Source organism: Silene latifolia, chromosome 4, assembly GCF_048544455.1.
Source record: "Silene latifolia isolate original U9 population chromosome 4, ASM4854445v1, whole genome shotgun sequence".
NCBI lineage: Eukaryota > Viridiplantae > Streptophyta > Magnoliopsida > Caryophyllales > Caryophyllaceae > Silene > Silene latifolia.
The window spans coordinates 2302623-2426159 of NC_133529.1; the positions used below are offsets into that span (position 1 = coordinate 2302623).

At 37.7% G+C, this 123537-nt stretch overlaps 9 protein-coding genes, 2 long non-coding RNA genes and 2 other non-coding genes across 14 annotated transcripts; 6 read left to right on the forward strand and 7 right to left on the reverse strand.

Annotated features, from left to right (window-relative positions):
• Nucleotides 1–4317: 4317 nt before the first annotated feature.
• On the reverse strand, nt 4318–8535 carry LOC141652525 (uncharacterized). 2 transcript variants are annotated; one of them, XR_012547217.1, is made up of 6 exons: nt 8252–8535; nt 7601–7771; nt 7271–7506; nt 7101–7186; nt 6850–6978; nt 4318–4701 (listed from the first exon to the last, which is right to left on the reverse strand). It is a non-coding gene; the product is annotated as an uncharacterized LOC141652525 (long non-coding RNA). The 2 variants fall into 2 exon arrangements; XR_012547216.1 differs by having other exon boundaries at nt 4318–6978; nt 8252–8533.
• A 3382-nt stretch (nt 8536–11917) lies between these two features.
• Nucleotides 11918–15339, reverse strand: LOC141652526 (uncharacterized). Its single transcript, XM_074460044.1, has 3 exons — nt 14643–15339; nt 14155–14350; nt 11918–12781 (listed from the first exon to the last, which is right to left on the reverse strand). Exons 1-3 carry the CDS (start codon nt 14976–14978, stop codon nt 12228–12230), a joined length of 1086 nt encoding a protein of 361 aa, XP_074316145.1. The 5' UTR covers nt 14979–15339; the 3' UTR covers nt 11918–12227.
• Nucleotides 15340–26678: 11339 nt separating this feature from the next.
• LOC141652531 (pyruvate kinase isozyme A, chloroplastic-like) lies at nt 26679–32455 on the forward strand. Its single transcript, XM_074460049.1, has 6 exons — nt 26679–27409; nt 28891–28981; nt 29384–29577; nt 29717–29838; nt 30396–30874; nt 31864–32455. Exons 1-6 carry the CDS (start codon nt 26930–26932, stop codon nt 32163–32165), a joined length of 1668 nt encoding a protein of 555 aa, XP_074316150.1. The 5' UTR covers nt 26679–26929; the 3' UTR covers nt 32166–32455.
• Nucleotides 32456–49174: 16719 nt separating this feature from the next.
• LOC141654480 (small nucleolar RNA R71) lies at nt 49175–49281 on the forward strand. The gene has a single exon (XR_012548039.1). It is a non-coding gene; the product is annotated as a small nucleolar RNA R71 (small nucleolar RNA).
• Nucleotides 49282–53371: 4090 nt separating this feature from the next.
• LOC141652532 (2-methyl-6-phytyl-1,4-hydroquinone methyltransferase, chloroplastic-like) lies at nt 53372–56757 on the forward strand. The gene is made up of 3 exons (XM_074460050.1): nt 53372–54377; nt 55726–56032; nt 56338–56757. Exons 1-3 carry the CDS (start codon nt 53812–53814, stop codon nt 56491–56493), a joined length of 1029 nt encoding a protein of 342 aa, XP_074316151.1. The 5' UTR covers nt 53372–53811; the 3' UTR covers nt 56494–56757.
• A 1092-nt stretch (nt 56758–57849) lies between these two features.
• LOC141652533 (uncharacterized) lies at nt 57850–58687 on the reverse strand. Its single transcript, XM_074460051.1, has one exon. It carries the CDS (start codon nt 58623–58625, stop codon nt 57909–57911), a length of 717 nt encoding a protein of 238 aa, XP_074316152.1. The 5' UTR covers nt 58626–58687; the 3' UTR covers nt 57850–57908.
• A 531-nt stretch (nt 58688–59218) lies between these two features.
• TRNAE-CUC (transfer RNA glutamic acid (anticodon CUC)) lies at nt 59219–59291 on the reverse strand. The gene has a single exon. It is a non-coding gene; the product is annotated as a tRNA-Glu (tRNA).
• A 2576-nt stretch (nt 59292–61867) lies between these two features.
• LOC141653904 (hydroquinone glucosyltransferase-like) lies at nt 61868–63307 on the forward strand. The gene has a single exon (XM_074461771.1). The coding sequence runs from the start codon at nt 61868–61870 to the stop codon at nt 63305–63307; it is 1440 nt and encodes a 479-aa protein (XP_074317872.1).
• A 1534-nt stretch (nt 63308–64841) lies between these two features.
• LOC141653905 (hydroquinone glucosyltransferase-like) lies at nt 64842–66281 on the forward strand. The gene has a single exon (XM_074461772.1). It carries the CDS (start codon nt 64842–64844, stop codon nt 66279–66281), a length of 1440 nt encoding a protein of 479 aa, XP_074317873.1.
• A 2211-nt stretch (nt 66282–68492) lies between these two features.
• Nucleotides 68493–74816, forward strand: LOC141652527 (protein SPIRRIG-like). The gene is made up of 4 exons (XM_074460045.1): nt 68493–68970; nt 69793–70766; nt 71006–72626; nt 73165–74816. The coding sequence occupies exons 1-4, from the start codon at nt 68834–68836 to the stop codon at nt 74648–74650; spliced, it is 4218 nt and encodes a 1405-aa protein (XP_074316146.1). The 5' UTR covers nt 68493–68833; the 3' UTR covers nt 74651–74816.
• A 13636-nt stretch (nt 74817–88452) lies between these two features.
• On the reverse strand, nt 88453–89527 carry LOC141652534 (uncharacterized). Its single transcript, XR_012547218.1, has 2 exons — nt 89416–89527; nt 88453–88894 (listed from the first exon to the last, which is right to left on the reverse strand). It is a non-coding gene; the product is annotated as an uncharacterized LOC141652534 (long non-coding RNA).
• A 5828-nt stretch (nt 89528–95355) lies between these two features.
• LOC141652535 (stem-specific protein TSJT1-like) lies at nt 95356–98431 on the reverse strand. The gene is made up of 4 exons (XM_074460052.1): nt 98121–98431; nt 96773–97013; nt 96347–96467; nt 95356–95813 (listed from the first exon to the last, which is right to left on the reverse strand). Exons 1-4 carry the CDS (start codon nt 98312–98314, stop codon nt 95605–95607), a joined length of 765 nt encoding a protein of 254 aa, XP_074316153.1. The 5' UTR covers nt 98315–98431; the 3' UTR covers nt 95356–95604.
• A 1354-nt stretch (nt 98432–99785) lies between these two features.
• Nucleotides 99786–117811, reverse strand: LOC141652536 (protein SPIRRIG-like). The gene is made up of 18 exons (XM_074460053.1): nt 117078–117811; nt 115460–115529; nt 115255–115328; nt 114673–114808; nt 114523–114579; nt 113781–113948; nt 113426–113617; nt 113269–113334; nt 112298–112412; nt 111004–112169; nt 109716–110409; nt 109523–109625; nt 106676–109426; nt 103383–106385; nt 102721–103029; nt 102315–102621; nt 102013–102159; nt 99786–101386 (listed from the first exon to the last, which is right to left on the reverse strand). Exons 1-18 carry the CDS (start codon nt 117308–117310, stop codon nt 100211–100213), a joined length of 10767 nt encoding a protein of 3588 aa, XP_074316154.1. The 5' UTR covers nt 117311–117811; the 3' UTR covers nt 99786–100210.
• Between the last annotated feature and the right edge of the window lie 5726 nt (nt 117812–123537).

A 123537-nucleotide genomic window follows, 5' to 3' on the forward strand; every position in this document is an offset into this window, starting at 1 on the left:
AATGTGACTACACGAGCTACTTAGTTTTCCTTTTCTCTTAAACCATGCATGTATGCATTGACTGAATCAGAATCGTTTAAATGTAAGAGTCGATTTTAATAAATTTGTTATTCAATTATTATTTTTCAGGGGCTTAAAAAAATCAGACAAATTTTAATGATGAAAAACATTAGTTGACTATCAGCTGGGGCGATGATCACTTGGTCACTTGGTCACTCCAACTCCCGAAAGGGGTGGCTTACATGGTCCATGTGGTGGTGCGGGAATGCATGGGCCCGGGGGGACTCAACCCCCTCGTCATCAAAAAAAAAAAAAAAAAAAAAAAAAAAAAAAAAAAACATTTGTTGTTGAAAAGTTATGGGTTCTCAAGACCCTACTACCTTATAGATAGAGATGTCTTTAAGCCGGGCCGGGCTGGGAGTATGTTTGACCCGGGCCATGCTCGTGGTGAGTGGAGGGCGGGCCGGGCTGGCGAACTTGTTCAATTTTTTTTTTACTAAATAGGCGGACCAAGGGCGGACCGGGTTTGGGATTCGTGACTCGGGCCAAGCTAGAGAGGGTAGGCGGGTTGGGCAGGTCGGGTCGGGCCGAACCTGAATGTGGGCAGAAAGAGCCCTCGAGGCGGGCCGGGTCGAGTCTACCCGTGTTGTTGGACAACTCTACTTATACGTGGCTACGCCACTCCATGCATGGTGATCGAACGATAATGGCTTTACCGATATGCTTTATGAAAAGGTAAATAGCGACATTCCTGTTTACAAATGTGTATAGTAACACACAAAACAGATTTTTGTTTGTTGAGATTTTCGAACTTTTTAGTTAAATTACTCACTTTTTTTTCGAGTGTACCTTATATTATTATTTACCCGTTCCCTTTAAACTTTTTCGCCTCCTCATAAATTTAAATTCTGGCTCCGCCATTACGTCGAACAAACTATGGAGTAAGTTAATAAAGGTTACCTAATTAATGTACAATCTTATCAACTTGAATTCAATTATACAACGATGTCATTGGATTAAGTTGTGGTCCAAACTTACGTAAAAAGAAGTAGCTAAATAGGACCAAAAATATTAGTGCATGTGTGTTCAACAACTATACAAGGATAAAGCCAAGAGGAATATAATGAGACTCTCGTGTCTATGGGTCGTTGTGTCTCACGTAAACAAGAACTCACCCAAGAATATGCTCAAGTATATTTGCCAAACTCAAATAAAACCGTTTTTCCAATGCAATAAATGGAGTTATAAAAGCGATTTTGATATTAACGGGATTCGAACCAGGTCATAAATATTACCATATTACCTCTTATAATTTTACTAATTAAGCTATTTAATTTAACATCTGCTCAAAAATAAGAGTAACATTCAATCTCACAATAAATTTAAGTCATTATCAACAGTAAAAGGGTTTAAAAATAAATAAATTAAATATACAGAAAAAAAAATGATATCTCAATATATTGGATAGCGCGCGACTACCATCTTTCACAAGAGGCTTTTGTTTGTGATCAACATACGACATAAGATTAGAATAAAATTTAAGTCATGATCATTAATAAAAAGGGTTACAAAAGAGGTTTTGCAGCGATAACAGTTGCAGAGTATTGTTATACACAAAATCCGTAATAAAATCCATCGTAAACTTTAAAAATATTATCTAACTAGAATAAAGTTTATTTATTTGAATATTAAACTTGGTTCATGATAAGACAAAATATCATAATTAGCATTGATTAATAGGAGTACCTCACTCTTACCTTTCAACATCTTGATAATTAATCCAATTAAGTAATTAGTCCTTAGAGAAATTGTGACTAATTCAATAATGCTTTCAGAGTTTCAGTTTATGTAACAAATATGGTAATGGTCCCTAAATTCAATTATTTAGGGCACTTTACCACTTAGATTTGTATTGACTATTGAGTAAAGAGTAAAAATTGTTTGTACTTTAATTTGTAGTCCAAGAGTAACATAATAATGTTGACAAAAGAATTTACGAAGGAGTAATGATTATCCGTATCCTAAAAATGCAGCAGTGTAAACATTCATGATCGAGAGTTTTACTGCTTTAGTGATTCTACCTGACTCGAATTCAGACAAGCTCAAATGGTCTCAACAAAAAGGAAAAAAAACCGAGCAACGATTACTTTATTACTAATAATCTTGCAATTAGTGGTGGATTATAAATTTCGGTCAGGAGGAAAAATTTCAGAATAGCTAAATTCGAAAACAATATACATATATATATATTAAATTATATCTATAGGTTTCAAAATTTTCATTATTCAGCAGAAAAGAGCCCTCGTTTTCGTGTTAGCCTAATAATAGCCTTAGTTCCGCCATTGCATACAAGTAACACAAATATTCAGATTTCCAAATGAATTGTGAAAGTCTCGCATAGCTAAACTTGAATCCAAAATATGATGTTGGAAATTCTATAATTGTTCACTCGAAAAATGATCTTATAACAATTTATATCTAAACTCACTAATAATATATATATCATTAAATAAGCTGCATAAACTATTACTCCGTATAACCTAATATAGAGTACCAATAATAAAATTAACAAGTGGATCGAGTATACTACTACCACTATTTTCTAAGAAATTGTAATTATTTCAAGATTATTGTTCAACAAATAATTTACAGTTTCACAAACAAACAAATACTAGCATTATTTGCAAGCGAAATAGAGTATTGGTGGGCATAAATTCTTGATTAACACTTAAAAAACGGAAATATACATCTTAAAATTAAAACAAGTCATGTATAATTTAACGAAATATTTATATTATGTATGCAATTAAAAACATTTTTACCCGTTTTCATTTTAAAACGAAACTGAAAGAGACTTACCGATTAGTTAGGTTATTAATTAAAACTACTGTATGCATGACTTTGACAAAAAGGACATGCATGATGCATAAGTTTATCAGAAAATAACTTGTAGATTTATTAATACGATCAGAAATCCAAAGCAACAAAAAACTACATACAGACTACAGTAGAGTATTAAAACTTCACATTGATGAAGGGAGTAGCTTATGAATTACGTTGTTGTCGTTGTATTTGTCCGAACTTCAGAGGGGTAGGTGAGACATTTCTTTCTCGAGTAAGTCTTGCTTAAAACGGGTCGGATTTTAAGACGGGTAGTTGTGTGAGAGGAAATGGGTAGAGGGGACAAAGGTGGGACCCTCCATGTGCTTCTCCACTCACCCTAAATGGGTATTTTGTGAGATAATATGGTATCCGTCTTATTAATAAGACGGATACCCTTGGTCTGAAATAAGAATTGGGGTTCTTTCTCCACTTGAACTGTTTTCAACGCAACTTATGTAATTGTAAGTCTCCTTTAAAACGGTATTATTTGTCTTAACCTTAAGACGATAATCAAGTACTTATCTTATACATGTGGTATGCTATTGACCCGTCTTAAATGAGAATTTATGCTTAAATAATACAAACTCCCATTTCACTTGTAAAATCTTGGCATAAGTTGACAAATAACTGTTTTAATGATAAAACGGATTCAAATAGATTTCAAATGTTAGGAATGATAGTCTAGATAATAATAAGATGTTCGTTTTATTATTACTAGTCGTTGCTCCGCGCCCTACCGGGCGCGGAACCCCGATTTGGTTAATCGTTTAGAAAACCTCGAGGCGTCGAAATAGAAACGGAAATTGTCGTTTACATTGGTATTAACCATTGTAGACATAGTAGTTAGTATACATGTAAGACAAGCACGAAAGTGAAAGACACTCACAATTTGGAACAACATGTATGGGTGTTTAATTGAATACAGCAAGTCTTGCTGATGGCAGACATATTTGGTCTTCAGCTGAAGACGGGCAAAATGTCACCCATTTAAGATGAAAATGTAACCATTTTAAGGTAAATAATTTTTAAAGCTATAATAGTTTGTCATTAAAATGGTAACATTTTGTAGTTAAAATGGCGACATTTGGCCCGTCTTCAGCTGAAGACCAAATATGGCTGCCATCAATGAGAATTTGTGAATTGAATAAGAGATCAAATAGTAAAAAGCATAAAACGAGGTTGAAAATTAAAAGTGGCTAACAAAGAGACGGAACACACTTCTTTGTGAAATAGGTAGAGCAATGTTGAGGCTAGTAAATAATGAAACCCTGAATACATCTGATAATTATACAAATCAAATAAAAGATAAAATAACTTGAAGTGGGGGCATAAAATATAAAACATTGTACAGAAAGGTTGGCCCCAAACTCAAAAAGAGTGTGAAAAACAGCACAACTGGCAAGAACAAAACATATATGAAGTGGCCTTATATGTAAAACTGACACATTAACCTTACAATTAAAACAAGAATATAAGAATTTGAATTGGTCTTAATGGTACACCTTACACCATCTCATATAAGCCGTAAAAATATTCCAGTAATAAAGCAACGACAATCGAACTTACACATCAAGCTAATGAGATAAAAAGTATCATCTTACCTACTATCATCAGTCAGGCTTACATCATAAGCAGTTCTACAAAACAAAGAAACATCACAACCATTAATTTATGTGAAGCCTTTTTTCTGCGCTATACGCTTCCTTACTTCACTAAGGACTCCAAAAGGATGGTTTCCAAGCTCATTTCGTACCATGGCCAAGATTTCAAGCTTTAGTGACGGGTTTTAGCTTATTTGCACATACTTGAGGCTATAACCTGCATAAAACACAACACGGCCCAAAATAGCCAAAACAAGGGAGAATAGTAGCTTAAGCTAAATAATACATAGAAATGCGTGCAAATGAATAGAATAATTATTTGAAATAGGCACGCATCAAAAACCAGTAAGAACGAAATACTTAGCAATAAGCTAAATATTCGTCTTTTTCTTTTCCCTTCCTTTTTCCTTTATGGGGGCAGATACAGGCCAGAGACAACATCCACTGATGTAGGTTCTCTAAAAAGTATTTTGATCAAAGAAATTAAGGAAATAAGGAATCAACAAAATTTTTTAACTACAGAAGAGTAGGTGGTATCTATCACAAACAGTTACTGCCTAGAACTCCCCTCCCCTCCCCTCCTTCCCAGTGTTAAGAAGTCAAGGGACTACCAAGATCCAGCAAGAAAGGTGCAATAAGGTACCTCAAATAGTAACAAATTGGTAATCCAAATAAATACAAGAGAAAGAGCAACAAGAAAAAAAAAAACTACCATCTAAAGATTAAAGCCAAGTGAGTCATATCAGTATCCCCAACACTGCCACACCCCCAACACTCAAGTTTGAAACAGAAAAGAGATTTTCATTACTCTTTTCTTCAAAAAGCCGACTCATTTAACACCACTCCATCCCTATTATCCGTAGTTCATAGTTATGGCAAGCAACTGATTTGCTTTTTTTGAATGTTTTCTACCAAGTCTTCACATATTCTAACTACCTCACTATAGTCCTAATAAGCAAACTAAAACACAAACAAATTGACTATAGGCAAGCTAGAACTTGCATTACATCACATTAGAATGTCATGTGTAAGGGTGCCTTCGAGCACCAGCTACTGAAGCAAGAAATAAACAGAAATCCAACACCCTCGTACAACAACAAAACCTTCTTCCCAAAATAATTTGGATCCTAAGTCCTAACGGTAATATAATATACAAGAAATTATTGATACAAGACACTACAAATCATACATCAGCCAGAGAAGGAATTATTGATGGAATTGTTGATAAATGGATTTAAAACTGATTAGCAAACTTTGTTATACCAACTTTTTTTCTCAAATCTCTATTACTCCTACTTTATTTACTTTGTCCTTCTAAACTATCCTAATTTTTTAAATCCCACTTCTTCCCCATCATACTATATTACTATTCTCTTATTTTCCTTTTTTCATTCTTATTATTTGTATTGTCTTCTTCATCTTCCTTTTGTTTTTCTACATATAGATTTGTCCAAACACATCTAACTGACTTGTCCAAACACATATAACTTATTTTTACTGTGTTTGGACAAGTTAGTTATGTGATGTCAAAAGAATACACCTGCAAATACAAGGATCAATGGAACATTACACCTCAAACCTACATATACATATAAATCAAAAATCAGCTTGGTGATTCATGGAATTTGCCTTGCATTGTGCAAATCTAACCAAAATCCGTCCAGCCTAGAAAAACTAAGAAGAAGATGCTCTCTTACTAAGATTGCCTCCCCTTCCTTTACCTCTATTTTTCTCACCTCGATCCCCCTCATTTTTCTTTCATTCCTTTTATTATATCAACAACCTAGGCCTTTGCCCTTAACCGCACGCTTTTTAATACTAAGTTTCTTTTACCAACTATCTGACATCGTCTACTAAGAAGTCGCATCGCCGATTTTAAAGTATTTTTATAAGACTTCGTAATCTCAAAACAAAGGAGCTTAGCTTATTAAGACAGGGTAAGGGGGTCTGGATACACAAAGAGAAGTTGATTCCGGATGACCCGTAATAAAAAATTTATTGCCGACTCGCATATTACATTGACGCACTCGTACTTCACAATACCAGAAGTGCACACAATTTATTTAGCAGGTCATTTGCTTTACTTCATCATTTTTAAACCCCAAAAAGAGCATTATTCAAATAATTAGGAAAAAAAATGAGCAGTACCACAACCCTCTAGAGATAAACCTAACCGAAAAATGAAATATCAAAACAATAAACACTAAGCAACATAAAAACTAACTAAACTCATTTAGTAACTTACATAATGATTAGTGAGGCTGAAGGCTGAAAAATGATTACTGTGTACTCAATAAGACAACCAGGTACAATGAGCAGTGAGCTAAGTGTAAAACAGTACAAGGCAAGCTCTGAAATTACTGACCTTCCATAAGAAATCTTGACCCATGCAATTGAATATCATCTGTTTGAAAGCAGGAGTTCAACAGCTTGCTACTGTCTTCTTCACTCCTACCACTACTGCATTTACATCTGCAGGGTCTATATCATCACACTGAGCACAACAAAAACCAAGTCGGATTGTTAGAGACCGAGATTCTGATAAATCTTGCAAGACTCATTGACTCCAGTTTAAATCAAGAGTATCTAAGTCACTAAGACAGTTCAGGTCATTACATTTGCGTTGAAACGTCCCATTTGGAATCTGGTGAATCCTTCTTTACAGTATCAACAAGTCTTCTAGTTGAAGCCACAATTGGGATCTGAATTAAAAAAAAATTCAAACAAGTTAATCAGAAGTATGGGAATCAAATTTGGAGGAAGCATTAAGTTGAGTCGATCACTACCGTTCCATAAGGCATAGCATATACTGAATTAGGCCACAAGGCTCATCTGCTTGGGATGAGCGTGAAATCAGCCCCCGCTACGATCATGTGAGCTAAGGGCATATAAAATTTTGTCAATCCTCTTGTATTATTAGGAAAAAGATTATCCAGTTCTTGTATTAGATTTTCCATTTCTTTATTTCCGGTCCCATTTTCCAGTTCTTGTATTAAATTTTCCATTTCTTTTTTTCCGGTCCCTGAAATGTTTAAAAAAGCAGCATATCGTGTTATTGAAGGATAATGAAATTTTCATGAGTGAATGTATGGTTTGGAGAGTGTTGATGAACTCACAAGGATAATAGTCTGCACATTATTCTCCTTGGTGAAATGAGGTATTGCTTTACAAGGATATCGTAACATTTCTGCTCTTCAAGTTCGCCTGTGAATCCAATAAGTGGGATATTATGATCCACGGGCAACTCGACTTCTCGACTCCTGCCTGAATGGTTTCGCATTAATCACCTGAAACCATGCACTCAACATGAGTTACTTGAAAGCAACACATTTAAGCACCAGTCAATAAAGCTTCATGACAACCTAAATTGACCAATGTCAACTCCAGCCTCATGTAGTAATGTCCACAACTCCACCCCCGGGAAGTAACAAACCCAAAACGAAACATCAAAATCATAAACAATAAGGAGGATTAACGATAATAGGAATATGTAGATAAATGAACACAACAAAGCGGTAGCGACAACCAAGGTAAATTAGCAAGAAATCCAGAAAACGAAGATCAATACACTAATCCTAAATGCCAGAAAACAAAGATGAAAATAATTAACCATGAAAACAAAGAAAATGATATTGGAAAATGGCAAACCCATCTAAATCCCGCCAACTAATCAGCAGTAACAAAGCACAGTAATGATAATCAAGGTAACGCAAAACCCTAATTCTACTCAAAGTCACACAATAGAGAGGAGTAGAATGCCAAAATACCTGGTTGTTACTCCCACCCTCATCACACGCAGCCGTATCATCGCCATCACATCAACTCCTTATCTGTCATCACCATGACATCAAGGCCGTATGATTTCACTCCTAAACAACTACATGCAAGATAAACATTACAAACAAATTATAAACAGGAAAAGCCTTTATTTTTAATAAAGTGAGCTGAGAAGGAGGAAGTAAAACCAGAAAAGGCAAAATGAAAATGGAAGCAATACGAGAACAAGGAGAAGCAGCAAAACGAAAATGGAAATACGAAAAACCCCAGAAAACAATGAGTAAACTACCCAATAATGAGAACAACAAACCAATAGGAAATAAGGAAAAAATCAGCAGCGCCGTCATCATCAGCAGCGCCGCCATCATCATCACGCCGGTTCATCATCGTCATCGTTGTGTGAGCGTTGATCGAAGAGGAATGAACTGGAGAATGGAGGTAGGCATTATGAGATGGAAATGGAAAAGGGAAATGGAAATGAGTGGGTGAGAATGATACAAGAATGTCGTAAAAGGAGTGGGTGTGAGTGAATGTGAGAGAAATGGAGGGTGGGGATTCAAAGGGAAAATCAAGGGTTGAGGGAGAACGCCTACTATTCATAGCTACAGTTGCTTGAACTCCCCTCTTTTTAAAGGTAAAGGATTATTATTTTTATTTTTATTTTTTATAAAAGGATGCCCGCAGCTTTCATTAAATGAAAAACAAAAGTTTACATGAAATTGGTGGGGAGCCGAGAAACAAGCTGCGCTCCCACACCTTAAGAATAAAGAAATTAAGTCTAAGTAAAAATGTAGCGGCCACCCGAGCCCCGCATCCCGAGATCTGAGAATTTCGGATCCGCTGATAAAAAGCAACAAAGATCCGAACCCAACTCCCCAAGTTATTATTATTATTATTATTATTATTATTATTATTATTATTATTATTATTATTATTAAGTGGTAGTAGTATTTGAATTAATTTTATCATTAAATTGAATATTGTCATCTTAAGTCAAATTTACTGATTTCTATAGGTCGACCAAACAAGTCGCCATCGACCTAACCAAGAAGGCAATAACTAGTGAAGTTGGACCAGCAAGAGTAGACGAATACCAAGATGTATAAGATTATAACATGAAAAAAGAATGTCAATTGTCAAACCCAAATTATTGTGATTAGATTTGTGACTAAATAAAATGTGGATCAAAATTCCTAAGAGGGAAATAATAAATTAATAATATCCTAGAGTACACCTAAAAGAAAAATTAAAAACTCTAGATAACGTATAATTAGTCAATTACGTGTCAGACAATCTTACACAAATACGAAAATACACTGTATTCGTGATTAAATATTTCTTTCTATATGGCTATATACGTATGCCCATTTACACGTGTCACGAATGCGCAGTTTTAGACTCTTATTTTGAACTTAATTTCATCTCTATTCAGTTCAGTTCAGCTTCATTCAATTCAGTTCGGTTGATCAGTTTAAGCTCATCTTATCTCTTCACAAATTTACTCTTATTTCAGTTCAGTTCAGTCCAGCTCCATTAAGTTCAATTCAGTGGATCAGTTCAGCTAAACTCATCTCTTCAAAATTAACTTCTACTTGATTCGGTTAAATCAACCCATTGAATTCACTTATTCAGTTAAGATCAATTCAGCTCTTTTCTGCCGAAAAACCAAGACCTTGTTTAGTCAAATGTTAGCTCCAAAATGTGCTCTGGATATATTAATCAACCGTTCGTCTTGCTTCAGATCGCAAGATCCGTCTGAAACAATAAAACCTTTCACAAGTGGAAATTACATGGGTGGTGGGACACCCCATGTGCTTTCCCACTCACTTTCTAAATGAATATTTTATGAGAGGAAACGGTCCGTCTTATTATTTCAAACGGATCTTACGGTCTGAAATAAGAATTTGTGATTAATCAAATCTGGAGACACTTTTTCCTATCACACATTTTCTTCTTTTTACTTTGTTGTTAATCAAGAACAAAACCGTAGAGTTCGTTGATCTTATCCAGAATTAAGCATTGTTTAATGCTATTGAATGATGAGTACGAAGTACGTAGTACTATTAATAATATTTTAAATTTATTAAAAAAAAAAAAATTTAAAAAATCAGAGATGGTACACCGTACTCCTGAGTCCTGCTCCAATTCTGTGAAGAAACCCAAAGTTCCCACATGTGAGGGTTGTCCCACATTGATAAAAGAGGAGAAGAATTACCACTTTATAAGGCAAGGGGCTACTCCCTCTATCGCCAATTGGTTTTAGAGTGGAACTCTTGCCCACGTTGTGGACTCTTTCTCCTCGGTTCAGTGCGACCCGAGACCGTTGTTGAATTTAACATGGTATCGAGCCCATGGCAAAAGACCTGGGTTTCATGGGCCAAAGTTTGCGATCGGACGAGCAAAGTTGCTCGATTGAATTTGTCCGGTGCGGAGTTAATCTTGGAGCCACGTTCTATTGGACGAGCAAAGTTCTTCGATTGAATGAATTTGTCGTCTGTGTGAGTGGGCCTCACATGTGCGGGGAGTGTGAAGAAACCCAAAGTTCCACATGTGAGGTTGTCACATTGATAAAAGAGGAGAAGAATTACCACTTTATAAGGCAAGGGGCTACTCCCTCTATCGCCAATTGGTTTTAGAGTGGAACCCTCTTGGGCCTACGTTGTGGACTCTTTCTCCTCAGTTCGGGTACGGCCCAGACCCGTTGTTGAATTTAACAAATTCACATGTAACAATGGAAGAATCGAGGTTGCACGAGTACTCAAGTTCTACATTATTTGTGTATTTCCATACTAGATTCTCCACTTCCACTTATTTACAAGGCAATATTTGATCAAAGCGTCTTGCTTGTGACGGATATCGCCAATAAATGTGATATCTATGTGCATCATGTATTGCTATTTACATTGAAAATGTCTTAATACTCTAAATTTAGTGATTAATATGTAGGACCGATGCTCATCCCTAGTCTTAATCTGGTGATTAAGATATAAGTATCGAATTCTCTCTCATATATGGTTGTACAATACTATTCTCGTAGCTTATGTATGTCCGATCTAAAGTGAAACTTGCTAAAATGACAAGGACCCGGAAAGAAAAAAAAATCATAAGTTTGTTGTATGATTAAAACATCACATAGGCAACTAGGCAAGTAACAGTTCCACATTTTTTCGTATACAAAACATCGAACCATATGAAACTAGTATGTATATAACCATCTCATACAAAACTCACTAATACAAAAGACACAAATTCTCGATGAAATCGTCACAAGCTGAACACGGACCAAATATCAACATTTTAACGGCAAATGTGAACATTTCAATGACAAACTGTTATAGCTTAGAAAATTGTTCTAGTAATATGAGTGACATTTTACTCCGTTTTCAGTTTGTAACGAAATGTGACCGTCTTCAACAATACTCATTGTACAAAAGAAACATTTAGAAACACAATCGAATCACTAATAACAAAGAAATATTGTACACGCCAACATAGTGAGTAAAGCTACTAGAGGTGATATCCAGTTATTCATGACCTTGGTTCAAATCCGTCAGCGACATCTGATATTTGTCCTACTACCCTTTACACTAAAGAATAAACCAACTACAAAATATTTAGAATTATCATTGACTTCCATCAATGATTTAAAAAAGAAATACCAAAAAGTTGGCAAGATTATTATTTCAAATTACCATTAACATATGATTCATTACATTAGGTAGAGATTTAACAACCCTTACAACAAAAACACAGAAGGGATTTATAGGGGAGGAAACTAGGAGTCAAAATCTACCACATCCACCCATAAATTTAAGTAGTGGTTATACTTGTATATAACAAAACATTTTTTTTTACTCTATAATATTTGGCATTTTCATAGTAGTAGTAGTTACCAAAATCTAACTCCCAAAAATAAAAAATTATTGGGATAAGAAAAAAAAAACAGTTCTCTCTAATCTGTTCTTGCTATGGTTTATTCTCAATGAGGGAGGCCAATCCGGTCACAATCTTGGAACTCTTCTTTGCCTCGGGTCCTCCCTTTACGTCCTCGTCCCCCGACATGTCAAAAACCGTCTCTGATTGGCATGAATTGGAGCTTGTCTCGGACTCGTCGGAATGGTGGGGCTCGGCTAAGATCGTGGACAGGGCGGGAGCGGGCTTGTTTGGGACCGGACCGTTGGAGATAGTGATCGAGTCTACTGGAGTGGGAGGGCTCATGGCGGTGGCGGTGGCGGTGATGAGCCGGGTTGGAGGAGAGAGCCATTTGGCTTGAACATAGTCGGCTTTCCGCCATGGCGGAATGTGCATGCCCTTCTTCTTTAGACTTTGTTTTGCTGCCTCCGATATAATGCAGATTATTTTAGCCAAGCGATCAGATTTTCCGACAAAGATGTTGGGCAAAGTCTGGAGAATCGATTTGTAAATCTTGGTTGATCTAGCAACTTCGAATTCTGATCGGAAATCAATGTCGATTATTAGTCTCTCTCCTTCGACTATCACATCCACGTACTCGTATTCCCCTGTTTTACCAATTTCCGAATTCAAAATCAATCCCAATAACATAAATTTCAGGACCATTAACTTCACCCTGAATTTCAGGGAGTAATATTTAACTATACATCTCAAAATCAGAAAGATGCTATCTTTATTGCAAAGATATAGAGTATATTACTCCACTAATAAATCAAGTAACAAATCTTACACAAACTTCCAAATCAAGTTATTCACAAAATCACGCATAATTTAGAAGTTAATACTAACTAATTTCCCGATAATTGGGTTGTTTAAAACCGATATACATGTCTTAAACAAGAATTCGTGCAATTGGTAAACCGAAACATGCAAGAATTTACTTCAATCAATAAAGCTCACTAAAATACAAAGAAAACTGCCAAAATTCATGGGCAAACTTAATAATTAATACTACTATTTCATCAGGTTATCCCTAGAAATCATCATGATAATTCGACAATTACCGGTCCACCACAATCAATTATTGACAGTCATGTTTGTTCAAGTGCATGTATGATGTATGGTTCAAATCAAAACTTGAAATTCATATACTCCTACATTTAACTACATTAATTAACATGAAATAGAACGATCATGGAGAAATCCCAAGACGTTCGTGTGATGTACCACGTTATCCTACGCCCCATCCAATCACCAGATTAGAATCGACAACAATACTCATCCTCATAAGTAACAAACTAACCCAAGAAAGTCGGGCACAAACGTCCACTTATGTATACAACGATCTCATATGAGTTTTATATACCACGTTATCGTACACCCCCAACCAATCAGCAAATTGGCATCGACAACAATACTCATTCTCATAACTAACAATGCAACCAAAAAAGTCTTATGTATACAACGGTCTCATATGAGTTTTAAGTACCACGTTATCATACACCCGAACCAACCAGCAAATTTGGAATAGACAACAATACCCATTCTCATAACTAACAATGTAAACCAAGAAAGTCGGGTTTAGACACACTTATGTATACAACGGTCTCATATGAGTTTTATGTACCACGTTATCGTACACCTAAACCAATCAGCAAAATTGGAATCCATTTTAAAGAAATGGTGAGACAAGCTCCTAATTTCCTATCAATGGTCCGGATCACATTTTGACAATATCTAACGATTTTAAATTTTCACATAAAGATAAAAGGAAAATGAGAGTTAAAAGAAGAAATCATTATTTAAATAGATTGCGAGAGGAAACAGAGAGGATTCTCATAAGTAACAAATTAACCCAAGAAAACCAGGTACAATGTATGTATGTATATAACGGTTTCATATGAGTTTTCGAACATTAATTCATAAAACAATGCTTGTAAAACGAAAAAGCGGAGAAAAAAGAGGGAAAAGGAGAGATTACCAGCAGGAAAAGAAGGAGATTTCTCCCACTTAGATTTACAGATAGCAGCATCATAACCAACAGCCATTAAACCTTCAACAACAAGCTTTCGCAATTCGTCTTTCCGTTTAAACACCTTGTTATTCTTCTCCGCCACCACCCTCGCCGTATCCGCCACCACATTCCTCTCATTCACCGTCGCACACACCACCAAACTCTGTTCCAATTCAATCAATTACACAATCAAATCAATTTCTCCCTCCATCAATCTCTTCGTCCTAATCATTTGTTTACTTTTTATATTCTTTATAGTATGTATTTTAATCAAAGATAAACAAATGATTAAGACGGTTTTACACAAACACCAAGAAATCCGCATCCATATTAGTCGGAAGTAACTATTTAACTTCCTATTTTACAATAAACAAACAGTACATTCAACCCTAAACTTTACAAAATTAGGGAAATTCACAAATCAATTGAATCAATTAAATCAATTAATCACATACCTTGAGAAAATCGCCGATATCGGCAGCATCAGCTTCACCATCAGAACCATCACTACCATTACCATTAAAACAATTACAGCGATTTCTCACACCATGCTTCTCATTATTATTATTATTTTCCTCAATAAAATTCGTCACCATTTTCGCTAAACAAACCGAGCTCGGCTCGAACATCTCCGCCGCCGGATGCACCGCCGTAGTCGGCGGTGCATGCGGCGGCGGAATCCTGAACAATCTCTTTAACCTCGACTTCATAACCGGCTTCGGCACCGCAACCGCCGACGCCGCCGTCTCTTCTCCGCCGTCAATCGGCTTAATCTTCGTAGAGATCAACATTTTAAAATCAAATTAAACTAATAATATAATAATTAAGCTTAAAGTTCAGTAATTACAACATATTAAGCAAGAAATAACTTGAAATTTATGCTTTACTTGGACTAAACTACACTCAAACTCAATTTAATTTGTATTTTTAGGGTTTTTGATGTCAATTTTTTTCCCCAAATTGGAAGATTATATTAAATTTGAGGGATTTAATTGATTAATTAAGAAAAGAAATTAAAGATAATATTTTTGATTATTTAAATGAAGTTTTTGGTGGTTAAGAGAAGGAAGATTAAAGAGGATAGAATGAAAGTTTGGTCATTTTTATAGAGAGAGAAGAGGGAAGAGAGTGTTGAACAAGGTAAGGGGAGCTGACTAGGTTCGGATGTTTGCCACGTTGATATTATACGTGGCGATGTTATTTTGGTCTGGATTTACTATCGACGGATTCTCTATCTTATTTTCGTGTTTATATTTACTGTTTAATATGAATAAGATTTTATTATCTTAAATTTGAAATGGATAAAAATACGATAGAGACAAAATGTGTATATCCTTAGTGAATATTAAGAGCTTATCTCATTTTATCCAGATAAAGTGTTATTTTACTCGTTTTAATCTTAGAAAGAATGTGAAGATTTTAAGAAAGATGAGTTGTCATTTGGCATAATTTATGCAATTTTTTATTACGATTTATTTTGAACAAGATTTTATTATCTTAAATTTAAAATGGATAAAAATACAATAGAGACAAAATGTGTATATCCTTAGTGAATATTAAGAGCTTATCTCATTTTATCCAGATAAAGCGTTATTTTACTCGTTTTAATCTTAGAAAGAATGTGAAGATTTTAAGAAATATGAGTTATCATTTGTTATAATTTATGCAATTTTTTATTATGATTTATTTTGATATGGCATAAAAAGTGATAGTGGAGGAAAAGTGTAATATTACTCGTTTTAATCTTAAAAGAATTGGAAGGTTTTATTATCTTAAATTTAAAATGGATAAAAACATGATCGAGACAAAATGTATATATCCTTAATGAATATTAAGAGCTTATCTCATATTATCCAGATAAAGTGTTATTTTACTCATTTTAATCTTAGAAAGAATGTGAAAGTTTTAGGAAAGATTAGTTGTCATTTGGTATAATTTATGTAATTCCCCTATTATGATTTATTTTGATATGTCATAAAATGTGATAGTCGAGGAAAAGTTTAAACACGAAAATAAGACTGATAATTTGTTTTCGGAGTTGTTAATGACGATAATGGCACGGCCTTCATGGCTCAATGTAGGGAGTTAATAGGTAGAGGTGATCAAATATGAATTTGGACTGAATATAAGTGAATTTGGGTTAAAATTTCCAACCCACAAATAAGAAATTTAGCTGGTTTGACATGCGTTAGCGAGATGAGAAGATCCGTAAACAGCTCGGCAAAAAGGGGTACTAAGATTAGACCTAGCAAACGGGTCAATAGGGTCGAGTTTCGGTCGAGTCAATTTTTGGTCGGATCATTTCGGATTTGTAGACTTCGTGTCGGATCGAGTTGGGTCATTTCGGGTTCGGGTCATCTGTTATCAAGTTATTTATCGCTAATAATCAGTTTGCAACAATAAACAGTCGGTCGGGTTATACTAGGTCGGTCAATTCGGGTTCGAATTTAGTTCGGATCTTAAGTTTACGTGTCGAATCGAATTTGGGTCTGATTATTCGGATCAGATCATTTGAGTCGGATCAATTTTACCAGGGTTAGCTAGGATAGGGTAGAAAGGGTAATATAATTGGGAGTATCCCCTCGTAAAGCGGGGGTGCGCGTGGAGGGATATGGGTAAGAAGCGTGTGTGAATAATGAAATGACGAGAATGCCACTGGATATGTTTGTAATGGTAGGTGAAAGTGGACGTTGATGTGTCTAGATAGTGAAAGCCTGAAAAGGACATCAAGGGTAAGATAGTAAATTCAAAGTGGATTAAAACTTGGTATGGAAAGATTGACATGCGACTGGTGCGTTGTGGACTTGTGGACATCTGTTGACATGGTACCATATTATTTCTCACCTCCTTGGCCTCTTCTTATTGGCTGATTTATTAGGGAGTGAAACTATTTTTATCAAATCAAATCTTGTTTCAATTTAAATTTATCCATGCACAATAAAATAAAATAAAATAAATACTTTATCCAATTTAAGTTATCTAAATTTGGAGACTTTGATTGTAAACATATATAGTTAAAAAAATATGAAACGCTGAAATATGAAACTAACGAGTTATAGAATTGGTCACGAAGGGTTTTATAGAATTATATTTTATATTTTTTACAAAAAAGAAAAATTTAATGTACAAATGATGCAAAATACAGTTAAAGGGTTGCCTCGAACACTACACAAAAGTAAATGTTATCAACGTATCTAAGTTGAGGAAATATGTTTAGGATCTGCTTATTTAACTCGAAAATTACTAATCTTTTCAGTTTGCATACACTAGTCATGACATTTTTTGTTATCTAGCCTCATTTTCGACCATATTAACTTTTATCTACACTTGAGATGTACTCGTAGTTATATCATTTTACTAGGGACTAGGAAGTAGTTAAATGATCGTGAGATCCTGAGCATACCTCTTTTATTTATACCCCTAAACTTATATCGGACTTCGACTGAAACATGGGAAATTTATTTACTATAAAAGAATAATTTTATAAAATTCAATATTCATTCATCTTTTCCTTCTTCTTCTTCTTCTTATTATTATTAATTATCTCATTTAACGATTTGACTAGTTTAGTTTACGATTCCACAAGAATCAACTCACGAGCTATAGAGAAAAATTCTCTAAGTATTAATGACATAGCTATAATTTTTTTTTAAGTAGAATACAGAGTATTTAAACGGTGAACTAGTCATGTAGAAGGTAATTCAAGGGGAAAAAATGAACTTTTTAACTCGATTTATTTATTTAGGGACGACTGTCCTTTCTAGCTCTGTGTCAATCGCTACAAGTCATTCTACCATTGGTTTATTCTACAATTTGATTGTTATGTTAGAGGCTTGTATAACAATACTTGTTTAATTTTATGAAAGTAAAGAAACTAATGATGAAATTATGCACTCTTTAGTCAATAATCATGGAGAAAGAATAGTTCTATCTTTCATTTATAAAAGTAATTAGCTTTATGTTATACGGCGTATTAGAGTAGGCCTAACAAATCATGATTTTCTTTTACTAATTATCCAACTTTAGTTAGTGATGCGTGCAAGTCACACGGCTAACCTTTTTCTTTTTCTTTTTTTTTTTTGAAAATAAAATAAAAAAAAAATAAAAATGATTCTTGTCTTCTTTTTTCCAACAAGAGCTCAAAAGTTGAGGCAAGAAATTGTAAAGAATCATCATAAAGAAATTGAAAGAACAGTACTATAGAGAAAAGCTAGGAAAACAATCATAAATAAAAGGAAAATAATCCTAAGTAATCATCATTTCTTATACGGAGTATTCCCAACTTTATACGTAATATGTCATCTGTCTCTGAAATACCTTTCATTTTTCATTATTGAACTGTTTTACAAATTTGCATAAGTCAGTTATCTTAACTGGTAAAATCAAGAGATGTGTTACTGTTTAAGTTCAAATCCAGCCTATCAGCATCATATTTGCCCTTATGGAGTTATGACTTTCTTTACACGAATAAAACAATTACTCGCATTACTCTACACTTCATCATTTTGATATGTTCGATCACATTTTTTCCAACTTTTTTTTTATGTCGCTAGCACATACGGAGTATATGATTATTATTTTGAGACAAAACATTTTATATTTGGCATCCAATAATGTAATGTAATAAATCGTACAATTTTCTTATTTTGAACGTATTTATGTGATGGAGAAAGTAACAATTATCGTATTTTAGCACTTTGTCCACCACCTTACTAGCAGAAAAGTTAAAAGTAGAAAAATAAAATGAATAAAACAGAAATGAAATTATTACAAAAGCTGTAAGGAGTTGTGATTAAAATTTTTTTTTTAAAAAAAAGCTTTTTAAAGTTTGAGATAATTTCGGGCTACGTTATCTATAAGTGCAAAGAATCTTGCTTCATTATATTTGTGGGCCTACTTTGTGGTAATAATGGCCCATCATTTCATGAGACTTCCTTATTGCTTTCTGACCCAATGGCCCACTATTTTATGCCTTTGTGTAAGGTATTATACCATGGTATTTTCCCGACTCTCCGACATCACAATTTTTTTCAGCTAGTCTTGCTATATCCGTCTATAACTAAAGACGGGTCAAATAACTTGAAAGTGGTGACATTTTTAGTCCCCACCACCTCACTTGTTGTTTATCATATTAGGAATGTGATATTGTATTTGGCCCGTCTTTAGTTATAGACGAATATGTGCCGTCTATAATGAGATTTTGTGATTTTTTTTTAAAACGGATATAATCGTGAATGGAAGAGTTCCAGATCCGTCGACCAAAACATAAAGGGAAAAAGTGAGCAAGAGAATGAGCTACCCTTTTATTGTTTCTACGAATAAAATTGAAAGAAATAGACTCAAACCAAATACAAATAGCAACGATAAACAAGCGATATGTCACTCCTGTCTTATACTCGATTTTGAACATCTTCGATCACACCCAAGCAGTCACCTTCCAAAATGATATGCCGATTTCTCGCCCTCTGAGCTTCTTGCAAACCGAATAAAATAGCCAACGCCTCCGCATACTTGGGTTCCCTCGTTTCCTCCTGTTGCATCACAGCCACCCACACAATCAAACCGCTACTATCTTGACAGACCGACATATTTTAGTTCTTAATTAAAGTCATTACTCTCTAATGTCCGCGTTTCATTTTATAATTCGTTTTAGATTTGTTATATCAAAATTAAGAAAAATATTTAAAATATTAAAATATTACTATGTACAGTAATTACTGCGTAAAAGTTAGAAAAGTAATATTAATTTTCACATCAATTTTAAATCGTTGACATTAACCTTGATTCATAAAATACAGTATTTGTAATTGGATAGAGGAGTTTATCATAATCGAAAAAAGAAGAATTAATCGTTTTTCTTTCAAAATATAATTATATGACTTACGAAACGTAAAAAGGGATTCCCTCATTTTAAAAGGTAAAGTACTCAAATTTACCACCTCTTCTACTATAATCATAAAATTAGTCTGCCTATAAAATCATGGGAGAGATAAATTAGGGCACGAAAGTTTTCTGCATCCTGACAAATTTACCCCCTACCCATCTCAATGGTGGTTTAAAAATCAAGGCTTAATCATGAAACAAAACCCGTGGCTCAGTATATTCTGCACGTGAATATATGTCAACTAGAGCTGATCAAGTGCGGGCCGGCCCGTTTGTCCCAGCTCGTTCGGCCCGCTAATATAGCGGGCTTGGACAAGAAAAAAACAAAAATTAAACGGGTAACGGACAAGAAAACTGGGCCCGCTAGAATAAATGGACGGGCTTGGACTAAACAAAATGGCCCATGGACGGCCCGCTAGGCCCGCTATTAAAAGTAACCCTATAAAATTCCTCATACCCTCAATCCTCCGCCGTTCTCTGCTCGATTTTTTTATAATTTGTACACTCTAAACTAATTAGGTAGCGCAAATTAATATTATGTCCTACGTATAACTGGGAGATTGTCGGATTTACACTTGTCGTATAAAAATTCGCCGAGAATGGACATGCTAACGGGATTGTCGTATAAAGATAGTAGCTTTCAAGTATTTACAAAAAAGGGTATGTAACCGCCATCAATGCCGCACAAAGACCAAGGCAAAAATGAAATTTTGATGTTTATAGGAGAACATTGCCAAACTTGTGTTTTTTTCCAACATCTAGTAAACTAATCTTTTGAAGATTTACTTACTTTATTAAGGGTAAGCTTTTAAAGACAATTGTTAAATTTTAGTGGGATGACGCGATAACAAACTCGTGTTTTAACAGAAACACTAATTTCTTTATTTGATTTTAGTCAGGCCCGCAGGTCGGCCCGCTCTCTTGAAGTGGGCGGGTATGGACAGTGAAAACCGGCCCGCTTAGCGGGCTCGGACTATAAAATAAGGCTCGTCGGACACTTTTTAATAGTTGGGCCCGGCCCGTGTCCGGCCCAAACCCGCTTTTGATCAGCTCTAATGTCAACCCTAAAATTATATAAGCAATTTTCCAATTCTCATTTGGATAGTTAACTCTAACTTACTCCGTAATAGATAACTCTTAATAAATTTAGTTGAAATGTATGTTAGACTCTTACATAAAGTTATTCATTATAAACCGAAAGGTGACTCTCCATTTATGTCTAATATTGGAGAGTTGCTTGAAAATGTTTATAGTCAACCACTATCTAACATAAAATGAGTAAAGTGACTTTGAAATAAAGCCTAATCAAAATTGAATCGAAACCAAAATTAAGATTAACTCAATAATACGATCTGATTTGACACAACTGTAAATTTATACCCATAAATTCTCATTTGTGACGGCACTATTTCATCACAAACTTGTAACCTTTCGCAAGAAGCAAGTGGGAGAATAAGTAGGAGGACAAATGGAGGGGAGGCTGCGAAAGAGAGGTCACAAGCAAGACCTTCTAATCCACACCGTATAAGTTTGACACATGCTCCGAAAACATTTTTCTTCTTAGGTAGGGAAGTAAGCATCCACAAGAAATTCGTGACAAAAATTGGCACCTCAATGACAAACCAGCTAATTCAGTCACAAGCTTGTGACCTCTCATAAAAAGGGAGAGGGGACAAGGTGGGGCACCCCCATGTGCTTTCCACTCACCTCTTAATAGGCATTTTGTGAGAGGAAACGGTATCCGTCACAAACTTGTGACGGATATCGCCCCTCTTCAATGAGATTTTGTGATGACAAAAACTCCCACATGAATTTCGTGACAAAAATTGGCACACCACTTGTAAAAATTCCCATGAATTACATGTACTAAAGACCGAAGTAGTACTTTTAGGTTGCATTGTATCCACCCATAAGTTTGAACAAAACAAAAGTATTTAAAGTATGGGACAATAATTGATATGACATGTTCATGTTCTTTACTCCCTCCCATTCACAATAAACCTCCCTATTTCTTTTTTCGGTTATTCACAATAACCTCCCTATTTCCTTTTTTGGTAAGTGTTTGTGTGGTCCAAATTTAATTGTATGGTGGGGTAGTGTATTTGTGTGGTCCAAATTTAATTATATGGTGGGGTAGTGTGTTTCCTTAATTTTTGTGCCAAAATGAAATGGGAGGTTTATTGTGAATGAGAGGGAGTATATCATTAGTTGAGTCTTGCATAAGTTTTCATATTTGTATTCAACTACCTTGTCTAATACTCCGTACTATGACTTGTTTGGACGGAGAGATATAAACCGAGAGAGATTATATCGAGTTAAGGGAACGATTTAAAATTGTTTGAATCGTTATGTTTGGTGAATAAGAGTGTTAGTCCCAAAATTCACATTTAATACTTGGTGACACATGTTATATGATTGGTAATATGAGCAAATAAAGAATAACATTGAGTTATGAAGCACAAATTGTTGTATAAGATTATTTTGTCAATAAGACTAGCCTGAATTGCCTGATAACACAAAATCTAATTAAAATATTTTAAATATTTGTATACAAATATTTTATTTTCATGACCTATTTATTTGATTTTGATAACTTGCACATCTAAATATGCTAGTATTCATTTTAAGATATCAGGTTATCAAAATATAATTAAAATGTAAACCAAATTAAATGTTGAATGTGGGCTATTCTCATTTCGGTTCAGTGATATGCTTTAGAACAGTCATATAGAAGAGTTTGGTTAAAAGAGTATTGAACAAATTATAAGGACAATAATAGATAGGACATGTTCCCCATATCATTAGTTGAGTCTTGCACAAGTTTTAGTACATACTCTTAGCAAATGAATGTTACTCAGTTGACCTAGTCCAATATAATGACTTGTCCTAGTGGAGAGATGTGAACCGAGGGAGATAACATCGAGTTAGGAAAAAGATGCCAAATTAATTCTTTGGTTAATAAGTGTGTTTAGACTAAAATTTGCATTTAACACTTGGTGACATGACGTTAATTACTCAAATGAGTAGTAGTAATATGGTAAGAAAGGGATGGCGATGTAGAAGGAGAATCACCAATAAGGAGAAGATAACAATTGGAGTTAAGAATAAACAACGACAAAGAAATGATTAGTAATTACATAGAAAAAAAGGCTAGGTGAGGGAGGTTGTTGCATGCGCGACCGCCGCAATAAGTGTGAGGCTAGGTGAGGACTGAATTATTGACAAGTGTCGCACTTTATCTTCTCTCATTTTCAAAAACAATCCTTATCTTCGTTATAATAATCCCGAGACCAATAAACAATAGAATTGTGAAGGTTTAATTGCACCGAACTTAGAGACGATGGCAATGAATCGGTCCATTAATACCCGAACACGTACCCGTGACACCGACCTTTGATCAAAACTCGTAAGAATCTAAAATTAGCAGACCCGGGACCAGCGAACGGGGGGGTGGATGGAGGGTTGTTGTCTGCGCATGAGCCTGATTCTCAACAAATTTATCTATAGGCAATTGCATACCAGGGAACAATAAGATCTATTTCAGATTAACTTCATATTCACTAACTCTGCAAATCCGTAATCTTCATATCCACTAACTCCGCAAATCCGTAATATCAATTAATAACTATACAAGTCTACTGTCACTTGTTTTTTTGTCCCACGATGTATCAATCATACATCCAAGTACACCGACTACCAAGACGTTGTAGGACTTGTACCCAAAAGAAGTTATAGTGAACCAAGTAAAATACAACAACAACAACAACAACAACAACAACAATAATAATGATAATAATAATATAATAATAATAATATAATAATGTTGTGCCCCTTTGTTTCCGGTGTCTAAGCCGTGTTCTGCTTGTTTTGGGGTCTTTGATGGTGACATCCATGGTAATCATGATGTGTCGTGTGCTGGGACTGTTGGTATTAAGCATCGACATAACCTTGTTCGTGACACCCTCTTAGATAGCTGTTTCCGATCTCAGATTTTCTGCTGGTAAGGAGGTGGATATTGGTTTGTGATGACTCATAATTATATACATATTTATGCCCCCCTTAATTACTTTTGATACGGTTTTCGTGCTAGTTTATATCATTTACATGCCTTTTATGTTAGAATGTCGATACTTCCGCCTTTTGATGTTTAATGCAGGAATGATGCATTTGAGGAGCAAAGGAATGAAATGGGCATCGCATAGTGATCATGAAGGGATACACGAAGCATGGCACGAGAATCCATAAGAATGAAGGAAGAGAAGTTAAGAAGAAAACACGAAGAAAAGAGCTTCTTATTACAAGTGCCTACTTTGAAGAGCCATATCTCGAGTTCTACAATATATTTTCAAGTGATTCCAATTGGAGGTGAAATCTTATCTTCTTAGCTTTCCAACGCCGCAAAAATCGCTTGTTTCTGATAAGTAACGAAGAAATGGCGGCCGTTTGAAGTTCAGTGCGCGAAGCAGGAAATTGGTGCCTCGATCGAGTCAACCTTGGCTCGATCGAGGAACTTCATGCTCGATCGAGTCACCCTCGACTCGATCGAGGAACCAACCTAATCAACTAAATTTCGCAATGTCGAGAGTTGGGTGTTCTTGAACTTTGGTGCCTCGATCGAGTCACCCTTGGCTCGATCGAGGAACCTTCCAATTTTATAATTCCCGCAACTTTCCTTAAGTCGGTTATGTATTGCTATAAATACCAAAACTCGTACCCTAGGTTATTGGATGCTTTATTTTTCAGTAGGTTTAATATAGCTACCTTAGAAAACTCTCTCAAATACTTAGTTTAGTTTAATTATTGTCCGGATCTAGCTATTTACGGTATTGTTCTTAATCTTTCCTTTATTATTAGTCATTTATTTCATTGTTCATCTTTTATGCTTGCAATCATGTTTCTTATTAATGTTATTGTTGTTCTTCTTTCTATTATGCGTAGCTAAATCTCTTATCTAGGGTGAAAGGGGATCTAGGTTGTTAGAAAAGGGATTATTATGAATTGATTGTTAAATTGCTCTTAATTGTTGTTTGATTATCGTACTACTTCTAATTAGTTAATTCTTGATCGAATTGATTAATTAGTCTTGCATAAACTAGGATTATCACCGACCGGGTTAAGACTAGTATAGGCCACGATAATTGAATAGAGATAATTTAATGATAGCGACCGCATGTTAAATTAGATCTAAAAGAAATATTGAATCGACCGATCATGTAACTTTCAACAATATAAATTGCTCAATCAATGAATTAAATTCTACCCTTTGATGACGACCTAGTGAACCCGATCCCTAGACCTTTTAATATTATTGTTATTCATCTTTTATTTTCTTGCAATTAGCTGATTAGCATACAAACAATCAAACCCCCAAAATTGGTTACCTTAAGACGGATTTAAATATAAACAAATTAGATAATCACCGCCTCCCTGTGGATTCGACCCTGACTTACCGCTAGCTATTTTGTTAGTACTAAGCTAGGATTTATTTTGATTAAGGCAAACGACTGAAAATAACCTTATCAGTTTGATTGATCGATGGGCATGACAAGCCCCTGCGTCTTGCGGATTTATTGCTTTATTATTGAGACATTGGGGGGTGATTTGTTTGTCGATCTGACTGAGTTTTCCCCCCTTTACTCAGTCCGGGATGTCTGACCTCGTGTCTGAACGTATGGTGGTTGATGCGGCTGAGTGCAAATGTGCCATGTATCGGAGCTTATGTACGACGATGGGTTATGGTTTCATGTCTTTCTCCTTCTCTTCATTTGGGGAGTTAGAGACGGGTGTTGTTGCCTTACTCAAGCGGATTCAGACATTCTCTGTGTCCCAGGATGTCGGGGCTCGCGCTGCTGCTCACCTTTTTAGCAGGATTAGTTTTGCTATTGCAAAAGGAGTGGGGCTCCACATAGTATCTCGGCTATCCACTAGTTTCTTGAACGTTGTTTCGAACTCAATAAAATTTGCGTTTTTTTTGAAAAAAAAAATATAAAATAATAATAAAAAGCCGAATGAGAAGACTTAAATTAATTTTCTCCAAATAACAAACCTTAAATTCTGGTGTTGTACCTAAAAGAAGTTGCTAATTAGCCTTCGTGGTCAATGGTGGTCGACCGTCAATTAGGCCATTGTAACACGAAACTCTAACTATAGTCCATAATTCATGAAAGTTTGGCCCCAAACATCTAGTATCAATCGGGCCAATATTTTTTTTTAAATGGTCACTATGTTTCATTTACACATTTTACATTTTTACTTCTTCATTTCCCCCCTGTATTTTTTCTGAAAATAGGTACGAAATTAAAGGAGTTAGGTTATGCCACAAACCCACAATCAACAATTAAATATCACAAAAAACACGTCAAAAGAATTTTAAAAAATCTCTCAATAACTTATAGAAATAACGTCCCACTTAAACCTAACAAACGGGTCAATCAGGTCGGATTCAATTTCGGGTCTCTAAACTTCGGGTCAGATCGAGTAAGGTTATTTCGGATTCGGGTCATTTTCGGTTTAGCTATTTTCAAGTTACTTACGAATAATAATCAGCTTGCAACAATAAACATTCGAGTGAGTTATATTGAGTCGGGTCAACTCGGGTTTGGATCTAGCTCAGGTCATGAGTTCGAATATCGGGTTGGATCATTCGGGTGGGGTCAATTTTGCGAGTAGTCCACTCAAGTTATCGTAAATAATCTTTTCCGAATATCCAACACGTCGAGAGTATCGTATCTACAACGACCGACGACATAAAACCATCCCAAATTCCCAATCACCCTTCTTCATATCATAACAAAACCCTAACACAATCAATTAATCTATCTCGCCGGAAATCCCCAAATCTTCCACCGGCGACATTCCAATGTCGCAAACCCTAACCTCCTCTCTCTTCACTCCCTTATTCAAACCCAATCTCCCATCGTCCACTTACGCTCTTCCACGTGTCCACTTCCCCACCGTCCGATCATCCCTCACCTCGATATCCCTTAACCCGGACCACTCCCCGGTCCACCTTGAACCGACCGGAATCGAGCTAGACCGGGTGAGCCACTCGGAGCTAAAGGAAAACGGACCCCGGTCCACCCGGAGGACTAAGCTCGTGTGCACTGTAGGACCTGCCACGTGTGATGGCGCGAGTATCGAGGCGTTGGCTGTTGGTGGAATGAATGTAGCGAGGTTGAATATGTGTCATGGTACTCGCGCGTGGCATAAGGAGGTTATTCGGCGCGTGAAGAGGTTGAATGAGGATAAAGGGTTTGCTGTTGGTATTATGATGGATACTCAAGGGAGTGAGATTCACATGGGGGATTTGGGGATTGGTGTTTCTTCGCTTAAAGCCGAGGTTTGTTGTCGCTAATTAATTCTTGTGTAAGACGGTTTTATTTAATGTGTTGTATTGAGCTCATGTTTTAAATTCCTGTGACAATTGAAGCCGAGGTTTGTTGTCGCTACTTAATTATTGTGTAAGACGGTTTTATTTAATGTGTTGCATTGAGCTCGTGTTTTAAATTCCTGTGACAATTGAAGCCGAGGTTTGTTGTGGCTAATTAATACTTGTATAAGACGGTTTTACGCATAATGTAGGGAACTGATAGTTATTTTCCGGGGGTGGTATGGGTTAAGACAGTTTTATCATTTACTCCCTTCGTCCCGGCCAATTGTTGTCCTTTGTTTTTGGCACAAAGACCAAGGAAAGAGGAGGGAGCGAATAGTTAGATGACAGGTGGACCAAATTGAGTGTGAATGATCAAATTACTCATCAAATGCATTACTAAAACAGGACAACAATTGACTGAGACACCCCAAAATGGAATAGGACAACAAATGACCGGGACGGAGGGAGTATGTAATGTGTTGTATTGAGGTGATTGTTCTGTTTGGTTTTGTATTGGGTATAGTCAGTGTCGGATCTTGAAATAAAAGACGGGGCCAAAATTCAAATGCTTAATTATGTTTGTGAATAACAAAGGGGGCGGATTGATAATTTCTTCACTGAAATGTATATGGAGTTAAATAGTGAGCAGGGGTTAGGGTCTCTCTCGACGTAACTAAGGCCCTCCATTGGTATAGAGCTGACAGAAACTGTTTTGACTCAAAAGTTGATGTCTTTGGGAGTTTGGGTGATGAATATGAATTGAGGTTGTGTAGAAAATTTGGTTTTTGTTTGTTGTTTCGTTATTTGTGAATGGATGGATAGGGCTGATAGAGATGGTGGAAGGTTGATTAAACAAGAAAAAGTTTAGTGTCGTTGGAGAAATTAATTAAATTGAACAAATATAGCAATTAGTCTTGTGGGAGACAGTTGCATTCTTATAACCAAGTCGCTAACTCATTTACTAAAATTAGACATATTGTAGTACTCTGTATTTTTGAATTTTCTTGGAAATTATTTACTTGGTAAGAGCATTAACCTGAAAATGTGGAAAATTAGGGGTGATGCATTATACATATATAGCACGAAATGTGTCTGTTGTACGTATAAGCGGTCTTATATGAGTTTCTGTTCTAATATACAGCTAGCTCAAATACCTATGCGGGTAAGAAACTACACTTTGATGTTATCAAGTAGGCTGTATGCCTGTATATTATGTGCTTGTGCGGGTTTTGGAATTCTGAAGATGCACTGAATGTTTAGAAAAGTTTATAACCTCTCGGAAACATTAGTTTTCAGAATATAATCCGAAATCAATCTGGATCGGTTGAATTTTGATACAGAAATGTTTACATGATATCATTAAATATAACGTGGTTAAAATATAATTGCATTGGGGTTGTTCACGCTGCCTTTCTTTTGATTGCATGTGTTTGTATTGATTTATTTAGGATGGTGAAACTTGGACCTTCAGCATTCGGTCTTTTGACGAGAGTCTGCCGCAGCGCACCCTTACTGTGAGCTATGATGCTTTTGCTGAAGGTATTTTTTAAATTCTTACTCTCATGTAATGTAGATTGTAGTGGGGACTTTGTTAGTATATACTCACTCTCTCCCATGTATGTTGTTTCCATTTGACGACGTTGGTCAAACAACAGCCTTTAACTGATTGCATGTGTTTGTCGACAACCGTTGCAAACAAGTCACAACGCTTTTGAAGTGGTAAAATGAAACTAGTTGTTTGCACTATTCGAATTTAAGGAGCTGTATCTTTTGTGTCCCTAGTTCTCTACATTTATCTGTAGAAGTTAATTGTTAAAGTTGACATTGGTAATTGGCTAACCATAAAAATTAAACGGAATAGGAAGAACAATAAAATTGGGATGGAGGCCATACGTTTTTATGAAATACTGCTTGCCTAATTAATCGTATTCTTGATACTAGATGTCGAAGTGGGTGATGAACTTTTAGTAGATGGTGGTATGGTTCGCTTTGAGGTTATAGAGAAAATTGGACCTGATGTCAAGTGCTTGTGCACTGATCCTGGGTTATTATTGCCACGGGCAAATCTTGCATTATGGAGGAATGGCAGACTGGTTCAACAACATAGCAGTATGCTTCCGACAATCACATCCAAGGTCAGGGTTTATCTTAAATTCTCGACCTTTTAGCATGAGCTTAGTGATCACATGGTTACAGTTTGTCATTTTATGTTGCATTCCGTTATACCTTATGGTTGATTTCATCTCCCAACACTGCAACTTCAATGTTCCACAGGATTGGCTGGATATTGATTTCGCAATTGCAGAAGGTGTGGATTTCATCGCGTTATCATTTGTACGATCAGCTGATGCAATTCACCATTTGAAGAGCTACATTGCTGCACGGTCTCCTAACCGGTAAACACTTTGAGTCTTGCACTATTACATTCCTGATTATTGGGGAAAGGACGTTTATCTTGTTTAAGTACTTTGCAAAGACAAATTCGCACCTCTTCCACTAGATGTTAAGCCTTTTCCCTTTTTATTTATTTTTACTTTTTAAATTTTATTATACCATATTAACTCTTTTAAAAAACAGAATTTGGTATCAAATTATATCAGTAGTATTCTGTTGCCAATGAAGAGCACATCCAAACTACTTGTTGTGTCTTTTCACATGATTCTATTTCAAGTTGTCTCAAAATAATTGTCCCCTTTCTATATCTAGTAAAATAAATTAATGAAATCCGTATCGCCCTTAGTTTTGTAAATAATAATAGTCCATCCCAATAATATTCCCCTTACTTCGTTATTGTCAAAGGGTAACGACATATTTCATTATTGTTTCCTAAATACAACCTTCAGTCAAATGGGACAACATAATTGGGGTGGAGTATTGTTTGCTTCTAATCGGTCTGCCTTCCTTCTGAGAACAAATTTATCTCCAGTAACTTTCTTATTGTTATGGTTTGCAGTAATGTTGCCGTTATTGCAAAAATAGAGAGCATAGACTCTCTGAAGAACTTGGAAGAAATCATCGAGGCATCTGATGGAGCTATGGTGGCTAGAGGAGACATGGGCTCCCAAATACCTCTAGAGCAAGTTCCATTTGCTCAGCAAAGAATTGTTCATCTATGCCGGCAACTTAACAAGCCTGTCATCGTTGCTTCCCAACTTTTGGAATCCATGATTGAGTATCCTACACCTACTAGAGCTGAAGTTGCTGACGTTTCGGAAGCTGTTCGGCAGCAAGCTGATGCATTGATGCTCTCTGGTGAATCGGCAATGGGTCTATTCCCTGAAAAGGCATTAGCAGTTCTTAGAAGTGTCAGCTTAAGAATTGAGAGGTGGTGCCGCGAAGAGAGAGTTGATGAAGAAGTAGAACTCATAAAGCTATCATCTTCATTGCCTGATGTCATAAAAGAGGAGATATGTTACTCCGCTGCTACAATAGGTAGACTTCTTCCTTCTTTGTGCTGTATCAAATTCTTAGAGATGAACTTTACCTTTGTTTGAATACAAAAACGGAGGGAAAGGGAGGGGATGAGAAAGAGAGAAGGGAAAGGAGGGAAGGGAAGGGGAGTTCTCGCTCCAAATCTTTCCTTTGTTGGAGGGGAAATAATTTGTGTAGGCGGGAAATGGAGGGACCCATTTTCCCCCTCCAAATTCCTCCACCCTCATTTTGCTACTCAAACGGAGGAAATTTCCTTCCTCCAAATCCCTCCCCTCCCTTTCCCTCCAAATTCCCCTATCCGACCAAAGCCTTAGAGCTTGTTTGGATACAAAATAGGAGGGAAAGGGAAGGGAGGGAGAAGGAAGGAAGGGAAAGGGAGTGAAGGAGAGGGGAGGGGGAATAGGGTGTGGTTGTTTGGATACAATTTCCCTCCAAATCTTTCCTATGGTGGAGGGATTTTAGTATGCCTTGGAGGAGGGAAAATAGATCCCTCCAAATCCTTCCCACTCCCTTTCCCTTCACTCTTATTTTAAATCCCCTACTCTCCCTACCTTTCCTTTTTATGCTCGTTATTACAGTTATAGAGCCTGTAATTCTGATTGTAAAGTTCATGCTTCATGCCAAAACAAAAACATAAACTCCACTACAGAGTTCATTTTATTTTTTGTTTACTCTCACCTTTCTCTTAACCTTTTGTTGCCCTCTCTTCTTTCCCGCCTTCCTTTTGTTCTGCTCCTTTTTACCTTCGTATTTGTTTCATATCCTCTTCTGGCTACGGTTCCTTAATACTCCCTTTGGTTCAGTCCAACATTTTTATTCTCTTTGCGAGGATAGTTTTAATCAAAGGTAAACAAATGATTGGGAAAGAGAGTATGCACAATTTATATGAGACGACCCTTATTATTATTCAGAATAAACATTTTCAATATGATAATACAACAAATGTTTCTTATGGATGGGGTCTGATGGTTTGTTGCCGAACTTTACAGCTAGCAAATTGCAAGCAGATGCATTGTTTGTATACACTATGGACGGGCATATGGCATCTCTCCTTTCACGGTGTCGACCGGACTGCCCCATATTTGCTTTCACGCCTACTACTTCTGTGCGGAAGCGATTGAATCTACAATGGGGATTGGTTCCTTTCCGGTTAAACTTTTCAGAAGACATGGACAATAACCTGAGCAGAACTTTCTCCTTATTGAAATTACGGGACATGATCAAGTCTGGGGACCGAATTGTTGCCGTGTCCGATATGCTCCAGTCTGTCCAGGTACTGACTGTTCCTTGAGTTTTATTAATGTTGGCTAAGTGAGGTCCAGAGTTTATTTTTTCTAGATTCTTAGAAGAAAATAAAATATTCAATGTGAGTGTGACTGTGTGAGGATTGAAATTCTTTTACGTAGGAACTAGATAGTGCCACATAACTACGTCTCTCAACCGTTTGTTTTTCACTAATATTGTAATATAGCTTTCATCGTTAGCCGTTTTGTGGATGGATTATTATTCTGTAATTTTCAACTCGTTTCAAACTTTGATCTGATTACCTACCGCCTTATGCGGGAGAGTTTTTTTGATGCATTGAGATACTGTAGGCGACGTATTAAAATTTGCTGTAGTTAATTTAACAACGAAAATTGGAAATTTGGGATGTCTATGGCTGGTATGAAAAGTGTTGGCATACTCACTCATGATCTGCTGTGAGAGTTTTAATGTTGTATTCTCGCCTTCTCGGCCTAACCTTCGATAACAATCTTTTCTACCTTTTCTCTACAAGGAAAAGGTGGTTGAGTACATTTGATACCTTTATCCTTTAGGCATGTAACTATGTCGATCATTGAGACACTGATCCGAAGTTGTTAGAAGGTATTTTCTGCATCTAGAACATTCTGTCTATGTGACAGACATGGTGAGTCTCTATACATTACGCAGCCCCGAGTATGACTTCTCAACTTGAACCATTGCCACAAGTGCTTTCATGATAATGGTCTTGAATCCCCCTCCCCCTTGAATTTTACTGGTGCCTGCTTGACACCAGAAAAAGACGTTCGAGTACTAAGAATAGTCACCAAGGTAAGAGGACAGAAGGTACATCCAGCATAAGGAGAAAGAAGATGGACAATAACATCCATGAGCATTCCTCGTCTTTACTCCACCTTTAACAGAAATGTAAGTTATCCCGATATTGTTTTCCGATATCAATGTCTTTGGGATTAGAATTTCTGTCTGGGATGTAAAACGAAATTGAACAGTATTGTTTTCCGATATCAATGTCTCTGGGATTAGAATTTGTCCGTCTGGGATGTAATACGGTGCAAAACGAGATTTGACATTCATTTGTTGAACCGTAGTAGGGACGTAAAACGAGATTGAACAGCTCATTTGTTGAACCGAGCAATTCTAATCCTGCATCTGTGCCCATTGCCTAATGCTTGTCTTGTTGACAAGGAAATCCCACTCCCAGAGTCCAGCACTCCTGCCCATGCTTCACTTGGTTGTTTTGTAAAACGATTTCAATATATAGGATCAATTTTTGATAACAAGAAATCCTCCTCTCATTATTCCGATTCCATATTAGAGATGTTTTCGAAATTACGGGCATTGAACGGCCCATCACTACCGCAAAAAAAGTAAAGACATTTTTAAAAACTTAGAGGTGTAACTAGGGGTGTTCGGAATAAACCGAACCGCAAAACCGAAAAACCGTCCATTTTTAAGGTTCGATTAACCGAACCGTTTCGACAAAGCGGTTCTTTGAACCGAACCGTTAACTTTATTATGGAAAAGGTTCGGTTAAGGTTCGCAATTTTAAATAACCGGTTAACCGCGAACCGAACCGTTTCACAAAAAAGTAAGCAAAAAATTAAAATATTTGATGGGGCATATTCTGCACCCGCTGATCGAGTCAACATATTGACCAAGGTCAAAGCCAAAAGACAACAAGTCAAAGGAAAAATAGCCTAACTGGCAAAGCACTCGGTCGGCTGTCACTGGTCTCGGCTCAAGAACTCAGCTTGGTCGAGAGACATATCCGTGTACTCACATCCGGTCCCTCGGCATGAAGTCAACCAGGGCTGCCGCTGTTATGGGTCCCACGGCGAGGGTAGGACGATCTTTCCACCGCTACGACCACTTGGCCACTTGGCGCTACGTGACAAAAGGTGAAAGTCTATAAATACTCCACATCTCTCATTAAGAAAACAAAAAACTAGAAATCCAATAATCTGGTATAAACTCCCTTATCTCTCTACAATATACTTTGCCAAGTTAAACATACAACTTATCTCTCTAAGTTTACTGACTTGAGCGTCGGAGTGAGTACGCTTGGCCCCAAGCCGAGTCCTCAGTTTGTTCATCTTTACAGGAAAGAGTGAAAGGAAGAGACAAGCAACGACATCATTCTACAAGTTCAAGTGGTCACAATCTGCTCCAAATTACACCGGAACAATTGGCGCGTCGTGGGGGAAACGTACTAAAAGCTAGTCACCTACATTAAAAAAAAAAACATTCGGCGAGCTAAGAAGATGTCAAAGCAACAAGAAATTGTGAGTGAAGGAAGCGCATTCTTCCGGGATGACACGTTCCATAATTCTCGAGATCGGGCGGTCCCCCACAAAGCCGAGTCAGCGACACGGCGCTCGGGATGCGAAAGAGCAGAACACCGCCGCCTACCGACCAAGTCTTTGTCATGGGACATGTGGTCGATGCGGCCAAATTAAAGCTATTCCTGGACATGATGGGTAGTACGGCGGTTACCCCTGTCACGACGACGGGGAAGGCGGCGCATCCACGGGTGACCAGGGCCCATAGAGTGAATCCGAACAACTTGTCCGGAGCGATGCAAGGAGTTGGGCGTGCTAAAACGCCAGCAGAGCCCGTGGTGCCAGTGGCGGACCGAGTCCTTCCCAACTCGCGGGAGGACGAGTTGCGCGCGCAACAACGAGGCCTGCCCGAAGGAATGAAAGAAGTCCGACTCACCAAAGTCGGATAAGAAGCCCTTCCCGCCGGAGGGAGGTGGCGGACTAAGGGTGCGAGGAGCCGATCGCCGCGTGTCATTCGACACGTGGTCGACGACCCCTCGGTCCCTATGTCCTAGAGATACTGTCCGACTAGCCGAAGGCGCCGCCCATATCATACAAAGGGGATAGCGACCCGGACCGACCATGCCGAGGCTTTCGAGTCGTACATGTCGGTATGGGAGCGACTGATGAGGTGTGGTGCGAGTCTTCCCAACGACCTGCATGGGATGGCCGAGAGTTGGAACAAGGGGCTACCTAATGGCTCGGTATCTTGTTATGCCGACACGAGAGACAATTTCATAGCCCAAGTATGCTTGCAACAAGAGAAGGGCGTGGAAACATCGGATCTCCTAACTATCCGACGGGGGGAGGACGAGTCCCCTCCGGCTACGTCAAAAGATTCGACGCTAAGGTTCGGCGGATCCGTGAATCGAACACCGGGCGGCGGCCTTCGCGGCGATGAAAGGCCTCCCCGAAAGGCGATTTCAAAAACGAGGCGATCAAGTGCGAAGACCTCAATTTAGACTCCGCGAGAAAGATGGCCGACCGAGCCGTAAAGGTGGAGGACTATCACAAGACTTGGGTAGGCCACGGTGGCGGGCACCCGAGAAGGAAGAGCCAGGGACAACATAGATGAAGGCCGCCGTGACGGGAATAGGTCACGGCTTTGAGAGATTTAATAGGAAATAAAGACACTCGGCGGGCGCCGGGGAGTTCGGGACCGTACAACCGAAGCGGTACAATAGTCTCACCCCCCGGTCGCCTCTCCGGCCCGAGGTCTTTACCCTAAGCAAGAATGATGGACGAAGTGGGCAAGGCCCCCAAGGCGAGGGGGACGGTGGACGTAAGCCGATTTTGTGAGTACCACGGCCACACCAGAGCCATAAAGCGACAATCGTCGGCACCTAAGGAACGCCATCGAAGAGCTAATCCGAAAGGGGAGCCTCGGCAAGTATGTATTTGGAGGCCCGGGGACAAGCTGTCATCAGAGGAAACGAGAAGGGTGGGTCAGCTAATGCGCACAAACGACACCTAAATGAGTTGTACCAAGCCATCAACTTTGTGCCTAAAAAGCGATCCCCCTTCCACCATCCCCGATATAACCATTGGAAAGAAGGACTACGAGGGAGTCGTCGCCCCCGCCTGACGACCCGCTTGTCGTCCACCTAGATATAGCCAACCACTTGGTCAAAAGGTGCACGATTGACACGGGCGCCTACACGAACATCATGTTCGGGGAGTGCTTTCTTAATCTCGGTCTGAAGATTGGAGACCGAGCCCCCCTGCATTAACCCGCTATACGACTTCTCGGGCCGGCTACTGGTACCCCCAGGGTCAATCAGACTAGGTGATGTTCGCCAAGCGGATGCGGCTAAAAATGTTTTATACGAGTTCGTGGTTATCGACGGTTCGTCCGCCTACAACGTTCTCATAGGCGGGTCACTTTGAGCGAGGCCGATGCGATGATGTCCATCCGGGCCACGACATTGATGTACGTCTCGGACCGGGGAAGCCAAAAGCTCGTCTCAAAGGACGAGAGAGATGAAATAGTCAACATCCAAGTATCTGCCAGGGGGTGCAACATGCAATCCCTCAAAGTGGCGAAGAAATCGGAGAAAGGGAAGAGCCCATCCTTGCAGTAGGAGGGCGACCCGATGAACACTCATGTCAGCATGGTCGAAGGAGCCGAGACCGAGGAAGTGGAAATTGACCCAGGGCGCACCGTAACTGTCGGTGTTAACCTGGAGCCAAAATTTAGGGCCGATCTCCTAGACCTACTGAGGAAGAACAAAGATGTCTTCGCATACTCGGCCGAGATGCCGGGCGTGAGCGGGAGGTGATCGTTCACAAGCCGAACGTACTCTCCACCGCTCGGCTGTCAAACGGAAGATGAGGAACTCCTCGGCCGAGAAGGATGAGGCCATCAAAGCTGAAGTAGACAAATTGTTAGCGGCGGGCTTTATCATGCCTTGTACTTACCCTGAGTGGCTAGCAAATGTTGTAATGGTGAGGAAATCGTCGGGGGCGTGGAGGATGTGTGTTGATTTTACCAATCTTAATAAAGCGTGCCCTAAAGATTGTTATCCCTTGCCTCGAATAGATAGTTTAATTGACGCCACAGCAGGCTACACTATGCTGAGCCTACTAGACGCCTTCTCAGGGTATCATCAGGTATTCATGGCCGAGGAAGACATGCCTAAGTGCGCATTCATCACCATTCACGGCACATACATGTATAAAATGATGCCGTTCGGTTTGAAGAACGCTGGCGCAACTTACACTAGGCTGGTGGACAAAGTGTTCCAAAATAAAAAAGGGCGAAACATCGAGGCTTACGTCGACGACGCTATTGTAAAAAGCAAGTCTGACAGCGAGCACTTGGCCGATTTAAGCGAGACATTTTGTTCACTAAGGAAATATAAGATGAAGCTCAACCCAAAGAAATGTAACCGGTGTCGGGCAAGCAAGTTCCTCGGCGTGCTTGTCAGCGCCAGGGGAATTGATGCCAATCCGGAGAAAGTCAAAGCAATACTAGACCTACCGGAGCCGAGAAATCGAAAAGAGGCCATGACGCTGATCGGGAGAATGGCGGCTCTCGCCCGCTTCATCTCTCGGTCGGCCGACAAGAGCACTCCGTTCTTTAAAGTGCTGAAAGAGAATAAAAACTTTAGCTGGGGGGAGCAACATAGCACGGCTTTCAGGCAACTGAAAGCCCACCTTCTGACACTGCCGACCCTGTCCAGGCCGACGCTGGGGGAGACGCTATATCTATATTTAGCGATTACCTCGGCCACGGTCGGTCGTAATCGTCGGGAAGAAAATAAGCAAGAATACCCAATTTACTTTATCACCATACACGCTGCGGACGCCGAAAGAAATTACCCACTAATCGAAAAGGCGGCCCTCGCCGTCGTCGTTGCCGCAAGGAAGCTAAAACCCTACTTCGACGCACATCCCGTGACGGTCTTAACCGACCAACCATTGGAGAAAGCATTAGAAAAATTCGAAAAATCCGCGAGACTTATCAAATGGGCGGTGGAGCTCTCCGGCTTCGGCATTCGGACAAGCCGAGGCCTTCGATAAAGGGGCAAGCGCTTGCAGACTTCCTTGCCGAGTGCACGTATCAAGAAGAATCACATCCCGGCGTGTGGGAAGTGTATACCGACGGGTCCTCCACGGCGAACGGCTCGGGAGAGCGCATCCTTATCATCGGCCCTAACGGAAACGAGTTTGAGTACGCCTTGAAGTTTACCTTCTCGGCCTCAAATAACGAATCCGAATATGAGGCGGTGATAACTGGAGTCGAGTTAGCTAGAGCTGCCGGGGCGGAGCATATTGTGTTGAAAACAGACTCGCTCTTAGTGACTAATCAAATCCGAGGAGAGTATGAGACTCGAGACGACGGGATGGTAAGGTACCTGGAAAGGGTAAAAGCTGACACCTCAAAATTGAAATCTTTCCAAATACAGTGCATCCCCAGGTCTAAGAACAACCGAGCCGACGCTCTCTCAAAACTTGCCAGTTCAAGCATCAAGAATGTCGGTCGAACCGTCTTTGGTGGATATCGAAATGCTAAAAGCATCACCGAGACCGTCGGCATGGTGGGCGACATCGAAGCCGAGACGACGTGGATGACTCAGATAATGAAATACAAGTTGACAAATGAGTTTGGAGGACCGCATCTGTCTCGGAAGATAAGAAGGATCGCCGCAAGGTACTCGGTGTTCGAGGGAGAATTGTACGAAGGTCCGTAATAAGACCACTCTTGAAATGTGTCGGCCGGCCCGACGCGAGCTTATACCGACGAGAGATTCACGAAGGCATCTGCGGACATCACATGGGGCGAGAACGCTAGCCCACAAAGCTCTCCGAGCCGGCTACTTCGGCCTACCATCGAAAGATTCAGAGCAAAAACCAAGAAGTGCAAGAATTGTCGGATGCACGCTCCGTAATACATGCACCTTCCCGAGACCTGCAACCGGTACTTAGTCCCCTACCATTTGCACAGTGGGGGATGGATTTATTAGGACCATTTCCGACGGCCTCCGGAGGAAGGAAGTACCTGATTGTCGTCGTTGACTACTTCACCAAATGGGTCGAGGTCGTCGCGGCACGCCAAGACCACGGCGGCCGTAAGAAAGGTGATTTGGGAGAACGTCATAACTCGTTTTGGGTTACCCCAAGTCATTGTATTCGACCACGGCCGAGAGTTTTGGAGCGACATGGTGATGAATTGGTTGGAAGAGCTTGGTATCAAATTTGCGTACTCCTCCGTCTGCCACCCTTAGAGCAACGGGCACGCGGAGGCAGCTAATAAAACAATACTGAACGGGTTGAAGAAGAAGGTTGAAGATCTAAAGGAAAGATGGGGTCGATGAACTACCGGCGTCTGTGGTCCCTTCGAACCACGGAGAAAGAAGCAACGAGTGCACGATCCATTCCACCTAGTCTATGGGTCCGAGGCCGTCCGCAATTGAGCGGCGTGCCGAGCATTGTAACGCGGACCTTTAACCCAGTCGAAAATGAAGAAGGCCTGAGAGCCTCCCTAGACCTGGTCGAAGAAAGCCGAGATACGACACGGCTCAACTTGGCAGTATATCAAAACCGAATGAGAAGAGCCTACAACCGTAGGGTCCATAAAAGGGACTTGAGAGTAGGAGATCTAGTCCTGAGAAAGTCGGCCGCAACCAACAAAGGAAACATCCATGGTAAGATGACGGCCAACTGGGAGGGACCCTACAAGGTGGTTGAAGAAATGAGGCCGAGGACATCCGGTGACAGACATGGAGGGCGTGCCTCTAATGAGCCCCGGAACACGGACAACCTTAGGAAATATTTCGTATAGCGGCGGAGGTGTCCGAGACCGTTGTGGGCACCCCAACGCGTGATTATATCTTATGAAGAGTGATCCAAGTTTTCCATCGAAATGCTTGTCCCCTCCGTAGTCGTACCAAAGTAGATGCCACGGCCAAAGCGGCGATCCACTACAAAGTAGACGCCACGGCCAAAGCCGGCAAATCACCAAAGTAGACGCCACGGCCTCTCCGGCGATCACTACATATCTTTGTTGATACTCGCGAAAGCGACCAACATGCTTAAGAACGTATAAGTACGGATTGAGAAACGCAAATCTGATCGCCTCGGCCAATCCGGAGTGGCGAGAGGAAGCGATCAATATGTCTATAGATACGAATGCGGTCGAGCGTAACCCCGATTGCCTCGGCCAAAGCGGGGAGTGACGAAGAGAAACGACCGATATCTTAACATGTTTACAACGGCGGTTGTGAAGCGCAAATCGACCGCCTCGGCCAGGCCAGAGTGAAGGAGGAAGCGGCGACATGCCAACATGTTGCTAAAAACGTTTAAGTACAGTTGAGATACGCAATCTAACTGCCTCGGCCAAGCCGAAGGTAAAACGAAAAAAAGCGCTCAATATGTTTAAAAACGTAAGAAGACAACTGAATGGAGGATGAGATCAAAGCCTCGGCCAAGCCGAGGGCAAAAAAAAACAAACTTCATTAAAAATGTTTACAAGTGAAACAAAGTCGACGACCGTCCCCATAGGGATAGCCTAAGCACAACCTACCAAAGTTTAAACAAAAAACGAAGGAACAACAAAAGATTACAACATTAAGACATGAAGCGCCAAAAGGAAGGCAGGGAGGAAAGGCTCAATAGTTGGCCCCCGAACAGCTGAAGCTGTCCGAAGGGCCGGGTGAATCTGGTGACGACCGCCCGTCTCCCTATGCTTATTCTTTGCTCGCCACCGGCGTGAAAGACATCACCAACGGTGGGCGGCCCGGAAGGACGACTTGGCGGATTCACTTGCCTTTGCCCTCTAAGCCTCCTCTCTAGCCTCCTTCACCTTATCATCATGGGCGCCTTGGCATAGCTTCTGAGCGGCCTTCGCCGCCTTCGCCTCGGCGCGGCCTTGGCCTCCGCGGCGGCCGCCTTCTCATCCAAAATCTGTCAAAATCTTGCCACGGAAAGGTGCCTTCAGGAAGGAGCTCCTTAATCGCATCCCTTGTGGCATCTTCAGCTTGGTCCCTGTACCGGGCACACATGTCAGGGATGATGACGGTTTTCAGCGTCTCAATGTCCTTCTCCCTCTGAGCAAAGATAGCCTTGGTGCTCTTATGTTCCTTCGCCTCTACGAACGGGGTCTTCCATCTTTCCCCTCGCTCAACCATGGCCTTATAGCCGCCCTCAAATTTGTCTTTCTCCTCCCGACTTAGCGGCGTCGGCACCAACGCAGACTAACCTTAGCTCTCTCGGCCGGGACCACCTTCTCGGCGTCTTCCTTAAGCTTTCGCTCAGCGAGGAAGTCCTTCATGGTGGCCAGGAAGTCCTTCTTCGTCCTCTCGGCCTCCTTCCTAAAAGCGACAAGCTCAAGCCTAAGCCGTTCGAGCGTAGGGGCAGTTTGAGCCACGAGCTTTTCTTGCTCGATAATATGAGTCAGCGGCTTGACCCACTTCACGACCTTTTAGCCAACCTTATACCGTCCGCCCCGAGTGAACGGAGGAAGCCTTCTCGGATGAGGAGTCGGCGGCGGCATCTTTGTCGCCGTCTCGCACAGTCGCTTCTCCAATTGCCGTTCGGTGAGAACAACGGTGGCGACGGCAGGCCGATCTATAAAAACCCCGGACAAAGCGTCCATGTCAACATTCATCGACATATCGTAAAGCTTTGTCATCGGGAATGCATAAGGAACCTGCTAAATCCGAGCCATGGGTTAGATCCGTACCAGTCTTGGCCTTCTTGGATAGAGGGCCGGCTGACCCTTTCTCTTTCCCTGCCTCGGTAACAGCAGGAGCAGGCGTTGTTTCTTTCCTCTTATTTGAAGGAGGAGGACCCTCCAGAACGGTGAGGTCCTCATCAACATTGACGATCTCCTTATCTTTTTGGACTATGGGGATCGGAGATCGAGTTGGAGTTGACGTCGTAGCCGCCGTAGACGTTGCTTTTGGTTTACGGCGCGGCACGTTACCGCCAATCTCTGTTTGAGTCGCCCCCACGTCCATTGCCTTCAACGCCTGCTCCATGAGTTCGAGCGGGGCCAGCCTGCGATCACGCGACGCGGCCTTGGGGTGCAGTTCAACAACTCTCCTGTCCTGGTCAAGTCCCAACTTGCGTAGGATGGAGACAGAGAGATCCGGCCAAATCGATGCAAGAAACAAAGGTGAGTTAAGCGAAAGAAGTAAACCGAGGCTAAAACATCGAAGCATAAAAGCAAAGAGGGGCCTCACACCGACCCTACTCACCCTGGCTGAGGGCCGGTATGAGGCCGACGTGGCAAAGCGGCTCGTCTTGAAAGACGATCTGCGTCGGAGGCATCCATCCCTTCGGCGTGCCATCCTTCGTCGCCTCAAACATGCTCATTGCCCGCACTTCGTCATCATTAATATAGACCTTCTTGGCGTCCATCTTAATCTTATTACGGGAGACATATCTTTCATGCTCCCCCTGACTCTCACACCGCAAATTGACGCGGCGCTGGAAGGACCGGGGCAGTGGATAGTCCTCTGGAACCTCGGCATATACCCACCGCCCCTTCCAGTCTTTGCAGGATGTCAGCTTGGAGACGGTGACGTACCCGGCTCGGTCCAGTCTGTTGTACCACCCATGACGCCTTGGGCGGGGACAGTAGAAGATGGTGGAGCGGCGAAAAAGGTTCACCGTTGGGGCCTCCCCCTTAAAAAGACAAAACCATACGAAGCCAATAATCGTCCTAATGGCCAACGGATGCAGTTGTGCCACGGCGACATTCATGGCTTTGATTATGGCCGCGACATGTTCATTAAGAGGAAAACGGAGCCCATACTCCAGATGCCTAATATATACGCCGATACAACCTTCGGGAGGGCAACAGACTGCCTGATCACCCACAGGGACAATTATTCTATACCCCCTGCTGAAGTTGTAGTGGTCTTCGAAAAGTTCAGGCCCGGCGACACGAGCGAACTTGTTCGTCCAAACGAGATCCGGTTTAATCGAACAGGCTTCGCCGTGCCACAAGTAATGCGGCCTCTGTGCGTCAGATTGGGTCTTTTCATCATCATCATCATCATCAAAATCCTCGAGGTATTTCTCGTCGATTTCAGGAGAAGGCGACTTGCGACCCCCGAACCCTACCGGAGTGACAACCAGTGGCTCCTGTCCAACGGGATGCGACGGTTCGCCCCCCGGAGTTGAGGTACTAGGCAGAGCATCAGCAGCAGACATGGTGGCAACAATTAATTAACAAATAAAAGTTGGGGAAAAATTTGTTTGTTTACCTTGAAAGAAAGTGTTACGCCGAGTAACGCTTCGAAAATTAGAGAGAGAAAACGCTTCGAAAACTAGAGAGAGGAAATTTTTTGAGAAAAAGAAGTTTGCAGGTCAAAATGAGGGGCACACTGCTCTATTTATAGAGCAAAGCCCATTCAGTGGACCAATCAGAGCAAAGCCCATGAAGCGTCCACCAATCAGTACCAGGCCACGTGTCAAGCATGCGACCCACGGAATGTCAATCGACATACGATAACCAATCTTCTTTGACACGCTCCTTGGTATCTACTTGCCAACGCCCGCCGATCAACCAAGCTTGGCGACGGCCGGGGCAATCAAAAGCACACGGCACTCTCAACCTTGGTCTCGGCCAGCGCCATTTCCTTTTCCACATTCGATGTCCATTACACAACAATGTGGAGGGGGGATATGGTACGGCCTGAACAGAACCAAGCCGAGGAAGAAGTTCGACATACGCAGAATACGCTCAACACGCATCGAAGGTCCATACCACGGCATAGATGATAGGCTATCGCACACCTATGCAAAAATAATATTTATACCCTAGACACAAATTAATGTAGTACGTAGGGGTCGAACCACAAAGAGACGGGAGTTGTTAATTAATTGTTATGGAGTGAATTTTATCTTGGTAGATTAACGTTTGTTGATTGGTTGGTTGGATTATGCAAATAAAATGAAAACAACAATAAAAAGAAATTGTCTAGGGAGGTCGGGTCACACATGCTAATTACGTAAATGTTTATGTCAAGTTAGGAAGTTGATTTCACGATAAATGTTTAGGCTTAAAGACACCCACCTTACGATATTAGTGTCAACCATAGACCAGGTCCTAGAGAAACTCTCGTCCATGACTAGGTCGTCCTACTACACATGTTTAGTCTAATTCAATTCCGTGCCTCTCGACTTTTAGAACGAATGAACAAACTTAATCAATGAATAAGGCCTTTAAACATAGATTAAACATTAAGGTGCAAACATGTGATAGAAACAATTTATCAATTTAGCTTAACCTCTTTTTGACATTTACATATTACTTAATCATGCATGGCTTCCTTTATTCCCTAGACAAAAGAAACTACTCTAACATGATGGAAATGTAAATTAAACTAGTGACAAATGACAACATAATGAAAATATGAATAAGAAATTACCTTGCAATTAGAAATGGAAGAACAATACTTGTAATATAAATAACTTGTAAATGTAAATTGGAATATAACTTGAATGGAAATTGTATTGAAATGTTTATAACATAAAGTAAATCTAAACTAAACTAAGATAATAACTAAACTAATCTAACTACTAAACTTTAGAGAGAAATATGAGAAATTGTGTATGTGAATGGTGGTGTGAAAGTGTTGGAGTCTACACCCTTTATATAGGAAATGAGGGGTGAAACTTAGAGCAAATACAAGGGGTCAACCCCAAATATTTCCTCTTAATTGCTTGAGTAATTGCCTAGAGAATCCCATGTGAGCCATTAATCCCATCTTTAAGCCTTTGGTTAATCACACAATTTAGCATTCCATGAGAATCCAAAGTTGAGCATCCAAGACATTCTCCCATCTTCTCTACTTGGGCTTTAACACTTGATTTTATACTTGGGCTTGACTTTGCATTTGTAATTCTTCAAATTAATCCATCATTTTATCCATGCAAGTCCATGAACATCTTCCATGTTGGTCCATCATCTCTTCTTTAGCTTAGCTCATGCTTCTAGTATTTGTACTTGAATAGAATTGGGCTCATTTTAGCTCATTTTCCTACAAAACATGAGAAAACATACAAATGGAACTAGAAAGCAAATATTAGCTCATAAACACTAAAGGTAGTGCATAATACATATAAAATTGAGCTAAATATTGGGGTAAAAATGTATATAATTTGGACCTATCAAACTCCCCCAAGCTAAGCCCTTGCTTGTCCTCAAGCAAGAAATCATATCCCATCGATTGCAATATCCCAAACAAACTAAGCATAATGATTTTAAAACCCGAAACAACATGGGCAAGGAATAAAGCAAAACATGGATGAGATTTACATGACGGCGTAGCATGGAAAACTCGAAATGAACCTTTAAGCTCTTGCATGATCTTTTGACTTATGGACTCTCACGGGGCACTCAAACTCTTTTATATGTGAAAGGACAATTTTGTGAATAAACACTCAACTATCCTCGACTTATAACAATGTGCCCGCAATCTAATATGGTAAACATTTCAAAACTACAAGCCAAAAGCAATCATATGTAAGCATGAAAAAGAAGCCAAATGGGTAAGAAGAAGGCAATACGTAATGGGTAAGAAAGGGGAACAAATGAATTATGGATTGTGGAGCTAATGTCAAGCTAGCAACAACCAAATGTAAGGATGCTCAATCCCAATTCTAATTCCAAATTACAATACAAATCATAAGTAAACTCTCCAAAATATGTGAATAATGCATGAGAGTTTCTCACATCAACTTCTTATTCTCTTTTCTTTTCAAATCATACTTCTTTTTTTCATTTTCTTTCATGCTTTTTTTTTTCTTTTCTTTTTCTTTCTTCATCTTCTCATCATTTTTTTCAATTCTTTCTTTTCATCATTTTTCATTCTTTTCCATTTTTCTTTCTTCCATTTTTTCCTCTTTTTCTCATTTCTTCTTCAAGAGCATTAAGACCAAGCTCACAATGATCTTTCAAAATAAAACAAATCCTAAATGAGCACCCAAACACAAGTAATCAAAGCTACTAGCTCAACAAGGTAGGCAATTGTGTGTATGTAGCTAGGGATCAATTTTGTGAAGGGGTCAAAAATGCTAAATTTATCATGTGAATGGCTCCAAAATGCTATAACAAATGAATGCATGCTTATAAAGAGATGACATGAGAACCATACTTGTGCGTTTTGATGAAACACACATCACAAGGAGACACCTACACTCACCTAAGAGAGACCGGATATGGATGCGTCGGTCTAAGGAGGCTCTACCTTACCAATTTGTAGCTTGCCAATAGTCAAGATCAAGCCTATTTGGTTCATTTTTCATCTCCCACCTACTATGTCAAGACATCCCCATGTAGCAATATCCATCATAAAAGAACAAATCATTAGCAATAAGCCATTATTAGGATAAGCAAAGAGGAAAGTAAAATTTCTCTCAAAAATTTTCAAATTTTCTACACTACATGCAAACTATGCTATATGCAAATGCAATATCTTCCCCCAAGCTAAACATCACATTGTCCTCAATGTGCTAACTATCCGAATCACCCAATCAAACCATGAAAATGGCTCAAAGCACAAAACAGGAAGGACTAGAGGTTATGTTTAATGGGTTGCAAGATCGAAACTAAAATGCAAAGCAATTAAAAACTTACTCAACTTGCTAATCTCCCCCAAGCTAGCATGAATTCGGGGGGATGTAGATGCTTCTATGTGATTAAGGTGAAGAATTATAGAAAAATGGAAGAGAAAGGAAGAGAAAATACCATCGGGTGTGAAAATGATCGAAAGAATTCGATCCTCTTTTTTTTACCCGTATAAAGAGAAGGCCGGAAAGTCACAGAACCACGACCCCGATCGGGGCCACCCAACCCCGATCGGGGTTGACCTCCTCTTCGTGTTTTTTGAATTTTTCCGTGTTGGTTTTAATCCCTTCTCGTTTCTCGAAAACCACGTCCCCGAACGGGGTTAATGCATGGAGTTGCGTGCTAGATTCTCATCTAATTCTCCTTCCTTCATTCTCACCTAAGAATCACAAAAAGAAATATCGTCAAGTCGAACATTTTATTTCTAAACTACGAAAAACAATAAATTGCAGAAAAATAAATAAAAGCAATAAAAAGCTTGGGTTGCCTCCCAAGAAGCGCTGGTTTAACGTCCCGCACGACGTAAGAAGCTATTTGATTCAAGTTTTGTCATTGAGCTTGCCACCAACCAAGCTCCATTTCATAGCTATCTTTGCATTTCTCAACCATTTGAAATTCTTCAAATAAAATTTCCCTTTCTTCTTCTTGGCACTCTTAGCAATAGTGCCCTTAGCATCATCACCTACAAAGCAAACAACACCCATATCGTCCTCCAACGGATCCGTTAGTGAGGATCCAAGCGTAGTAGAGGCATAAGAAGAGTCCACAGTGCTAAGCAAATAACAAGACTCTTGTAACATTGGGCTTCTAATAGTGTTGTTTTTGCTAAAGGAAACCCGGTCATCACCCACTTCCAACGTTAACCTCCCATTTTTCACATCAATTAACGCACCCGCGGTGCGTAAAAATGGCCTACCCAATATAATTGGGGTTTGTATGTCCTCGGCCATATCAAGGATGAGGAAGTCAACGGGTATGAAAAACTTACCAACTTTGACGGGTACATCTTCTAAGACACCTAGAGGTCGCTTTAAAGAACGGTCCGCCATTTGCAATGTAATACTTGTGCATTTTAAAGCACCCATGTTAAGTTTTTCACAAAGGGAATAAGGCATGACACTTACACTAGCACCTAGGTCGCAAAGGGCCTTATCAATGGTATATTTGCCTATAGTGCAAGGAATAGAATAGCTACCGGGGTCCGTAAGTTTCGGGGGAGACTCGTTTTGTAAGAGTGCACTACACTCTTCGGTGAAAGCAATGGTCTCAACCTCATTGAAGGATCGCTTCTTTGAGAGAATTTCCTTCATAAACTTTGCATAAGAAGGGACTTGGGTAATCAATTCCATAAACGGGATGGTGACTTGCAAATTCTTACAAACTTCCAAAAATTTAGCAAACTTACCTTCCTCCTTGTACTTTGCTAGACGATGGGGAAATGGTACTTGAACAAGTTCTTTTGGAGGAGCATCCTCCACATCTTTCACTATCTCTTTCTCATTCTCCTTGGAAGCACTCACCTGCTTTGAAACGGCATCACTCTCCTTAGCATTAGGAGAGATTTCTTCAACAACCACCTCATCACTTTCCTTTGGCATAGGAGACTCAACAACTTGGGCATCAAGCTTGCTCTTCCTCTTTAGCATCAACAATCGGTGGGGAAATGGTACACGGTCCCTAACAAGAGGCTCTTCACTAGCCTTCTTTTTGTCATTTCCCCCAAGCTTAGCCTTTTTAACAACCACCTCTTCATCCAAAGTCATGGATGGCCCATCATAGTTTGTGCCACTTCTCAAGGAAATAGAATTAACGGTTTCATGTGGTTGCTCACCTTGGGGAGGTAATTGACCATTCTTCCTTTGAGAATTAGAAGCGGCTAATTGAGCCACTTGTTGTTCCAACATCTTGACCGCGGCACTATGAGCTTGATCATTTTTTTGAATTTGAGCCAACAATTCCCTTTGCATTTGGATTATCATGCCCTCGAGTTTACCAACTCCTTGATTGTTTTGTTGGCCATTTTGTGGTGGATTTTGTTGGTAATTGTTTTGTGGGGGCCTTTGTTGATTTTGATAACCCGGTGGAGGGATATACTTTTGTTGTTGAGGAACATAGGCATTTTGTTGTGGTGGGGGTTGAGGGTTAAGTACATTGTTGCTATTATAAGACAAGTTCGGGTGGAATTTTGAATTCGGGTTATAAGTGTTGGAAAATGTACCCGGTGGATATAAACTTTGTCTTAAAGCTTGAAAAGCATTTACCTCTTCGATAGGGGCTCGACAATGAGCGGCATAATGACCCGCACCTCCACAACCGTCACACACAATGATTTGGCTTGTTGAAGACATGGCATTGACTTGTTGAATGGAATCTCTAGCATCCCTTTCCGCTATTTGTTGTTGGAGCAAAGCAATTTGAGCTAGCAAAACAGAATTGTTAGAGGATTCTTCTTTACCTTTGGATGGCACAACTCGGGAATTGACATATTGGGCATCATGGATCGCCATAGATTCGATCGTGGAATGAGCAAGATCGGTGTCAATTTGATCAAACCGCCCATTGTTGGCGGAATCAAGAATCCTTCGGGACTCGGCACAACATCCATTGTAGAATGTTATTGCAAGAAACCATTCATCTAGCCCATGGTGTGGGCATTGCCTTTGAAGCTCTTTGTACCTCTCCCAAGCCTCATATAAGCTCTCAAGAGCTTGTTGACGGAATCCGGTGATTTGGCTCCTCAAAGTTTGAGTTTTCTCCGGTGGAAAAAACTTTTGATAGAAAGCAAGAGCCAATGTCTCCCAATTGGTGATTCCCAAGGTGGTGCGGTCAAGGCTATTGATCCAAAGCTTGGCCTTATCCTTCAAAGAGAAAGGGAAAAGTATTTCCCTTATTTGGGCTTGGGTGACGCCCGTTTGACGGATCATGGAGCAATAGTCACAAAAATTTTGAACATGCAAATTAGGATCCTCCAAAGGACTTCCTCCAAATTGCTTCCTCTCCACAAGGCTAATGAAAGCCGGTTTGATCTCGAAGTCCGGCGCGGTGATTTGAGTGGTTGTGATTCCGGCCGGAAGCATGGCCGCGGTGGGCTTTGAGTGATCGGAAAGCTTCACCATCTTTTTGGTAGTAGATGATGATGGTGGTGGAGATGATGAACAAGAAACTTCCTCCTCTTCAAGAACCTCTAGATCGTCTAAGTAAGACTTTCTAGCACTTTCAACTTGGATGGGAGAAGTGGCTTCTTTAATTTCCTTCCAAAATCGTCGTCTTCTCCTAAAGGTTTTCTCGGGTTCGGAATCCGGTGAAAGCAATTCTCCACTACGAGAGGACCTGGGCATAAGACAACAATTTCTAGGAAAATGATAAGTAACGGTCTCAAGGAACAAGTGTTCCCCAAGACAAAGAAAAACAAGATAGAAATCAACAATTCACAATGCAATAAAACCGTTTCCCCGGCAACGGCGCCAAAATTTGATAGGCTATCGCACACCTATGCAAAAATAATATTTATACCCTAGACACAAATTAATGTAGTACGTAGGGGTCGAACCACAAAGAGACGGGAGTTGTTAATTAATTGTTATGGAGTGAATTTTATCTTGGTAGATTAACGTTTGTTGATTGGTTGGTTGGATTATGCAAATAAAATGAAAACAACAATAAAAAGAAATTGTCTAGGGAGGTCGGGTCACACATGCTAATTACGTAAATGTTTATGTCAAGTTAGGAAGTTGATTTCACGATAAATGTTTAGGCTTAAAGACACCCACCTTACGATATTAGTGTCAACCATAGACCGGGTCCTAGAGAAACTCTCGTCCATGACTAGGTCGTCCTACTACACATGTTTAGTCTAATTCAATTCCGTGCCTCTCGACTTTTAGAACGAATGAACAAACTTAATCAATGAATAAGGCCTTTAAACATAGATTAAACATTAAGGTGCAAACATGTGATAGAAACAATTTATCAATTTAGCTTAACCTCTTTTTGACATTTACATATTACTTAATCATGCATGGCTTCCTTTATTCCCTAGACAAAAGAAACTACTCTAACATGATGGAAATGTAAATTAAACTAGTGACAAATGACAACATAATGAAAATATGAATAAGAAATTACCTTGCAATTAGAAATGGAAGAACAATACTTGTAATATAAATAACTTGTAAATGTAAATTGGAATATAACTTGAATGGAAATTGTATTGAAATGTTTATAACATAAAGTAAATCTAAACTAAACTAAGATAATAACTAAACTAATCTAACTACTAAACTTTAGAGAGAAATATGAGAAATTGTGTATGTGAATGGTGGTGTGAAAGTGTTGGAGTCTACACCCTTTATATAGGAAATGAGGGGTGAAACTTAGAGCAAATACAAGGGGTCAACCCCAAATATTTCCTCTTAATTGCTTGAGTAATTGCCTAGAGAATCCCATGTGAGCCATTAATCCCATCTTTAAGCCTTTGGTTAATCACACAATTTAGCATTCCATGAGAATCCAAAGTTGAGCATCCAAGACATTCTCCCATCTTCTCTACTTGGGCTTTAACACTTGATTTTATACTTGGGCTTGACTTTGCATTTGTAATTCTTCAAATTAATCCATCATTTTATCCATGCAAGTCCATGAACATCTTCCATGTTGGTCCATCATCTCTTCTTTAGCTTAGCTCATGCTTCTAGTATTTGTACTTGAATAGAATTGGGCTCATTTTAGCTCATTTTCCTACAAAACATGAGAAAACATACAAATGGAACTAGAAAGCAAATATTAGCTCATAAACACTAAAGGTAGTGCATAATACATATAAAATTGAGCTAAATATTGGGGTAAAAATGTATATAATTTGGACCTATCAATAGACTACGCTGGGGGCAAATTGATGGGGCATATTCTGCACCCGCTGACCGAGTCAACATATTGACCAAGGTCAAAGCCAAAAGACAACAAGTCAAAGGAAAAATAGCCTAACCGACAAAGCCTGTCGGCCTGTCACTTGGGTCTCGGCTCGGCAACTAGCCGGTCGAGAGACATATCCGTGTACTCACATCCAGTCCCCTCGGCATGAAGTCAACCAGGCCTGCCGGCCTGTCATGGGTCCCTCGGCCGAGGGTAGGACAGTCTTTCCACCTGCTACGACCACTTGGCCACTTGGCCACTACGTGACAAAAGGTGAAAGTCTATAAATACTCCACATCTCTCATTAAGAAAACAAAAAACTAGAAATCCAATAATCTGGTATAAACTCCCTTATCTCTCTACAATATACTTTGCCAAGTTAAACATACAACTTATCTCTCTAAGTTTACTGACTTGAGCGTCAGAGTGAGTACGTTTGGCCCCAAGCCGAGTCCTCAGTTTGTTCATCTTTACAGGAAAGAATGAAAGGAAGAGACAAGCAACGACATCATTCTACAAGTTCAAGTGGTCACAATCCTGCTCCGAAATTACACCCGGAACAATATTATATAAAAAACTGTTTGTTCGTTTAATTTTCTTAGTGTATCCAAATTTAAAATTTCTTAAATTGATTAATGCTAATGTTTAGCTTATTAACTTTATTGTTGGGTATAATATATAATGAAATTTAATTAAACTATTAGAAAAAATTCCCAAAAATTAACGAAAACTGGAAAAAAAGTAATATAGAACGATTATCGGTTAACCGGTAACCGAACCGCTAATAATCGTTTAAAGTGGTTAACCGAACCGTTTATAACCGTTTCTAACGGTGCGGTTTAGGTTCGGAGTTTTGCCGAACCGAACCGTGTGCGAACCGAATTAAATTAGAGGTTCGGTGAACCGAACCGCGAATGAACACCCCTAGGTGTAACCCATTAACCAATTCCAAAACCGGCTAAACCACTTACCCGTGAACTAAAAATTTAACTTAAACTTGGCCCTTCTTTGGGCAAAATATCTCATTTGATCAACTCTATGGGCTCTATCTGGACCTGTCAAAATCTAATCTGACTCGATCCATTTTTTTCTTGGTCAAGACCTGACAATCTCGACTCGCGACTTGTTCCACCTGAACCTGAAATGACCCGTTATTTAGGGTTGAAACCCGAACTGAAAAGGTCGACTCATTGAGTAGTATTTTGAATGACAAGCACGATTAAAAAAATTAAATTTATACATTGTTAAAATAACTTAATTTCTATAATTGTTCAATTAAATTAATGCAAATGATTAAAATACTAATATAAAATATGCTTTAATTTTTTTAAAAATATAATTTTTTGACCCATATTATGACGTAACCCAACCTGCGAGTCTGCGAGCTGTATGACTCTGGTCACTTGTAATCCGACTTGTATTTTTAATGCGACTTGTATTTAGATTCGTCTCTCACCAACCTATTTAACAGGTCTAATTATTTGGACATACGGAGTATTTTACTAATTTTTGTTAAAATCATTCATTTTCTTTTGGTGAAAAAAAAACCAAAGCCAATATATTACTGATGAGATTCGAACTCAGTACTCATAACTTTACCTGTTAACCTAACTCACGCTCACTTTAAGATCAGAGAAAAAGGATTACGCATCGGGTAGTACACCGGCCAGGGTAGTTTTGAAGATATACACATTTTTTCTGAGATATTACCCTTATAAATATAGTTTTTGAGCAATATTATATTTTTTTAGTGTAATGTTTTAGTAAATGTGCTCAAAAACTTTATACTAAAGCATAACTCAAAAACTTTAAAATAAAACTCAAAAAATAAAAAATAAGAGGCACTACCTCAGATGTATAGTCTATGAACTGTTAAGATCATCATTTTATAAAAACAAAAAAACCACACTTTCCGGAAAAAACAGAAAACAAAGATCATCACACATCCCACACTTGTTTATCAGTCGACTGATAAATTAGACCCCACAATAAACTTCACTACAAAAAGAGATTGAAAAGCCTCTTTGTATCATTCCAGTCCATAGACTGTATCATCATCTTCATCATCTTTCTACACTTTCCTTCTCTTCTACCTCTCTTCTACTCTTCTTTGGTATGCTCTTTACTTTGTTTTCCTAATTGCATGCATTTTGTAACTCATTAAAAACTCCAAAAGTTCAAAACTTTTCATCAAATTAGTTCCTTTCTGCATCTGGGTACTGTTTTTTCATCAAATTTGTTGATTTCTGCATCTGGGTACTGTTTTTTTCATCAAATTTGTTGATTTCTGTATCTGGGTAGTGTTTAATTTATCAAATTAGTTGATTTTTGCATCTGGGTATCTGTCATTTTTGTGAAATTTAATGTCTTTTACAATGTTGAATGGAACTGATAAACTGTCTTTAATTGGGGGAAAACCCATGTATGGATTAGGGTCAGATTTGAATGCTAAGTATCAAAAAATCCCCAAATTGAATCTGGTTTTACCAAATAAACCTAGGAATTTAAGGACCAAAACCCTAATTACAAAATGTAGTGCTTCTTCAGCATCTAGGCCTGCTGCACAACCTAGGTTTATACAGCACAAGCAAGAGGCTTTCTGGTTTTATAGGTATTTGTCTATAGTGTATGATAACTTTGTGAATCCACCACATTGGAATGAGGATATGAGGGCGGAGGCGTTGGAGCCGGCCGATTTGAATAATAGGAATATGATTGTGGTTGATGTTGGTGGTGGAACTGGGTTTACTACTTTGGGTATTGTTAAACATGTGGATGCGAAAAATGTCACCATTTTGGATCAGTCACCTCATCAGCTCGCTAAGGCAAAGGCTAAGGAGCCTTTGAAGGAATGTAAGATCATTGAGGGTGATGCTGAGGATCTTCCCTTTCCTACTGATTATGCTGATAGATATGTTTCTGCTGGAAGGTATTGCATGTCTTCTTTTGTTGTCTCGGGTTTTAACTTAAATTATGATACCTCCGTCTTATTTATATTGTTTTCATTTGACTTCGATGCTCAGAAGGTATCAAATCTTGACAATGTACAAAACTTCAATTTTTTAATTGTTAAAGTTGACTCTAATTGACCATGAAAGTCAAATGAGGATGATATAATGCGATATGCATGATATATAGATTACGGTATAAATTTTTTGCAAAGAGTTGAATTACGGAGTACTAATTTAGCAAATTGTTTAGAACTTGGGATGGAATGAAATGGATCACTCATTGTGCATGTCTATATAAATAATTCTGCAAGTAAATTGTATCCATCAATTTTCAGTGGTGTTTTTACTGTCATTTCCTAGTTAGAAATGCGAAGTCATCTAAAAATGAAGTGTTGGTAGTAGTTGTGATATAGTCATACTATAAATTCGGAAAGTGACTGATTTCTTCTAAACTTGCACTTTGTTTTCTTTAGAGAGTTTTTAACTAATGGTTTGAGATGGTCACGACTCATAAGGAAGTAACATCATTCATAGGAATTAACATCATGGGATATGCATGATATTTAGATTACGGGAAGCGTATAGGCTGCTAAAACTTGAGATGGTCATAAGGAAGTAACATCATTCATACATTCATCAATCTTGACAAATGTACAAATCTACAACTTTTTAATTGCTTAAGTTGACTTCAATTGACTACTAAAGTCAAATGAGGATGATATTAATGGGATATGCATGATATTTAGATTACGGTATGAAAATTGTGCAAAATCTTGAATTACGGAGTATTAATTTTGCAAATTGTTTAGAACTTAGGAATTAGGATGGAATGAAATGGAGCATTCATTGTGCATGTCTATATAAATAATTCTGCAAATAAATGGTACGAAGTATCCGTCAAGTTTGACTTTCTGAGTTGTGTTTCTACTGTCATTTTTCTAGCAGTTGGGCTCTCTTGTGACGGATCTCAAATTGCGACTGAAGATATATGACCATTTTATACCAAAAAGTAACCATCCACAAATTCTTATTTATCCGATAATGGTTACATTTTATCATGAAATGGTCACATTTCGCCGACATAAATGAGAGTATTTGTGTTTTTCTAGTAGACATGCAAAGTCATTTTAAAATGAAGTGTTGGTAGTAGTTTGATATAGTCACACTATACATTCGGAAAGTGACTGATTTCTTCTAAACTTGCACTTTGTTGTCGTTTGAGAGTGCGTTTCGACTTTCGACTATTAGTTTGAGATGGTCATGAGAGGTAACATCATTCATACATTTATCGTGTGCTGATTTGTACTGGTACTTGGTTCTGAACAGCATTGAATATTGGCCTGATCCTCAACGAGGCATAAGGGAAGCGTACAGGGTGCTAAAACTTGGAGGCAAAGCTTGCTTGATTGGTCCTGTCTATCCAACATTCTGGCTCTCTCGCTTTTTTGCTGATGTGTGGATGCTTTTCCCCAAGGAGGAAGAATATATTGAGTGGTTTACAAAGGCGGGATTTAAGGACGTACAAATTAAAAGGATTGGACCTAAGTGGTACAGAGGGGTTCGTCGCCATGGGCTTATCATGGGTTGTTCTGTAACTGGCGTCAAGCCTGCCTCCGGGGATTCTCCATTACAGGTAAACCTCTCTCATTCGAGTGCTAACACGCCTCTTCCTTGAAAGCATTGTTTCGTTTTAACTTCGTTCTCCAAAATTCTCTCTTTTATCACACAACTTTTGTGGGACCAAGTATTAAGAATTAAAACTAGGTACATCCACAACTGACTAACTTCCTTCTCCCCGTCTCTCGTCATTTTTGTTCTCTCCAATGTGATTAATCTCCTCAAACCACGGAAGAATTTTGATGCGTACTTCAACTAATGCAATTATTTCAATGTCTATAATCGACTAAGCTTGCCTTTGACTGAAATATTGTGATGTAGCTTGGTCCCAAAGCCGAGGATGTGAAAGAGCCGGTGAAGCCACTTGTGTTTCTCTACCGCTTCCTTCTTGGGGTGATGGCATCAACATACTATGTACTCTTGCCTATGTATATGTGGATCAAAGACAAAATCGTCCCCAAAAGTATGCCACTATAAGCATGACGTAAACCAGTCGCAGGATGGATCAAGATGCGTGGTTCCCGAGTGAGGTAGGCTCTTTATTTTCAAAAACCCGAATAATAGTAATGTGTAATTTGAGTTTCTTTAAACAAATGGCAAACTTTTTCGAGTAGTTATAGACTCATAGAAGTTGCACACTTTGGTGTTGACGATTTTTTTAGCTATGCTTTCTGCTTTTAGATGTTAGAACCACCCGTTGCCTTGCTCAGTTGGCAATAATAAGTTCTCGTCTTTTACAAATACTCTTGTTCGGTGGTTTTTAAATGAACATTGTTATAAAACTACGTGTTTGCGTAACCTAGAGTTTATTCAAGGGCATCTCGCCCATTGGACCTGACCTGCAAAAGAAGCGGATATAGACAACGACCTGGTAGTAAATTCCACATTGGCGCAGTCCATGTCTAGCAGAAACGTGTATTTACTCGCCTCTAATTTCACTAAATCCGCTTTAAAAGTTGTTCATTCCGTCCCAATCATTTGTTTAACTTTGATTGTGATACATTTCACAAAACGTTTAGTTATTGAGATTGGTAGAACAACGGAAAATCATTTTCTGCAGTCTTGTACTGCTATTCTTACGTCTTTTTTGAATAAGATTAATGTTTGTTTATCGACTAGCCTGGTTATGCTACCCACTCAAATTTCAGGCAATAAGTCCCACTGTCTTCTTTTACGAGGAGTAGGGGTGGGCAAAATCCGGTCCGGACCGGAAAAATAGACTAGCCCAGACCGGAATCTACCGGATCGGAGCCGGAATTAAAAAATAAGGCCCGGTCTCTGGTCCACCTCTAAGATTCCGGTTTCCAGTCTGGTCCGGGACCGGTTTTTTCCGGGCGGACCGGAAAGAACGGATTTAATGTTTTTTCCTTGAAAATATATTATAATCCAGTCCAACCGGTCCGATCCGGTTCGGTCCAATGGACCGGAATTTTTGGACCGGAATTTGAAAAAGTGGGCATAAGCCATATTATGTCAAATTCTGGTCCAACCGGTCCGGTCTTGGACTGGAAATTTTCCGGTCTGGTCTCGGTCCGGAATTTTTGTAATCCGGTCCAGACCGGTCCATAATTTTTGCTTCCGGTTCCGGTCCGGTTTTGGACTGGTGCCCACCCCATTGTCGAGGAGGGTTTATTGACTAGAACTCAGGGAGTATAAAAGCATAAGAATGACATCAATATTTGAAACATGAAGCAAATTCATTGATCAATCTTTTTATTGTGTGCATATCATTACATTGACGATTGTATAGCATGATTCCGGTTAGCCGATTCTAAATCATTCAATGACATACAATTTGTTGTTCTGTACATATCGACAATGTAATCATCAGACTAAGCATGTCGTAACAAAAAGAAAAAAAGTTGTGATTTACTATGGAAGAATATCGACGATTATCCACTTCCTGTATTCCTGGAAGAACTGTGACCGCGTTGAGAAAAATCAGTCAAGTTAAGATACCTCTCTCGGTCTGCCTTATCCTCCAACATCGATCTACAAGTCACACATCGAACAAGTTTTCTCCTTTGAGTAGTCATCTTCCATGCCATCAAACACTTCTCATGAACCGGGATGTTACACGTCCCACAGGATAACAACCTATCACCCGATCCACTTATTTCATTCAAACATATAGGACACGTAGCGCCCTTATCAACAGCTACACAAGGCGTTAATTTAGTAGCACCAATAACGCTACCTCCTCCTCCCAGCTCCTTCCTCAGAAACAAAACCTGATGGAACTTCTCTCGCAATGCCGGGTCTGCGAGAGAGCCGATGGAGCTGGGGGTGGATTGAAGCCTCTGAAGCTGAGACGGCTTTAAAACTCGCCGTCTCAAGCAAGAGTCATCAAGGGAGACACCTAAGACCTTGACGAGCACAAAGAGAATATGTTTGCATGGATTGACCTTGTCGGGACACGTACAAGACGGGGTAGCCGATAAGTTGACAACGTACACATTTCCCGTCGAACCGTGCACAAAGAAGTCAGGATCTGACCTATACAAGAGTAAAAGAGGGTGGGATAACGCGTGTGCTACGCGTTCAACAAAGGCTTCATTCGGCTTGAAGCAAGAACTCGATTCTGTGACGCTCGGTGTTTTTGCCGTCATTGTTGATAATTTTTTTTTTGAAGGAATTGATAAATTTCTTAGACAAGTTTAAAATTGTTTGATTACAGTTTACAAATGTGGATTGTTAATATGACAATGAAGCCTTTTTATACCAAAATATTTATGTAATTCTCAACAATTTGACAATAAGGCGTGCATTGGACTTTTTGTGAAAAAAGTTGTCAATTAATGTTGCCACGAATTTTACAATTAGGAAACTATTTTTAGAAAATACAGTAAATTAACTAGTTAAAATTCTATTTTTAGTTGTAAGTTGTAACAGTTTGTGCCTTGTACAATTCAAGTCGGTTTGGGTTGTTTTCTTATCGGACAATGAGATTAATTTAGAATCATTGTATATCGTCCTTGCTCAATTTTTGGTGAAAATTGGTTATACTCGAGAACTGATTCAAAACTCCTTTTTAGGTGTTACTTGTTACTTGAGTATACTTGTTTACATTGTTCTGACTTATTATAACAGTCTAGTGTAAAAGTTTTACGTAAGGTATGTAAATTAAATCGAAATATCATTACGTATTGTATGAGATGAGTCAGACGATGATTGCTGTTTCCAAGCAAAAAAATAATAATAATTCCGTTGCCGGGACTTGAACCCGGGTCTCTCGGGTGAGAGCCGAGTATCCTAACCAACTAGACTACAACGGATTGTTGATATCATATCTCTTCATAAAATCTAAGAACGTTTGTAATGTGCGGCGAGAGGCCTTTATACTCTTCTTTCGCTTGTCTGAGTCTAGCCCTCTTTTTCTTGTTTAGATCAACGGTCCGATTGATCATCCGATTGATCGTAAACTCTGTCTGTTTATAAGAACCGCTTGATCCTTTGTAAAATTAGTGCTTTGGATATCCTTGTTTGGGATTTCCCTACCTTAGTTTGTTTCGACCATGTCTTCAGAAGCTGGTGCGGAATTTCTTCGCTGTTTTGTTTTTGTCCATGGTAGTGCTCCATTGGTGGATGATGATGCTGATTTTCATAAAGCCCTTTCTCAGGTGGATTTTTCTCCTCTTTCTAAGATTAATGCCCTTAAAGACTTTGGTAATAACCTTTTTCGACAGCATCAATTTGATTTTGCGGGTGACTGCTACGATAAAGCATGTCGTCTACTGTGTTCTGCTCTCAATGTTAAAATGGATCGTGATTTGCAATCATTTATAACACTGGCTGTTTCTTTGTCTCTTAATTTAGCTGCTTGTGCTAATAAGCTTCACGCGTTTGAAGGGACTCTTATAATCTGTTCTATGGTTTTAAATTTCTTCCCTCGCAATGCTAAGGCTCTTTTAAAATCTTCTTTGTAGCTCTTAGAGGTTTGAATAGATTTTCAGAAGCAAAGTGTGCTTTGGAGATGACAAGTTTAATAGAACCGCATAATAGGGATATTGTTGGAGAGTTGGAGGGAGTTAGGAAATCTCTCGTTTCTGATCAGCGCGGTGTCGTGGATTTGAACACAAGTGATGTTCACCACGGAATAGATTTAGTTTCTTCTTCCTGTTTACAGGAAGTTGATGGGGTTTCAAGTTCTACTGCCGACACTGCAAGTTGTTCATCGCTGATGTCAGGTTCTAGTGATGATGTTGCACCGTCTTTAGATAATATGGAGTTGGGTAGCACCGGTTGTGATAGTAATGAAGTTTGCTGTACCACTGACATTAATGTCGCCATGGATCCTTGTTCCAATCAGGATCAAGGGGATCAGTTTTTCTCTTTCAAGAAACGTGGCGGAGGTCATTCCAACCTTAGGATTGACTCCAACTCTTATAAAAACCTTCTTGAAGGTAAGACAATTCATGTTCACCAGCAAAAGTTTTTAAATACAATGACTGTTCGTGTTCACAACCTTTCTCAAATGAAAACTTTGACGGGAACTCCCCATGAAGAAATTTCAAGGGAAGCAGTAGTTCCCTCTTCTGGTCCTTCGGCTGAGAAGCATAGTACGATTCCAAATCTTGCGATATCGGAGAATGTCGAGTTGGTGAAAGAGGAGGCTATATTTCATATCAATAAGAAGAAACGTCTAACGTCCTATTCTTCTTCTGTTAGCACAGTTTCCATGGTTCAGTTTGAATTTACGGCAACTAAAGAGCATTTAAGCAAGAAAGGCAGCTGCAGGGTGAAGCATTGTCGCAGTCAAATGTCACGGGCTACTGGTAATTTGAAGAAACGATCTTTGGTATCTGTCGAGCTTTTATCTTCTTTTTGCAGGTACACTAAGACGGTTGCAGAAGGCAAGGGGAATAAAAGAAAGGACGCTCACATGATTCAGTTCGATAACCATTACCATCCACCTGTCAAGAAACGTCGTCTATCGTCTTCATCTTGTTCCGTTTCTAGTTTTACCGAGGTTTCATGGGTTTCACGTTGCTTAGGGCCCTCTAGTGGCCCTGTTTTTATTCTCTAGTTGGCTTTGTAACAGAACTGAATTTAGACCTGAAATGCGTTAAAATGTAGGAATTTGGGCTCTTGATATATGAGTTCCAAATTGACATGTCATTTCACATACATTCAAAGCGGTTGATCTCTTTTAAAAAACCGATATAATTTTTTAAGATTAAAACTGAACTAATAGCATCCTATATATTTGAAATTTTGAATAGATGTGACAAGTTTATTGCTGCTCTCTATTTGACTCGTTTTTCTTGTAATATACAAGAATTTATGAATTAAAAAAGATATTTAATTTCATTTACGTCTCGCCCTGTTTAACTGTCTTCCATGTCATTCTCGTCGTAAATTTTTCTAGGATTAAGATAAGAGCAATAATGTTAAGATCAAACCAATAACATGTTTTATAATAAAATCAACATTCATTGTCAAATTGATGCAATAATACTAGCATGATGCCATGATGGGCTAGTTGTTATAAATTTTAATGCACAACATGATGTTGCAGGTTACTCCTATTTTTGAATAAAAATAAACATTAACATTACATCAAATGAGAATACAAAATATTGAGGCAATTTATGAGACGGTCACAGTATAAGGCGAGAAAATGTTAATATTTTTTAATAGAAAATGACCATTTAATAATAAAATGTTAATATAAAATATATGATATTTTTTTTATGGTAAAATGGTTATATTTTTGTCTGTTTTATTTCAAACGGAAAAATATCCGTCTGAAACAAGTATTTGCCATGATTATATGATCTAGTTGACTTCATAGAAGAGACATCCATTATCCATACACAACTCTAAACAAACAAAGATCAAAAACATAACAATGGAAGAACAAAAAATAAAACAATCACACATAGCCATAGTACCTACACCAGGACTAGGTCACCTCATCCCATTCATAGAGTTTGCCAAGCTCCTAATCACTCGGTTCGACCTCTCGGTCACTCTTCTGCTCCAGACCCGATCCATTGACATTCCGTCTCACCAACAATCCTCCCTCCTCTCCTCCCTTCCTAATACCATCTCATACCATTTCCTCCCACCCGTTGACTTGACACATTTACCCTTAGACGTGTCACACGACGTTACATTATCCTTAATTCCGCTTCATTCAGTTCTTCCCATTCGCGAAGTCCTGTCTTCGTTGACCACCCGGTTTAACCTCCTGGCTCTGGTGACGGATCTTTTTGGTTCGGCTTTTTTCGACGTAGCTAAGGAGATTGGTATTCCGCCATATATTTATTTTACTACTAATGCCACGTACTTGCTTTTCCTTATGAATCTTCCTCGACTTGATGAAACGATGGAAGGCGAGTTTCGGGATATGGATGGACCGGTTGTATTGCCGGGTTGCATGGTTGAATTTTACGTCGAAGACATTGAAGATTCGCTACAAGATCGAAAAGGTGAAGCCTACGCATGGAACTTGCACCATGTGAAAAAATATGCGTTGACCGAAGGAATTTTTGTTAATAGTTTTCAAAGTCTTGAACCGGATGCATTTACTGGTTTGAGAAACGGGGATCCGAGTTGGCCACCGGTTTACCCTATTGGGCCGGTAGTCCGGTCGAGTCTGGACCGGGATGGTAAGGAACCGGCCGGTTTAGAGTGTTTGAGCTGGTTGGACCAACAACCATCTAAGTCGGTCCTTTATGTGTCATTTGGGAGCGGGGGGACGTTGTCACGTGAGCAAATAAATGAATTAGCAATCGGGTTAGAGAAAAGCGGGCACGGGTTTTTATGGGTGGTTCGGAATCCCGATGATGAATCATCATTCGGGTCATATTTTGGTGTCCAAGGTGAGGATGATTTTTTTGGGTTCTTGCCTAGTGGATTCGTTGACCGGACTAAAGAACGTGGACTTTTAGTCCGGTCATGGGCTCCACAAGTTAAGGTGCTTGGTCATGGGTCAATTGGCGGGTTTTTGACACATTGTGGTTGGAACTCGGTTTTAGAGAGTTTAGTTCATGGCGTGCCTATGATTGCTTGGCCGCTATATGCGGAGCAGAAAACTAATGCAGCGATGCTGGATCGAGGATTAAAGGTGGCATTGAGGGTGAAAACGAATGAAAAGGGCATAGTCGAAGCTGATAATATCTCGAAAGTTGTTAAGGATTTGATCGAGGGCGAAGAGGGTACGCAAATTCGGACCCGTATGGCGGAATTTAGGAGTCGAGCTCGATCCTCGGTCGATGAATGTGGAGATTCTACAAAATCACTTGATGAAGTTGTTCTTCAGTTGATGTCAAGCATAAATGCATAAAGTCAACCTCTTTATTATTTGCTCCAAGATCCGCCACTGAACAAAATATTATTAAATCAGCTTGTATTTCACCCGATCTCATGGATTTGAATTGCCATTTTTAATGTAAACAATAATGAATTATTAGTATTATTTCCCTGTTTCATTCGGCTGTGAATTTTTTTGATTTACGCGTGTCATCCTTGCGCCAAAGCCATGCCAATCTCTTATGTACGGTAACATGAAAGTTCAGTTCTTCGATTTTCATGTTACCGTACTAGCATTTTCTTTATACAACCGTTTTATAATGAAAGACCATCTTACTCAGTCAATTGCAAGTGATTCTATGCGTACCCTTGTATAAAACCAACTTGCAAAAGTATTCGTACAATAAATAAATTCATATAAAACGGGTATCTACCGACTAAGATTCATTGTAATTGCATTAAATGGATAATACATCTGATATACTATATTAGATGGTATAGTTTTTGAGCATTAAGATAAAAATTTTGAGTTTTAATTTAAATTTTTTGAGTTTTACTATAAAGTTTTTGAGCTTATTTATTTAAATATTAATCTCAAAAAGTTATAACTCAAAAAAATTACATATAAGCTCAGAAAAATTTGATTTTTAACGTCATAAAACTAAAATGTAATCTATAAATTCTATACTCATTTTTTAGTACTATCAACATAGTACTCCGTATAAGATAAATTTCCTCGAAAAACTCGAACTATAAACATTTAGTGCCCACATTTATAAGACAACATAGCATGAACAGAACAAAAATAACTAGTGCATGCAGAAAATAATGCAGATGTCAGCTAAGCGGCTTAGCTGGCAAAGTCACGAGGGATGGTACTCATGACCTGGGTTCCTAGGTAGCACCAAAACGGAAACGGACACAGACACGGACACGTGATACGGCATCTCATGAAATTTAGGTATATAATGGTCATCAACTAGGTACTTCGTATAATTCTAAGATTAAAACTGAACTAATAGATGACCTACCTCGTTATAAGCGAAGCGAAAGTCTTTTAAAATAAGAGCAATAATGTTAAGACCAATAACATGTTCTATAATAAAATCAACAATCATTTGTCAAATTGATGCAATATACTCCCATGCTGAGCTAGTTGTTATAAATTTTAATGCACAAGTTGATGTTGCACGTTACTCCTATTTTTGAATAAAAATAAACATTAACATTACATCAAATGATAATACAAAATATTGAGGCAACTTATGAGCCAAATATGAGACCTGGTCTCAGCATAAGATGAGAAAATGTTAATATTTTTTTATTAAAAAATGACCATTTAATAATAAAATGTTATAACAAAAGTTGTCACCGTTTACTATAAACTTGATGGTAACATTTTATGGTAAAATGGTCATATTTTTGTCTGTTTGATTTCAAACGGAAAAAGGTCGATCCGTCTGAAACAAGTATTTGCCATGATTATATGATCTAGTTGACTTCATAGAAGAGACATCCATTATCCATACACAACTCTAACAAAAACAAATTAGATCAAAAACATAACAATGGAAGAACAAAAAATAAAACAATCACACATAGCCATAGTTCCTACACCAGGACTAGGTCACCTCATCCCATTCATTGAGTTTGCCAAGCTCCTAATCACTCGGTTCGACCTCTCGGTCACTCTTCTGCTCCAGACCCGATCCATTGACATCCCGTCTCAACAAGAATCCTCTCTCCTCTCCTCCCTTCCTAATACCATCTCATACCATTTCCTCCCACCCGTTGACTTGACACATTTACCCTTAGACGTGTCACACGACGTTACATTATCCTTAATTCCGCTTCATTCAGTTCTTCCCATTCGCGAAGTCCTGTCTTCGTTGACCACCCGGTTTAACCTCCTGGCTCTGGTGACGGACCTTTTTGGTTCGGCTTTTTTCGACGTAGCTAAGGAGATTGGTATTCCGCCATATATTTATTTCACTACTAATGCCACGTACTTGCTTTTTCTACTGAATCTCCCTCGACTTGATGAAATAATGGTGGGCGAGTTTCGCGACATGGATGGACCGGTTGTATTACCGGGTTGCATGGTTGAATTTTACGTCGAAGACATTGAAGATTCGCTACAAGATCGAAAAGGTGAGGCCTACGCATGGAACTTGCACCATGTGAAAAAATATGCGTTGACCGAAGGAATTTTTGTTAATAGTTTTCGTAGTCTTGAACCGGATGCATTTATGGGTTTGAGAAACGGGGATCCGAGTTGGCCACCGGTTTACCCTATTGGGCCGGTAGTCCGGTCGAGTCTGGACCGGGATGGTAAGGAACCGGCCGGTTCAGAGTGTTTGAGGTGGTTGGACCAACAACCATCTAAGTCGGTCATCTATGTGTCCTTTGGGAGCGGGGGGACGTTGTCACGTGAGCAAATAAACGAATTAGCAATCGGGTTAGAGAAAAGCGGGCACGGGTTTTTATGGGTGGTTCGGAATCCCGATGATGAATCGTCATTCGGGTCATATTTTGGTGTCCAAGGTGAGGATGATTTTTTTGGGTTCTTGCCTAGTGGATTCGTTGACCGGACTAAAGAACGTGGACTTTTAGTCCGGTCATGGGCTCCACAAGTTAAGGTGCTTGGTCATGAATCAATTGGCGGGTTTTTGACACATTGTGGTTGGAACTCGGTTTTAGAGAGTTTAGTTCACGGTGTGCCTATGATTGCTTGGCCGCTATATGCCGAGCAGAAAACTAATGCAGCGATGCTGGATCGAGGACTAAAGGTGGCGTTGAGGGTGGAAACGAATGAAAAGGGCATAGTCGAAGCTGATAATACTGCGAAAGTTGTTAAGGATTTGCTGGATGGCGAAGAGGGTACGCAAATTGCGACTTGTCTGGCGGAATTTAGGAGTCGAGCTCGATCCTCGGTCGATGAATGTGGTGATTCTACCAAATCACTTGATGAAGTTGTTCTTAAGTTGATGTCAAGCATAAATGCATAAAGTCGACTTCCTTATTATTTGCTCCAAGATCCGCCACTGAACAAGATATTAAATCAGCATGTATTTCACCCGATCTCATGGATTTGAACTGCCATTTTTAATGTAAACAATAATGAATTATTAGTATTATTTCCCTGTTTTATTCAGCTGTGAATTTTTTTGATTTATTTACGCGTGTCATCCTTGCGCCAAAGCCATGCCAGTACGGTAACATGAAAGTTCAGTTCTTCAATTTTCATGTTATCGTACTAGCATTTTCTTTATACAACCGTTTTATAATGAATGACCATCTTACTAAGTCAATTGCAAGTGATTTTACGCGTACCCTTGTATAAAACCAACTTGCAAAAGTATCCGTATAATAAATAAATTCATATAAAACGGGTATCTACCGACTAAGATTTATTGTAATTGGAGTAAGTGGATAATACATCTGATATATTATATTAGATGGTATAGTTTTTGAGCATTAAGATAAAATTTTTGAGTTTTAATTTAAAATTTTTGAGTTTTACTATAAAGTTTTTGAGCCTATTTATTTAAATATTAATCTCAAAAAATTATAACTCAAAAAAATTACATATAAGCTCATAAAAATTTGATTTTTAACGTCATAAAATTAAAATGTAATCTATAAATTCTATACTCATTTTTTAGTACTATCAATATAGTACTCCGTATAAGATAAATTTCCTCGAAAAACTCGAACTATAAACATTTAGTGCCCACATTTATAAGACAACATAGCATGAACAGAACAAAAATAACCAGTGCATGCAGAAAATAATGCAGATGTCAGCTAAGCGGCTTAGCTTGCAAAGTCACGAGGGATGGTACTCATGACCTGGGTTCTTAGGTAGCACCAAAACGGACACGGACACGGACACGATACGGACACGTGATACGGCATCCCATGAAATTTAGGACACGGGATACGCTATTTAAATTTAATAAAAAAACATATTTTATGGATATAAATAACGTATGATTTTATTTTTGTAATGTAGTTGATTCTAAATTTAATGTATTTGATACTAAATTTAGGTAACTGAAGGTAAAATCCGACGTTAACTATAACTAATTCTCATTTCTCACCCAAACCAATCTTCTAATCAATATCAATGTAATCTATAAATTCTATACTCAAAAAAAAAAAAAAAAAAAAATACAAAAAAACTCAAAAACTCATTAAGTGTGAGGTACTACATCTGATGTACAATCATTTTTCTCTTGTAATTGCAGTTAAGTACGACTGTACGAGTAGTCGGGTACAATATATATACACACCAAACCATCTTATCTATATTAATACAAAAGACAATACTCAATCCTCAGCGCGCCACGTCATTAATGCATTTTTTTTTTTTTGGAAATTCATGTTATGGTGGGACCCGTGAGTGTGCAATGTATTTATTTATTCAGATTTCCGTCTTTTCAAACATGCGATAAATTCCGTCTTACAAGAAATTCTATGAAATAATATTATGAAAAAATTCTATGAATTAATATTATGAAATAATTTTATATATTCCGTGTAAATAAAATTAATAACATATACGCAGAATGAATTACAAATGCGAGTAAATGAAATTGAATTACATAATTTTTAAAACAAAATTACATAATAATAAAATTACATAATTTCATGAAGAAATTACATTTATATACGGGATCGAACATGAAACGCAAATGAATTACATACATAATTTTTTAAAACTACATGGTACAATATTTTTTGTTTAAAAAATAAATCTTGACGGAGTATTTACTTGGAGTCTAAAATTTTTCAATTTTTAGAATAACTTGCATATGTTAAAGTTGATTATTAGATTATATTTCTTTTTTCCGGATGTAAAGTTTTTTATGTATGCAATTTTTATTTAGAAAAGTAGATTACGTTATTTCATTATAAACCAGTGTATGTGAACACATGTTTGTAACAAATTTAAACATAAATTATGTAGATCGTAGATTTAGACCAACTAGATAAGTACAATAGAAATGCAAAAACAAATATACATCCAAAAACATTAATACTAGCCCAAATACACACCCGTGCAATTTTACACGGGTTTAAAACTAGTCGGTTAGTATTGTACTCGTACCCGTCTCAACTGGGACGGGTAAAGTACAATACATTATTCATTACAAACCTGACCATCGGTTATTACTTATTACCATAGTCGTACCCGTCTCAACTGGGACGGGTGCACCCACCTCAATCACCTACCTTAGAGAAAATTCCTATGATTTTGCAGGAACTAATAATCTCCTCTTTACGACCAATTGGAATGCACACCATATGTTCGACGAAATGACCCAATGAACATTTTCCGCAAAACCTGCAAATTTCAGCTAAAAAATAAAGAAAACAAAAAAGGGTGTGCAGCACACGTTATAGCATCATCTCTGCAACTGAGAATCATAACATTAGTCTACTGCACGATGCTTATATTCAGTGCATATAAATTATTAATAATTTTGTTTTTTTGTGATTATTATCATTCAAAAGCTGTAAAATTTAGATACCCAGATACCAAAACTATGCAAAAATGGAGTCTTGGGTAAGTACATTGATTAAGGATATTAAAGGAAAAGTGGGTTTTCCTGGGAATCAGTTAACAAGGTCAAATTCTTCAGAAAATGGGGTTTCAATTGCAGATATTTCTTCTGATTATTTTCCTTCAGGGTAAATTTCTTTACTGAAGTCAATGTTTCATTTTTTCTGTATTTTTTTGGTGTAAAGGGAGCCACAACCCACAAGGGTAATATGTTGATGACGGGATTCGAACCCAGGTCATGAGTACCATCCCTCGTGACTTTGCCAGCTAAGCCGCTTAGCTGACATCTGCATTATTTTCTGCATGCACTGGTTATTTTTGTTATGTTCATGCTAGGTTGTCTTATAAACGTGGGCAGTAAATGTTTATAGTTCGAGTTTTTCGAGGAAATTTATCTTATACTGTATTGATAACTTAATGCTAATGTTATCTGAAAGTCTGAAACAATGCTGAATTAATAATATCCTCGTATAATGTGTAGTGTTTGAGTCAATGTGATCAAGATATTTAATTTGGATGAGTAAATTTTGATGGTAAGTGCATTGTGTAGAGAGGTCACTGGTAGGTAATTCAGCAGGTTAAGTATGTGATTTACGAGTAGTATTTACTATTTACAGTAAAGAGATTTTCTTTGCAATCGTGTAGAGTGACAGTTAACTGAAGTAGGAGCTAATTCATATTCTAATTCTGCTAGTAGCTTTTTTCTGATTTGTATGGCTGATGGATTTATGGAATTAGTAGCCGGTTAACAACTGTGATAGTCTAGAATTAGCTAAAATTAAGTCAATTCTGAATTGCATGGTGTATTTCGGCCTGTAATAGTGGCATCTTCATGAGAACTATGGTAAAGAGATGGAATTTAGAAAATATCCTAAATCATTAAGTGAGAACTAAAATGTTAGCTTACTTGCTTTTATGAAAACACTGACCTTCTGAATTATAAATGTTAGGCTGTCCTCTTCGGAACTTCGGCTGCTTGTTCAGTACTTATTAAAAATGAGGCAAATTAATGCAAGCCATAATCTTGTCAATATTTTGGGAAGAGTGTTATTTATGGAAGATTTGGCCTGTGAGAGTGCTCTATTAGAACCCTGTTTGGAACTCGATATGAGCAAAATGGGGCATGCTTGCATCGCAGTGCCTTTAAGGGAAAGGTCATGGCCGCCAGCGGAAGGCTATTCTTATGTTTGCTGGTTCAAATATAAGAATTTATATTCACAGCAAACGGGCATGAGCCTGCCGTTGTTTTCTGTTAGTTCAACAGATCAAGACAATCCATACAGTGAAGAACTTTATCTTAAGGACGGTGTGTTAACACTTGATATAAACGGCACTTACTCACTCTCATCTTCTAGTTTAGAATTAGAAGTAGGAGAATGGTATCATCTTGCTGTTATCATCGGCCCCGTAAATGCATTGGTTGCCGAGCACCCATCTGCTATAGTATACATGTATGTTGATGGGAATTTGAGGCACACTGGAGAGCTTAGATATTCTCCATTGTTAGCTGAACAAGGCTTGCTGATAACTACAGGGGTGTCTGCTATACATACAAAAGTGAGCGACTTGAAATGGGCCCTTCGAAGTTTTTATATGTTTGAGGAACAGCTCTCACCTGAGTGTATCCATTTCTTGTACTTTATTGGTAGAGGATACAAAGTTCGATTTCAGGGAGTCGGAGGTGAAGATAAATCTGGTGATGGCACAGCAAGTCTTCCGACTGCTGATGAAATAGCGATTTCTCAGTCAGATGGTAAAAAGACAGATTTCACCTTGGAGATGCTGGAAAATCTTTGGTTAGAGCTTTGTGGAAAGAAACTTATTTACGCATTCAATGCAACACGAACAGAAGCTTTACCAGCTTCTCAGAGTTTGAGGTTGCTTAATCTTGCTGACCCTGTGTCCTTTACCTTTTCCCCTACTGGTAAGTATTTCAAGCATATCTTCATTTTCTTTACGAATCCTACGTTCCAGTGAATAGGCCATTTGCCATTTTAGTGTGGGAAAACAGTCAACTGTAGCTTATTCACTGTAATGGAGGGAGTATCCAAATTCCAAAAGTTATTTGATAAGAATTTTTTTTGCACTGTCTAAAATGTAACCTGTATAATTTTTTCACGGTCTTTTTTTTCCTTTCTGTGGCGGGATTCCCTCGTTTTTCAGGCATTCCACACTCTGGACATCTGTGCGGAGATATCTCAATTTGTAGGAGATGTGTAACTGGAAACATCATCCACCCATTCACAGGAATTGCCGTTGTTCTAGCTCTTGTTGAAAGTGCTGAAACAAGTGACATGCTTTATATAGCCTTGACATTACTTGCTTCTACTCTTCATCAAAATCCTCAAAGAGCTAAACAGATGAAAGCATGCAAAGGTTATCAGCTGCTATCATTATTCTTTCGAACCCGAATAAACTTGGTTGACATCCAATGTCTTCATATTCTCTTCAAGATTACTGTTCATGAGGATTCAGCCCTAAGTAATGCTCAAAATAGTTTGTCATCTCTCGAACCCATTCCTGAGGCCAATTCCCCGGAAGGTCAAACCATAAAGATCCTTGATGAGCTTTATTTATCTGAGTATCATGAAAGTAAGGGTGACACAATTGCTGACGAAGGAACATTTAGTCAGCACACCGAATCTTTGGATTCTAATATAGCCATCTCTCCGTCATTCTCTGGCGTGATCTCTAATGGAGATTTATTGGAGCATGTTTTGCTTGACTGGACAATTTGGGTGATGGCCTCTGTTTCTATCCAGCTTGAAATATTAAACTTCTTCGAGACCTTGGTCTCTGTATATAAATACAAAGATCATAATCTCATTACCTTGCATGAAAAAAACATTGTCCAACATTTGTTACTAGCGTTGCATATGGATGACATTGACATACTTGTTATGGAAAAGTTTGCTGTCCTACTTACGGTTCTTTTAGAAGGTAAGTTTCTTGACTCCGAGTTCAATAGTGTAACAATGTTTATGCTAACAACATACGATCCATTTGAAGTGACGAAGCCTCTCCATGCCATGAGAGAGTCGAAAAGCAAGCGTGTAAATTTGAGAAATGTTCTCTTGGAGGCATTCATAGATTTACAAGTAACCATATCATCGGAGGAATTGCTCGAGAAATGGCACTCCATTGTCTCATCAAAACTAATCACATATTTTCTTGATGAAGCTGTCCATCCTACTACCATGGGATGGATCATCACCATTCTAGGAATGTGCCTCACATCGTCATCTACGTTTGCTCTTAAATTCGAGAAGAGTGGAGGCTATCAATCCCTAATTCGGGTACTTCCAAAGTTTAATGATTCACTTGACATTCTTTATACTTTGTTTTGCCTGATATTCAGCAAGCCTATATATCCAAAGCTACCAGAAGTTGGGATTCTCGACTTTGAGGCATTAATGACAAGTAATGGGGATTCTAATGGCTTGAAATTTAGTCCCCTTTTGGATTCTATACTGTCTATGGTCAAATCTACGTTTGATCAGCTACGACTAAAGCAAATTACGGCTGATCATAACGAAACCATCTCTGAAGCTGCTACTGAGGAGTTTGTGGAAGGTAACATAGATATTATTGAAGAAGTGAATGGTGAAGCTTCTCCGCACAGCAGTCATGCTCTTCCAGTCCTTGGCTGGGACTCAGCTGCAAATGCAACTTCAATTTTGAGATTTATGGCTAATTTGGCGAAAGTATGGCCCGCTTTCTCCATTATTTGTGCACGAGCAGAATTTCTCGAAAGCTGTGTGGATCTTTATTTCTCCATTGTGAGGTTTGTTGATTATCTTTATCCCATATCATGTCTTATCAATCTTTGAATTTTGTTTTCATTTCCAGTCTAGCCAAAGACTCACTATTCTTTGGTTCTATGTCACTCCGACATCTCACTTTTTTAGTCAAAGACTCGCTATTCTTTGTTTCTTTTTAATTGTGATGTAGCAATTCAATGAAAATTTGAAACTATTTTTCCTATACCATGGGCTGAAATTCCACTTCGTGAGTTATTGGAGGCTGCCAGGAGTTGAACCTGTGACCTTTGGTCACACTAGCTCTGATACCATGATAGATGAACCTTCTCAACCAAAACCTTAAGATGATGGTTGGGGTCCAACTATTATATTTATTTCCTATTACGGAATACCCTCTCTAGATGAGGCTGTATACATCCGACCACCGATACCTTGCCATTCGCGGAAGTCCTTGATGGCTGAGGCATTAGGTCAATTTTTGAGTTTGATTTTAGGTATGGCATGGACTTAATCATTTCGACATAACGTTTACTAATTTTTTCTTCTTATGTCTCTATCTAGGACATATTTGGCATTGAAGGCAACAAGTGAACATGATTTTTCAGAAATCGTCACAGAATCTCCCTTGTTAGCAAGTGAAGGGGATGATTTTTGGATTACAGAGTCTAGTCCTCAAAAATCATCTGATGAAACCACACATTTTATGACATCTTCCCGTCTTCTTCGTGAAATAGACAATTCCGGCTACATTGGTGATATTGGTTCAGCAGGAGCCACTGCTGTCTTGGATTTAATATCAGAAGTTCTCTCACAATCTCTCATTGAGCAAACAAATTCATTTCCGGCTCTCACAACCACTTTAGACAGCGTGCCTTTAAATTTCGATTCTGAAACTGTTCTTACTTTCAAAGCTCTCTGCCTTCATAAAATAATGAACTATCTAGAGCGGCGACTCCTGAACAATGATCAAAGGGAAGACCAACTGTTGGATAACAGTAACTTATGGTCGAATTTGGGATCGTTTTGCAGCTTGATAGCTGACTGTGTTTACATTGGTGTTTTTCCTCAGCCTTCAAGTGTGATAAGGGTGCTTGAATTTTGCTTATCAATACTACATTTCGTGAAGAAAGACGGTCAAAATGAGGAAACATCATCCCTGCCTTGGACAGGCCTACTGTCTATTTGGAGAGGCAGTCAGCCAATTGATTTGATCATTAAGAGCACAAATCGGGTTATCCTCTACTGTCTCCTTCCATCCTTCTTAGCAACTCTCGGAGAAGACGGTCTTATTTCCTCCTCAGGTTGCATGAATGAGGAACGAAAGTTGGAATCCCCGGTCTCTTCACGAGAAGAAGCCGGGATTGATATTTGCATTGTCTTAGAACTGTTACATGCCCACAAGGAAATTGTCTTTCATTCAGGGAATCTTGATGTCAGTCTGTACAGTTCTCTCTGCATTATCCTTTCCGCGCTCTTTTCTGATCAAAGAAATGAGGCAAGAAACGCCGCCATTGGTATTATGAAATACTTGATCACCCACTGTAGAGCTTCTCTGGAAGAAATTCTCGTGTCGAAACCAAACCAAGAGAAACAGATGGATATTCTGAATGGAGGTTTTGATAAACTCCTAACAGAAAATGTATCTACTTTCATGGAGTGGTTTCAGAACTCGGAACACGAAATCAAGCAAGTCCTGCAGAAGTCTGCAGGGGTTAGATGGTCAAAATACATCGAAGAATCAACAAATTTTCCAGCAGAAAAACTGGCTGTATCGGAGGACAATCGGACTCTGAGATTGGGGAAAAAGGTTGAGGATGCTGCAAAACTCGACCTTGAGAACCGTGATGAGTACATTGCACGAAGGTCCGACCTTGAAGCTAAACGGGTTGGTGTGTGTTCAGAATTGGAGCATATCCGTCAGAAGAAATGTGAGTCGGGTTCTCATGCCGGGGACGAATGGAGAGGTTATCTTCAGCAACTAGGCCATGAGCACAAACTTGAAAACCTAAGCACTATGGCTTGGGAAGACTACTGGCCTTTGTGCTGAAACACTTTGTTCGTCCCAATCATTTATTTACCTTTGATTAAAAAAAGGTAAACTAATGATTAAAATACTCGTTCACTTTTTTCCTTCTTTGTTGATCGCGGAAACTATTTGTACGCGCACAACAAAGTCGTTAATTCAATTATACGGTAAAATCCAATTTTGATAATCTTTAAATCTTTGTTATGCTCGCAATTTATTATCGCGACATTTTATTTACTACGCTATTTAGTGTCGACCTTCATTTAATACGGAGCAACATGTAAGTAAAAACGTTCTCTTTAACCTAGCAATTGGTCTTGCTTAAAACCGTCTTAATTTCAGACTTCTCACAGCCTCCTATTATCTCCACCTCTATATTTATCGAGTGTGAGAGCTGTTTTAAGTTAAGACAGTTTTAAATAAGAATCGCATTGTAAACTCTCTTGGCTACAGTGTGTGGCTCAGTTTGAAAATGTGAAAGACAGACAGATACACAGCTGGGAAGTCCACTATGTGCCGCCCTACAGTTTGACCTAAAAACATGAACCCTTCACCCTACTTTGTTCCCTTTGCTCTCACTATACAAAACATCTTACTTGATCATGTATGTCTAATCCAATCTTTCAAATTGTTCATTTCTATTAGTTGGGACAATCGGACGTAACGTTTCTCGAGGATCGTGTTATACGATTATTTCAGATTCAGGTCATTTTTGTGTAGTGGAACGGAGTATATGTTTATCCAAGTTGCTTGTTTTAGGTTGTGATGGTAAAATTCCTTTTTATATGTCAATAATCTTGGCGTAATAATATTTTGTTTTCCTTGGTCACACATGGTGAAGTCATTTTTTAGTCGATTGTATGAATTTAAAGAAGTTATCCATTCATGTTTGAGTATACTTTCTATTCAGAACTAGTTTTTAGGCGCGGTTTGGTAATTGAAATTAGTAGATTCCGGTATAAATAGTAGATTGATTGGTCAATGTACTAATTTTATGTGTTTGGTTAATGACATATTCAGATAGCATATTGACCGGAATCTACTGTTTTTGAATATACTGCTAATAGCAACATATTGTAATAGCATATTCATTTTATGCATGAAAATAGTAGATTTGTCCTATAATCTGTTAATTACCAAACATGTTTTCTTAATTCTGCTAATTTAACTCGATGGTCAAACCTTCTGCTAAAATCTGTCAACCATATTCTGCTAACGTTATCTGCTATTGTAAATCTGCTTCTGCCGTTTGCGGAGACTTAGTAAACACAATTAATTGTACTCTTTTGCATTCCCTTGAGGCCTTGATTATGTATGATGCGTCGGTTAGTCTGCCTTTAAACAGAGATGTCCGTCTTAACATTAAAACGGGAATACCATCTACTCGAATATTAAAGACATATCTTTTGCTTTTCTCTACTATATACATTATGTTTTCATCGATCTTATTTATATTATTTAACAATTGCTCTCCTTTGTGACGGGTTACCATTTGTGACGGATATTTTGTGAGATAAAATGGTAACAAAATGGGTTAGTGGAGAAAGGGGACCACATGAATAGTGTTGCAGAGAGAGAAAAAGTGGGTACTTTGTGAGGTAAAATGGTATCCGTCTTCACCTTGTGACGGATATGTCATGTCTTCAATGAGAATTTGTGATTATTTAATCCATGTTAAGTTACAGATTACCCGTCTTAAACAAGAATTTGTCATGAGGAGTAGGATGTACGCTCAATAGCATGTGTATTAGTTTAGGGATTTGGGATTTTAGCTTATTGGTGTCGAATCCAGAAAACCATCAAATCAACTATGATTGAATTTTGCTCTTTGCTTAGCTTGCATGGGTCTAGGTCTTTTCAAAATCATTGCATATGTATATTTTTGGGTGAATCAATTCCCTTTTTGTCGTCTTTTACTTGGGTTTTTTCTTTCTAAATTCCATAATCTCAATTCCTTGAACTTTTTAGGCATTTCTTTTGAGGAAAACTTCATGTTCTACATAGGAATCTATCTAGTGGTGGAGTGAGCCAACTAGCTAACAATGGCGAATCTTTTTAGTAATTGAGTTTACATGTATTTTTTTCCGAGCTGTTAATGTTTATATAAGTTACATTTTAATTTTTTGATGTCAAAACTCAAAATTAACTGAATTTATATGAATAGTTTTTTAGCTATGTAATTTTTTTAGTTTAATGTTTAACTAAATAAATGAGCTCAGACTTTTTAAAGTAAAACTCATAAGTCATAATCTTTAAAACAAAGTTCAAAACTTTATTATAAAACGCAGGAATTACACAAACAGGTGTACTATATCTAAAGTATAATCTATGAACTGCACCTTCGGAGTTGGATCAAAACTTCGAAATTTATAGTTTAAATTTTTGAATTTTTTCAAGGCTACCTTATAACACTACCGTTTATTCCTGCTATAGTTTTTCGTCCCCGATAATTTTAAATTATGATTCCACCACTGAACTTATCGTCCTTTACTTCTTTGTTATCTCCAAGACTCCAACTAATCTCTTCCATGCCCTATTCTAGCTAGAAGAACATAGCATGAATGAAGAACATGGCAAACTATTTGTAAATGGTACAATGATATTGATATTATAATATAAAGGGTCAAATGTACTTAAAGCTAGGGTTTTTTGTCTTGCATAATTTCACGTTTCCTAAAAGTTACAAGTAGTAATAGATACCGTAATATTCAGACATCATATGATTATGTTTTCTCCGCAAATTGCTCTACTACTATTTCAATTTACTATTCTACGACGTGTTTTGGTTTCTTTTCGATCATAGTACATTATCTTTTGAGCAAGTTATGAAATTGTTTCAATGTATTGTTATTAATTATATTATCCCTGCATTTGACACTGTTCTTTCCATTTTACTTGGACTCGATCACTTATACGAACAGGATTTAGTGTCTCGATGTCTTCTGCAAATTATGCAAATTATGAGGTAAGAGGGTTTGAATGTATGGTGCCTTATCGTACCCCTGTGTTAGCAACAAATAAGTTGTTTTTAAATGTTTCACGATGTCTTGAGAAACAGTTTCTCATTAAATTATTGAGAGACCATTTTACAATTGGAAAAAAAAAATGATATCAGAAGTAATAAAATATTGTAGGTACATATGATAAAAAAAATGATATAATGATGAAAATGGTCACGATATACGATAAAAGGAGTATTTTTATATCAAGAAAATGTGTCCAAAAAGAAAGAGTCATATTAAGCCGCGATAAAGAACAAGAGAGTTACGAAAAACATATAAAGGGATATAAAAAATATGGTTTTCAATAACTTAATGAAAGATCATTTTACCCAATTTCTATGTACTTTCCAATAGAGCGAAGCGTAATAAAATAAACGGAAATTTCTCATGGTATCCTTTAATTTTGTCCGATTTTCCGTGGTATCCCTACTTTTAAGAATTTGCCCATGGCACCCTTGAGGTTCCATTTTCGAGCCCATGGTACCCTTAATGTTCAAACTTTTATTTTTATTACCCATTTTCGAGCCCATGGTACCCTTGAGATTTCCCGTGGTATCCCTACTAATTATTGCACTAAGGGGTGCCATGGGCACGAAAATGAAACATCAAGGGTATTATGGGCAGATTCTTAAAAGTAGGAGTACCATGAAAAATATGACAAAATTAAGGAGTACAATGGGAAATTTCCCTAGAATAAAAGGGTACAAATTTTTTGGCTCTAAAGATAATTTGAATATATGATAGTTCATGAAACTTGTAAATGGGATAATTCATTAAGACAATGCATTTTTTGCTTAAGTTAGACATCCTACCCAAGTCCCCAACTATCACCACTTGAACACCCTATCTAGCTAGCTAGCCTACCACCTCCGTTGGCCGTTGCCTTTTTCAAACCACCAACCTCAACCGAACCTATCAAAACTAATGCTAAACTAATAAGGATAATTAGTTACCGGGAAACCTACCAAAAAAGACATGAAATCGGAAAATAAAAAAATACTAATGGAAGGAAAACTGTGTATAAAATAATTACTTTTTGTGATGGTTTTGTTTTTTAAAGTGAGTTTTTGACTCTAATTTTAACAAAAATATATTAATTATATTCAAACATTATAAAAATGAATCTATACTATTAAGTTTGAAAAAAAAAAAAAAAAATCAACTTTAATATGAGTATACATTTCATAATCTCATATATTTTGAGAGATAGTATGAAATAAATTAGTCAGTCATCCTCCTCTTTTAGATTAAAACTTTATTGACATTGTCTTTATTTATTATCGATATAAATATAGTTATGAAAGTAAACTTCCAAAAAAATATCTTATCATATCTAATGCAATCAATCAATTCATTATCACAAATGTTATGGTACAATTAACTACTCCAATAAGTCTTTCTTAAGACAGATATATCCGTCTTAAGATTAAAACAGGTCAAATACATGCCATTTGTACTGATAAAGATAAGTCTTTTACTAATATTTAGGCATTTTGGTTTTCTCTTATCTATAAAAATGGTAGCTAACTGATCCGTCTTAAATGAAAATTTGTGCGACTCTAAAGTGAATCAATCTCATGATGTGTTATTTAGTTATTTATCTATAAGCTAGAATATTGGCCAAATCTTAATGGACAAGTTATTTAGTTTAGGGAAATGGGAATAAGAAAAGAATGGTATTTAGAATTTGGATGCACTCTAAAGTGAATCAATCTCATGATGTGTGCATAAGCCATTTGAAGCTAACAATTTGGAGAACCTTTCTTACTCCCAACTTATTATCTTCCCATTTGTTTGATACAATTGATTATGTGGGGGAAGCTATGACATTGCATCCATCCATTGGTTCCATCTTCCCAAATCCCACCAAAGGAATCAAAACAAAAGTTCGAAAAAGAAAGGGTGATTTAAGGTATAAAAGAACCTTAACTTTATCATCGAAATGTTTAATCACGCATCTACAATAAATGGATACCAATTTGTTATTTAAAGAAAATATTTCTTTGATTAGTTTTTGTGTTAAATCCCTCTAATACTAAAAGAATAAGAGATTCTAAAATTTTCCCGCCTAAATGTCTTTCTGTATATTGGGCTTTAGGCTTCATTACATCATATCTTTAACGGAGCCCTATTGATTAATTCCATACAAAAAATAATTCTATAAGTCTAAAAAGGAGATAATATTTTTTCAACTTGCATATACTTAATATATTTATGATGTGATATAAATATTTTACTACTATTATTTTTAAAAATAAATATGATTGTCACGATTAATCACGAACACTTTTTAAGCAAACACTTTCTAACTAATTCTACAACTCCGTCTTTTGATACAAACGTACTACAAGTTAAGAGTATTCATAAATTGTTTACTTCTAAAACGAAAAGTTTACGTATAATTTATTTATTCTTAAACTTTAACTTGATATCTACCTCTACTCCATACTATGTAATCATTTAAATTTTGATTACTTTTTTAATTTAACATATAAATATATTTATTACAACGCGTATCTTATCTGATTGTAATATTAACGTCATTACTCATTACTTAACGTTTATTTTCCGTCTTTAGTGGATATAATGATATTTTTAAAAACAAAGTTAACAAAATAGTTTCAGTAGTAACATCGGTAATCTTATACGTAGTAAAAGTGTTGAACCTTCTCTTTTCTACCTCTTAATACAAAACATTACTAATAGTAAATTTTATAATTAAATGTCAATTGAAGTTAAATACTATAATTATTATATTCTCTAATATGCATATCTACAAAACCGCGCAGTCGCGCGGGATCTAGACTAGTAAGACAATAATACATTACAGAACAACGTGATAAATTCTATAAAGTTTAAAATGAACTTACATTTTTCAATTCACAGGTTAAAAATTCTACGAGTCAGTTTTAAGATAAAATTTTCAATTTTTTTTTTTTGAATTTTCTTATACAATTAATTATTCACTGCACCCCGGTTAAATTAGTTGGACTTCGTCGAGTTCAAATCCTGACTCTGCCACTGCTTAGCTTCATTCTAAGCGTCGTTTAACCATTTGACATTATTTTCTAAACACTTGCGTAAATTTATGTCCATCATATAGATATAATAACACTTGGAATCAACCGACTTGCATTGAGACGTATGGAGTCACATGATCATATTGTTAGGTTGAGATACCTTACTCTACTTCTACATGGAACAAATGCATAATAGTGTACCCTATTGCCTATATTTTTCACATTTATATTATGTGTTTTTGTCCTACTCCTATTTAAGATGATATTGATGGTTGAAGAAATTAACTTTTTTTTTTTTTTGAAAATGATTAATGTAGTATTATCTTTGTATTGACTTAACTTCACATTATTATATATGTCTCGAATAATTTAGTAAGTCAATTTTTTCTATCATACGGAGTATAATTTAAAACACGAAAATAACTAACCTTTTAACTCAAATAAATACAAAGAAATTCCGTAAATCCAAAATTTTGTTATATGGTACCAATGTCTTAGAGGGGCAGCCGGGCAGGGAGCACCCGCTACCCCAAATTACAAAAAATAGTTAAAATAATCGATTTTTGCTATCTGAAAAAGCATTAGGAAAGATATTAATCTATAAGAAAAAAGTTTGTTACCCAAAACTTCATTTCTGGCTCTGCTCCTAAATATTACACATGGATATGTGAGTGCTTAACCCTAGAAATACCCTCATCATTCTTCACTTCTTTTCCCTATAAATACACCATATATGTCTAGTCCTCTTACATACAGTTCTCTCTATAATCTCTTCTTTCTCCATCTATAGCTCTTGAGATTATGCATGAACACATGCATATAAATAAACATAACATATGCAATGATACATATATACATACATGTTGTAATAATGTGAACCACTAGTAGATGAAGCTGCCAGCATGATCTCAATTTACCTCTTGGATTATCAATATAATTATTAGGGTAAAATTAGATCATGCTGACATCTTCACCTGTTGATGGGATCACTGATCAAATTCCCCAAGACAAATTTATATGCAAATTAGCTAGCCTGTCGAAGGTACGTTTAATTTGTACTTCCTTCGTCCCAATTATTTCTTAAACTAATTAATTCTACCTGAGAAATATTCTAATAAAAAATAAATAATAAATGATTGTGACAGAAAAAGTAATTGATTAGTTAATGTATATGCAGTTTGCCTCATTGTCTATGAAGATGAGGATCTGGTTTAAATGTAAATTGTATATTTTATTTTTATTGTTAATATATCTGGTCTAAAACACTTGCATTCTCAAATATAATCTTGTATTAAATAAGGGTCCTCCAACTAAACAAAACAAAATTTGTATGTTAGCATGGATAAGCCAAAATTGAAGTTGGTTAATGTATTTCTGTTATTCATTTCATTTTCATACGTTTGTTCAAAATATGTGAGAGATTTCAACAAATATTAAACGTATGGAAATGAAATGAATAGAAGACGTACATATATATACGGAATATATATACACTAGCTATAGTTAACATCTTAATTGACCTGATAGTATAACATCATTGACATTGTTGTACACTTGTACATGATGGAGTTGCTTACTAAGTTTATTATTCCTGTGTTGCATTGTTTGTACACTGTAGTCCTATATGCATGGTATTCGCTCAATCCCTCCAATCCGATTCTTAGGAATTGTCCTATTTAAATAATACAATAACCTTCACACGTCTTTAAAAGTGGGGCAATTCCAAAGAATCGGACGTAGAATATAATCGGAATTACTTTTTCACATACGAATTTTACTCTTTCACATACACTTTTTCATTGTTTTTCCATATTGTACCCTTTTTTTCTAACCTAAACAAATTACCTCTTACAAGTTACATTCACCTTTTTCCCTAAAATCGAATCTAATTGCACATAATATATGATTCTTAATTTTTCAATTATTGAAGTAATTTAGTTGTTTATCAATTATTAATATATATCCTTAAAATTATTAGGTTTATCGATTAGTGAAATGAATATGTTTAGTTCATTATCAATCAATCTGAAGAAACTCAGTAAAGAACAATTTAGAGATCGAACAAATTCAAGGTTCTTGAATCTCGACGTACTCTTGAATTGTTCGTTCATTAATGGTGGGTGATGATGATAAACGGTTGGCGGCGCGGGCGACGAGTGTGAATGGTGGCACACTTGCATTGTAATATCTTAATCGAATATCCAATGCACATACTTCATTTGACAATGGCACGTGGTGCCTTCCTCAACACACCAAAGCAACTTTTTATCCATTATTTCTTGTGAATTAATGTCATTGATTGCCAGTAAAGGCGATTTCCCATTTTCATTTTTGTAACTTTTTTCTTGTTTCAAGCGCACATAGTTACTGTATTGTTATATGTACGTTCGTCATCGGTGGTGGCGCGTCGGCGGGTCTGATTGGTGATGGCCGGTTGGTGTTTTGATGAGGGTGGTTGCCGGGTTGGCTGTGTTTGCTGGCTGAGAAGGTGGTGGTTGTCGATGGGTGGGGAGGAAAGGGATGGCTAATTAGTTTGGGTGGGTGAGGTAAAAGAAAATGACAAGGGTAAAATCGTAAAAAGCGTATGTGAAAGAGTAAAATCCGTATGTGAAAAAGCACATCCCAATATAATTGGTAAGGTTTATGTATAAATTTATTTCTAGAGGACTCAAAAAAAAAAAAAAATGGATAGTTATTATTTATTAATTTCTTAATGCTTATGGCTGCGCAAATGTGACTTATGAGATTTAATTTTTGGACATCTACCTAGTATAAAAGCTAGGTTTTTTCGTGACTTCTAATTGGTTGCTGAATTTATCGATATATTTTGCATGTGGACTCCGCCATGATTTATATAACAATTAATTAGTCTCTCTCCTCAAATCAATCCACCACATTCACTTTCAGTTATTTAATTTCTCTCATTCCCTTTTTCAGAATTTCACTATGCATATATTAAAATATTTTAATTTACATCAAATCATAAACTAAAACATAGTACATGCATAAAAAAGGGAAATCTGGCATATTTTTATGTGCTAAACAACAAGATAAAAAAAAATAAATAGATCTGTAAAATTACTAAATGAACATAACTAAAATATTTAAAAATTTAAAAAATCATAAATCGATGAGATTTAGTACAAAAAACAGAATATGAAATTTTTGGGCTTCAATTACTATTGTGAACAAATTCAATTTCATAATTTATGTTTTTTTTTTAAAAAGACAATTATCATCAGATCTAATTGATTAGCTACAAAAAAAAAGAAATTAAAAATATTAGAATTTCAATTATTTATTATAAAAATAAATTAAAAATTAAAAATAATAATGAGATTAAATCTATGAAATGCACTACAAACCCAAAAATTGACAAATTATTTCAAATATAGATATTGTATGAAGTATTAAGATTTAGGTAAATCTACAATTTATGAAAATGCATCTTTTATCTTTGTATTAGAGGTAGATACAGTACAATGGAAACAAATTTACAAAATACCCAAAAAAAATATTTACAACCACTTCAAAATATAGAACGACAATAAAAATAAATAAATTTTAAATTACCGATATAAAGTTTATAAAAATTGAAAAAAAATATATACACTTTAAAATACATGCAAGTGAATATAAAAAAATTCAATATAAGTTTTGGAGCATGCATACAAGAATTTCTTCTAATTGTTTTCTTTAATAATTAACTTCAAACTTCAATTCTGATCCTATAGTTTTAAATAGAATTGTTAATTTGGTCTATCGAAAAGCTTTTTTATGCATTAAATGAGAAGAGATGAAAAAGGTTGTTTAAGTTGAGTAATATGAGGGATGAAAGATTAAATGATCTGAGGATGTGGAGAGAGTTTTTATTGCAAAAACCAAAAAAAGGATGTAGAAATTTAGGGAAAAAAAAAGAACAAGATGGGGAGATGAGGTGAGAATGTGAGATGGAGTCATGAATGAGTGAGGCGACCTAAGTGTGAGCTTATAGGTTAGGAATCTCCTAGATAAGTAATATTGTTGGTCCATATTTTAATTTGGGCTTATTTGGTTTGCTTGTGCTTTATATCTTTTGCATTTTTTATTTTACCGTAGTGGACAATAATGTCGTGTAGACCTGTCAAACGGATCGGGTCTCGAGTCGGACCTTACAGGTCGAGTTATACGTGTCTTGAGTCGGATTAGGGTCAGAATACGGATTAGATAAAAGTTTATGACGTCTTTGATTTTACCATTTTCCAGCCGAAAAACAATTTTTAAAATTAAATTATATTTAATATTAATAATATTATATTCATTATTTTAATAATTATTTTATTATTTAATGATATAAAATTGACGTTTAAATAAATTTTTTAATTAAAAATATAAAAATAATATACTATATTTTATATTAATTATTTGGAATATAAAATAAAAATATTAATTTTTTAATAATATTCTTCATTTATTTTTGACCCATCGGGTCGAACGGGTTGGGTCGATTTTCGATCTTAGAATAACATGTCATTTCGGATTCAGGGTCATTTTGGGTCGCGGGTCAAGATTTACGGGTGTTTGACCCTAAAAAAATCGGGTCATATTTTAACAGGTCTAATATTGTCGTTTATTTTCATGTTCATCCATGTTAAAATATATTCACCAAAATCGCATTTGTGGCTCCGGAGCCCACTGCCATTGACATTCCTCCCCTTCTTTGCATTTTCTGTGTTTACGGTATATATGTACATTATTTTCTTCATTTCATTAATTCTTCTAATATTTCTGATTTTAGTTTGAATAAAGTTCTTATATATGTAAATGCAAGAGTTTTAAAACTATTTAAATTTTTCAAATGATAAATTTTTTAGTACCTTATTTATTCAAGTTTTTAAATATTAAATCCCGTAAAATTCTATCCGCACGGGCATAATTATAAAATATTATATTATTATTATTATAAACATCATATTGTGTTATTTTATTATTACATGAAATATACCCGTGCATATTTTTGCACGGGCCTAAAACTAGTTGCATATATGGAATCTTGGGAATCTTAGATAGAGAATAAAGTACATGAGAAAAAGCCAAAAAAGTTGGAAAATAATTCTTTTGGAATATTTTAATGTGGAATATATATATTGTACATTTAGTAATTAACAGTTTAATTTCTTGTTCTTAAACACCAAGACAATGATCTTAGATAGCATAATGCTTCCCTACTAATCTACAAGAATCTTGCAAACGACGGATCATGTTCCGAATTAATGAATCGCAGAATATCAGTTAGTTTAAGCGATAAAGTTATTAATATTATGAGTTTTATGACGATAATTCACCAACAACAAATCGACTATGACTCTTTATAACGAAGAAAAATCTAATAAGTACATTGTTTGTTAAAGGATAGACGATTGGTAAATAGAATACAACAAGAACATGTCAATCAATTGGCTTGTTTCCTCATTTTACACACTTTGCGAAGTGGCGTGTTTATCGTAAACCTCATTTTGTAACGTGTGCCCTAAGAACACACATTAATAAGTCTAATAGGAAAAATTTTGCAAGATAGTCTTATCGAAAATGCAATTATAAACTTAATTTATCATAATTAATGATAATCTCTTGCAAATTTGTCCCTATTAGGCTTATTAATATGTGTTCTTAGGGCACACGTTAGAAAAACCGTTGTTTAAATATCTGACTTGATATTTGCTAATTATTTTTGAAAAATGATTTCTAACAAAATATAGCATACTAATTTATAGTATATATTGTTAGAAAAAAAAAATTATAGTCATCCTTTGTCAAAAAAAAATTAGTCATCCTTGGTCAAGCTACAAAAATAAAACATGATTTGCATTTTTATTGATCGAACATATTCATGTACCATAAGTATACAACCCAAATTCGGCCCACTATCTCGAAGCCCAAAGCTGATGAAATCCAATATAGCCAGAGGTCATATACCGTGCACAAATACTTGTGTAAGATGATCTTATACAAGTATACTAGTTTTAAACCCGTGCAGAATTGCACGGGTATGTATTTGGGCCAGAATGAATGTTTTTTGATGTATATTTGTTTTTGCATTTGTATTGTACCTATCTAATTGGTCTAAATCAACGATGTACATAATTAATGTTTAAATTTGTTACAAACATGTGTTCACATGCACTGATTTATAAGGAAATAACGTAATCTACTCTTGTAAATAAAAATTGCATACATAAAAAACTTTACATTCGGATAAAAGAAATATAATCTAATAATCAACTTTAACATATGTAATTCATTTTTGTAATTCATTTCCGTTGTATGTTCGAACCCGTATATAACTGTAATTCCTTCTGTAATTTTATTGTGTAATTTTGTTTCAAAAATTATGTAATTTAATCACATTACTCGCATTTGTAATTAATTTTGCGTAAATGTTATGCATTTTCTTTACACGGATTGTATAGAATTTTATCATAATATTAATTCGAAGAAGTATTCCATAAGATTATTTTATATAATTTGTTGCGACACGGAATTTAGCGCATGTTCGAAAAGACGGATATCTGAAAAATTAAATATGTTGCACACTCATGGGTCCCACCATAACCTGGATTTTCCAAAAAAAAAATGCATTTATGACGTGGCACGATGTACAATGAGTATTGTCTTCTGAATTTATATAGATAAGATTGTAAACGGAATTTTCCTATAATTATGTTTTAACATTTATGAGGGCATGTTTTATGCCGTTGGTATCCGTTCTACACAATATTAAGGTAAATAGTCTCTAAGACTAAGGCTCTGTTTGGCAAAACTACCTGAAAAGGTAGCTGAAAATTAGGAGCTGATAAGATAACTGATTATATAAAAATGTGTTTGGCAAACTAACTGAAAAGGTAGCTGATTTTGGTAAAATGAAGTAAAAGGATATAAAAATTATTTAATATTATAGAATAAAGGGGTACAAAATGAAAAATAAGTCATTTCAGGTACCTGATTTCTCAAATGCTACCTGAAGTAGCATTTCATTTCAGGTTACCTTATTTGACCAAATAAGCTACTTGCCAAACATTTGCAAAAAAATCAGGTAGCTGAATTTTTTGTCAAATAAGCTACCTGAAGTGTCGTGACAAACGGAGCCTAACTGGAAACAATGAAGTACCAAATAAGATCCAGTGATCTAATTGAATAACTGAGTAGCAAATTAGAGGTTGTGAACTAAGTGAACCACCGTGCCTCAGAGGCTGAGAGGCGAGAGGGGGAGGGAACATGGTTGGCCTCAAGTGGCGTTTCTCCTGATGAGCCGTGCAAGACTCGATAGTTATCATTAGACGATCAGTCAAGTTGTAAGAGAACCAAACTCGATAAACTGATCTGAAAAATCTAAACTGACTTGAACTTGAAATAGGGGGTATTAATTATTTGTTCGGAAATTTTTCATGGTACCCCTTAATTTTGTCAGATTTTCCATGGTACCCATATTTTTAAAAATCTGCCTATGGTATCCTTGAGGTTCCATTTTTGTGCCCATGGTACCCCTAATGTAACAGTTGTTAAATGAAGTTTAAGTTTTGATGATGTGACAACAAATTAATAATTAATAATTACGGAAATTTTTTTCCTCAAAAAAAAAATACCGAAAATATTCGGTGGTACCCCTTAATTTTGTCAGATTTCCCATGGTACCCCTGCTTTTCATTTTTATGGTACCATGGGAAATCTGAAAAAATTAAGGGGTACAATGGGAAATTTCCGTTATTTGTTTCATTTAACGCTCCAAATTATAAGCAGAATTGAATTTCAGCTCATCAAGTGATCAAGGCAACAGAATTTTGACAATCTGGGCAAAAATATGCAAAATGCTCAGGTTTCCAAACAAAGTTTATGATTACAAATATGAACAACCCAATACGGAATATAAAATAACAAAATCTCAAATGAGACAGTCTCACGCGATCTATGGTGAGACCGCTTGATATATAGTACGATTATTAGTTGGATATATGAGTCAGCTTGTGAAGGATAAATGTCTCGTAAGAGAAATACCGCTCAGATTTTGTTTGACCAATCAACATCGCTATCAACCCTGGGCATCCCAAAACTTGAACCCAGGTGGGTGGTATTCTTCTTAGGCTCTTCATCAACCGTGAAGGTTGCACCACATGCTTGACCTGAATCGTCCACCCATGGAGCTGCCTTCAGTTCTCTACGAGGATACTCGTAACTTTTCAGACCAACAGATGAAGTAAAGAAACATCCTGATGGCAAGGGATAAAGACATGGTACTGATGTCAGATGGAGCGAAAAATATAGGATGTAGTTGGAAGACTAGTTCTATGGCCGACAAAGCAGTAGTCCTAAATCCCTAAGTGATTGTGTCGTCTTACTCGTCTAACATCAATCGCTCTGCGAAAGCATTAAAACAAGGGAACGGTAAATAGAGGTAAAGGTGTCCCACTCGAGACTTGGCAAACTCCGTTGCAAAAAGGCATAAATGCAACTAAGTAAATACTACTCCCTCCATACCAGACCAATGGTAACATGGTAAAAAATGGGTTTTTACAAAAAGACGGTAAAAGCAAGGGTAAAGAGGAAAAAAATAGGTGGGGTATGTAATGGCATTTTGTGTAAATATCAAATGGGTATAAGGATAACTTGGTAATGTTGTGGGCCAAATAAGGAATGTTACCATTGGTGTGGTACAGCCGTATTAGGTAAGTGTTACCATTGGTCTCGTATGGAGGGAGTATGTGAGTTAGGATATTGCAAATGCTAGTACCTTTAGGAAAGAGCGCAAATGATCTCCCACAGGCTTTTTTCACAGTCTCGAGTTCATCAGAGAGAACAAGATGATCTTCGGAAGTCGTTCTCCAGTAAAGAGGGACGCTTCCCCAGTAAAAATGTTAGGAAAACGGGATTAAGTTTACTTTTTGGAGAAAACGGTTTTGCTGACTTCAGCCAAAAAAAATGACGTCAAAATTATAGTCGGGAGGTTAACATCAAAAATTTGATTGTTTTGGCCAAAATAATGTTTTTCTCGCAAAAAATTGTAAATCATGTAACATTTTGTAATTAAATAGTATTAAAGATAAATTTTGAAAGAAAAAAAATAAACTTAAAAGGATTCAAAGCGCTAATTATATCAATAAAGTTAACTTTCAATTTCGATAACACATCAAAAGAACTCTATGGTTAAGCGTGCTCAGGTAAGAGTAGTGTTGGGATGGGTGGCCTCCTGGGAAGCCTCTCCGACATGATTGGTGAAAACATGTTAACGTCAAATAAATCAAGTTAACTAGCGAAACAAGTACCTAGATTGTCACGGTTCCATATATGATAAAATATCTATTGAGAAAAAAAAAAACAAATTATTTTACGTTTTGTTTATTTAATTTTCATATATATTGTTTGCCATGAGAATTATTTTTTGGCCACGGGAGTTATTAGCCACGAGAGAATCCGTGGCCAAAAATTCAATAATAGCCATGTTCTTGTTTTTCCCGTGGCTATTTCTTTGCCACGGCCAGTTGCGTCACGGTAGGTATTCCCATGGCAAAATGATTTGGCCACGGAAATTTAGCACTTGCACCACGAATTTAGCCGTGGCCTAAGTGCCCATTTGTAGTAGTGAAACTTTCTCATAGTCCTCACAAACACTTCTCAGAATGGGGAAATAGTCGGGAGGATATGAACCACTCAGGTTTTCGGCAACAAATCTGAGAAATTCATGTCGCATATGGGTTGGCATGAGAGCATAATTGTAGCAGATGAAAAATTTTCTTTCGCTGTAAAGCCATTAAGCATTACTAATTAGTAATTACAATATGTACCACCAAAGATTAAACAGTAATTGACACAAATGTAAAGGAAATTCTTGACAGTAATAACAAGTGTAGAAACATACCTAAGTGTTGGAGGATTTACACTATCATTGAGAACATTAAGGAGAATCCGAACCTCGGGTGAAATGGATTTCTTCTGATCATTAAAAACAGACTTGATTTTTTCAGCGACCGCCTTAAAATCATCCTAAGAACCATCCGGCTGTTCAATGGCTATAAGCTCGACATACCGCAAATGGCAGCCATCGACCACAATCAAATTCTCATCTGCAAAAGTTTCTTTAGATAGAACAATACCGAACCGTCGAACATCGTACACTGTCTTCACCATAGTTCCCCAGAAAACCCTCTGGTGTTCGTCGGTATAAGTGGTGATTACTTTCGTGTGAGGGTCAGTGTTGGTTTTGCAGACAGGATTCATGGTACAAAAGTCCTTGTAGGTTTGTTGATTCCCGATCCCCCAACCTCGCTTTCGGTAAAGATAATTGTATTTGATTTTATCAGTAACTTTCACCGTCTTATTGGGCACCACTGCCGGAACCACCTTCTTAGGAGGCATATCTGTTGAGAGTAGAGTAGAAAAATTATAAATTGCATAGAAAAACAATAAGAATTCCAATAATTTAAGACACAATCGTAACCTAATTAATAAAGGGAAAGAAAACCCAACTAATTTTGAGCAATAATAACCTAATTATGCATAATCCAATGAAAGAAAGAATTTTTATCATACCTATGGCTATGGCGAAAACCAGAGATATCGTAGAAGAAGAGTAGAAGACGAAGGAGGAAGCGAGATTCTTTTTTTTTTTTGACAGTTGGGAAGGTTAAAGAAGCATAAAACAAAGACTTTATATTATAGTATATATATAGTGAATTGTCCGGCTTGGCCTTGGCCCGTCGTTGGCTCGGGCCTGGTCCGAGTCCTAAAATTTCAGCCCGGCCCGACATTTTAGCAAATAAAAAAAATTGGTAAGGCCTGCCAGCCCGACCCGCCCTTGGTCCGCCTCGGGTCCCGGTCCGGGTCAAGCATATCCTAGCCCGGCCTGGCCCGGGTCTGACCATGAGAGCTCGGCACCCCCGGCCAGCCCAAGTACAGATTTAAATATTACTAGCTTTTAAACCCGTGTACTGCACGAATGGTAATGAAATGTAATATTAAAAGAAATAACTTACGTTTTTTTTATTTAATAAATAAAAGAAAATTTTTATTGCCTTATATAAACCACTTTTTGAAAATTACAGTCTTATATATTTTTTTTTTTTGCAAATTATATCCAGAATTTTATTTCTAATGATAAATTACAGCCAAAACTTTAAATCCGGTTGACAATTGACTTCAATTTGAATTTTTGTCACTTAATTTCATTTTTATTGACGACAATACCCTTACCCTTATCTTATACTCCGTATCTATCTATAATAATAAAGAAAGACTCTTATTAGGTAAGCAGAATGCACAATATAAGAAACGCTCACCATTATTCAAATTAATAAGCCGAATGAGTATTAGCGCATTCTACGCCCTTTATGTAATATCTCTCAAATTTTATAGCGTTAATATTTTCTAAACTCGAATTTCGGGACGAAGTTCTTTTAAGGGGTAAGATTATAATACCCTAAATAATTTGTTAATTGTATTATTATTTCTCATTTTGAAGAGAAATAGCTTTATTTCGGGGTGTTCATTGGTCCGGGACCGGACCGGACCGGACCAAATTCTCTGGACCGAAGACCAAATAAGGGTTAAGAGGTGGACCGAGGACCGGACCATATTAATATTGGTCCGGTCCGGTCCTCGGTCCGGTCTGGACCAAACAAAAATTCGGTCTGGTCTGGTAGAGTAAATAGGTAGACCGTGGACCGGACCAAACAAAATTCGGTCCGGTCTTATCCGGACCAAATGGTCCGGTCCGGTCTTGTCTTTGGTGATTAAATGGTCCGGTCCGGTCTTGTCTTTGGTCTGGACCATTGAGTGAACAACCCTAGCTTTATTTATTTTATATTCTTGAAGAATGGATTTTCGAGTCAAGTTTAATTAAAGACTTTGTAAAAGATTTGTTCCATTTTGTTTTCATTTGTATAAAACAGGTTTTTTTAACATTCATTGCAGATTTGCAGTTGCAGGTGATCAACCAAAGAGGCAAAGACAACCTTTTCATTGATTTAACAAAAAAAATTGTAAGAACCAAACGGGAAATTACAGGTTAACTCTCTTTAACTTCCGGTAATTTCGTCCTTAAGTCACAAACAACTTCTTCAGCCTCTAATAAGTTACCTTCACCCACAGACCCAATTTCCGAGTACACTTCCTCTTCCCCTTCCTCTTCCGCTTCTTCTACTTCTTCTTCTTGCACTATCTCTAACCCGGATGCAATATCCAAAATTGGATCCACATAAGACTCCAACTTCGACTCCGACTCAGACTCAGACTCAAAGTCAGGAACTGGTTCTTAATAAGACCCGTTTGTGTTTACATCTAGTTCAGGCTGAATCACAGAATCATGGCTTAACTCAGTAGAGACAATACATGTTACAAGTCGAAAAACAATCTAGAAATGAAATACATGTAAAACCCCTTCTCTAATTCGATACTCCTACATAGGTCAATACAAGCATACAACTCAAACATAACACAAAATCTTCTATAAGGCGGTTTTACAATCAAGGCCTACATAGTTCTTTGATGGATGATTTTACTGTAACTTAAGTGTAAAACCGTTTTACACAACACCACTTAAGAGTTAAGCCCATTACTATACAACACTAAGTATAAACAACCTTAAATTTCCCACTTGATTCTACGACTATCAAAGACACTTGACACGCAACACTGTTATTTCTACAAACACTTGGTGTGCATCACCCATAGCTTCTAAAACACCAAAATTAACACAGAAAACAACTTTTTTAGCTCAAATAATGAGTACCCACTAAAGTAAGAGCTACTTAATTGATTCCTCACTCAATCGACAAAATTCCAACAATTTGACTAACCTGAATTATCAAATACCACCCATATAATATATGCTATAAATAACAGAAATTGGAATAATTAACAAAACAAATTAGATAATAAACTTAAAATGAGATTAATTTCTATGTAATTTAGCGTTGAATCGTTAAAAATGTAGATTAAAATTCATCAAAATCAGTTATCTTTTCGATTATGAAGATATTCTAGACGCATTGCCGACCGAAGCCAACATATGGCCAAAGCTAAAAGACAACAAATCAACAAGAAGGACGGCCTAGCCGACGAAGCATGCCGGCCTGTCATCTTGGGTCTCGGCTCGGCAACTAGCCAGCCGAGAGACATATCCGCGTACTCACATCCAGTCCCCTCGGCATGGAGTCAACCAGGCCTGCCGGCCTGCCATGGGTCACCCGGCCGAGGGTAAGATGGTCTTTCCACCTGCTAGCCACTTGGCCACTACGTGACAAAAGGTGAAAGTCTATAAATACTCCACTTCTCTCAACGAGAAGGGGATCCGAAAACTATCTCACAAATTGGTATAAATTCCCTTATCTCTCTACAATATACTTTGCCAAGTAACATACAACTTATCTCTCTAAGTTTACTGACTTGAGCGTCGGAAATGAAAGACGTTCGCCCTGCCGAGCCTCATTGTTCATCTTTTACAGGAGAGAATACAAGGAAGAGTCAAGCTACGGCATCATTCAACAAACTCACGTGGTAACAACACTGCTCCGAAATTACACCCGGAACAAGTTAATTTGCCAAACATTTACTTATATAATCAGCTACCTTATCAGTTCCTAATTTTCGATTCTTTTCGATTTGATTACTTTTCGGTTTTTTTACTACTACCTTTTCGGTTTCAATTACATTTTGATTAGTTTTTACCAAACAGAGTCTAAGTAATAAAGTTATTAATATTACAACGTTATTCACCAACAACAAATCTGACTATGACTCATTATAACGAAGAAAAATCTAAGTACATTGTTTGTTAAAGGAGAGACGATGGGTAAATAGTATACAACAAGAACATGTCAATCAATTGGCTTGTTTCCTCATTTTACACACTATGCGAGGTGGCGTGTTTATCGTAAACCTTATTTTGTAATGTGTGCCCTAAGAAAACACATTAATAAGTCTAATAGGGAAAGATTTGCAAGATATTCTTACGAAAATGCAATTATAAACTTAATTTTATCATAATTAATGATAATCTCTTGCAAATTTGTCCCTATTAGACTTATTAATATGTGCTCTTAGGACACACGATGGAAAAACCGTTGTTTAAATATCCGACTTGATATTTTCTAATTATTTTTGAAAAATGATTTCTAACAATATATAGCATACCAATTTATAGTATATATTGTTAGAAAAAAAAAATTTATAGTCATACTTCTTTGTCAACAAAAAAAAAAAAAAAAAAAAAAAAAAGGTTGGTCATCCTTGGTCAAGCTACAAAAAAAAACATGATTTGCATTTTTATTGATCGAACATATTCTTTCATGTACCATAAGTATACAACCCAAATTTGGCCCACTATCTCGAAGCCCAAAGCTGATGAAATCCGATATAGCCAGAGCCCAGAGGTCATATACCGTGCACAAGTACTTGTGTAAGATGATCTTATACAAGTATGTATATATTGTAAACGGAATTTAAATATAATTATGTTAACATTTATGAGGTCATGTTTTATGTCGTTGGTATCCGTTTTACACAATATTAAGGTAAATCGTCTCTAAGACTAACTGGAAACAATGTACTGTAGCAAATAAGGTCCAGAGACCTAATTGAATAACTGCGAAGCAGATTATTTGTTTCATTTAGCGCTCCGAATTATAAGCAGAATTGAATATTCAGCTCATCAAGTGATCAAAGCAACAGAATTTCGACAATATGGGCAAAAATATGCAAAATGCTCGGGTTTCCAAACAAAGTTTATCATTACAAATAATATGAAGAACCCAATACGGAGTATAAAATAACAAAATCTCAAATGAGACGGTCTCAGGCGATCTATGGTGAGACCGCTTGATATAAAGTTCGATTATTAGTTTGATATATGAGTCAGCTTGAAGGGTAAATGGGTATGTTCACATTTTTAATTAAATGTGAGACCGTCTTGTAAGAGAAATACCGCTCAGATTTTGTTTGACCAATCAGCATCGCTATCAACCCTGGGCATCCCAAAACTTGAACCCAGGTGGCTGGTATTCTTCTTAGGCTCTTCAGCAACTGTGAAGGTTGCACCGCATGCTTGACCTGAATCGTCCACCCATGGAGCTGCCTTCAGTTCTCTACGAGGATACTCGTAACTTTTCAGACCACCAGATGAAGTAAAGAAACATCCTGATGGCAAGGGATAAAACATAGTTCTACTGTCAAATGGAGCGAAAAACATAGGATGTATATGGAAGACTAAATCCCTAAGTGATTGTGTCGTCTAATATTAATTGTTGTTCGGAGTTCGTATGTATCGACGGTATTTGGAGATTTTCCATGTTAATGATGATGATATCAACGTTCGTGATCAAGCTGCCGCCTTTTGCCATTCTACCATCGTTTTTCCTGCTTATCTTAATGTTGTAGTTTCAATCTTTAATGAATGTTATGTAATCTCGATGTATGGCTTTGTAGTGCTAGATTTAGTTGTCAAGTGTCTGGTGCTACCTAGTCGAGTAGCTTACTATGTAATGATTGCAATAATGTAAGCTATTCACCTTCTGTCAAAAAAAAAAAAAAAAAAAAAAAAAAACAAGGGAACGATAAATAGAGGTAAAGATGTCCCAATCGAGTTTCAGACTTGGCAAACTCGGTTGCAAAAAGGCATAAATGCAACTAAGTAAATGCTATGTGAGTTAGGATATTGCAAATGCTAGTACCTTTAGGAAAAAGCGCAAATGATCTCCCACAGGCTTTCTTCGCAGTCTCGAGTTCATCAGAGAGAACAAGATGATCTTCGGAAGTCGTTCCCCAGTAAAGAGGGACACTTCCATCAGCATCCTTAAATAAATGAATATTCACATTAATCTTCTATATTTCATTTCCAATAAAGTCAAAGACTCGATGATATTTAGCTCTAGAATATGACGAAATAAGGCACCTCTTAACTCGCTTCTTGCATCGTGAAGTAGCAGTAGAGTATATCTATTAGACCGCGTATTTCTGAATCCCTCTAACCTTACAACCAGAGGGATCCTCTTAAGATAATGCGATAGTGTTATTCTCGATGTCATGGACATATGTCTTTTAAAACGAAAAATAAGTCATCAAAGAAGAAGATAGAGGTCTCGGGATTATAGACTCACCACAGAGAAGAAAGTAGTCCTCAAAGAAGCATCATATATGATAAAAGCAAATTTTCCTTGAATGTTTCTCAAAGCATGATCAGTTGGACTGGTACCGCGGTCTCTCAAAGAACGGTAAGCCTCTACAATGATGCTCTCTTCAGTTGCAGTTTTGGTCAATCCATACAACTGTTTTAAGGGAGCTATATTCTCAATGTGTCCTTGAAATAAACAGAATATGTCATCCACTACTGCAAAAAGCCTGAGAAAGGATGATCATCTATCAGCAACAGCAATTACTTGATTGACTTCACATGCTACTCGATTTGGTCAACTGGATTTTTGCTTATGAATTGGATGATCATTTATCAGCGCAATTACTCGAAAGTCTGTTATGAATATGTCATCCACTACAGTAAAAACCCCGGGAAAGGATGATCATTTATCAGCAATTACTTGATTTATTTCACATGCTACTCGATTTGGTCAACTGGGTTTTTGATTATGAATTGGATGATCCACCACAGTAAAAAGCCCAGGAAAGGATGATCATTTATCAGCGCAATTACTCGAAAGTCTGTTATGAATATGTCATCCACCACAGTAAAAAGCCCGGGAAATGATGATCATTTATCAGCGCAATTACTTCACATTCTACTCGTTCATCTCGTTCATCTATATAATCCCAATTATTTACCCTAACAGATAAATTCTTTCAGGAATTTCATCCCATTAATAACAAAATTCAATTCATCCATTTCCAATGGAGTCAAATATTCATTACTCTTTGGTTCGGGATATAATGGAATAAAGCAAAATGACTCATTATGTTCACCCATGGACGATTCTAAAGGTTGATTCATGTCAGCCGACCCCAAATCTTTTTGGGACTAAGGCTCTGATGTTGATGTTGTTATTGTTGTTGTTGTAAAGCAGAATGACTCATTAAAGTAGTTGCGCTTCTTTCTGTTGTGAAGTAGCAATTCTCGACGCAGTTTTCATAACTAAGTGGCATGTAAGAACATCAAGGACAACTTAAAATTCACAGTAATCCAAAAAAATTCAAACTTTTACTCAAAGTTGACAATTTTAAATCCAACAACAATTATCAATCAATCAATCAATCAAAATTAATTCAACATCCATAACCAATTCACAATCAAAAACCCAGTTGACCAAATCACCAAACTAACACACACAATACACAAAGATCAAAACTTTTACCATAAATAAATTTCAAAATTGAAAAAAAAAAACAGCAATAAAAACATAGAAGACCAAGAAAAACAATGGGCTCTTTTATATTTTTTACATATAAAAGAACCGTATGTGAAACCGTCTTATTCTATAATTTGCGAAGATATATTACCTAGGGAGAAGAGGGTTTTGCTTATCAGAAGAAAAGGCCATAAACCCAGAACCTCCAAGATTAAGAGTGACAGCATCAGGATGAACTGAAGAGAAATGTTGAAGTAACAAATCTTCTTTCAAATTCAAACAATTTTCACCATTTTTTAGCTCTTTTGGACACTTTGCTACTTCTTTCTTGAATACTGCCAACATTTTTTTTTTTTTTTTTTTTTTTCTGCTGTGCACTATAATTGTGGAGAATAATAAAGGAATAATATATGCTCCTTTCTTTTGCTACGAGATCTTAGCCAATAGTGTGGATTATATTCCGCTAAATAGACTTGTATAAATCCGTCTTATAGATATTTTTGTAAAAACGAATATTATAGAGGACCCTCTATAATATCTTTTGTATAATACTTTTTTAATTTTATCGTTGCCTGACTTGCCTCTTTCCTCCTGAACAATTAAAAAAAATTCGTTATTAATTTAAGTTTTCAATTATTGTTTTTTTATTAAAACCATGGACGGACTTGCTTCATTGGTAAACGATCCAAAGCAACAATATCGCAAGCAGTCCGAGGCAGAGGCAAATCAAACGACCAAACTCTACTAGCTAGTCACCTAGACGTCATGGCGACTGGCAAGACGTGCTAGGATACATTTATTTATTTATTTATTTTTATTTTTTTTACATTGATGTGGTTCATGTGGGTCTCTATCATACGATATACGAGCAATAAGCAATGAAAGGGAAAGGTATGAGATGATTTGCCAAGTGTTAGCACGTACACACCATTGACATTTTGTAAATAGTTATGCTGTCAGTGGTTGAACACACGACATCTAATCTAAATAAAATGTAAATAATTTTCGATTTATAATTCGTGTTTTGGACAAGCCTGTGGGCAGGGGCGAGGCCACGTACGGCTACGGTGTAGCAGCCGCTACAGCAAAAAACAAAAAATTCAGTTAAAATTTCATGAGTTGCTACACCAATATTTACGGCTTTCACACGAATATTTCTCCACGGCTCCACACCTTTGGTATAGTCGAAAATGTGGATTGAGAATAGCTACGATGTTACCAAGAGAAACAATAATTATAATACCTTGGGATCGAGCCAGTAGAAGAATCTAATGCAAAAACTCGGTAAAAATGTACAAAGACAGAAAAAACGAAGAGGAGAAAAAACATGACCGAAAAAAATAATAATAAGGCAGTACAAAGCAATGTTGTTAGGATCGGGATCTTACTTTGGATCGAAAAGGGGTGGTAGGATCGGATCGCAGGATCGAATCGTAGGATCGTAAGATCCTACAAATAGCTTGGATAAACAAGTTTAGGTAAACAATTTGGTATAATTTGTGATGTATAGTGTTAAAAGTTTATATAATGACATGAAAGCCTTAATAATCATATCAATATACATTACATATACCTTTAATTTAGAGTTGTAAGTATAAAAGAACAACCAACTTACAAATTTGTAACACAAATAAGCATTTTACGATCCTGAACGATCCTGACCGATCCTACCACCAAACCGATCCTACGACGATTTGAATTGTTTTCCACTTTTTGGATCGATCCGGATCGCGATTTTAACAACAATGGTACAAAGACAGAAAAAATGAAGAGGAGAAAAAACATGACCGAAAAAAATAATAATAAGGCGCACGAGTACATGCTTCAAGGTCAATAGATTTCATTGTTGAACTTGCCTGTAATCAAACCTCATGAATCAATTCAAAAATGATTCATCTTTTCATCCAAGAACAAAGTTACAACACTATACAATTAAATTACACGCTCTCCTAGTTCGCCTATTTACACCCAACATCACAGTATATAATAGTGTAAGACACGACCCCGACCCATCCACAAACCCGAAAGTCACCCCTTCATAGTGTAACTTAGAACCCGAGCAGCAAGCAGAACCACTTCATGATCCTCAGTCCGGATCCCCCTCTTTCTCCCGACTCACAAACAGTGTGCTTGTTTACAATGTGATTCAGCGAGAGCCCGGTTGTCATGTTAGGCCCCACAAAACCGGGGTCCAACTGTCCAAGTCAGTCAAGTAATTAGATTCCGCAAGCTTGAATTTTATCAACCTTGGCCGGATGAACCGCGCAAGCTCTCCCCCGGTAACGTCCAAGATAGTAAATATCCACCGGAGTCACCACTCAACATTTGTTTTAAATCGGTGGTTAAATGAAGTGCGGTAACTGGATGTTTATGCGATTTGAGTACCTTGTGAAGGAGTAATCTATACTCGGGGCTTTTCTCGCCAATCAACATGCCAGCTGTCGTATTTGGAGTGGGCTTGGTTTGGGCGCTTTCCGGATTAGAACAATGGACCATTTTCCATACCTTAACGGCCCCGCTTTGATGACCTGTCACGTACCAATTAGTGTCCTGCCAGTCCGAGGAAGTGCAGCTGGTCACCGACAATATGGAGTCGGAGGGAAGTTGAGAAGTGTTGACTACCGCAAGGCAGTCGCCATTAATGCTCCATATAGCAAGCAAAACCCCAGCAGCTGTTAAGATCTCGCCGGTCAAGTCGTTGACATAGATGGCCGAGATTGGTGCCGGGAACTCCGGGAGTTGCCTAACGAAAGCCAATGAGCTCAGGTCCCACAGAATCACGGTGCAATCATCGGATCCGGTCACAAACAACATGTACGGCTGGCTTACATAGAGGCATGACACTTTTGATGTGTGAGCACATAGGGCTTTCTCTAACTGTAACCGTCGTATGCTGCGGGGCCCGTCTTTATGAATTCTCCAAACAGACACCAACCCTTCATCACCACCTGTAACCACAATTTGACCATCATGGCTGACACCGACACACTGGATCTGATTTCCTCCATGAAGGTTTTCATGGGTCGTTAAGAGTCTATCTTGATCATAGCTCATAAATCTTAGACTACGGTCTGGGAAGCCCCAAGCTAAGTATTTCGCATACGTTCGGGGTTTAAGCACAGTATTTCCACCAGCTAAGAGAATTTTGTCGTTCACGGTAACAATCTGCGTTATAGAAGATGAGGTCTTCCGTACATCATGAGGGACAAGATTGGTTGAGTATTTAAGAGGGTGAGGTGGCTTTCGGTCGACTTTTCTCTTTACATGAGACTTTTGGAAAAGTTGTTTAGGAGTCTGGCCAAAGTGATTGATTTGAGCTAGAATTGAAGCTTTCATGGCAGGATCAGTAACCGAGTCAATATCCACATTCCCCTCGTATGTGTAATGATAGAACACATTCACAGCATCCTCGGCAGCCTAGCAATGGGGAAAGGAAACATATGATAAGATACCACAGTGCAACTACTAAGAGAAACCAGGCTAACAAATAATCGGGGGAAACAAGTACGAACAGTGCCACTCATGCATGTTTCAAATTAAATAAAAAAGTATACTCCGTAAAATAAGGTATGCCAAGATTAACGTCAGACGCTCCATTGCCATAAATAAAACAGCATCTCCAGAATGTTTGATCATTCATAAAGACTCACAGTGCACATCTTCGATATTGGTCATATTTTAACATCATCATTTACTCTCTTTTTCTAGTGTATCTGAGTGTAAAGAAGTGGCGATAAACTATGGAAAAAGATAGAGGCAAACACAGCATTCGGAATAGAAAAGTAGTAAGGAATTTGTCTCGTGATGTTTTATGTTCTATAAAAAGAAAAGGTGTTTGTTATATTAGGCACCATACCCCAGAATAATGTAAATGTCATTTCAATGGGCGAAAAAACAACATAACGATTCCATATATACAAGGCAATACAAACAAATTGCTGATACTGAATCTAAAATTACGCAGAATACATGAAACCCAAAGTCAATTTAAAGCCCTTAACATATAAGAAAACTTGCATCAATCATCGACTCAAGCTACATACCTTGCCTCTTTGCTTGTACCCAAATATGAGGTCAATCCAGTGATGTAGATTTTCTGAAACATAATCACATTCAAGTGCTTCCCTGTGCTTTCTGATGAACTCCCTTACACTGCCTTTGGCCCAAGGAGGCAGTACAACATTTTCAACCTATTAGATATTCATGAAAAATCACGAGGTTAACATTTATGACGATTCTAAAGGGGACTTCTTTCATAGATTATGAGAAATTGGATAAGAAAATGACAAAATGCACAATTTGTAACTTCCAAAATAATATAAAAGAACGGAGATGAAATGCAAACCTTCTCTCCTGACTGTTTTTCGCCCAAGTCAAGATTGAATCTGTTCTCAAGGAAATCAGGCATGTAAAAAAACTCCGGGATCAACTCTTTTACGTCAGAGGTATTTCCTTTCCCAGCTGCACTAGCCCACGTGTCCCTGATGCTATTGAAAAGACGATCAGCATGATCAAACTGACCACCTTGGAGCTTCTGATTTTCGGTACTAAATGGAGGAAGGCGTAGAAGATAGAAGAGAACAATTCCAGCACTAGAATAATGAGAACCATAATGAAATTTTGGGACCTCCGGATCATCCCAGCTCTCATACCTAGAAGAACAAATTACTTTAGCTAAGGACAAAGAGACACATATATAAATAGAAAAGAATCATTAACGAAAAAGACAATCCTATATGCCAAGGACCAACCTCTTCCTAAATTCCTCTTCACCATCAGGTGTTTGACAGCCCATTGGCTTGTCAAGTTTGCGAAATGAGTTGGGATCATTCAAATCTAGCTCTTCACTTTCATAATCTGCAAGCACCCATGGAAAGACGGGATATTGTGTCAAATCACTGTATCCACGTCCTGCTAAGGTGTTCAGGTGCATGAGATATTGAAAATTGCTAATTTCCCCGTTTTGCCATCTCTTAGAAAATGATTTAGCCATCAACTTGAAGAGCCGGCTACCCTCATTGCTATCTTGTTTGGTTATCCCCGAAATAGTTGTATCCAACCTGTTGCATGGAAAGTTGTTCATGCCTATCAGCATCACGAGACAGGGAAATACTAAACAAGGTGTTTTTTTTTTAAAAAAAAGGGACTGAACTGGCAAGCTCCCGAGTAGGACAACTAGGACATTCTATTCCTCTTCATTCATTTGCATTACATGTTACGTTCTCATTTTAAATAAAAGCGGCAGCAACATAGTAGTCAGTTAGCTAATAGCAAGAATACCAGATGTGACTGAGAAAAGTTTGTCTTTGAGGCCCACGACGACACCTGAACAACCGGCATTTTGAAACTGAAACAGTAGGCATTACAAACCTCCAAAAGGAGGAGGGGAGAAGGGAGGGAGATTAGAACTTACATGCTATTTCTGGGTAGATTCATGGCAACAAGATTTTTGAAGACATCTTCTCTCTCTTTCTTGTGGAAAACCAGGAGATCGTTACACCCATCCATGCTAAATATCTCAATAGCAACTGGGCGTAACTGGTAATCACGCTTCAATATTTCATGAACACTATTTAGTTTCCACATACGCCAGGGATGGGGTAAGGTACCATTAGCACAGGCTTTCTCCTTTCCCCAAGCACCACCATTGTAAGCCCAAGCCCTGCCACCTGTGCATGTTTTGACAGTAGCAGCCCATGATGATGTCGATTTGGACGGGAAGTCTGTAAACATCACATCTTTCTTCACCCCCAACTCCTGATCTATAACTGACAGTTCATCTTCAGATTCTTTCTCGCATATACACCCAGAATTATCAATGTAAAAATTCTCAATTACATACAAGCACAGTTCTCCAATCAAAAAGATACCATCATGTTTGTCGAGTCCAACAACTCGTTCACAATTATACCTGAACCTAATTTTCTCCAGGGGTTCTAGGTAAGGTCTAATCAGATATTCACCATTATCCAGTAGTTCTCTCTCTGATTTATCCTCGCTGACTCTAACATCATCGGTTCTCATAGAAGATGATTGTGCTGGAGATTCCAGTTCAGACCTTTCCGGTATGCTTTCAGATATAGTTGCAGATAAAGCACTAGACCTTCCACCAAACTCAACAGCAGAGTGAAGACTTGCTTCATTCATACTACTGGCGCGATCATCAATCAACGTGTTTCTAGCAGAAGAAGTCTCTCTGACATCGTATAATTCTTTGACGGAGAATTCATCATAAAGTTCACCATCTAAGCTCAGTTGCTGGGGCCCATCAACAAAAAGTTGAGAGAAATAACCTGAACCCGAATCTGACGCATTAAGACCATTCTCATTTTTCTCTTTGGTAAACTCTGTCTGTTCGAAGTCAAACTGCCAATCTAACACATTTTGTATAGAATCAGCTTTTAATTTGCAACGCTGAAGCTTCTTACGCATTCGGTATGGACCTTCAATGGGGCAAAGCTGCCATTCGGGCTCTCCAGTCTCGGGGGTTTTTTGAATGGGAAACAAGGCTCGTTCATGAACTAGTTGCTGGAGATGACATTGCCACTCACTCTCAGCGTGGAGAACCCATCCATATTTATCCTGACGGACAACACGTAATTCAGTCGAAACAGCATCTCGGAGCAAGTCAAGTGCATATCTGCGTTCAGTTATCTGTTCCCTGTGTTTTGCCTCTAATTTAGCCAATTCCTTTGATTTCTTGATCATCTCAGTTCCACGATGATTTTCCATTGATTTTAATCTTATTTCAGGAAACTTGGAAGCAGCCGTAATAGATTGCACCCACATAAGGCCAGCAGTGTTCTCCAAAATTTTATTAACAATCTGCTCAGAATTCTTGAACCACTCCAGAAAACTTGGTAAACTTCCAGTCAAGAGTTTGTCAAAACCACCATGCAAAACATCCATACGATTCGCTTTTGAAACAAGCAGGTCTTCGAATGCAGCCCTCCGATGGACTAATAGATACTTGAGAATATCTATTGCCATATTCCTTGAATTTTGTCTTTCATCACGTAGAAGAGAGATCAGATTAACACAGAGACAAGAATTTAGTTCAGCATCCACATTACTTGGGCATAAGATAAGTCGTATGTGAGCGTCCAAAAGTTGCAACACTGTACAGATATCAATCCCTGTTTCTTCTTGATCAGATATTTGTCCCTTTCTAGTTTTGCTTGTCATTCCTAAAGATGAAAGAAGATCATCCTCCCCAATGGTTTCCAAGAATGATGGCAAGAAACAATATAAGACCATCCTATTTGTGTTCTTAAGGATTGCACCTATGTATGGATCAAGTTGCCGATTTCCTCTCCCGATGGATAACAGACCTTTCAATGCAGGAGACGCATCTTCTATTCGACCATCCTTGTTAGCCAACTGCAGCATTGATAGCAAGAACTCTAAAGTTCTCAAAACACCGCCAGGCCTTGGGAAAGCACCCATGTATACACGATCAACTATCACGCTGCATAATACATCTAGATTTGATGACCATCGATTTTTATCCAGCTTTTTTGCATTCTCCTCGTCATCACGCAGAAGCCTCCTCTCCAAGAAGTTCATAACTCTACTAAAGCAAAGACCCTGGAAAACTAAAGCAGCTTCAGTTTCAACATAGAGTGGGACACTATCCAGAATACGCTCAACCACGGGCACAGCTTTAATCTGCTCCGTCATAACATCAGAAAGAACTTCAGCTAGGAAATCTAGAACAGCAGTAGCACCAGCCGCACATGGTCCTCCCCCATACCCTGAATCATCAATTTCAAGGAGGAGCTTGGAATTTATCACAAGTGTGTTTTCAGCAGATTGTCCTTGATAAGTGAACTTTTTATCAGCAAGGGTATCACTTTCAGTGGTGTTAGAAGATTCCAAGGAAGCAGTCGCTGTTATGTTTAAACCAGAAGTGGGCCCATAAACCGATGAAGTAGAAGCTGCTCCTAACTTAGAGTTAGATCTCTCTGATAATATGGGAGAATTTATTGCAAAAGAAGTGGAACTCCGAGAGTCTGTTGGGATACTCGTCCTAGTTTCACCTCTGACATTTTGCAAGTTGGTATCAATCATGTTGGATGAACTGGTGACAATCTTGTCAAGTGCAACATCCTCCAGGTTCTCAACAGTGGTACGTCCATCTTGTGCCACGATGTTTCCATCTTCTGTCTTGACTGACACACTGATATCCCTTGGGAGAATCGTGTCATTCATGGGCATAGGTACATCTTCAGAGCTGTTGCTAGCCTGTCCTCTAGGGAAGCTACTGGCACTAATGGATGTTTTTCCAGACGGATCCTGGGGCAAACTTGAGAAAGTATTCTGAGAACTATTGGCATCTTCAAAGTCAACGAAGGATTTGTCCTCTGTTTTACTTTTGACAGAAAGTTCTTTCGCCAGCTTCACCGCATAAGAAGCCCTGTCAAATAAAAGTGCTTCAACTTCAGCCTTCAGGCACGTAATGCGTAACAAAAAACCAATTGCCTCCACATTCAGTAAATATAAGAAGATTGTACTCCTTCCATTCACTTAGATTCACTCCAATTGATTTCGTAACAAAATTTTAAGATATGGAACACGTATGAGAAAGTTTTGTGCGTTATTCTTTAACCAAAAGGGCAATGTAGTAAATTGATTTGAAAGTCCCAGAAAAAAGAAAGTAATGAATCCGAATTAATAGATGGAGTAATAAAAACAGGTGAAGCATACCTCACGCATGAAAAATAAAGGTCAACACAGCTTTCAAGAATTTCAGATCGTCTGCAAACACTTGAGAAAGGGGGACACATTTTTGCTAAATCAACCATGAACCTCAAGACTGAAGTTGCAGCAGCAGGGGCTGAGGCCTCCCCACCCATTAAGCGAGCAGCATAAGTTTTGTGCATTAAAGCTTCACCCTGAAGTTCCCCAATCATATCAGTATTTTCCTCGACAAACTCTGCAACAAGGCCAGCACCAACCTGTGAAAGATTACCGGTCTGATGGGCAAGCATACACTGCATGCTAAGTCGATCAAATGTAGATTTTGCCATAGCAATAATAGACTCCAAAAGTTCGACGAATTTTAACTCATTGTAATCCCCGTCACTGGGCACCAGCGCATGAAAATCTAACAGACGGACTTCTGGCAATCTTGGATAAACAGGTTTACCAAACATCAGGCAGAAGAGAATGTAATATATATCTGGGGAGTCATAGAAACTTGGAAGTACCCGCATCAATCCTTGGAATCCCCTGATCCGGAACTTGAGAGCAAAAGTAGGAGAAGATGTAAGACACACGCCAAGAAGTGTCATAATCCATCGCATGCTTGAAGGGTGAACAGCCTCATCAAGGAGATATGTAACTATCCTTGAAGACACTATTCTATGCCATTGCTCAAGCAACTCTTCGGAACTTATTGTCACTTGTAGATCTATAAGCATCTCCAGTAGCATATTCCGAACAATAACATGCTTACCCATAGACTCTCGTGCAACCAGTTGACGTTTTGTCAGTTCAGGTGGATCAAAAGTCATAATCACAAACTTTACAACACTTTCTAGCTCAGAAGTAAGAAAACCATCTTCTAGTATAACTCCAAGTAAAACAACTAATTTCTCTAGAACAGGTACTTCAACATCACCTCTCTGTAAAGTTACCAAAAGATGCTGGACAAGATTGATACGGCGGAGAACAGTAAGATTATGGTATCTGTACCAATGAATGGACACCAAGTGCTCTAGAAAGTTCAATAATGCTATCTGAATGGGAACTTGTGCAGTCACCCAAAGAGTCCAGTCCAATAACACGTGTTCAACCATATCAGCATTAGAGAGGACAATGCAATTTGTATTCTCAGAAGGCAAGTCACCTGCCTCAAGCTCTGAAATGTGGCTGAATGCATCTTTTTGTGCAGAGAAATCATCCATATCTCCTTGAGAGCCTACTGATGAAAACTCCTCACGGAATTTGGACAGATTAAGTTCCTCAAAAGTGGCCTCAGGAACACTATTTAAGGGAGACAAGCTAACATGACTGCTCTCCAACTTCTTTGGTTCAGAAAATGAAGCCTCGCAAGCAGCAATCTTGAAAAAAATCTCAAGACAGTGCATGTCAAACAGTGACATTCTACGATAGAGGAACAGGGAAAGCAAGTGATACCCTCTGCAAGACTGCATCTCTCTTATATTTTGGGGATTCTGATGCAATGAACAAGCAAGTAACGTCAAAGCCATGTGTAGCATATCCCTAGTTTCAGCAGCCTCAACAAGAGAAAGCACCGAAATCATACCGCCAAGTGGGTGGATGATATCACCAATTACACAAGGCTTACAGACATAAACATCACCATGAAGACGTCCAAAACGTGGAATACCCCCAATTGGAGAGGCAGCAGCCGACGTAGGATCAACCAGATTGAGCAGTGACAGGGATCCAGAAGCTCTAAGAGATTCAGTAGATGTCCCATCGAATGCAAAAATTAATTTTTTCCCAGAAAGCTGCAGCGAAAGATTACCAAGCCGCTCCAGATCCCACACAATCCCACTTCCATCTGCCCTAGAGATCCCCAGTTTGCCAGAACTGTCTGGCTTTTGGGTTCCAGCAACTGTACTCTGATCAGTCTCCAATGAGTCTAGTATAGCCATACAATCCCCGCCACAAGCTTGATTGGGAACAAATCGTAAAAGATCTGTATCTTGATAAAGACCTCTATATCCTCGACCAAGAATGTACATGAAACAGATACTTCCAGAAGAAAGCACTTCTTCAAAAAGATAGCAGCTGCGTAGCTTCCATTGAAGATCACCAACTCTCGCGTGAGTGGCTGGTGTGCCAATAGTTATCTGTAAACGTTTGCCAATAGGGGATGGTGAATATCCAAGTTTACCCGTGTGCCTAAGTTTACCATTCACATATACATAGGCAATGCTAGCTTGAAACAAACCAGCCAAAGCATTGGGCTTGCTATGGACAACTGCAAGATGATGCCATCGACCTTCCTCAAGGTCCAAGCCTGAAAATGACAATGAAGCAGAATTGCTGGTAGCAAGTGTTAGAAGTCCATCTTCTTGAAGATAAAGCTCTGCATAGAATGTGTTCCCACTGTCCACAGAACCAACTGAAAACAACCTTAAAATCTGTTTCTGCTGCCCAATAGAGCTAGGTTTCCTTGACCCCAACTTCAATTGATCACTGTCTTTGACATGTGTTTTTAAGAAATTCCTGTACTGAAACCAGCAAACAAAAGAATATCCAGCCACTGGAGGCCAGGATCTTTCCCCGAGGGATACCTGGATACATGCATGTCCCACTTTGCTCATATCCATCTCAACAAATGGTGCCAATGAGACACTCTGTAAGGCCATGTCCTCCATCTGTATTAACCTTTCCATCATGCAGATAAGACTGTCGCCTGAAGTCTTCTTTCTCAATTGAACAACATATCTAACAAGCAACCGAAGTTCTAATGTTGACAACCTAATAGATAGAAGGAAACATCAGTGATCAATTGATATAACAAACAACTGATACGAGATTGAACATGACAAGATAAAAATTTGAGAATCTGCCCACCTATATGCACCCAGAACTTCAACAATCTTTAAAGCATGTAGCAGCAAGGGAGATGAGCCTTGGAGGAAAGGCTGAATCATCTCCAGCAGAAGCTCCACACAACCTAACAGCTCGCAAAAAAATAAATCACAATTTAGAAAACTGTAAATTAATTATGAACTAACAAAATCCAAGAGCTAAGCATAGTTCCTACCAACTGATGTAAGGTTTTCCTGATTGAAAGATCCGGCACGAGCTAGCTTTTCAATAAGCTGCAGAACCTCCAATTGAACCTTTGGGGTAAAGAGCAACAAGGAACGTATTATCACTCTGACAGCACCGGCATTGTACACCCTTTCTGTTTCAGGATTGACAACACCAGAGGGCGTAGAAAGAAGGAAACAGGGAGATTCAGTCTTATCACACTGAATGGCACTTTCCGAAGCCAGGAAAGGTGGAATCACCATTTCAAGAGCAAGTTCCAGTAACAAATGTACAACTTGCCTCTCAAAATCCACACACAGTAATCCTGACTCGCATAAGAGATCATAAAATGTATGTGAGGTTATAATGGTGTGCAATTTAGCTCTATTTATGGGATTCTCACAAACTGCAACCGTCACAACACGCAACAAATACGTAAGAACCTTAACATAAACAACTAACTGGGACTGATCTCTTTGCTCTCCTTCACTCTGGAAATCATGTAACGCTGTCAGTAGAAGAGAGAACCCAGTTGCTTCGCCAAACACTTTCTGAGCAGAATTATTTACCCCTAAGATGCGCCACAAGGCTCCAAACATGTCACATTTGGCATCATCACGTAGCTTGTATTGAGATCCTGAAACACTAGTAATCATGCCACTTTTCATAATCTCAAGTAGCCCCCCCATTTCTTCAGCATGTACCTGAATGTTACAAAGAGGTCAAACAAGTTAAAATTAGGGCTTAGGCCACTTCCTTCTGATACAAAAAATCTGAAAGAAAGAACACCCTTAAAAAGTAATCATCAGCATATACCAACAACAACGTCATCCTAATGCGTCAAAGGCTCCCACCAATGGTCGGATAAGGGTGTCATATATATGTTGCCTAACCACTGTCAACAACACAAAGAGGTTCTTTGCGAATGACCTATAACTAGAATTGTGTTGGAAACCCATAGTTACCGGATTCTCTATGAACACGCCCTTACCGATTCGCGAGTCGTTCTTAATTTCTTATAGAATGTGTGTTATAGGTATAATCAGTAAGCGACATAAAAGAATTTACTCTTAACAATTCGCGATTCTTAGGGTACCAGACTAACCAGAGCGAATCTGGTAACCCTGGTTGGAATTTCACCAAATGACTGTTGCTTCACAATAGAAAGAAGCCACACCAGTTTACTGAATCATTTTGGTTCAGTCATCATGATCCACAACCGAAGAATAGTGAGTATTTGCCTCTACTGGCATCAGACACATCATTCAACAAATGTCCTGAAACAAATTTTGACATACCTGATTTACATCCTCAATAATTAAGCATGACAATGTACGCAGCACGCCAGCACGATGAACATCAGAAACCAAAAGGGGGAGGACAACAGCCACACCATTAACTGATCGAAAAGATGATTGATTGGCCTCTGCTTTCTTTAACAATGAAACCATACAGTCCCATGCAATGGAGATAGTACCCTCAGCTTCAAAAAGAGGGAACCTCCCTGAACCGGAATCCATGAGTTTAGGTGAAGTGATGATAGCATCCTTGTTGTCCAAATGTTTCTGGAAGCCACTTGGAGATGATTTCTGCTCCGCATGGTTTGATTCACCATTTAGTTGCTGAGGCCCAGACTGAACAGTGTGGTGCTTCAGATCATCTAACAAAACTGCAAGCACACCAACTTCTCGCAGCACCTTCTTGTACTGCTGATCAAAAGACAGAAGCTTTACAAAGAAAGAAAGAATTGTATGTTTTAGATCAGATGTGATTGGTTGCTGCAGTAGACAACAAAGTGAAAGCAACTCCTGCTCGGGAATACAGTTCACAACAGTAACAGCATACTCGAGAATCTTCAGAATTATTTCTTGCAATGTCGGGGGAAAGCCAGCCATATTCAGGATGAACAGTGGCACAGTACGCAACTGCTGACACAATTGATAGTTCTCGATATGACTGGAGAATATCTTAAACATGCGATTCAAGACTTCTGCTTGCAATGCTGTACTGTCTGCTTTTAGAAAGATGTCCTGTAACATCTGCACTGCTTCAAGGTCTTTTACTTTAGCATTTCCCGTCTCCCATATATCAGTGAGTGTGTCAGATGAAGCCGTCCGACTTCTTCCATGATCACCACTTTTGGCATGTGACGTCCTAGAACTTCTGGACGGAGGTGGTTCCATTGGACCAGTCTGAGCTAAAGCCACAAGGACGTCAAGCAATCTAGATAACGCAGGTGGAAGATTTGTTATTCTTCCATTTCCACTGTCAGTGACTTCCTGTTTTCCCAACTTGACAGGTTCAAGAGAGCCTACTCCAGCTGAATCTCTCTGAGAAGAACTCGAACGTCGAAGATGTTCACTCTGATTCTGGGGCATGGATGCCAGCGTTAAAGCAAACTGAACGAGAAAATGATACCCGTGCGCATTATGAATGTCCTCCCGGAGCTTTACACCTCCAGCCTCTAAAATCCAAAAATTGTATGGTTTAAAATTTTCATTACAATGATATGAAGTATGTATAGAGCTCCAAATAGCACTCCGCCAGAATTTTGAAGAGTGAGTACAAAGTGAAAGAGTAGAAGGCATTTACCAGGCCTGTGTGAAAGCTCAATACACTCCAGCAACAAGTCAACAACTCCTATCGTGTAAGCGGGATCACCGCAATCAGGATTAAAATCCTTCACCGTCATCAGAAGAGATTTTATCTGCATTACAAGTCACGACAGCACGAACAAAAGTCTGTCAGAAAGATGTGGGTTTAGATAATGGAGAGTGGAGAGAGGGGAGAGAGATTGTTGTGCTTTCAAATTTTGACGGGGGGAAGAAACATAGAAAAGCCAGCATCAAACAAAAAATTCCACAGAACAGGCTGACAAAGGATCAAAATAATCTCAATGTATAATTCTTCTTGACAGAGTTGACTGTTAGCGTTTGATATGGTAAAATGACAGATTCAGGGGTCAAAAAGGGTGAACTGGAAGTCTGGAACTACGAGCTGCTCTTGCGGCTGGTAGCCTAGGACTACACCCTCCAACTCAATTCCATATGTCCCCAAATGAAGTTAGTGGTCAAACAATGTCTACTTGACTGATATTTTATATTACCTTTTTTATCTTAAAAGCAATATTATGAAAATGAAGTAGTTGTTGTGTTAAATGAAAAATTCTACATTGTATTTCTACATATATATTGAGAAACTAACAGTCAATGTTGATGTCGGTTGACCATAAAAGTCAAATGGGAACAATAAATTTGAGGTTGTATCATTTAGCCATTGCACAAAACCAACGAGACTCCAAAGCATTTTGAATGCAGTTCTTGTTTTATATGAACTTGAAGCATTCCGTACAAAAGATATACCACAAGAGGATACTACTCTTAAAAAGTATCGTATCAATTTATCTATCGACTATATAAACAGAAAGACGACCAAACTATTCATAAATCGTATCCAATGAATCATTAAGCTATCATTTCCAAAAATACATCAAACACAAACAATAAAATCATTAACTGCATGCCAATTAGGAATATTAACATAATATAATTAATACAGCATACCAAGTGATGTTTCCGGATATACTTTGCTGTGCTACCGTTGTCATTTACCAAAAGAAGACCAAGAACCTGTAGGAGTTAAACTAAACCTTCAGAAACAGTTACTCCAATAAAGTCTAGTACTAAATTAATTATCAGAAAAAGGGAAAAAAATACTCACCTGCATTGCATGTCTGTGAAGCTGGATGGAATGCAAGGGAACAAGGCCAGCTCTATATTGCAAAAAAACAGTCAATGAGCCATTGACAACCATTTGAAAAAGAAGTTGCAATGAATCATCTTCAATCAAACTTTGAGCTGCACAAGAGTGACTAGCCAATGCCTTCATGATATGTACAACACTGCCTTCAACCTGTACCATATTGCTTTTTCTGTTAAACGAAATCATATAGTTTGATGCACCTTTTCCGGAAACAGCGAATTATTTTAATACCCTTCAACAATGAAGGCTTCTCAATTGACAGTGTCAAACAGCCTAGTACAATAACAAGAGGACAAAAATATTAGTCACTCACCTCCAGCTGGCGTGCACGACTACCACTAGCATCAGCTTCATGCTTATTTGCTGGTGTTTTATCATTCTTGTTATCAAGAGTTCCCCCAGTGGAACCCAAAAGAGCATTCAAAATATAGATAAGACAGCAGAGGATTCCAGAATCAAGAAGAGACTGTTTATCAATTGGCTGCAATTTTAGAAAAATACAGGACCCGGATTAAAACAATAACACTTTTACTTGGTTATGATACACAAGAACTGTCACTTAATGTAAGCAGACATCATTTTAGGCTCTTAGCCCTTTACTTCTTCCATTCATATATGGTGAAACAGCCGCTACTAACCAGAGTAGTGGTGTGTAGTAGAATATAGAGATACACATTAAAAATGCAGCTAACAAGGAACGGCAGCTAAAATTAATTTAGGGCCAAACAGTCCACAGGATATTGATTCAAGTCAGCACTACAGTAGACTAGTTTGTCGTGTAGTTGCAGATACGTAAAATTGTAAACACCATTGCTCTAAAACCCACTACATAACCTGTTTTCATGCAGTGGACTACAGAGTATCAGATAGTGGACTCTAACATTATGACAAGCATCGTCGTTAAGTTTATTAATCTGGCATTACCTATCCATAATAGCTGCTCTAGTTATGACTCCTTGTGCTTGAAAATGAAGAATGTGAGAGAAACTAACCTTTATCTATATAAAGTTACACTTATTAGCTAAGACATTACTCTAAGATCATCGAGCACTTACCCCAGATACAAGAACTTCAATCGCACTGAGTAGATTTGCACCAGGGCAAATTCCATCCTGGAAAAAGGCGGGCAGACAAAACGATCATTCCCAGAATTGAAAGACAGTGAAGATGGGAATTTATTTTTACACAGCAGAAGAATGACAAACCTTTGAGGCCTCTGAGAAAAAACGCAAAACCCCTTCTACATCCAATCTTCTTGTCTTGTTACTAATTTTTAATTTCTCAATATCTGTGACAAAAGCTCTCCCTACAACGAACGAGAAAATATGTGTTTCAACTAACCTGTACATCAAAGGGTCCAGAACTAGATTTTAGTATACCGCAATAAAATTGTAGCAGAAAATAAATAATATAAAGCACCGTTTCTAATTACAGACTAACATGTGGGAAAATTTAACACTTTTTTTTTAATGAAAAACCAGAGAAGGTTCTCGAAAAAGGTTTACAATTTCAGCTTATTTTCACAAACTTAAACATTTATTAGTCATGAAAAGGAGCCCACTTGTTGTTGCTCAAGCATAATAGTACATCCGATTTTAAGAAGCTGGGAGCGCCAAGTTTTTCTACATTTTCATGCTAAGAAGTGTGCATCATGGAAATTATAAAGAATATCAATGTAACACAAGTATGCAAAAGCAAATAGTGTAATAGCAAAATATGTGAATGTGATTACAATAAGTAATATTATTTGTACATGCCGCCAATAGAAGATAGATACAGTGACTTACTGTGCTACATCTGCATGATGCTTGGCTAATTTACAAAATGCATCAACAGCCATATTTAAGGCCATTTCCTTTTCCTGCAAAGAAAACAGCATCAATCAGCATACATACCACATGACATCATTATAATTTACATACCATAGACAAGCAAGTAAAATAACACTAAGCACAGATTCGGCATAAATGCCATTTGCAAACATGTGAATACCTTCTCCGAACTAGACGAGCGAAACTCTTCCCAGAACCTCCTGAAGTCCAGTTCCAGCTCATGTTTGTCCCTGCAAATGACGAAATTCAAACATGAGTTTACAAATAGACAGCACAAATAAACACACTATCAATTCCCGAATTATGAACAAAACGCTCTCATAAACGTTGATTCTTTCAACTAATTCTACAAGAATCCCCATCCAATTTCAACACCAGATCTATCCTCTGTAACAAGTGCACCCGCCTTACATGTCAGCACACTACTACATCTAATCGGATGAGTATGTATGCAGATTTCCCCTAAGAACTTGTTGAATACCATATTATAGTGAAGGCCTGAAGGGTCAATTCCACAACACCTGATATTATCCAAATGCCTCAATGGCTCCACAAACTGCGGAGTAAGGGTAGGTCGGATGTATGGAGCCTTACTCCTGTGCTTCCACCCTCAAATTCCACACCAGATAAAAACTGAAGAATTGCACTCTTAAAAGTCATCGACTTTACTATTCATTCAAATAATAAGCACTATTACATTTCATAATCGCGCAACAAGGAGAGGTGAATCTTAATACACCTAATGCATCCACTATACTACAAAAAACGAGGTTATAAGAAATACACCTATACTACAGCTCAAAAATCGCCCTCAAAATATGAAATGGGCAGCCTATGTATCATCTTCAAACCTCCAAAAGCGCACGTAATACACATTATGCTTATAAACCTACTATATCAACTTATTCAACATAAGTAAAATACTAAATTCAAATTAGCAGATTCAATTCAGAGCTCACAACCGAAGTTGAAACACGAAATTTTCAACCTATATATCACCTTCATTCTAGAGTCAACAATCAGCGCATATCCTCATATACACTAACCATTTATTTATCAAGCAATGCAGTTACTACACCGACTACATCAACTTCTACAACTAAAATCCTAGATTCAAATTAGCAGATTTGATTCACAGCTCAAAACCCGAAGTCCAAACACGAAATCTTCAACATATATATCGCCTTCCTTCTAGAGTCAACATCAGCTCATATCCTCATATCCACTAGCCATCTTTTTATCAAGCAATGCACCTGCTACTACACCGACTACATCAACTTCTTCAACATTAAAATCCTAGATTCAACAGCTCAAAAACTAAAGTCCAAATACGATATTTTCAAGATATATATCATCTTCAAGCTCAGGTCAATAGTCAGCTAATATCCTTATATACACTAGTCATCTATTTATCAAGCAATGCACCTAATACACCGACTACATCAACTTCTTCAACATTAAAATCATTCAAATTAGCATATAGCTCAAAAACCGAAGTCCAAACACAAAATTTTCAACCTATATATCGCCTTCAAGCTAGAGTCAACAGTCAGCTCATATCCTCATACACACAAAGCAACTATTCCTCAAGCAATGCACCTAATACATCAACTTCTACAGCACAAAAAATCGGTTAAAACCAGTAAAAATTCAATCACAAAGCTCAAATTCAAAACGCCAAACTTTCAACCTAGCATCAACAATCAAACACAATACACATACATCAACAATAAGCAAAATAACAAAATAATAATAATAATCTGAAGAAAATCATATACCTAGCAGTGGTGTAATGTAAGGGAGAATGAGGAGCAGCATTGTGATTATTTCTCAACTCCGAAGCCGAACTCAAGTCCGAAAGCGATTCTAACGAATTCGACGACGAAACCGAAGGAAAATTCTGCTGATTCTGCTGCTGCTGCTGTTGATTTAATCCGACTTTCTCTCTCAAATCCTTAAGCAATGATGTCCATTTCATCGTCGTTCCACTTTTATTTTTTCCGCCAAACATTCGACGACGCCGTTTCTCATCCGCCGTCGCCGACGCCGCCGATTTTCCGGTGACCTAAGATCCGATTTTTCGATCAATAATAGATCGATCTTCTCCAGCTCAAATTCCTTCGTAATTAACTCCTAATTATCATTAACAATACTAATTACAATAATGCAGATCGAATTAATTTCAATATCTAGGGCTTCGTAATTCAAATTTTCGCACTAATCATTCAAATTAACAGCAATAATAATAATCCTCTTTTTTTGATGATTTTTTTCGCCGTAAATGTAGTGTAATATTCAAGGAAAACGCGTATGTTTGTTTGTTGTTTGAAATTTGAAGAAGATTTTTTCCTTTTTTGATGATGATTTTTTATTTGAAGATTATTTTTATTCTAAAAAATAAAATAAAATTGATATTGAGATTTTCTCTCTCTAGAAAATGTCGTCCTGATTTCTGGAGTTTTCTCTCTCTAGTTTTTTTAATTTTTTGTCTTTATTTTTGGGTTTAGCTAGTTTATCTCCTTGTTTCGCGCTCTTACCACGTCAGAGGTTGGGGTCCACCGTAGATCGACGGCTTAGACGTGGTTCCTTCTCACTGTACACTCTCTCAATATCCCAGGTTCGTTCGGTCCGAATTCTCTCCATTACTTGAAAGAAATGGATTTTTATTACTTTTAAATGGTCCCGATTAAATCTTGTGACGGTCTAATGGTTGTAATTATTTCATAAAAGTAATGTTTTAATGAATAGAAAGAAAAAATATACTGTATTAAAATAAGAGTTATTAAAGAGAAATGGAGAGAAAGTAATGGAGATGATCCAAATTGAAATTTGATAATGTATAATTATGACGAAGGTTTTATATGAATCTTTAAAATATTCTCTTCGTCTTTGAGTTAATCTACATCTCACAAAAAATACAAAAAGTAAATAAATGAATGAGATGAACTGATGAAGGGAGTGATTTATTGAAAAACCACTTAAGGTCTGTTTTATTGGGCTGAAAGGAGTTGGACTGAATTTAATTGAGCTGAATATAGCATAACTAAATTGAAGTGGTTGAGACAAAAAGAGCTGAAATGAGCTTAACTGAATTGAATTAGAGTTGAAATTAAGCTGGAATGAACAGGGTCTTAGAACTTCAGTTAATGTATTTAATCTTAACCAAGTTCCAAATTTAAAATTCTATTAGTATGTGATATTATCACAATGTATCACGATAAATTAAATTAATGTAGGACGGGTTATTGCGTAACAAATAGTATTTCTTTTTTCAATGTAAAGGAGGCCATAACTCATAAGTCATAAGGCCGAATATGATGCTAATTTAAGTTGACATCGGTATTAATAAGTAATCAAATGGTTTTGGTGTTCCCTTAACCATGAGGTCAGGGGTTCGATCCCTGCTCGATGGAAATAAAGCAAACTCGTTGAACAACCGTTTACCTCTTCATGAGAGCACACACAACGAGGGAATTATACACCGTTGTCGATGACAACGGTGGACACACCGATTTTCACCAAAAATATATAATTAATAAGTACGAGTATATAGTATACTACTCCATAATAATTAAAACTTGAAACTAAATGGTATTTAAGAGTAGGAACCAAGTTTAACTTGAAACTAAAAGGTACGAGTATTTAAGAGTAGGAACCAAGTTTTCTCTAATTAGGAAGATTGTGGGGGAAGTTGAGTTGAATTTGAAGGGAAGATGGCCTGCAACAATCCTCATTAATTATTGGGTTTACTTCGTATTAATTTGGTACATCCTTATTAATTATTGGTTAGTTACATTATATATATCCACATATATTTGTCCTTTTTTATGGTTTAAAAACAAACACAAAGTGGTAAGGATGTCATAGTTTGAGGTGAGACTAAATGCAAATTATATTGGATTATTATGCTGTTAAGTTATTGGACGAATTTATTCGTACAATTATGGATAGCATTCTTGTTTTTGTTTGGCCTAATATATTGACAGGATAACATTTATGAAGTAATTCCTCCATTTTTTAATATATGACATTTTGCTTTTTTGAGGCGAGTCTTTGACTGTAATATTTACAAAAATATATTTGGTAAAAAATTATAAAAATTTTGCCATTAAATTCCTTATGAAAAACTCTTTCATATGAGTATACATATCACTATATTTAAACATTGAAGAGAGAAGTGTGTGTCTCGAAATGTGAGAAAGTCATATATAAAAAAATAGAGGGAGTATTGGTTTAATTGTGAAATAGTGTAATGGTTCACTCATTTGCAATTTTTTCCAGGTTGGTTAAAAAGTTGATTTATATGTTCGTCTGTTCTGAAAAATATTTTTAATGATTTTACCAGTTATGTTAGCTGATATATGCTCTACATATTACGATTAACACAATATCTCATTTGTAACCTCTCACATCAATTAACGTAATACTCTCTTCATTTTCTTGTTTTCACTCCATTTCCCTTTTTTGACAAATTATTTATTTTCACCTCATTTCTCTTTTTTCCTTATTTAGACATCCAAATGACAAAAATACCCTTATTCCACTTGAGTATTTACAATATTTGTCATTACTTTTTCATTTTTTAATCCATTTTCTACTATTAACAAAACTCACTTACATCTTCATTACTTTTCCATTCTTTAATCGATTTTCTTAATAACCGTGCAAAAAGAAATGAGGTGAAAAAAAAAATGGAGAGAGTAGTAAATAGGAGAATAAGTAAAAAGGAAGGTTATGAAAGGTCACAAGCGAGATTTATTGCGCGATTAATGATGCTAATCTAAAGAGTAGACAAGACATGCATGAACACATGATAATTAGATCAAGACTTGAAATAATAATAGTCCACTTTTTTTCGAATGAAATGAAACTTGTGGAAAGTGGTTTGGTAAGAACTAAGAATGAGTCTAATTAATTTCTCATCACTTTGCGACATAGTCAACATACGTTTCATCCTAGTGGGAATTGACCTAATATATATATAAGCAATGCTTTCGTTCTAAGTCCACGTTTTCAAACCTCAATTTGCAATTTCATAGCTAATAATCATCCAAAGTTTTAATATTTTTCATATAATTAATAATTAAACACAAATATCTTGTGATCAGAATCGGTTTCTCATTAAATTATCAATTAGTCTTGCTGAAGACGGGTCGGAGTAAGTGACGGGTAATGCCACTCACAAAACGAATAGGGGGGATAAGGTGGGGGCACCTCCATGTGCTTCCATCTCTCCTCTATTTGGGTCATTTGTGAGAGAAATTGGTATCCGTCACTTCAAAGTGACGGATACATGCCGTCACAAATGAGATTTTGTGTTAAATTATAGAGAAATCACGTTTTTCACACGTCTTTATATATTTTTCGTAACCCTTTTACTCTATAATTTGTGGCTCAAGATAACTTTTCATTTGTACATATTTTCATCGTGTTTTTATAATTAGTACATCATTTTACACTATACTTTTACCCATTTCTTGTCCATGGGGAAGCGAAGACCGATGCAAGCACTCGATCCACTCGCTTCTCTACTAATTTTTTTTTTTTTTTTGATGAAATGTAAGTAAACTAAATTTAATATTACAGTCATCATTCAAAGACGATTTTACAAACATGCGAGATTTCTATATCTTTGAACAAGTGATAATAACATTTTTGTTTATCACAAATTCTTATTTAAGACGGACATTATACATATCAAATCACATGACAAGTTATCTAGGAAATGCTAAAAACTTTTTCTTTATTACCATCATGTGGTAGTATTTAATTCGTTTTAAGCTTAAAACGGATAATGTCCGTTTTAAAAAAGACTTACTATTCGTTTATATGTAATGAATAATGATAATGATAATTACCCAAATAGCATCGTGGTGACTTAACTTGTTTTTAGATAAAGTATATTTTTTGTCAATTGTTTTGCTTTACGTTTCATTTTCGCAATGTCTTTTGGCTTTTGCGGTCAGTATTCAGTTTGTACGAAATAGTCAAGCATGCTTCAATTAGCAGCACTTATTAATTTACCTAATCTTGCTTCAATTCCTAAACTTGCGTGATTTTTTGATACTTGACATGGTCTAGAAATAACAAGTGTGACGATTCATAGAAAGGTGTTCATACAAGTGTTATTACAAGTTGCTTTAGAATTATCACTACAATTTGTTAGTTTTGGTTTTGTAGACAAGTTCTCATAGGCCATAACCACCACCCAAGTTGGCTGATATGAGCGGTAAGACTCTCATCTCTTAAATAAGTGGTTGTGATGTTCGAATCGACTATTATAAATGAAAAAGTCAAACTTGGGAGGGGTCAATCCATTAAATCGTTTTGCATCAAAGAAGAATTGCCTAAGTCAGTCTCGTAGGAAATACCCCCGGTCGGGATATTCTACGGTGTACCCTCGAGTTTTTCGATTTTCTCTTACGGTGTACACACAATTTTGAAATTCTATGGTTCATAAACTCTACACAATAGTCTAACATGACCTTATTATTTGTCTTTAGTACACAAGTTTCTTAATTGACTTATTAAATCGTTTATTTAACATTTCAATTACTCGATAACCTAATCATCTACTTAACCTACAACTTCTGCTACCCATTAACCCACCAAATATCGGATCTAATCGAAAATTCTTCAAATTCCATTATCATTTCATGAATCATAACTAAGATTCTTAATAGTAGTTTGTGCTTATTAAAAGTGATTTGTAATACTTTTCACATAGGATGGTGATACAATTAACATTCACTCAGTTAGAATAAAGGTCAAAATACGGTTGTTTGAGAGTGATAAAGTTAACGGAAGCTAAATAAGGTCATGATAGAGAAATAAGTAAGAAATTTAGAGAATACACCATAAAAACCAAAAACTCGAGGGTTCTCTCCAGGGCTTCAAATAGGTCAGTGGTTTAGGTCTTGGTTTTTCCTCCGACCAAGGGATCTCTGCTCACGCTTCCACGTGGGATTTGCTAGGTTTTTTTGTTCGCAGGTTGTTTTCTTTGTTTGTTTTGTTGTTTAAGTCAGAATTGCGTTTTCCGATGGCCACATCTTAAACAAGGGAAGGTGTGATGGGAGGCGATGATAGTAGGGAGGAGGAATCTTTTGTTTGGGACGAAGGGTCTAAGGAGGAAGAAGGGCCGATTAATGTTGGTGGGGAAGATATGGACTCGAGAAATCAATCAACGTAAAGCGGCTATTGACACGATGATAAAGTTATGGAATCCTTCCAAACCACTATATAGGGAATGTTAATGAATGACGTTCGTGTTCGTTTTTTTGGGTGCGTGATAAGGAGCGGGTTTTTGGAGAATCAACCATCATTTCGATAAGTTTGTGTGGTGTTTCAACCACAAACACGCGGTAAGAAACTCACCAATTCATCTATCTCCGGGTTTTGGAGAGTTATGGTCCGAGTTTATGATCTTTGTTCGGGTAGGAAGAATGAGTCCAACGTGAGGAAAGATTGGAGGGATCTTTATCAGGGAAGTATGTTGGGATGGAGATACTCACAAAACCTCGAAATGGATTAACAAAACATTCGTGTGCGTATTGTACACGATGACAGCCCTTCAAGAAACTTGTCAAAATAAACATGAGGGATGGCAGAGGAGGTGATTTGATGTGAAGTACTAAGCGTCTCAGGCTTTTTGTTATGGGTGTGGAAGATTAGGCACGGGGAGAAAGATTACGATCTAATATGTTTGATGAGGATTAATTCTGATTCGGGGAGTTAACAATCTCCTTGGAAGATCACGAAACCGTTAAGGAAGGGAATGGTAAAGCGCTAGATCTCTTGTGAGGAATTCGACTTAGAGAAGAGGAAGAGTGAGGAAGATGCTATTGCGAAAATCATCGATAAACCCCAGTATTCCTTGTTGGTTTACGAGGAAAGAAAAAGGGGAACTCTGCCCACGTGCGAGGAGAGACAGGAGGGGAGGTGACGATGAGTATGGATATAGTGGGACCGTGGTGGAAAGGGGGTGTATGTCGAGGGGAATGAGCCTTTCATGGGCCGTGAATTGTTCGGAGGGTGAGAGGGAGATGGAGACGTGTAGGGAAGGGAGTGTAGTGAAGAGGGGTGAAGGGGAGGTTCTGTGGGGAAAGGAGACCGGGAAGAGAGTAGGGGTGGTCACGAGATGGGAGCAATGTGATGTTGGCATAGGCGGGAAAGGCAAGGAAGTGGGTCAGAACGGAGAGAATAGGAGGAGGGAAGGGGTGTGTTGGAGATGGGCGGTGT

Bases quoted from the DNA above. Each gene is read 5' to 3' on its own strand.
- LOC141652526 (XM_074460044.1), bottom strand. From the start codon at position 14,978: ATGTTGATCTCTACGAAGATTAAGCCGATTGACGGCGGAGAAGAGACG. The intron at 14,351-14,642 runs GTATGTGATTAA...GAATTGGAACAG, and splicing joins ATATCGGCGATTTTCTCAAG to AGTTTGGTGGTGTGTGCGAC. The intron at 12,782-14,154 runs GTAATCTCTCCT...TTGGTAAAACAG, and splicing joins ATCTCCTTCTTTTCCTGCTG to GGGAATACGAGTACGTGGAT.
- LOC141652531 (XM_074460049.1), top strand. From the start codon at position 26,930: ATGTCGCAAACCCTAACCTCCTCTCTCTTCACTCCCTTATTCAAACCC. The intron at 29,839-30,395 runs GTAAACACTTTG...TATGGTTTGCAG, and splicing joins GCTGCACGGTCTCCTAACCG to TAATGTTGCCGTTATTGCAA. The intron at 30,875-31,863 runs GTAGACTTCTTC...CGAACTTTACAG, and splicing joins TTACTCCGCTGCTACAATAG to CTAGCAAATTGCAAGCAGAT.
- LOC141652532 (XM_074460050.1), top strand. From the start codon at position 53,812: ATGTCTTTTACAATGTTGAATGGAACTGATAAACTGTCTTTAATTGGG. The intron at 54,378-55,725 runs GTATTGCATGTC...GGTTCTGAACAG, and splicing joins AGATATGTTTCTGCTGGAAG to CATTGAATATTGGCCTGATC. The intron at 56,033-56,337 runs GTAAACCTCTCT...ATTGTGATGTAG, and splicing joins CCGGGGATTCTCCATTACAG to CTTGGTCCCAAAGCCGAGGA.
- LOC141652533 (XM_074460051.1), bottom strand. From the start codon at position 58,625: ATGACGGCAAAAACACCGAGCGTCACAGAATCGAGTTCTTGCTTCAAG.
- LOC141653904 (XM_074461771.1), top strand. From the start codon at position 61,868: ATGGAAGAACAAAAAATAAAACAATCACACATAGCCATAGTACCTACA.
- LOC141653905 (XM_074461772.1), top strand. From the start codon at position 64,842: ATGGAAGAACAAAAAATAAAACAATCACACATAGCCATAGTTCCTACA.
- LOC141652527 (XM_074460045.1), top strand. From the start codon at position 68,834: ATGGAGTCTTGGGTAAGTACATTGATTAAGGATATTAAAGGAAAAGTG. The intron at 70,767-71,005 runs GTAAGTATTTCA...CTCGTTTTTCAG, and splicing joins CTTTACCTTTTCCCCTACTG to GCATTCCACACTCTGGACAT. The intron at 72,627-73,164 runs GTTTGTTGATTA...GTCTCTATCTAG, and splicing joins CTTTATTTCTCCATTGTGAG to GACATATTTGGCATTGAAGG.
- LOC141652535 (XM_074460052.1), bottom strand. From the start codon at position 98,314: ATGTTGGCAGTATTCAAGAAAGAAGTAGCAAAGTGTCCAAAAGAGCTA. The intron at 96,468-96,772 runs GTGAGTCTATAA...CATTTATTTAAG, and splicing joins GGACTACTTTCTTCTCTGTG to GATGCTGATGGAAGTGTCCC. The intron at 95,814-96,346 runs GTACTAGCATTT...CCTTGCCATCAG, and splicing joins ATTTGCGCTTTTTCCTAAAG to GATGTTTCTTTACTTCATCT.
- LOC141652536 (XM_074460053.1), bottom strand. From the start codon at position 117,310: ATGTTTGGCGGAAAAAATAAAAGTGGAACGACGATGAAATGGACATCA. The intron at 115,530-117,077 runs GTATATGATTTT...CGTCATTTGCAG, and splicing joins TTACATTACACCACTGCTAG to GGACAAACATGAGCTGGAAC. The intron at 113,335-113,425 runs GTGAGTATTTTT...TAACTCCTACAG, and splicing joins TTCACAGACATGCAATGCAG to GTTCTTGGTCTTCTTTTGGT.